This window comes from Bos indicus x Bos taurus, chromosome 11, assembly GCF_003369695.1.
Source record: "Bos indicus x Bos taurus breed Angus x Brahman F1 hybrid chromosome 11, Bos_hybrid_MaternalHap_v2.0, whole genome shotgun sequence".
NCBI classification, from domain to species: domain Eukaryota; kingdom Metazoa; phylum Chordata; class Mammalia; order Artiodactyla; family Bovidae; genus Bos; species Bos indicus x Bos taurus.
In genome coordinates this window covers 29,494,668-29,630,415 of record NC_040086.1, presented here as the reverse complement: position 1 = coordinate 29,630,415, position 135,748 = coordinate 29,494,668, and the positions used below count along the sequence as shown (strand labels likewise).

General features: G+C 40.2%; 2 protein-coding genes across 2 annotated transcripts; both read right to left on the bottom strand.

The window, feature by feature from the left end:
- Nucleotides 1–22,252: 22,252 nt before the first annotated feature.
- On the bottom strand, nt 22,253–102,410 carry MSH2 (mutS homolog 2). The gene is made up of 16 exons (XM_027555197.1): nt 102,122–102,410; nt 95,544–95,698; nt 91,444–91,722; nt 90,436–90,582; nt 87,546–87,695; nt 86,742–86,875; nt 76,361–76,560; nt 57,701–57,810; nt 37,216–37,339; nt 35,376–35,526; nt 32,949–33,046; nt 29,364–29,609; nt 27,886–28,090; nt 26,233–26,480; nt 24,462–24,637; nt 22,253–22,700 (listed from the first exon to the last, which is right to left on the bottom strand). Exons 1-16 carry the CDS (start codon nt 102,330–102,332, stop codon nt 22,530–22,532), a joined length of 2,805 nt encoding a protein of 934 aa, XP_027410998.1. The 5' UTR covers nt 102,333–102,410; the 3' UTR covers nt 22,253–22,529.
- Nucleotides 102,411–113,745: 11,335 nt separating this feature from the next.
- On the bottom strand, nt 113,746–124,362 carry EPCAM (epithelial cell adhesion molecule). Its single transcript, XM_027555196.1, has 9 exons — nt 124,143–124,362; nt 121,615–121,722; nt 121,096–121,336; nt 120,193–120,258; nt 119,095–119,158; nt 117,833–117,934; nt 116,782–116,982; nt 114,906–114,950; nt 113,746–114,214 (listed from the first exon to the last, which is right to left on the bottom strand). The coding sequence occupies exons 1-9, from the start codon at nt 124,216–124,218 to the stop codon at nt 114,173–114,175; spliced, it is 945 nt and encodes a 314-aa protein (XP_027410997.1). The 5' UTR covers nt 124,219–124,362; the 3' UTR covers nt 113,746–114,172.
- Nucleotides 124,363–135,748: the final 11,386 nt, after the last annotated feature.

Sequence of the window (135,748 nt, the reverse complement as noted above, 5' to 3'; positions counted from 1 at the left end):
AGGCTGTCCAAGCTGAGTGCAAGAGGGGCCTAATGAGCTGGCTGCTGAGGGGTAGAGGTGTCCCAGGCAGAAGGAACCGTGTGTAGGAAGAGAAGGGACCTGTGTGCAGTCCCCTGGGCCTAGAGCTGGCACAGAGCTTTCTTGATTGTAAGAAGTGGAGTCTGGGCAAAGAAAAGTACATTTGTGGCTCTTTCCGATTCCACTTTAAGAGAAATGTTCACAGAAGAGATGTTGGTGGAATCACTAAAGAAAGGTGTAACCATAAGGCAACGAATGCCTGGTGTGAGAGCTCATTTCTGCCTCTCCGGTTTCTGTCTCTCTGGCCTGTGGTGAACAGACCTCCCAGCCTTCCTACGGTCAATTGTCAGCAAAATGAGGGGCTAGCTTTTAGCCTGCAACTCCGAGGATCTGGAGGAGAAATGTCAAAGTGCCACAGGGATTCCTATCAAGAACCATCCTTAGCAAACCTCAGCTGTTTCCCCGACCCAGCTTGGACAGTTTGTCCCAGTTCTTCTTTGTCCACTGACTGGGCTGAGTGGGACCAGCCATCTGGATGCAGGAAAGAAGGAACTGTGCCCCACTGAGGTTGGGCCAGCTTCCTGCTGAAAGCTGCAGGCTCAACACACCCCTAACCCTGTGAGAACCTCCATGAGCTCCGGGTCATCCTGTTGGTCTGTCCTCTTCTTTACAGCTGTGATGTCCAATGCAGTAGCCACCAGCCACACACACCTCTTTAATTGTAAGTGAATTTAAATTAAATGGAATGAAAACTTCAGCTCTGCAGCTGCATTAACCACACGCACTTGCAGGCAGAAAACAGCAGAAGCATGGGCTCGGCCTCCAATCTGCCTCTCAAATCTGTGCACGTGCACCTAACATGCATTATCCAGACTGGTAGCTGCCCGAGAGTCGGGGATGTGCTGTTTTCAGCCTTCTAGCCTCTGCAGTAAGGACAGCCTGCTACAAGGTGGGTGGGTTAGATGCAAGGGCCTGTCAGCCAATGATCACGCCCTTCCTCAGCCATGTGGAGGGTCTGCCTACAGGAGGGGAGGGAGGCCACTGTGCAGAGGAAGCAGAGGCAGACCGAGGTGCCCACCTGAGCCTGCTGTGCCCCCGGAGGCCTGGTGCCTACGGGTCTTCCTCCTGATCTTTCTTCACCACTGTGAGCCCATCATTCTGCCTTTGCCTGTGGGCTGAAGTTAGGTTACCTTACCCTGCAACTGAAAAAACCTTCCCTGGTGGCTCAAGCAGTAAAAATCTGCCTGCAATGTCGGAGACCTGGGTTCCATCCCTGGGTCGGGAAGATCCTCTGCAGAAGGAAATGGCAACCCCCTCCAGTATTCTTGCCTGGGACATCCCACGGACAGAGGAGCCTTGCGGGCTACAGTCCACAGGGTTGCAAAGAGTCAGACATGACTGAACGACTAACACTAACAGTCTTTTTACCTCAAATTAAATCCTTCCTTGCTCCTTGAGGGGGTCTTTTACAGCAATGGCCACTTTCATAGCAAAGTTCAGTCTTTGCATACATCTCTGGGAGAGTGAGTACAGTAACCTTTCACAGTAAAGCGTAATGACTGATAGTGGAGCCTGTCTCGGAGACCAGATTCTGATGGAGCAGAGGGAAGGGAAAGCCTTGGCTCCTGGTAGAAGGCGATGCAAGCTCTACCAAACAGACAAAGGCCACAGAAAGGCCATTGGAGGGCATCAGGGATCTGCCTTGTTGACTCAAGCTGCAGAGAACAGAAGCTGAATAGAAGCCCTGATACTCCTTCTCTTTAAAAACAAATTTCCAGCCATCCCTTGTTTTATTTCTAACAAATGCTCAGTCTCCTGTGTTGACTGAATGTTTATGTGACAGGGTCTCTGCCAGCCCGGCTTCTAATTCTATTAACCAAACACCCCAACATTCACAGGAGTCTCTCAATCTGTCTCCCTCTTCCATGTTCCAACTTCCCCAGATTCTTTCCTGAGCATCCAGAGCTTAGGGCAAGAGGGTGGTGAGAGGGAGATTTCTCCTGGCTAGAGAGCCATAGAGCATCTCTGTTCCAGAAACTTGGAAGGTCTGCCCCTCCCCAGCCCCTCTAGCCTCACCCCATTCTCCCTAACAAGGAATTTCCCTTTTCATTGGTCAAAGAATCAAAATAGGGCTTCCCTGGTGGCTCAGTGGTAAAGAATCCATCTGCCAATGCAGCAGACACGAGTTTGATCCCTGGTCTGGGAAGATCCCACATGCCGCAGAGCAGCTAAGCCTGTATACCGCCACTACTGAGCCTGAGCTCTCGAAACCAGGAGCCACAACTACGGAGCCCATGTGCTGCAGTTACTGTAGCCCACACGTGCTGGAGCCCACGCTCTGCAACAAGAGAAGTCACTGCGAGGAGAAGCCTGTGCACCACAACTAAAGAGTAGCCCCTGCTCGCCGCGACAGAAAAGCCTGTGCAGCAACAAAGACCTACCCAGCACAGTCAGAAACCAGTCAATCAATCAATAAATTGTTAGCCCATATCCCATATGGTTTTTGCAAGAATAAAAAAGACACAAAGCTTGGAAACAGCACAACTGTTAAGTATAAAATCTCTTTACTCCCCACGTCTCCATCATCAATCCCCACCCACATCTGCCCCAGCGGCCACATCAGGTCCCAGCCCCACCAGTGCTTACCTGCTGCTCCCAGAGAATGAAGTGACCAGCACCCCACCTGAGACATTCAAGAAAACCTGCACCCCCCAGGCAAATCGGCAACTGCCTCTGGGTTGAGATATCAGGCATCTCTTCTCCAGTTTCACCAATGGTGCCACTTGAAGAAAAAACAATACTTCCCCCCACTCCCAGCTTCCTGACGCTGAAAGTTGGCAAGAGCATCTGCTGTAGGATCTTTGAAACAAACATGAGGCTCAGGCCCAGGCACCTTTTGTCAGGGGTCCCCCAGAACCACCCTTAGGATCAATGACTTACTAGAAGAACGCAGAGAACTCAAACAAGCTACTATACTCACAGTTGTGGGTCAGTACAGTGAAAGAATACAGATTACAATCAGCAAAGGACCAAGACTCTGTGCTCCCAATGCAAGGGACTCCAGTTTGATCACTGGTCAGGGAACTAGATCCCACACACCGCAACTAAAGATCCCACGTGCTGCAACTAAGACCCAGGGCAGCCAAATAAATAAATAAATCAGTAAAGGACAAAAGCACATAGAACAGAGTCCAGGAAAAATCACACACAAGCACCCAGGCATCCTTTCCCAGCAGAACCACAGAAACAGCACTTAATTCTCCCAGTAACAACATGTGACAACATGTAATGTATTGCCAATAAGGGCAACTCACTCCAGCTTTGGTGTCCAGTGTGTTCTTAGGGGTCAGTCACGCAGGCAGGGAGCACCCACAGATGGACCTTAGCTACTCAGTCGTCAGTCTCCTCAGAGAGCAAACCAACACCGCACTGCTCAGGGCCCAGGCGATCACTTTGAACCACATTATTAGGTTAAACTATGCAGCATGGCTCAAGCTCCCAGGTGAACAAAGACACTGCTATCCAGCAGGATCTTCCCAGGGCTCAGAGGTTTTCTCCCAGGAGCAGCTCAAGGGCCAAGCCTTTGGAAAGTGCAGGTGTGAGCACCCCAGCCTGCTGAGCCCACCCTTCACTGCACACACCTGCACCCGGCCCCACTCTTCACTGGAAAGCAGCCTCTCCTGCCTGGGTCATTCCAGCAGAGGCCAGTGGCCAAAAGGGAAAGGGGAGCTTGGGAGGGCTTCTCTGCTGGCTCAGTGGTAAAGAATCCACCTGCCAATGCAGGGGAAACAGATTCCAATCCTGATGGAAGATCCCACAAGCCACAGAGCAATTAAGCCTGTGTGCCTCAACTACTGAGCCTGTCCTCAGGGCCCAGGAGCTGCAACTATGGAGGCCCATGAGCCCTAGACGAGTAGCCCTGCTCACCACAACTAGAGAAAAACCTGTGCAGCAACGAAGACCCAGTTCAGCCAAAAGTAAAATACTAAATAAATAAAACAGAAGTGCACGGAACACAGCTGGGCTTGGCTTCAGGCCCCCTCCCAGGAGAATCAGCCTCAGATCCCAGCCCCACAGACCCTCTCTTCCTCTAACAAGGACCCAAGGGGATTGATGTGTTCTCTTTGGTGGCCAACCAGGCTTCTGGGAGGACAGGCCCACAACCAAGGTGAAGTAGGCTTCTGAGCCAAACCACAATCATGCTGGGCTGTCACCACCGATCAGTCTCCAGAACCAAATCCAGTCTGGGCTCCCAAACCCCTCTGCCCACTTGCTCCCTGCTGGCTCATCTCCTCTGAGCTCTGCTCCTCTGACACCAGCGAGCCCTGGCCTGGGGCTGTTCCCAGGAAGCCCTCAGCTCCTGCCTCTTCTCGCTCCTCCTCTGAGGCTTGTCCATTCACTCAACACCTGCTCTCTGCTTTTACACCGTGGGATAAATACTGAGAAGGGGGTGGTCTGCTGCCTGGGGGAAGGCAGGGCTGGAGGACATGGGAGGGAAGGAACAAGCTAGGCAGGGTCAGGCGGCCCAGGCACCCCTTTTTCAGCAAACAGCATTCCAGGACATGCCTGTCAAGGCCACACCTTTCAGGCTCCTCTCAAACCAAGGAGGGACACAGTCTTCTGAGGCTGATGCAATATGACACCCAGGCCTTTGGGTGGGAAGGGGCAGCTCTTCCCTCAACCCCTATTGCAGACCCTCAGTCAAGCCTGGGCCTACTCCACTTTAAGCCACATCCTCCTGCTTTCTGAGTCAATGCTCTGAGTAAACAACATCACAAAAGTCAGCTTTTGGTGTCTACTTCGTGCTGGGTTGACTTTCAAGTGTGGTGTCATTTTCTGTTCAGACCGACCTAGATGAGGTTCCCATTAAGTGAATTCCTTAACCTCTCTTAGCATCAGTTTCAACATCTTGAAATAGAAAAACAAACCTACCTTACTGCATTGGTGTGAAATGATACTATAAAGTGTCAATCACAGTATTTAGCACAGCTACTCAGTTCCCTTACCACCCTTTATCAATCCACAAATCCTACTTTTCCTAGAGGCCATCCATCCAACCGCTTATCCATTGATGCAGCCATCCACTGCTCCACCCATCTACCTATCCATCTACCCACCCAACTATTCATCTGCTCATCCACACACCCATCATCTACCCATCCACGAATCTATAGAACATCATTTTTTGAACACCTTCTAAGTACAAGCCACTGTGAGTTGTCCACTGAAGTCGATACAGTAATATACAATCTAGAAGCAAAAATTAAATATTATGACCAAGATATAAATAACTTGGCAGAAAGTGAAAACTGTCTTCAGGGAAGGACAGAGAAAGTGTTGGGAGATTAAACACTCCCAGACCTCTTTTCACGCTCCCATAGAAGGCAATTGCCAGGATTACGCCTAATTTGATAAAACATTTCTCTTTCTCTAACGATTGGAGACGACCAGGACTTTTTCCTCCTGCACAAAGAAGATGCCTCAGGTTCTCATTATCCTAACTTGGCTCTGGCTTTGTCTCAGCTTTCATTTTACTGTGTTCAGCTCTCAGTTGCTCCACTGAGGACAATGTACAGAGTCCAAATTCCTTCCAAGTTTTTAATTGGACTGTCCATGAGGGATTTTGAAACCAACAAAATAGGCTAAATGAGGAGATGATGGATACATTAAAGACAGCTGCCTCGGGCCAGGCATTCCCTACACAGCAGTCTGCCCGAGAGTCCATTAAGTGAGGGCTTTGCAGCATCAGCAGCCAGCCTCCACCTCCTTAAAAACCTCTCCCCACCACCTGAGTTCTGTCCAGACTTAAGTCAACCCCTGGAAGAATTAGGGGAAAAGTATCTCCCTATGAAAGTGCCAGATAAACAGTGTGGGGCTGTATTTCTCAGCTGATGAAAAGAGGAAAATCTTACAAATTTTGTTGCCGCAGTGAGACACAAGGACCCGTCAACGTGATGAATGCAACACCCCATAATCTCTGCAGGCCACTACCCACCAGGAGTTTGACTGGAAAATTCCTGCAAAGGGGACTTCTCTGGTGGTCCAGTGGTTAAGACTCCTTGCTCCCAAGGCAGGGGGCCTGGGTTTGTTCCCTGGTCAGGGAACTAGATTCCCACATGCAGCAACTAAGAGTCTGAATGCTGAAAGGAAGATGGAGGATCCCGAGGGCCACAAAGAGGACCCAATGCAGCCAAATAAATAAATACATAAAGCTTTTTTTAAATTCCTGCTAAGACATTGCTGAGTGAATGCTGCCGATGCAGCCAGTGGGGTTGTTTGGTGTTGCAGATTTAAAGACAGAAGACCCAGCTCTGCCACTTACCAGTCCTGCGAGTTTGAGCAAGGCCCTCCAACTCTCCGAATCTGTATTTACTAGCAGGTAAGTCGGGAGAGCACGGGCCTCACCAACCTCTGTCGGCCAGCTTGCTGGTGGTGGTGCGGTCCTCTCCATGAGCCGGCTCACGGGGGAGGAGGCATGGTGACAACCATCACTTGTGAGCTCAGAGGCTGGGACAACCAACGTCCCTTCCCCAAGCCTCCACTTCTGTGTCCGTGTAGGTTACACATTTGCTGCAAGTTAAATGAGATGACGTGTGCAGAGTGCGTGGCGCACGCCAGGTGCTCACTGGCCCTCCCCCGACCCTCATCCCTGCAGCCTAGCACAGGAGGCACAGGGCCCCCCAGACACCCAAGTTGAGGTCAACAGAGTGCTGTTTAGTGTCTTCTCTTAGGCTGACTTCCACTTGGAAACCAAGCCAGGCTCAGTGGCTTCTTGGTCCTCGAAAATGATTTTCTGAAACATTTCCTCCTTTCACGCTCCATGCAGCATCATTTACCAGACTTGAGAATTATTTTTCCCAACTCTGGCCATCCTGAGTTCAGGGATTTCAGTTCTGTCTCAACACACAGATCCCCTCCTCCTCAGAGGCCAAGGCTCACTCACGGGGCTCAGGGTACCAGGCACCTCTCTGAGCAGATAAAAGGCCAGACCAGGGTGACTGGTGAAGGCTGCAATGTTGCCCCTTCAGCCACAGGCTGGCCCCCCTGCCCCGCCTGCGTGCAATTCGCACAGTCGCCACCTCGCTGCTCGTTTCTTCCACTTTCTCCTCCTCTCCCTCCCTCCCAACTCTGCGGACATTATAGCAGCAGCTGACTCTTATTGAGGGCTTGCTAGGAGCCAGAGGCTGTGCCATGTCTCTCTCTTTTTAAATTGGAATATAGTTGTGTTAGCTTCTACTGTATAGCAAAGTGAATCAGTTGTGTGTACATATTTTCCTCCCCATTTTTTGGATTTCTTTCCTATTTAAGTCCCCAGAGCGTTGAGTCTAGTTCCCTTAGCTATAGTCTGTTCTCTCTAGTTATCTATAATATACTTAGTACCAATAGTGCATATATGTCAATCCCAATCTCCCAGTTCACTTCCCCCGCCTTTTCCCCCTTGGTATCCATACACTGGTTCTCTGTGCCTATTTCTGCTTTGTAAATAAGATTGTCTATACCAATTTTTTCAGATTCCATATACGAGTTAATATATTTTTCTCTTTCTGATTTACTTCACTCTGTATGACAGTCTCCCGAGCCATGCCTCTTTTGATCACACAAGTCTCCATAAAGATGTGGACACATGCCACTTTCCTCAGCTCAACATCCCTTCCTCATTTCCTCGCATCAGGGTACTGCCCCTCATTTCCTCTAGAAACCCCCTCCTCCATGCCACATGGTTCTGGGGGCTGCCCTGGTAGACTTTGCCTCAATCAAAGTGAGTGGAATCCTTCCTGGGACTTTACATGGGGACCCGAAAGAGAGAGACGTTTCTCTGGACTGAGAGATGCAAGGAGATGACCCTGTTACTATTTGTTGGTGGCAGGGTCCTCCTGTCACATGAAGGAACCTGAGGACGAGATCAACACCCAAACAGGCAGGGAGGAGGGAGGGAGGGAGGGAGGGTGGCCAGCCGACACTGCTCCAGCTTCAGCAGCTCCAACCTCAGATGACTCTTTTTGTATAAGCTGGTATAGGTCGACTTTCTCTTATCTGAAAGGAAAAAGGTTCTGATTATTAGTAGATAGATAGGTACATTAGCTAAACTCTCTTATTATGATCCTCAATTTACAGATGTGGAAGGTGAGGTTAAGATTCTGAGGTCCAGAGGCAAAAATGTTTGCATGGATATATTTCATTCTAAATGAGTGCCCAGTGCAGCCATGCGCTGGATACTGTGCAAATACAACAGTGGGGAAACGACTGCTCTCTCACAAATTACAGCCTGGGAAAGAGGTGCAGTCATGTGTTACTGGTCTAACCCCACTTTACTCAAATCCACACATGCAACGCCATATTTATGGTCTTCAGGATGCTGCACAACATCGCACGTCAGAGTTGCCTTAAATAGTGGATGCCTGAATAATTAACAGAAGCACGAGTCTCCTATGTCTCTTCTGAGGCCCATTAGGAGTTGGTTGTCACGGGTTTTCATTTTGGCTCAGAACAAAATCTGTGCATGAATCATCCAGGGACCCTTTGGTTACAAGCAACAGAAACTGCACTCAAAGTACCTTAGCCAAAGGGAATTGGTTGGCTTGGTGATGCACAGCCCAGGGGTGAAGCTGGCCTCCAGAAGGAGGGAGGCCAGGGACTCTAACAACATGGTCAGCCTGGTTTTGCACCTTTTCCCCACCACTCTCTAAGAGCTCTGTTGACTCAAATTTTCCTGCTACTGCTGGGCTCCATGTGATGATGGCTGGGTGGGCAACGGAAGATGAAAGGAGGGGAGGGACATGCCTGTAAACAGTTCCAGGTGAGCACCACCCCAGTGTAAAATCTTGAAAGAGGGAGAGCTGCTCATCTGTGGGAAGCTTGGCTCATTCACCCACCGCTCTGGCCAGGACAGTGGGCCCTGTGACCTGCAGCCCCTTCAGAACTGCATGGAGAGGCTTTGCCAAGAAAGATGTGGAGGGGACAGTGAGCACGTATCAGGCATCATCTCACCACTGAAGTGGGTTAGAGTTTGCAAAAGGCTCACTGGAGGACATCCAGTCTAGCCTCCTCCAGCACCCGGGGATGGAGATACACAGGTGGCTTATTAACATGCCCATTCCTGGCAATTCCACTCCATACCGCCCATGTGGCCTTAATTTTCTCAGGTGCTTGAACTTGACAGAGCTGTCTAAAGATCCTCGCAGTCCTGATTATCCAAGGACAGTCCCAGCTATATGAAATGAAATTTCTCTTGGCAAACGGACCCTTCCCACAGCCTAAGCCTCCACCTGTGCAGGAGTTGGTGAAGTAGCTGAAGCGGGGGCTGGCCAAAGGCAGGGAAAGGGTCAAGGACAAGAGGAGGCCAGCCCTTGGGAAGCCAGATCAGGAAACAGCAGAGCTTCACAATCTTAAAAGATCAAGATGCTTGTGGGTAAGGAAGAATTGCCATCAGATTGTTGAGAGTGGTGAAGGTGCTCCAGGAACTTGGCCCTTAGTCTTCCTGGACTATGGGGGAGAACATGAGGCCAGGATGGCAGGGATCTGGCAGCTCCAGAAAGGAACCAGAGAGGGTGACAGAGCTCCATGTGTAGAAGCAACTCAGTTGCAGGCCGAGGAGGTTGGGCCTTTTCTTACTTGGCTGCTGTGCTGCCCGGGCCCAGGTGGGATGTATCAACACAAGAGAACATCTTCAACCTAGTAAGAGTCCCCAGGTCTCCTAGGGGATGGTACCCTCCCTCTCTGAGCTGTCACCTGCGACCTCTGGTGACCACAGAATCTAAGCCGGAGTCACCCTGGGACTAGCTCCAGGGGAGATTATGAGGCCTTCATGTCCCTCACTAGGTAGATAGAATTGCTTGCCAACCCCTGAGACTAGGAAAAAGGGTCTCCATTAAACGCTGTGAAGCAAGCTAAAAACAAATGAGTTGATTCATTTGGAGGAAACAAGAGATATCTGTGGATTGATTTCAAGTGATCTGAAAGACAATGTCATTAAGAGAGCTACAAAATCTACTGTGGGAAGTCCGAAGAAAGCAGAAATGGCCTCAGAACACCCTGAGGTGGCCCTGGGGCCTCTGTCAGCAAGACTGCTGGAAGGAAAGGGTCTGGCCCATGACTGCAGGTCCTGAACTGGCCTTGTTGCCCCCTGGAACCTGTCCGCCAGTGACTCTCCTTCAAGCACGATCGCTTCCCCAAAGGGAAGAAGATGGCATTTCCAGCACTTCAGAAAGAGGACACAACTCCTAGAAAAATTAAACTATCTTTTTCTCCAGCTCACTTTTCTGGCTTGTCAGTTCTTTATACCAAAGGAAAAACCGGGAGAGAGGAGAGAAAAGGATTATCTTAGTAAGTATTACAGTCTCTGCGAACGAGGTACAAGTACAGTAATTACACTTAGATCTGGTGCTCAAAAATCAGTTCAGGTTCATTATTTCCAATGAGTCAGTCAATCCCAAGAGGAGGGGAGGAGAGAAAAAATCTCTGAATACATAAAAATTTATCATCCATTTCCATTGTACTTACTGACCCTGTGCAAAGTGGCTGTCTGAAAACGTCTGATTGAGAAGCTCTATGTCAGAGGTGCCGGACAATCAGGAGGCTCACCCTCCAGGCCAACTCTGCCACCAACCAGCCACGAGGTCAGTGCCTCCTGCCTCCCGTGGAGGATCATCTTGTTCCACCCGTGCCAATGTTCAAGTGCTCCCCTGGCCTTCACAATGACACAGAGAGAAGCAACCACACTGGGCCCCATTACAGTCCCTGCTCCATGGGTCAGTGACCCATGTCTCCAGGGAGATCACAGTCTGTGCACAAGTCTTTCCTAAGATGCTATGCCTGCTGTGCTGAGAACTGTGGGCAAGACAGACGAGGTCCTGAGTTTTTAGCTTAGTTGGATTCAAGTGGAAACAGGATTACAGAACAGAGTGGAGTCCAAAGAAGCTATTACTCAGGAAAGAGAAAGAACAGAAGCCAAGATATGCCTTGAGAAGAAATAAATCAAATAATAACAGGAGTGGGTTGCCATGCCCTCCTACAGAGGATCTTCCAGACCCAGGGATCAAACTTGTGTCTCTTGCATCTCTTGCATTGGCAGGCGGGTTCTTTACCACTAATACCACCTGGGAAGCCCAGTAGTAAAATTAACATTTAGACAAGGTGGGGCTTTGAAGATGGCGGGCAAAGGAAATATCATCATCCCAAACCACCAAATTAAAAATCCCTTGCCATTCCCAAAACACACTTTTCAAAATGAGTTTGGTCCAAGTGCCCTTATGAGGTAGGGAGGACAGCCAAAAGACTCCATTTCCTGGCTTTCTCAGTGTGGACACATGACTCAATCTAGCCAAGAAGATGTAAGTGGAAGCAATCTGTATAACAATCCAGGATTCCTTAAAGCAAGGAACAGCATCCTTACACAGTCCTCCTTCCTGCTGACTGAAATGTGGGTGCATTGGCTGGAGACCCAGCAGTCACCTTGGGCCATGAAGGGGTCTTGGGAAGAGAATCTGAGCACAGTGGAGAGACAAACTTGACGAATCGGGGTCCCTGATCCTTGTGGAGCCAACTTACCTAGTCTTCCTCCCTCCAGACTTCCTTTACATGAAAGAAAAATTTGTATCCTAATCTACTCATGTTTGATGATCTTTGGCAAGCCACTTGTCTTCCCTACACCCCAGCTTCCTTGTCTCTAAAATGGAATAATAGTATTTACCTAATACTTTGTGGAGAGTAAACCGTAAACAGAGTAAAATGAGTAAGCCAGACACACAGCCATTATTACATCTTACGCAAGCTATTATTTTTTAACAGCTTTGAGAAAAAAACATACATACTACATAGTTTGCCTAAAGTATACAACTCAGCATATTTATAGTGTTTTTATTATCACCATGATCTCATCTTAGAACATTTTTATCATCCCCCAAAGAAACGTTGTACCCATAATCAGTCACTGCCCATTTTCCCCTCTGCCTCCCAGGCCCTAGATATGTTTTTTTTCCCAATAGTAAACTCTCTTTAGTCACAATTTTAAGAGTGCTTGAAGATATTCTATAATATTAGATAGTCCTTGATGTAAGATAAGACAGATTTCCCTGTCAACCTTACATTATAAAGCAATTTACTTAGGGCAAAAGTATGAGACTGTGTTTCCTGGGTTTTTCTTAAGAAGTCAACAGACGAATTGAATAATATTGTAATTTAAATATACTCTTAGGCAGTTTTCTTTTTCTGTGTTCATTTTCAATTTAATATTGATTTTCTCACTGAAGCAGTAAATACAGTTTTTAAAAAATCAAACTGTAACATCAGGAGGTTTGTAATAAAAAATGATAGTCCCTCCCCTCAATGCTGCCCTGGTCACTTTTAGCTCTTAGAATCCTCCAGCATTTATCTCCATGTTTTTTAACATGCTTATTCTGCTATTTCTTTATTTTCCAATTTTAGACATTATCTTACAGAAAGAGTGGTAGATTTATTCTCTTAACACTCTTCATTCCAAACATAGGTTTTTAAAACTATTTTTCCTTAAATCACTTATTGGTGTTTAACTTATTATAACTAAATGAGGTAAATTCACAGTTAAGAGAGGCAGTGTACTATCATGATAGTTTTGATATTTCTGGAGTTAATATTCCCACCCCCTTTCTTCTCAATTGTTTTCCTATCATTAATATTAGCTATTATTAATTCACCCCCACACTCCCTTCACTGCACTCAAACACGACAGGTCCATTTCTTCCTTGCATCCATCCTTCTGGGGATTCCTGTCCTTGCTCTGGTTGCTGTCTGGGTTTGCTTCAATCCTGAAAGTTACTTCAGTCATAGTGAATCCTGAAGGAAACAGCCTGCTTTATCTCCTCAGCCCCACTCTCCGTAAAACCTAGACGTAAGCTCACGGAGCTCAAAGAGGCTTGGAAGTGCCACTTTGGCCTGACCACCTTGCCTTTCCCTTCTCAGATAACCTGACATCCTCACCCCACTCTCTCTGCTTGCAATTCATTGGGCCTTTTCTCTCCATGTCCAATTCGAGTTAAAGGACCACCAAGAAGGTTCAGGGAAAAGCATTATCAATGAATATTTCCAAGCCTGAACAAACTTGGGTGCTAAGATCACAGCTAATAATACAAAATAAAGCAGAAAAGCGCTCTATTGCTGATTAGAGAATGAGCTAGATTACTGACATAGCCCTCTGAGGAGAAAGGAGGGCAGGTACCACCTCGGGGTGGCTCTCTGGATGCTGGCTTAGACCAAGTGCAACCAAGGCTTATACTCTTTTACAGCACCTATGAAACAAACTATTCATGTAATCAGGAAACATTAGTGGCCACCCTGTGTGTACCAACTGGCAGCCCTAGGACCAAATCAGGCCTGCACACATATTTTCACAGCCTATAGGGTTTTAAACTTTTCAATGTTTCTAGGTTGGGGCATTCACCTTAACCCTCCTAGTCTCTATATTTTGCATCTGTCTGGCCCTGAAGGTATGGCCTTTGAGACCTGTAACAACTGAACCCCATTAAATTACTGAAGAGGGGAAATCCATAGAGGGGCAGTTTCTAGTCACACAGCTCAGTGGCAAATCAGGGGCTAATCCAGCACAAGCAAGCTTTCTGATGCATCCCCTGCTGCTCAGTTTAACTCACCCACATCCTGACCTGTGAAGGTCAGCCCTTCACCCACTTACCAACCCTTCACCCACTAAGCATGAATTCAGAGCATAGCAATAGAGCAAACTTTCAGGGTTATTCCCCACAAGCTGGATAAAACACTCCTGGCTCAACGCAACATATATAACCTCCAAGTCAAGTGATCAAAATATCTGAGTGCACCAGATTGGTGTCCTGCTCCAAACCTGCTGACATTTAACTCCATCTCCTCATTTTGCAAGCTTCTGGCTGACTGTCTCTCTCCTCATTTAAACCTAATCCTGTGTCCAAACAGGGTTCAATGCAACCCCTTGGCTGGATGTCGGCATTTGGTGACTGGTGAACTTGTGAAAGAATGCAGTTGCTGAACTGCTGTTTCCTTTGGGTGATGAAGCCCAGAGAGCAGCCCAGTAATTTGCCATGAGCCAGATAGACAGCAGTACGCTGGTGGATGCCTCTTGCTGTATCCACATCACTGAGAGAGAGAAGCCTTCTGTAGGAGAACCAGCTTCCACAAGAAAACTAGAAATAGTACTTCCTAACATCTATACCACATCTCCTATTTTCCTTAACTCCTGCTATGCTGCCTACATCAATCATTCTGACAATAAATAATATTTTCAGTTCAATTCAATTGCTCAGTCCAGGCTTCCCTGTCCATTACCAACTTGCAGAGCACCAACTTGCTCAAACTCATGTCCATCGAGTCAGTGATGCCATCCAACCATCTCATCCTCTGTTGTCCCCTTCTCCTCCTGCCTTCGATCTTTCCCAGCATCAGGATCTTTTCCAATGAGTCAGTTCTTCACATCAGATGGCCAAAGTATTGGAGCTTCAGCTTCAGCATCAGTCCTTCCAATGAATATTCAGGGTCGATTTCCTTTACGATTGACTGGTTTGATCTTCTTGCAGCCCAAGGGACTCTCAAGAGTCTTCTCCAACACTACAGTTCAAAAGCATCACTTCTTTGGCGCTCAATTTTCTTTATGATCCAACTCTCACATCCATACATGACTAGTGGAAAAACCATAGCTTTGACTAGTCAGACCTTTGTCTGTGATGTCTCTGCTTTTTAATATGCTGTCTAGGTTGGTCATAGCTTTCTTTCCAAGGAGTAAGTGTCTTTGAATTTCATGGCTGCAGTCACCATCTGCAGTGATTCTGGAGCCCAAGAAAATAAAGTCTGTCACTATTTCTATTTTTTCTCCATGAAGTGATGGGATTGGATGCCATGATCTTCATTTTTTGAATTTTGAATGTTGAGTTTTAAGCCAGCTTTTTCACTCTCCTCTTTCACTTTCATCAAGAGGCTCTTTAGTTCCTCTTCACTTTCTGCCATAAGGGTGGTGTCATCTGCATATCTGAGGTTATCAGTATTCCTCCTGGAAATCTTGATTCCAGCTTGTGCTTCATCCAGCCTGGCATTTCGCAAGCTGTATTCTGCATATAAGTTAAATAAGCAAGGTGACAATATACAGCCTTGACATATTCCTTTTCCTATTTGGAAGCAGTCCATTGTTAAATTTATCACATGTGCACATCTCAGATTCCTAACACTATTTTAAGCCTTTAAAGGGAAGAAAAACAGTACAGATTTTGGAGACATGCTCTTAGGGTTCAGATCCCAGTACTGCCACTGACTGTGTGGCTGGGGCCAGTCACTGAACCTGTGAGCCTCAGTGTTCTCACCTGTGAAGAGCAGGTAACAGAAGTACCCACCTTTCAGTACTGCTGAAAAGGATGAGTCTTCTGAGGTACCCAGCACCATCCTTTGCCTTCTTCAGATAGCCACAAAGTATTTAATGTTGCCCAATCATTCATCGATGGAAAGCCCTGGTGGCTCAGTGGTAAAGTATCTGCCTGCAATGCAGAAAACTAAGGTTCGATCCCTGGGTTGGGAAGATCCCTGTAGCAGGAAGTGGCAACCCACTCCAGTATTCTTGCCGTGAAATCCCAAGGACAGAGGAGCCTGGCAGGTCACAGTTCATGGGGTTGCAAAGAGTCTGACACGACTTATCGACTATACAACATCAATCATTCACCTATTTTGTAATATTAAGGATTCAATGTGAAACTCATTTTCATGGGGGATTTAGCCGAGTCAGATCATGTTTAGCAATAAAACATCACATTAGAATTGATAATAAAGTCCTGATCATTATGTGAAGAAAAAATTGATAAACCACATCTTGCTAGATGGGCAGTGCACCATAAAATTTCAGATCAGTGGCTGACCTGAAAGTAGTTCATTGTCTTAGATTTAACTAAACTTTGTTTGGTTTTAAACTATCTCCATTCAAGATTATTCATAAAATTAAACGGACTGCTAATTTTAACAGGTAAGTGCCAACAAAATTCTAGGAAATAAATGCAATAGTAATAGTGTGATAACACAGATGTTAATCCCTATAGTCGGTTTCATTTACTGGTTGACTTTAAACACTGAAAAATTCACTGCCATTGTTCTTTTGTTAGAATAAAACATTGTCCAGACAGAATTATCCTTCTTTCTAAATTTAACTTTTAGGGAGTTTATCATTTCTCTTTACCTCTTTGAAGCAAAGCAAGGCAGCAGCAGCCTGGCCCTCTATTTCCCGTCTAGAAATAGGATTGTGATGGTCCAGTGAGAGCCTCCTAACACCTTGTAGCGTTCATGCCACTGCTGAGTTGCCCACAAAGCTGGATCAAAGATGTGCGTGGGCACTTCTATTTGGGCAAACCACACGCTGAAGCAAAAATATGCTAACACACTTTGAATCTGGATCATGTTCTGAATGTTGTCTGTCACGTGACACACTGCTGCTTCCAGGACAGCGGGGAAACTGCTGTGTCAAAGGCAAGACAAGGGCTCCCCACTTTCCTCCTCAAAGAACAGGAGGCATTGTTACCTACAATGAGGTGCTCTGCTAGGGACTATTTCCTGTGGATACCCTGGCTCTCTACCACAATGCTCACAGATACCTGAACGCTGGCCAAATAAGTAAATTCCAGAGCAGAATATAAGAGAAACCAGCAGCTCTATCAAGGGAAAGGGGAGTGGGGAATGAACACGTCAGGCAGAAAACTACCGTTTTAGGGACATCCCTGGTGGTCCAGTGGCTAAGACTCTGCACACAATGCGGAAGACCCTGGTTAGGGAACTAGATCTTGCATGTTGCAATTAAAGATCCCACGTGCTGCAACTAAGACCAGGTGCAGCTGAAGAAATATGTGCAGTATTCTGGGTGCTTTCACCCACCTTCCCTGGCCACACCCTATTCCCTTATCCCAAACACAATGACCCTAGGAAAGTGATAATAGAAATTTTCTTTGTATATGAAAATTCTCTTTACTCATTTGTTCTTCCCCATAAGCTGATTAACATTAATTTATTTCAGACCAGGCACTGGTTTTCCTTCTGACTATTCTGCACACCATCTTAATCAACAGAATATACCAAGCTTAAAGAGCCACTCAGTACTGAATCAGCAGCTCATACCATATGTTGTGGGTAAAAACATACTTCCCAAAAAAGCTAAATGCAGAAAGACCAAGGATAGAATATATATTTAATACTCATGAAGTCTAACAGGATGTGCTTAGTATGTGGAACACTGAGATTTTACAGGGAAAAAGTTAGTCTTTAAATATATCCTAAAACATCTTTCTTCTGTTCTGTTACAGTTTTTGCCCTCAAAAGAGTATTTTAAGGGAAAAAATCTAATTACAAAAACAATTGCATCTTGGATGGATTCTTAGTGCTAACTTTTTTAAAATGTAAAAAAGCCATGTATTTTCTCAGAAATGTGGTGATGTGGCCAACAGATTTCATGGTAACAGTATGGCTGAGTCCTAAATCTTGGGTAATATTTATAGATTCAGCTTTATTCTGGCATTATCCAAGTTCACATTCGAGTGGAGAAAGAAAACCAAACCACACTGCAATTAGAATTTTCAAATGCCAACTGTCTTTTCTCAGGTCAGAAATTAGTTTATCTTTTGCTTTACATCTACCATTCCAAAAGGAAGGAGACTGGCTGCTTCATTAGCATATTCATGTAATAAGCACAGCTTAAGTCTGAAACATCTTAAACTACAGGTCTATTATGAGCTGCTTCATTTTTCAAAAACATCTTAGAACTAAAACATTAAGTCTCTTTTAGAAAAATGAAAGCACCCTGATTTATCAGAGCTTGAGAGACCACATGTTTTCTTAGAATCAACACCTCACCCCTCACCCCATTTCCTGTAGCCCTCACAACTAAAACCATAGGCTGATTTCCATTTTATACACGCTCTTCTGTGCAGCAACCTAAGAACACCTGATCACAGCTAACCAAGGGATGAAATGTTTCACTGGAATTTAAAAACTGCCTTTTGAATTGTATCAAAAAGTCCTCCACTTGTAAGTAGCCACAACATTTTGTAGACCAATAAAAATGTACACATCTAAAGCTTTTCTCTGTAAGTCTGCCTTCTCTCCAAGCATTTGATAGCCATAAAAGAAAAACTGATGTCACTCACTCCAAATTATCAATGATGATGAGTAACAGCATGGTAAATTAAGATGAACATTTTAAAGGGCTTATTGGTATTAAATTTTCATGTGTTCTCATATCAAACATAAAGTGCTTAACACATAATTGCATAGCTTGGCAATAATCATAAAGCAAGCGCCTGCATAACCACCACTCAAAAAACAGGTCAAAAAACAGAACAAAAAACAGAACACGATAGCACCTCAGAAGTCCTCTAGAAGCCCCTTCCCATCAGCATCCCCAACCACTCTCCAGACTTACACAGTCACATCCTTGCTCTTCTTCGGTCTCACCCCCTTAAGTGCACCATTAAACGGTATTCTATCTATTAATAGTTTTCAACTTCGTATGATTGGGAGAAAAACTGTATTACTTGTTATCTGTCATTTCTTTTGCTTACTGTTTTAAAGATTCCGTTTATTTTATTTTGTGTAGCTGTAGTTTGTTTTCACAGCTGGCTTATTTCCAGTTTGGGTCTATCACAATATACCTATCACTGCACAATATGTACAAGCATCTCTTGTACAGAGTATGCACCGAGGAACAGAACTGCTGGGTCACATGCAAATTTTCTACTTAACTAGATAATTATTCTCACTAGCAGTGTTGTGCCACATCCTTATCAATAATTGGTACTGTCACATTTTAAAGGATTATCAGTCTGGTGAGGAGAATGGAGTTGGGAGGGTGTAACCTGGAATAGTTTTCATCTTCATTTTTCTGACTAGTGATTGAAGATTTTTTCATGTATATGGATCATTTAGATTTCCTCTTGGGTAAAGTGCCAGAACTTCTTTTAAAATGAGTGTTACTGGAGAAAAGGGTTGGTGGGAATGTAAACTGGTGCACCCATTATGGAAAACAGTATGGATGTTCCTTAAAAAACTAAAAATAGATTTGCCATATGATCCAGCAATCCCACTCCTGGGCACGTATCCAGAGAAAACTATAATTTGAAAACTTAGATGCACCCAAATGTTCACTGAAGCACTATTTACAATAACCAAGACATGGAAGCAACGTGCATCCACCAACAGACGAATGAATAAAGAAAATGTGGTACATATATATACAATGGAATATTACTCAGCCATAAAAAACGAAATAATGCCCTTTGCAGCAACATGGATGGACCTAGAGATTATCATACTAAGTGAAGTCAAAGGTAAATACCATGATATCATTTGTATGTAAAATCTAAAATATAATAAACTTTGTATAAAACAGAAACAGACTCACAGACACAGAAAACAAACATGGTTATCAAAGGAGAAAGGGGACGAGGGAGTGAAAATTACAAGCTGCTATATGTAAAATTGACAAATAAGATCCTACTGTATGTAACAGGGAAGTAAATGAAATACCCTGTAATAAGTCATAATGGAAAAGACTATGAAGCAGAACCCACATATATGTATAATGAATCACTATGCTGTACTCTAGGAACAAACACAACACTGTAAATCAACTATACTTCAATGCAAAATTTTAAACTTAAAAAAGGTTTTATTGAGATATAATTGACATCATACAATGCACCCATTTAAAGCATATGATTCAATGGTTTTTAGACATATTCACAGATATATGCAACATCACCACTTAGAACATTTTCATCTCAAAAAGAAACCTCTTATCTTTAAGCTGTCACCTCCCTAGCCATCCATTCCCAGCCCCCCAGTTCTATGCTGCTGCTGCTGCTGCTGCTAAGTCGCATCAGTCGTCTCTGACTCTTTGCGACCCCGCAGACGGAAGCCCACCAGGCTCCTCTGTCCCTGGGATTCTCCAGGCAAGAATACTGGAGTGGGTTGCCATTTCCTTCTGCAATGCATGCATGCATGCTAAGTCACTTCAGTTGTGTCCGACTTTGTGAGAACCCATAGATGGCAGCCCACCAGGCTCCTCTGTCCCTGGGATTCTCTAGGCAAGAATACTGGAGTGGGTTGCCATTTCCTTCTCCACCAGTTCTATGCTGCTGCTGCTGCGTCACTTCAGTCATGTCCGACTCTGTGCAACCCCATAGATAGCCTCCCACCAGGCTCCCCGGTCCCTGGGATTCTCCAGGCAAGAACACTGGAGTGGGTTGCCATTGCCTTCTCCAATGCATGAAAGTGAAAAGTGAAAGTGAAGTTGCTCAGTCGTGTCCGACTCTTAGCGACCTCATGGACTGCAGCCTACCAGGCTCCCCGTCCCTGGGATTTTCCAGGCAAGAGTGCTGGAGTGGGGTGCCATTGCCTTCTCCGAGTTCTATGCTAATCTATATTAATACTTTTGTTTCTATAGCTTTCCCTATTCCAGACTTTCACATGAACTGAATCACTTATTATGTAGGCTCTTGAGACTGGCTTCTTCACTAATGTTTCCAAGGCTCATCTTAGCTTTAGCATGTATCAGTCCTTCATTCCTTTTATAGTCAATTCATAGTCTATTGTATGGATATCCTACATTTTGTATAGCCATTCATTAATCCATTGATGGACACTTGCGTACTTTCTACTTTTTAGCTATTATAAATAACTCTGCTATTAGCATTTGTGTACAAGTTTTTGTGCAGACATGTTTTTCTTAGATATATACCTAGAAATGGAAATCCTGGGTCATCTGGTAACTTTTAACTGTTAGAGGAAAAACTGTTTTCCAAAAGTGACTACACCATTTTACCCTTTCACAGCAGTGCAGAAGAGTTCCAATCTCCCCACATCCTCATCAACACTGTTTATCTGGCCTGATTTTAGCTATCCTAGTGGTAGCACGACTGAGCGACTTCCCTTTCACTTTTCACTTTCATGCATTGGAGAAAGAATTGGCAACCCACTCCAGTGTTCTTGCCTGGAGAATCCCAGGGACAGGGGAGCCTGGTGGGCTGCCGTCTATGGGGTCACACAGAGTCGGACACGACTGAAGTGACTTAGCAGCAGCAGTGGTAGCTCACTGTGGTTTTAGTGTGTACTTCCCTGATAACATTTTGCATCTTTTCATGTGCTTATTGGCCATTGCATATCTTCCTTGGAAAATTATCTATTCAGATCTTTGCCTTTTAGCTGGGCTGTCTTTTTGTTAATGGGAGGTATTGAGTCATATCTGTTTAGTGATTTTTATAGTTCTTTATATACTCTGGATACAGATTCTTTGATATTTTATGTGGTACCAATATGTTCTCCATTATGGATCTACAGCTGACCCTTGAACAACACTGATTTGAACTGTGTGGGTCTGTTTATACTTGGATTTTTTTCAATACGTACTGCAATACCATATGATACACAGTTGGCTGAATCTATGGAGGCACAACTGTGGATATGGAGGGACTGTAAAGTCTTATGTGGATTTTCAACTGCATGGGGCGGGCGGTCACTGTCCCTAACCCTCACGTTGTTCAATACTCACCTTAGTCTTTTCACTTTGTGGTACCTTTTAATGAAAATAATTTCCCAATTTCAATATAGCTAAGTGTGTCAAACTTAAGACGGTATTTGACTTAAGAAATCCTTTCCAAAGCCATTTTCATATTTCCCAAATAGTCATAAAATATTTCCCTGTATCATTTTCAATAGAACTACAACATAAAAAACTTGGTAGTGCTGCTATATACATTTAGGTAGAAAAAATTCACTGGAGTTGATTTTTATATATGATATGGAATACAGATCCAATTTCGTTTTGTTCCTGTATGAATTACCCTATCATCCTATCACCTTTTATTAAAAAGGCTGTCCTTCCTGCATTCAGCAGGACCAGCCATTAGACTCTTATTAACCTCTCCATCAAATCAGGGTTCAATCTGAAAGAGTTTTTAAATCCAGGTTTCTAAGTCTCATCACAGACTGGGGGTGGGAAAATGCCAGATGGGATGGAGGATCACACCAGGACTCTGGATTTCTAAGTTCCTTAGCTAATGTGCAAGCAGCCAACGTGGCTCCTACCAACAGATGGACACTGCGGAACCCCTGGAAATGAGTCCCATGAGTTCCTTCCAGCTTTAGGATCCCTTACTTTCTTACAAGTCTCTAGGCTACTTGTTTCTTACCATTCAAGAATATGGAAAAATGTGTAAAAGTCTTATTACAAAGAAATACAACACATATCAAATTCTAAAAACTAATACATGATTTTATTTATAATATTCAACATATCGCCTACTATTGCCCGTGTCCATTTAGGTATTCCTCAGTTACAGCTTTCATTTTTCAAAATAAAGATTTTTGAAAATATACTCAGGGAGCGCAAAGTATACTAAATATTTTACTAATTTGATACCCCATGGGCATCAATTACCAACAGTATGGAAAAGGGGTTAATATAAAACAATACAAAAGCGTTACAAACAACAGCTTATCAATATTATCTTCATTCCATTAGCAGAATTTACTCACGCAGTTACCTTTATTCGGGAAATGATTTCATTTACAAAACTATTATTCTTTGCGATCACCTCAGCTTTTAGCTGTTTTAACTTTCTTGTGATGCTTTCTTCTGACATTTCAGTAAAGGGCACTTGCTTTACCTTGGATAGAAACTCTTGAATAATTTTTTCACCTTGCTGAAAAAAAACATGTGAACATTTTATTAGTCTTTTAAAAATGACTTTTCTAAAAGTCACATTAAATAGTAATGACTTGTTTCATTACAATTTCAATCTAAACATACCACCCAATATTTAAACATTCTTTAAAGTGCACACCATTTAGAATTTATAGCAAAGCCCTCAGTTGACTGTATTTCTTCATAGCAAGTTATTAAAAGGGTATTTTCAGCTGCTAATGACAAAGGGGCTGAATATTTTAGTAGTTTCCAAACCCCTCAGGTTTTATAATTGATACATAACTTAGCCTACTGGGGAAAAAAAGAACTCAAGGTTTACAAATACGGTGAGGCATAAACATTCACTGAAAATTTAGTAATCATACACACACACACACACGGGATGTTTCTTCTTTATTTTACTGCCTAGTTATTGCCGTTCTAAAGAACATGGTTGTTACTTGCTGTGTGAACCATGGGGAAATTCCTTAACACATATTCCTCATCCATAAAATAGGGACAATAATATTATGAGCAACACAGGGCTGCTGTGAGAATTAGAGTTAGGATGTGCACAGTGCTAAGAACAGTGCCTGGCAAAAGGTATAATGTTTATCACTACGTTTGAAACGGAACTAAAGTCCGCTACCAGTGAGCCAGTTGGCCATATATACCTTAAGGTGAAAGGTAGATAACCCAAATGAGAAGATAAAGAACTACATCTCTGTTAAATAACAAGTGCCTTTCCCCCCAATAGAGTAAAATCTAGACTGAGTAACATTGATAATTCTATGTTATATGTCTCCCTTAAGAATTTTTAAAAAGTTCATTTTAAGTAACGTTATCAAAAGTACATGATTTCTGTTCTAATTGGAACCAATTACATAAAGGAGTCTACCTAATCCTGGATCGTGGATAGCTGTGGTGCTGATACTAAGACCATTTCACATCCAGAATGGCAATCTTCCCTAGGTAGAACTATTAACAAGTTATAATACATTTCTCCTGCTTGTACAGACACAACAGATAAAATCTTCAAAAACCATACCCATCATCTGTTATTGTAACATCTATCCAAATAAGAACAAAAATTTCACTGAGTAAAAGCTAACAATGTGCCAAGAAGTTGTCACAATGCATTATCACAGTAAATGCTGCCAGAAGTAAATTAAGATTCTTTTGTTATTATGGAAAACTATGAATAATAGTCCTTTAATTTTTTAAAATACACTGGGCAAATAAATGCTTATACCTTTCTGCGTGAACACCTCAATTTCACCCACCACTCAGAAGGTCCAACTTAAGATCCACTTCTCCCACAAGAACTGAAAAGCCTGCCCAAGACAGCTTTCCTGAGTAAACACCTGTCACATTCTCTATGACATGGTCACTATTACTACGTCCCCAACTAGTTTCTAAACAACTGGAGGGCAGGAGCTGTTTATTTATCATCTTAACTAGTAAGCATTTGAGTAAATATGTAATTTAACTGGACTTGATCTATTTGTTTATAGGTAGTCAAAGATGTGTGTGGACTTTTATAACTCCTCTGAATTACGTATTTTAAACCTACACTAATATTCCTATCCTCCTACTTTTGAAATCTGGTACTTGAAATGATATCTTTTGATTGTGCAGATGTGTGTAGTGGTGAAACCAAAATGATAGAGATGGATTCGTTGCCATGCAAAGAAATGTTACTAGAAACCAATAATGAATGATCAATAATTAAACAGAATCATACAGGGGAAAAAATAACTACAAGAACACTCTGACAAACCTCTCTTTCCAGATAGCATCTCTTTGCTGCTGGTTCCATTTCATCACATTCCTGTGGTTTCCCAATATTCTGAAACTCCTCCAACTCCAGGGCTTTCTGTTTAGCACACTCTATTACATGCCTTGGAAAATTAGCAAGCTCAGCAACATGAATCCCAAAACTTTGATCACAGACACCTACAAGAAATTTGGGGAGTAGGAAGAGAGGGCAATGTATGTAAATGGAATTTATTTTTCTCACTGTGTCATCAGGAAACTTAATCTTGCATTTTTCAAATGCATTAGCCAAATGTTTCAGAGTAACTTAAAGAAATTTTAATTAAGCCTCCAATGAAAAGTGATTATGACTTGGCAGTACAGCACTATATTTTATCCTTGACAAATGTAGTAGGAAAAATTATAAAAACAGAGAAAAAAGGCTTGATAGATAATCCTCAAAGGTCTAGACAAATAACTGAATCTGAAGATTAATCAACACAATATCTCTGAGGTTTTCTTATTTCAAAAGGGAGGAACTAAAGTACTATGGAAAAAAAGACAGATAAATATAAAGTGTCTCTAATTAGGAGCAACATTTAATTCAAAATATACTTCATATGACAATGAAACTTTGGACCCAAATGTAGACCAGTAAGTTTACCGACTAGGCATGTTATCTTCACCCCTGTGGGTAGAAAATAAACTGACTTAAGATATTCCTTCCAAATGTTTAGTATCAACGATGCTCACAGTGTTATCATGGAGCTCCCATTTTTGCCTCAACTGTAAATTTTCTTTTGGCCTAGTAGACATCCCAAGCATTCTGGAGCTGGATATTTTACACAACTTAGAGAAACAAAAATAAAATGGAAGCAAGTGTTTGATAAACATCCACAGTGAAGGACAAACCTGTTCCTATCTTCACCTGATCTTTTTCAATATTTTGAACCCATTTCTTTATCACACAAACACTTTTTAAAACCCAAACCTCAACTTCATGCTATATGCCAGGTCTAACCAAGAGTATCTATATTCTCTATCAACAATAATGATGCAAATAGTAACTCAAAAGGATTCCTACAAACATAAGCAAAAAAGAATTAAAAATAGTACCTTATTTATATGCAACCAACAGATAACAGAAAAAACATGTTTGTGGAAAATAAAAAAGCCATCTAAAAAAGCTATTCTGATGTCTAATGAAATGTTAGAGCAATAAAAACTTTATAGTATGTTAATCTTATCAATGCAGTCACCTGATTAGCTGCCAGACCCACTAACAACAAACTTTTCTGAAAGGTTGAAATACCAACAATTTAAGTTGTAACTACCAACAATTTCAAGATCTCTGGAAACCCCAACTTTAAGCTGTTTATATAAAAAGGAGTAGGAAATGGCAACCCACTCCAGCATTCTTGCCTGGGAAATCCCATGGAGAGAGGAGCCTGGCAGGCTACAGGCCATGGGGCTGTAAAAACTGGACACAACTTAGTGATTAAACCACCACCACAGCTAATTTGACAAGAAAACATGGTGACCTGAGAGGTAGTATAAAATCCCTGATGATGTTCAGAGTATAGATCATGCTTTTGGTGACTGTTTAAAATGAATGGTTCTATCATGAGACATAGAAATGTAAATAATGTACCCACGTCCCTGTCCCTACACCGTAAAGAGGTAAACGTTTTACAGATCAAACACCAACAATTCACCCTACTGTAGAATAAGGCAATTACCAATGATTCCAAGGGTAGGAACGCTGAATTTACACTACACCAGCGGAATGTGCTCACCTTTCTTCACCTGATAAAGCATAGTTAAAGTCTCCTCAGTAGTCAGTGCTGTGACATGTAGATTATTAACAGTTGGTATCTGATTGGCCAAGGCTGTAAGTTCATGAAAATGGGTTGCAAACATGCAAAAAGCCCCGATCTTTGTTGCAATGTACTCTGATATAGCCCACGCTAATCCAAACCCATCATAGGTAGAGGTTCCTCTTCCCAACTCATCTATGATTATTAAGGAATCTTTGGTTGCAGACCTGAAACACATGATTACACGAAAATTTCCCATGACGCAGCATGTGGTAACACGAGAAAAAAAAAATTAGGCAATACAATGAGAAAGTGTGCCACAAGCATTAACAGATTATAAAAGGAAACAAATGGTGAATAAGTATTTTTTAAATTACCAATCCCACTAGCTCATCTAAGAATTTCCAGATAAAGCATTTCTTGGCAATCAAATCAGTCAAGATTTAAAAAAATAACAACCAAAGAACATGGGACAAGGGTGTGGTGATACCCTCACATACACGGCTGACGGTCACATACATCTCTATGTGCCTGCTACAGCCCTGCCAACACCACATACTAGCATTTTCTTTTCTCTTTAACCAAATGTAAGAAGGGGAACTTTACCAATTACTATACAGAAGCCTGTACTGCTTTTATAATTCCCCACAAAGAATAATCAATACACAATTTATTAAGGATCTACTATATGCAGAGTGCTTCAGAAGACTCCAAGAAACAGAAGGCATAGCCTCCCTGTCTACAAGGAAGCACCTAAAAACAAAATAAAGACAAGAGATTTCATAACCTCTAAAATAAAAAGCTAATAAATTACAGGCATGTCATGGAGTCTGAAGAAACACTTGTGACCTTAGGCACATGAGACAAAGAAAGTCATCAAAGAAGTAGAATTTCTGTTAAAGGCATGTAAAGATTAGAAAAGGACTTGGTAAACAGCAAGGAAGGAAGTATGTTCAGGCAGTGTGAACAGTGTAAGCAAAAGCATGACAGTGGAGAGACTCATAAGGTGAACAACCACTAGAAACCTTAAGAAGACAACTCGAAAAATCAAAGATGGGCCTTCCCGGGTGGTCTACAGGTTAAGACTGTGCTTCTACTGCAGGGGGCACGGGTTCAATCCTGGGCTGGGGAACAAAGATCCCGCATGCCACATGGTATAGCCAAAAAATAATAAAAGAAGCTTTCCACAACCATCACCCTTTTATAATATAAAGTGGGACTTCCCTGGTTGCCCAGCAGTAAGGAATCCACCTTGCAATGCAGGGGACGCAGGTTTGATCCCTCATATGGGAAGATTCCTCATGCCACATGGTATAGCCAAAAAATAATAAAAGAAGCTTTCCATAACCATCACCCTTTTATAATATAAAGTGGGACTTCCCTGGTTGCCCAGCAGTAAGGAATCCACCTTGCAATACAGGGGACGCAGGTTTGATCCCTCATATGGGAAGATTCCTCATGGCAACTAAGACCCAACACAGAAAAATAAATAAACAAAGAGTTAAAAAAAAAAAGATAACATAAAGTACATAAAGCTCACAGGAAAACTATTAAACTAAATAAAAGATTGCAAATGTATCAAAGGACAGAGACATCCACTTCCACTTTCAGGAGACTGGGAACTGTACTCACCTGAGAATAGAAGCAGTTTCTAACATTTCAGCCATAAATGTGGAGACTCCTTTCAACTGACTGTCACCAGCCCCTACCCGGGCCAAGATGCAGTCCACAATGGACACTTCTGCCCACTCACATGGCACAAAACACCCGATCTGGGCCATGAGAACTACCACCCCAGTCTGGCGAATATATGTTGATTTCCCTCCCATATTGGGACCTATAAAACAAATTATATCAATAAGCAAGATTATTAACTTATTTTTGCTAATAATAATTGACTATTAGTCCCAAGTTGCACGTTGATGACTCTCTTGTGATATAACATACGAAAAGCAGACCACAGGCTGCCCAAAGGCATGAACAAAGCCCCTGCCTTACACTAGTCCCTGCAACAATGCCATTTTCTGTTCAGACAAACCTATGCCGTGCCCTTCTTCAAAAGAACCCATGAAAAATATATCTCATCTGTAATCTGACTATGGTCTAGGAAGACCATATAGGTACTGCCCCACAGCTCACACAGCTGCCTGTAGGATAACTTTATGACATTCAGGAAAGCAGTACTGGCCTAACTGATTAATTAACTAAACACTACTAATTCATTAATAATGGGTCTAGTAGAGAATGAATCAGTGTGATCAAATCCTTCAAATCGCGTAAACTCCACACTAAAACCCAAGGACATGACCTACTTTTGGAAAATGTGAAATTTACCAATTAATGGGTTAGACCATGGGTCCCCAACCTCCGGAAACTAATGCCTGATAATCTGAGGTGGAGCCGATGTAACAACAGAAATAAAGCATACCATAACGGTACTGGGCTTGAATCGCCCCCAAACCATCCCTTCCCCCACCCTGGTCCGTGGGAAAACTGTCTTCCATGAACTGGTCCCTGGTGCCAAAAAGGCTGGAGATGATGGGTTAAGTTATATGAACAACTCAAAAATCGAATTAGGGGAATAAAATATAATCACTGACTGTTTCCCAAACACATTTACCCAAAGACTCCTACCACCCCCGCACTCTAACACTTCTGTTTTCTAGAATCTGGTTAAGATCTCTCAAAATGCTTTAGTCTGAGACCTGCTACATTGGTCTACACACAAATCTACTTTTTTTAGTTTCACATGAATATAGTATTGTGTCTTTAAAAGAACTGCTATCCTGAGCTGAAGTCATTCCAGCAGCTAATTCTGCTTGACCTTCAATGACTTCACTACTGAAAAGGTCTGGCCCAAAGGTGCACTTTGAGGATGAAGAGATGTTTATTTTGAAATGCACTGAACCTCTGGAATAGCAGTTTCATTCTTATTCATTCATATATTCATTCACTCACATGTTATTAATATATTACTAACTAGTATGAAAAAACATTCTTTTTCTACCATCAAAGACTAGGATTTTCTGCATCAACCTAAAATAACCATCTGCTCCAACATAAACAAAGGGAAACACTATTCCCCAAAAGCCCATAAACAAGATTTCTACCAGTAATGATGTGGAACATCTGTTTATCTTTTTCAAAGTGAACATCATTAGGAATAAATGCGACTTCATCTTGAACTTCCACACAAGCATGTCTGGAAGCTTTCAGTGTAATTCTGCCTCGTCCTTTTTCCAAAATCACCGGCCGTACATATGGAACAGGTGCTGCATCGGACACGTGAGCAAAGCTGACAACAGCATCCAGCTGAGCTAACACATCGTTGAGTGTCTGCATCGGTTCTACGTAGCCTATGAAAAAACAGAGTACACAGGAAGACGGAATAAGAAAAAATGCAGAGAAGCAGCTTTAAGAATAAATTCAACCTGATTCCATTTGTGAATTCAAAATCCACTTCCTAATTTATATACTTAAAAAAAATTAACAGAGGTTTCTGCTATAACTAAACGTGAAAGGAACACCTAAAATTCAACAAGAGGTTAAAATGTCTTGTCACATTTTTCTCCCTACTATCAACAGATTTCAAAAACCCCTTACCAAAATCCATTAAAATACAAAAGCACATGGCTGCTTATATAAAGAATTGAGGCAGAGGTTTAAAAAAAAAAAATAAGAAAAAGTTTTCATGGGAGCACTTTCATGATATATTGCAAGTAAGAAAAGCAGGGCGAGGCACAGTTCTAAATTTTAAGAGCCTGAAACCAGGATGGCATTTCACAATTATCCTAAGAAACCTGCAAACACCAGGTAATAAGATATAATGGGGCTGTCAAGATTGTTACTTGAGGTTTTTTCCTGCCTTGCAATTAAGTTTTAGCATAAACTTAGATCCATAATTGTCACTTAAAACACTTTCAACAAGATTCTACTCTGCTACAGCAGTAAAACTAAAAGTTATTACATACATTAAACAGTCCCTCACACATGCTAGAGAAAGCATGATTAGCCAATAAAAATGGGCCAAATTTTTAGAACAGATTCTAAAATTTTAATAGGTTGGAGGGGTTGGTGTAACAGGCCCCTGGGTCACGTGGAACTATCACGTGGGTATCAACGTGTCCAGAGCCTTAAGAGCCATTCCAGAGAACACCATCTCATTTTAGAAAATACAACATTATGAGCTTAATCAAATACAGGAAATCCGATTCATCTTTGACTGCCTTATCCCCCATAAAAGTGAGAATATAAAAATTCATGTATAAATGGCCAAATACAAATAATTCTTAATGTTTCACTTTAAAATTTATTCCTGTTTTATCTAACATATAAAACAGGGGGGAAGGGGAGAGTTCTCATTACCCTACCATACAGCAATAGGAACCTTTGAGAATTACTTAAATATCAGTGGAGTACTTATATAATTCTCACAAAACTTCTAACATACTAACATGAATAGGTTTATAATAAAAGAAAACAAGCCTCTCAATCAAGAGTCTGTATTTGGTATCTCACATCAACTGGTTCTTAACAGTATCACCTTTTCTGGTTTAAGAATAAGAGAGAAAATTAGAAAAATGATCTATTATATTTTTAATAAAGATAGTTTACAATGTGTATATTAGACCAAGAAGAGATTTCATTTCAATTCAAGGTGACTCCCAATACAAAACCTTCTTTTCAAATGTTAAAATCTAACAGCTTTAACCTACTAGGTGCTTAACGAATATTAGTTAATATTATTTTGGGGGAAGACTTCCAGTTTGAATTTACGCAGTGTATTTTTAGGGTCCTTACAAGTGTCATCTAGGAAGGAACATAATTCAGCTAGAAGAAGATCACCATACTACAGTGATCTGATTAACACCAAACAAAAATGTAATTACAGATCTCATTCATCTCAACACAAATATAAGGTATAATAAAACCCTTTAAAAGTGTTAGGTTTCTTTCTGATTTACTATAAAAATTCATAACAGTAAAACAATTTACAAAACTATACATGCTTATACTTTTTAAATGACTTAGTAGTCCTAAATAATTCAGTACCCATATCCTGAGAACAAGTAGGAGGACATCCTCCTACTTAATCACAATACAACCCAAGAAGTATGACACCAATACCTTATTATCTTATATTAAACTTTGCCAATTTGTCTTAATGGTGTCCTTTATAGCTAGTCTCCAGGTCCAACCCCTAGTCCCAGATTCAATCAAGGATCATCCTCATGTCTTTGACTATCCTGTCACTTTAAGTCTCCTTTAATCTGGAACACAATCTGCCAATTTCTTCTTTGCTTCCATGAACCCGACATGCTTTTTGTCTGTTATGTTTTGGCCAAGCTGCATGGCACATGAGAACTTAGTTCCCTGACCAGGGATAGAAACCTTGCCCTCCTGCACTGGAAGCTTGGAGCCTTAATCACTGGCAAGTCCTGACACTGAAATTTTTAAAGAGTGCAGGCCTTAAAAAGTTTGTCCCACGATCTAAATTTATCCAACATTTTTCTTCTTGTTACTATTCAGGTTAAACTTTTTTTTGGTCAGGAACACTACAGGCCTATCCTGGAGATATTGCAGGTTCAGTTCCAGACCACTGCAATAAAAGGAATATCACAATAAAGCGAGTCACACAAATGTTTTGGTTTCACAGTGCATATAGAAGTTATATTTACACTATACATTGCTAAAGAATGCTAACCATCATCTGACAAGGCAGAGTTGCCATAAACCCTCAATTTGTAAGACAAGACAAAATAAGACATTACCTGTGAGTACAATGAGGTATGCCTGTACACGGGTGATATCATATCTTTTCCTTGACATCACATCAAGAAACACATAATGTCATTTGTCATTGGCAATGTCAACCTTGATCACTTGGCTAAGGTTAATTCTTTGGTGTGTTTTTTTTTAAGGCACAATAAAGGTTATGCTCAATACACACACATGATGATAGGCAAAGACTTCCAGCTTAACACATCACCACCTACCCTGTGCTATATACATTCATTCCATGCTAAGGGCAATATCATAGAGCCAAGTCAGGCTGTCCTTTCAATTATATGACAATCATCTTGGGAGCTCCCTAGCAGTCCAGTGGATGGGATTCAGTACTTCTAACTGCTGTGGCCTTGGTTCAATCCCTGTTCAGGGAATTAAGATACCACAAGCCATACCACATGGCCGGAAAAAAAAAAAAAAAAAAAGACAATCGTTTCTAACAGGTGTCCTCAAGAACAGACTGAAAATCTATGAAATGGCACGCAGAACTCAAAAAAGCTTGCTGCCTATATAATTTCTATTTGCTTTATTTCCATAACCTAGAGCATGAGCTCCTACATCTAAGGTATTAGTGCCTTATAGTCCCTAGTGTTTCTTTTCCTTGTTACAACTACAAGTTTTGTGCTTTTCTGTCTGTCTTTGTTTTACAGAATATTGCAGAATATTCCCATTCCTTAGCCTGCACTAGCTCATCTTTCTAGGTACGAGAGCAGCTTCCAGTTAATTTTCCTAATGCAACACAGCATGCATTCCTTCAGAGGAAGCTTCTTAACACAACAGTCACAGTGTGCAGCAGCTTTAAAAAACAAAAACAAAAAACCCACTCTTCAAACAGCCCAATATTACTACTGTTACCAAAATCCAGGTCATTTTCCAAACATCTAATGTATTGGTGCTATTAAATTTACCTGAAGAAATATTGACAATTTCTTTAACAATGGCATTCTGGGCTTCCTCATATTCAGTTTTATTTTTGGTGTACTCTTCATTGAGAGAAGTCAGTTTACTGCAAATCAAGATAATGGTATTAGAAGTATTAAAACATCCACTGGAGGTAATGTGCACTACCTCTGAAATATATCTGGAGTATTATCCTATAAAGCATCAAAACAATAATTAAAATGGAAACATCAGTAGAAAATGGGCAACTCATTAGGGGTGGATGTGACTGGAATTCAGTGTATTAACATTTATGCTGTTTGTAATGGCCCACTGGCACAATTCTTGCTATAAAAATTATTCCCTTGAGTAAAATTCTGATCTGTAATCTTTTCTAAAATATTTAAATGTAGTCTTCATCCCTATTAGGACAGAGGCCATCTTCACTTTTAAAATACACACACAAGCAGCACTATTTACAACACCCAAGATATGGAAGCAAATCAACTGCCCATCAACATATGAATGGATAAAGGTGTGGTGTGTGTGTATATTACTCAGCCATTAAAAATAATGAACCACTTGCAGAAATGTGAATGGATCTAAAGAATATTATGCTTAGAGAAATAAGTCAGAGAAAGACAAATAATCAACTACCCCAATTAAACAACAACACACACACACACTCCACACAGTTTCTCTTATTACCGTAGGAAACTGTCTTTTCATACTCAAAGTTGTCAAAGTAAGGAAAATGTTTTGAAAACAATTCTACTGAGTGGTTTAAAGGGAAAATAAAAATTATAGGTTAAAACAAAAAATGAAGAAGAAAAATGAGAATAGAGAAAAAATATTCACTGATATCAAAGGAAGGGAATTAAGTTAAAACACAAAAAAACAAGGTGAGGGGCTTACAGCAGATTCAAGAAAGAGGTGAAGTACTTACAAGAAGGAGGAAAATATTAGTCAATCAAGGCAGTAACTGTGAACATGATGCTGTCGGCCAATGGCATAACACACATATACAGCTCAAGAGCAGTAGAGGAGCACTAAAAGACTACTGTGAAACAGGCAAGTGGAAAGAATTAAAGGAAAAAAGAGAGAAGCAAAGATACTAAAAAGTGAGAGATTGCTGTGTGAAATGAAGAGCTGCCAGAGAGAAAGGTGTGGGCAGGGATCAGATTGTATAGGTTATGGTACAGATTTTATATTTTTCCTGATGACAGACATCAGAGGTTTTTAAGGACAATTATATGATCACAAAGTCAGACCCATGGCAAGCATTCAATTTGCTGACACAAATCAATGAACAAATAAACAAATGAACTTTTCACAACTTTTGGAACCACTGTTGTCATTCAGTTCAACTTCTTGTAGTTCTATTTTGGCTTAGGTAAGACAGAACTTTTGGGGGGTTATATCATCTTCAAATCACTTACTGGTCAGTTATAACGTATAAATTTCTTGAATCAGGGATATAGTGTGATCAAGAAATAGCAACTAATAAATCTAGTAACAGAAGATCTAGGTCTGATATCCTCTATTACTAGTTGTCCAGTCCTGGGGAACTGGAGTTTCAGTTTCTCCGTCTAAAGGTGAGAACTATGACCTGTGCTATTTATCTCAGAGGGCTGTATGAGAAACAAACTAAACAGACACACCGTTTTTCATAACTAGGTTGTCTGAACACCTAGAATAATGTCTGCATGTAACAGACACTCAAAAACACTAAATAAATGGATAAAAGAGGGGCGTATATACAAAAGCTAACTGGAAATACAAAGAATACCCAAGAAGGGCGGGAGTAAGGCTGGCCGTAAGTTCTAAAATAATACAGAAGAGAAAGGATCATGCCCTTACTCTCCCAGTTACTTTATTTTTAAATAATTCTTTTTCACTAATAAGTAATTTGCCTCAGGAGCTTCCTAACATAAGCAAGAGAAAACACGTAAAAAACTACTAAGATTTTTTCCAACATTAACATTATTTAAAAAAAAAAACTTATAGTCTAAATGAATGGCCTCATTAAAGTTGGTAGCATCTCCCTAAACTAAATGACACATCAACTGATATACCAGAAGAATAACAAAACTTTCTTAGAAAAAATAAACATGAAAATAACTAATAGAGATATGAAGGGAACTAACTCTAACAGATATGCAAATACAAAAAAAATGTAATATAATCTATTTCATATTGATAAAAAGATAAAGAGAGATATGTGAAAGAATAATCTTAAACCCAAAGTGCCACTTCATTGAATGAGGAAAAGCTGAATTATTCAACAAGTAGCATTAGGATACCTTCCTCTCATAAGGAAAAAAAAAAGCTTCAATCTTATTTTATGCCTTGTATCAAGAAATAAAATAAAACTTCCTTATCATGCAACATTCACATTTCATCAGAGAATAGTTTATGGAACTAGTAAAGATTTAATTTAACATAGGCTTACAAACCTGTTTGTAAATTTAACACCATTCTTCTGGATATCTACTGTACTGAAATTTTTATTATTACGAAGGACTTTTTCTTCCTTGCATGTTACTCGGAAATAATAGCCAAACTGTGTGCTGGAATCCAGTTTAATCTGTTTGCCAGGATCTAAGCCTTCATGATCAGGAAAAAAAAGAAAGAGTATGTCATAGACATGTACAGCCTTTTTAAATGTAAGTGTTCAGAATACTTAAATCTAAATAGTGAAAAATATACTTTTATTATTTACATGACAGCATACTGGAAATTATTTATACTATCCGACTGGGAAAGATGCACATCCCACTTAATTCAAAAAACTACATGAATTAAGGATATCTACAAAATATTTAAACCCCCCTTTTAATGTTAGCCTGTGATGTGGAGCCCATGCTGGGTAAACCCATCCAAGGTCCCAGGGCACCAGCAGTGGGGTAGCTCAGTGTTTCAGATGCTATGGGCACGAGGATAGGTAAGGTATGGTTGTTACCCTTGAAGAGTTCTGCTGAAGGTTCTTTAGTTAACCAAAGCCTTTCCCTGGAACTAATATAGAATATAATTAAAGAAAACAAATATACTTTCCGAAGAAAAATGTGAGACTCTGAGATTGACAACGAAGCTCTAGAAAACACTAGTCCGTGTACTCTGTTAAGTGTAGGGAGCATCACAAAAAAGGCAATGATGAATCAGCTAGACTATGCACCTAAGATTTTTTAATTTTTACCCTTGTCCTCTCCTCATTCATTCATCAATGTGATCTTTAGACCCCAAATCAGAAGGGAGAGATAGTACCTTAAAACTTAAGATAAATAAATGTATTTGCTAAAGCATGACTATGGAGTACTAGAAACAGCAAACAACTGAAGACCGATCTCACCTGACCAGGGAGGAGACACATAAAGAGAACACGCAGAGATCTATAAGATGAGGGGGGTGGATTTCAATATCCTTCAAGTCAAAGATTAAATCTAGGATCAAGTTCATATATGAACTCTCCATGGAAACTATTTTTTTTTTTAATTTTATATATGTTGGTATGGGCATATACAACAGGGGGCTTCCCAGGTGGCGCAGTGGTAAAGAATCTGCCTGCCAACGCAGGAGACTCAAGAGATGCAGGTTTGATCCCTGGGTCAGGAAGATCCTCTGGAGAAGGAAATGGCAACCCCCTCCATTATTTCTGCCTGGAAAATTCCATGGACTAAGGAGCCTGGTGGACTATAGTCCACGGGGTCGCAGAGAGTCAGACATGACTGAGCACATATGGGCATAAACTAGTGATACTGCTCTGCGGGACCTTCTAATATGCTCAGATTTACTCATTTAACATAGAAGTCAAACATGCTCATTACAAAGAGGTTTATAAATTCAGAGCGAGACAGAACAAAACAGTGTGAGACAAAATAGGGAATAAGCTAGGGAATTTAAAACAAGTGATTTTTAAAGTTGATATTAATGAAGTGCTTGGGAACCCCAAAGCCAAATCAATGAACTATTCCTAATAGAATTAGGCTTACAGAAAGAGTGTCATTTAAGACAGGTCTTACTTAAAAGATGTTGCAAGGGCAATATGGGGTGACTTGTTTGGCAGGAATGTGTGATCATCCTGGGATTAGAGAAATTGGTTAAGAGATGAATCTGAAGGGGAGGCCGGGCCCCAGATGTAAAGAATCCTGTATGTAAACTTTATGTGACTGTAATTTTATACAGTAGAAAACGGGCACTTTAAACAAGGAGGTGGCATGATCAACTGTGTCTTCTAGCTCCAGTGTGGATACTATATAGACAAAAGAATTATTCAAACCTTCAAGGACCCATTCTTACCTAGATCTCTAGCTGCACTTACTAATGTTGACTGCATCTTCTTTTCTAAGTCATCCATTATTTCTCTTAATTCACTCAAGTTAGGATCAAATGAAGGTTTTACAAGGAATTCATGGTTTTCCACCTATAAACAGAACAAAGAGTAGCCAAATTTTATGAGTGATGGATAAAGATGGAAGTCATGTAATTCTTTGCTTATTTAAAATTCACTAATGTTTTGAGTTAAATGATTCACTATCTGTAAGTTATTCAGTCACAACTGTAAAGGAGTTTTTACTGATTAACAGATGTAAAGAGTTCTATTTATTAGGAGCTGAGACCTCTAGATACACAAAAATTATTCATGTCAAACAGCTGAGTGCTAATGATGCTTTTAACACTAACAGTATACGTTATTTTTATTTATATTTTTTCCCTAAACAATGTTTAAAGACTGTAACAGAATGGTTTTTGCCCAAACCAAGGATCTACCTTAGGAATTTCAGAAAGTTAGCTCTTGAAATCCTTTTTTGAAAGAAAACAAAATGACTAAAACTTGAACAGACAAAATTCTGAAAGACTTATTTTTTAAAAAAAAGAATGAAGTCTATCCACACATATTAAAAAGACCTTATTTCATACAAAAATGAGTCAGTTTTCTAAAATGAGGAAATTTTTTAAAAAAATCAGTATGTGAGACTGATATAAATTCCTAATTACTATCCATTTAATCACAGCATACCTTCTCCACATACCAAAATTGAACACAAGAATGAGGAAATAAAATATTACAGAAAACTATCAAAAAAGAGAATAAAACATTTATCAAATAACTTTCTCAATTTAAACCAACAAAAGATTTTATCATATACTAAAATTTTAAATTTCAAACAAAACTAACTTTTTTTAAAGGCAAAAGATTTGTAAAAATAGCTTTGTAAAATATAAAAATGTAAAAGTTGACATTTTCTTTTTTAAAAAGGCACTCGTTTGCATGTATGAGAAAAACATCAAGTCATTAACTGGGCAAGTATAAAAATATACAACTCACAGATGAGAAAATAAGTAGTAAACTAAAGTCACAGAAAAGTGCTAAAGCTCCATAATAATAAAAGGCATGAATATTTAAGCACCCTTAAGGTATTATTCTACAGCTTTTTTTTTTTTTTAAAGAAAAAGAAACCTATTCCCCAATACTAATGAGGCTACAGTGAAATTAGTATATTCATTCACTTCTGGTGAGAATCTAAATTGCTATAACCTTAAAAAAACAAAAAAAAAGCAATATGCGACAAGACTCAGAGATATTTGTTATACTCTGACATAGCAATTCTACTCCTAGAAATTCAATCTAAGGAAATAATGCAACAGAAGCAAACAACACATGGATGAATAAGATCTCTCAGATTTATCTGTTATAAGGCCTGGAAATAATAGAACATCACAATATTTGCACAGTTCAGTTCAGTTCAGTTCAGTCACTCAGTTGTGTCTAACTCTTTGCGACCCGATGAGTCGCAGCACGCCAGGCCTCCCTGTCCATCACCAACTCCTGGAGTTCACTCAGACTCACGTCCATTGAGTCAGTGATGCCATCCAGCCATGTCATCCTGTGTCATCCCCTTCTCCTGCTGCTCCCAATCCCTCCCAGCATCAGGGTCTTTTCCAATGAGTCAACTCTTCGCATGAGGTGGCCAAAGTTCTGGAGTTTCAGCTTTAGCATCATTCTTTCCAAAAAAATCCCAGGGCTGATCTCCTTCAGAATGGACTGGTTGGATCTCCTTGCAGTCCAAGGGACTCTCAAGAGTCTTCTCCAACACCACAGTTCAAAAGCATCAATTCTTCAGGGCTCAGCCTTCTTCACAGTCCAACTCTCACATCCATACATGACTACTGGAAAAACCCCAGCCTTGACTAGACGGACCTTTGTTGGCAAAGAAATGTCTCTGCTTTTGAATATGCTATCTAGGTTGGTCATAACTTTCCTTCCAAGGAGTAAGCGTCTTTTAATTTCATGGCTGCAGTCGCCATCTGCAGTGATTTTGGAGCCCAGAAAAATAAAGTCTGACACTGTTTCCACTGTTTCGCCATCTATTTCCCATTAAGTGATGGGACCAGATGCCATGATCTTCGTTTTCTGAATGTTGAGCTTTAAGCCAACTTTTTCACTCTCCACTTTCACTTTCATCAAGAGGCTTTTGAGTTCCTCTTCAGTTTCTGCCATAAGGGGGGTGTCATCTGCATATCTGAGGTTATTGATATTTCTCCCAGCAATCTTGATTCCAGCTTGTGTTTCTTCTAGCCCAGCATTCTCATGATGTACTCTGCATTTAAGTTAAATGAGCAGGGTGACAATATACAGCCTTGACGTACTCCTTTTCCTATTTGGAACCAGTCTGTTGTTCCATGTCCAGTTCTAACTGTTGCTTCCTGACCTGCATACAGATTTCTCAAGAGGCAGGTCAGGTGGTCTGGTATTCCCATCTCTTTCAGAATTTTCCACAGTTTATTGTGATCCACACAGTCAAAGGCTTTGGCATAGTCAATAAAGCAGAAATAGATGTTTTTCTGGAACTCTCTTCCTTTTTCAGTGATCCAGCAGATGTTGGCAATTTGATCTCTGGTTCCTCTGCCTTTTCTAAAACCAGCTTGAACATCTGGAAGTTCATGGTTCACATATTGCTGCAGCCTGGCTTGGAGAATTTTGAGCATTACTTTACTAGCGTGTGAGATGAGTGCAATTGTGTGGTAGTTTGAGCATTCTTTGGCATTGCCTTTCTTTGGGATTGGAATGAAAACGGACCTTTTCCAGTCCTGTGGCCACTGCTGAGTTTTCCAAATTTGCTGGCATATTGAGTGCAGCACTTTCACAGCATCATCTTTCAGGATTTGGAATAGCTCAACTGGAATCCCATCACCTCCACTAGCTTTGTTTGTAGTGATGCCTTCTAAGGCCCACTGGACTTCACATTCCAGGATGTCTGGCTGTAGATGAGTGATCACACCATCATGATTATCTGGGTCGTGAAGGTCTTTTTTGTACAGTTCTTCTGTGTATTCTTGCCACCTCTTCTTAATATCTTCTGCTTCTGTTAGGTCTATACCCTTTTTGTCCTTTATTGAGCCCATCTTTGCATGAAATGTTCCCTTGGTATCTCTAATTTTCTTGAAGAGATCTCTAGTCTATCCCATTCTGTTGTTTTCCTCTATTTCTTTGCATTGATCGCTGAGGAAGGCTTTCTTATCTCTTCTTGTTATTCTTTGGAACTCTGCATTCAGATGCTTGTATCTTTCCTTTTCTCCTTTGCTTTTTGCTTCTCTTCTTTTCACAGCTATTTGTAAGGCCTCCCCAGACAGCCATTTTGCTTTTTTGCATTTCTTTTCCATGGGGATGGTCTTGATCCCTGTCTCTTGTACAAGGTCATGAACCTCATTCCATAGTTCATCAGGCACTCTATCTATCAGATCTAGGCCCTTAAATCTATTTCTCACTTCCACTGTATAATCATAAGGGATTTGATTTAGGTCATACCTGAATGGTCTAGTGGTTTTCCCTACTTTCTTCAATTTAAGTCTGAATTTGGTAATAAGGAGTTCATGATCTGAGCCACAGTCAGCTCCCGGTCTTGTTTTTGTTGACTGTATAGAGCTTCTCCATCTTTGGCTGCAAAGAATATAATCAATCTGATTTCGGTGTTGACCATCTGGTGATGTCCATGCGTAGAGTCTTCTCTTGTGTTGTTGGAAGAGGGTGTTTGCTATGACCAGTGCATTTTCTTGTGCATATTTGCACAATGGTACATCAATAGAATATTATACAGCTATTTAAATAGACAATGAAGATGACCTAGAAACAAGGACTAAGACTTATGATGACTCCAAGGGAAAAATCAATGCTACAGTGGTGGACTGACAGTGTTACAGAACTGCCTTCTTCCAACAAACTTAGGGAAGTGATGCTGAGCCAAGCTAAATTCCTATCCTCATTCCCACCTTCCAGTAATCCACGGGTGAGTAAAAAAAAAAACCCGAAAAAGCTCACTTAATAATCCCAATCTGGAGAGAAGACCCAAATGAAGCAAGGGAAAGTAATGACTGACCTCTAACTTACTAAACAGTCTTAGGCCACACCCCAAATGGAGTGCCCTTTGGTAATGCTGTACTCCTCCCAAACAATGGATAAGAAAATATACCACCCAACTAAGTGTTCTAACTTAGAACTGAAGTACTCCAACAAACATGACACAATGACTTCTATGAGTTGTTTTCGTATCATCAGCCACTTAGCACCATAAACACACACAGCTACTACCCTAGACTACACAACAGGAAATATTAATAGAACAAAATAAACCTAGGCTTAGAACTGCAAAGTGGTATAATAAAATCAAGAAAAAAGATTTAAAAAAAAAGAAAGGAAAATCAGATCCTAGCAGTATCACTGAAGTAAAAATAAATACAAATAATACAAAAATAAATATACAAATAAAATTTAAAACCTGGCTTAAAACTCAACATTCAAAAAATGAAGATCACGGCATGAGGTCCCATCACTTCATGGCAAGTAGAAGGGGGAAAAAAGTGGAAACAGTGGCAGATTTTATTCTCTTGGGCTCCAAAATCACTATAGATGGTGACTGCAGCCATGAAATTAAAAGACGCTTGCTCCTTGGAAGAAAAGCTATGACAAACCCAGACAGCATATTAAAAAGCAACACTTTGCTGACAAAGGTCCATAGAGTCAAAGCTATGGTTTCTCCAGTAGTCGTGTATGGATGTAAGAGTCGGACCATAAAGAAGGCTGAGCGCCAAAGAATTGATGCTTTTGAATTGTGGTGCTGGAGAAGATTCTTGAGAATCCCTTGGATAGCAAGGAGGTCAAACCAGTCAATCCTAAAGGAAATGAACCCTGAATATTCACAGGAAGGACTGATGCTGAAGCTGAAGTTCCAGTACTTTGGCCACCTGATGCAAGGAGCTGACTCAGTGGAAAGACCCTGATACTAGAGATTGAGAGCAACAGGAGAAGAGGGCAACAGAGAATTAGATAGTTGGATGGCACCACTGACTCAATGGACCTGAGTCTGAACAAATTCTGGGAGATAGTGATGGACATGGTAGCCTGGCGTGCTGCAGTCCATGGAGTTGTAAAGAGTTGGACATGACTTAGGGACTTAACAACAAATAAATACAATACAACAGCGAAGAGATACTGTTGAATAGAATTACCTGTACTGACATAGAAGAAAAGACTTGATATAATCAGAGACATTTCACAAGACAGAGATTAAAGTAATTAGAGAGGAGAAGAAAAATATAAGGAAGATACTAGAAATCTTCAAAAACAAAAGCAAAAACTCCACTATCCTAGAAATACTAGATAAAATATTACAAGCATTTTTTTCAAATATGTTTATAGTTAAGAGAAAACTAGATACCTGAGCTCCTATAAAGTGGAGTCAGTGCCCAGCATAAAGCAGGCCACAGGGCCATTTTAAAAATCTTACCTCATGAGAAATGGTAACAATTAGAGAAACCTACCTCCAGCAGCTTGGGCCCCGGGAAAGGGAAAGTGGGGGCAGAATCTCCTCTCTGACAACGTGTGACCAAAAGCCTGCCTTTACTATATATAGAATAAGTGAAGTGAAGTCGCTCAGTCATGTCCTACTCATTGCGACCCCATGGACTGTAGCCTACCAGGTCTTCCATCCATGGGATTTTCCAGGCAATCAGTTCAGTCGCTCAGTCGTCTCCGACTCTTTGCAACCCCATAAATTGCAGCACGCCAGGCCTCCCTGTCCATCACCAACTCCCAGAGTTCACCCAGACCCACATCCATCAAGTCAGTGATGCCATCCAGCCATCTCATCCTCTGTCGGACCCTTCTCCTCCTGCCCCCAATCCCTCCCAGCATCAGAGTCTTTTCCAATGAGTCAACTCTTCACATGAGGTGGCCAAAGTACTGGAGTTTCAGCTTCAGCATCATTCCTTCCAAAGAAATCCCAGGGCTGATCTCCTTCAGAATAACTATTAATAGTAAGAATCTAGTGTATACAGCACAGGGAACTCTACTCAATGCTCTGTAATGACCTACGTGGGAAAAGAATCTAACGAAGACTGGATACATGTATGAAGTGAAGTGAAAGTTGCTCAGTGGTGTCTGACTCTTTGTGAACCCATGGACTATACATACAGTTCATGGAATTCTCCAGGCCAAAATACTGGAGTGGGTAGCCTTTCCCTTCTCCAGGGGATCTTCCCAAACCAGGGATCGAACTGCGTCTCCCGCACTACAGGCGGATCCTTTATCAGCTAAGCCTCAAGGGAAGCCCAAGAATACTGGAGTGGGTAGCCCATCCCTTTCTCTGGGGGATCTTTCCGACCCAGGAATTGAACCAGGGTCTCCTGCATTGCAGGCAGATTCTTTACCAACTGAGCTATCAGGGAAGCCCAGATACAAGTATATGTAGAACTAATTCACTTTGCTGCACAGCAGAAACTAACACAACACTGTTAATCAACTATACTCCAATACAAACTAATTTAAAATAACCAAATAAATAAACGCCTTCACTTGGATTGGGATTTCAAATGTCTGCTACTTATCTTAGCAATGCAAAAGGCTGTTGGTTTTGGCCATTTCTATTATCCCGTCTTACAGTGATAGAACTGACAATTTTTCAGAAGACATGTTAACTACTAAGAACAAACACTACATTTTCCAGCTTCCCTTGCAGCTGGTGTGAACATACAATTAAATTCTGATCAAAAGACTGGGAGCAGAAATGATGGGTACCATTTCCAGAATGTGACCTCCTCTTCCCTCTTTGTCCTTTGCCATTGGCTGGAATAAAGATAAGGAAGTAAGCTATCCTGGATCTTGAAGGAGAAGTAAAGGAGAAGACGGGCTACAGAGATAGTGAGCCTGCCCTGCCAACCCTGTGTTGCTATGCCCATACAGTCATGATAGAAAATTAAACACCTATCCTATTTAAGCCATTGTTATTTATTTGCGGTTTCTTTTTCACCAGCTAAGTCTTTGCCAGCAGCCTAATCTTTGCCCAAACAAATGTAGAAAGCGCCAGACTGAGAAATTAACTTAAAAGTGTTCCTGGGTTAATTACATTTGTAGGGTATAAAGCAAAAGCAAATTTTATCTGAGGGGATATATGATTTGCCTGTATAGCTTGCACAGGAGGAACACAGATAAATGAGTATTATCTAAACATACATAACAGACAGGAAACAAGACACCATGAGTAAGAGACTCAAAACAATACCAACAAAAGACAGCAGAAAGAAGACAATGAGCAGATTTAAATCCAAGAAACTTTAAAGATGGAATATTAAATATATTTACAACATTTAAAGAATGAGAATAGAACATGTGAGCAAAGAACAAGATATTACTTAAAAAAGAGTAGACAGACTTAGAAGTGAACCCAACAACTTTTATAAATGAAAAATACAATGATTAATTTTTTAAAAATCGGTTGTTAAACTACACATCAGAGTTGACAAATTAGACTATCTGAAGTAATCACAAAGAAAGCAGCACAGACACATGCAGAAAAAGAATGTAAGAGGCCAACACATGTCTAATCCTAGCATTAGAAAAAGACAAGGAAGAAATACAGTGTTTGAGGAGATAATGACTAATAACTTTTCAGAACCGATAAAAGACAATAATTTTCTGATTAAGAAAATGCAGTAAATCCAAATAGGAAAAAAGAAAAGAAACCCACTTTTGGACACAGAGTAGTAAAAGGAGCCAACATCTGGAAACAAGATGGGTAAACAACAAAATAGTGCAAGCCAAAGGGCCATGAGACACAATTTCACAGGCACTGAAGAGAAGCAGCGTCAGTGTGAAACTGTACACGCAGTTAAAGCTTACTAGCCCTGTGTTAAAACAACCCAGCCCTGTGTTTCACCCTGTTCCTGCACTGTGCTTTGGCTTGCACTTTTCGCTGTTTACCCACCTTGTTTCCAGATACTGGCTCCTTTCACTACTCTGTGTCCAAAAGTGGGTTCCAACAAACAAAATCTGACTGACAGCACCCCCCAATAAAGGAACACCTAAAGAATATCCAGGAAGAAGGAATGAATAGCAACGAAAATGATAAGCATACAGGTAAATCTAAACTGAACACTGACTATAAACAGTAGAAATCTAAGGGGCATAAAGATAGAAATAAAGGATCAGCCAATAATGAAGAAATGTTATCTGATCTAAGGTATTCTAAGGTCCTGATATTTGAGGGGAGATGTAAGAACATGTTGACAGGTTTTTCACTTTGATGAGTTACGTATACACATTAAAAAAAAAAAAGTTTGTAACTAACTTCAAACCAGTGCGTGTTTGATAGGATGGAGGAGGAGCATGAGGGGAGACAAATGGGGATTTTTAAAATCCAATCAATATAAAAGAAAGAAAGAGTGGGTAAGGAGAACCAGGAAGAATAGGAATCACAAAATAATTTGGTAGAAATAAATCCAAACTGCCCCTTAAAAAAAAAGAGATTATCAAATTAAACTTTGAAATAAATAAAATGCATCTATAAGCTTTACCTAAAACAAAAAAACTCACAAAGGACTGAAAAAGATATACTATGTAAAAAAACAAAAAATAAGGACTGGCATTGCTTTCTTATTATCAGACAAAATATATCTAAGGCAAAAAACACTACATAATAATAGGATGACTATTATGAAAGTGTCCCTAAAGATTCAACTCACTGCAGAAAAAAATAACAGCCCTGTGCCTTGAAAACATAAGAAGCAAAATTTCTTCACATTTCTCTTAGTAACTCAGCAGATTAAAAGTTAGCAAGTATCCAGATAATGTGAACAAAACAACTAAAGTTTTATTTAATGGACATATAGAGAACTCTGCAACCAAAATTAGGGAGCACTTATAATCCATAAATACATGGACAATTTTATAAAACTGACACATACCAAGCTTATAAATTTTGGCCACCTCATGTGAAGAGTTGACTCATTGGAAAAGACTCTGATGCTGGGAGGGACTGGGGGCAGGAGGAGAAGGGGACGACAGAGGATGAGATGGCTGGATGGCATCATCGACTTGATGGACATGAGTTTGAGTGAACTCTGGGAGTTGGTGATGGACAGGGAGGCCTGGTGTGCTGCGATTCATGGGGTCGCAAAGAGTTGGACACAACTGAGCGACTGAACTGAACTGAACTGAACTGAAGCTTATAAATTTAAAAACTTTCTAAACAAATGACAGATCAAAGAACAAGTGATGATGGGAATAAATGACTCAAAACTGAGTAAGAAATAATACCTCTCAAAACATATGGGATGCATTCAGCTAAAACAACACATAGAAAAGTATAACCTTAATTGCTTACTAAAAAAGGCTGGAAAAAGAGAGGCTGAAAGACATAAAAAATAGATGTAATATATACATAAGACTGGACATTAATGAAAAACAAAGCAACCCAAAGCTACAAGGAGGATTTAAAAGTCAAAAGTTGCTCCTCTAAAATAAATAGGCTATGCAAAGGATGGAATATCAGAGGCACATATTATATTAAAAATAAACAGGAACTCTGCCTGCAAATACAATAGTGCTTTTAAAAATAATAAGCAATCACTATGAACAAATTTTGGCAACTGGAAAACTCAGAAACATGTATTTCCTAGAAAAAGGGTTCAGTATTCAGAATATAAATAGAATTCATAACTCAATGAGCTTCCCTGGTGGCTCAGATGGTAAAGAGTGCGGGAGACGCGGGTTCAATCCCTGGGTTGGGAAGATCCCGTGGAGCAGGAAATGGCAACCCACTCCAGTATTCTTGCCTGGAAAATTCCATGGACGGAGGAGCCTGGCAGGCTACAGTCCATGGCATCGCAAAGAGTTGGACACAACTGAGCGAACATGTCCCATCCATAATTCAACAACAGAAAGACAAATAAGCCAATTTAAAAATGAACAAAATATCTGAATAGACATTTCTCCAAAGATACAAAATGGTCAACAAATATATGAAAAGATGTTTACCTTCAGAAACTAGGGAAATGCAAATCAAAACCACAATGAAATGTAACTTCATACTAACTAGGATGGCTATTACAACAATGAAGAAAAAACAAAAAACCCACAAGTATTAGCAAGAATGTGCAGAAACTGGAATCCTCATATATTGTTGGTAGGAATTTTAAGTGGTAAAGGGACCAGGGAGAACGCGCAGTGATTCCTCAAAAAGTTAAACATAAAATTACCATATGACTCAGCAATTTCACTCCTAGCTATATATCTAAAAGAACAGAACAAGAGTTGTACATGACTGTTCAAAGGCGTACTATTCACGCTAGCCAAAAAGTGGAAACAACCTACATGTCCATCTACAAGTGACTATATAAAACAAAGCATGGTATACCCATACAATGGCACCTTTCTGATCATAAGACAAGCCAGTCACAAAGGCTACATATTGTATGATTCCATTTAAAATGTCTAGAATTAGCAAGACAGTAGAGATAAAAGTAGGTTAGTGGCTGCCAGCAACTGAGGAAACTGGGAAAGAGAGTAGCTGCTAATGGGTTTGGGTTTTCTTTTTGTAGTAATGGAAAATATTTTAGAACTAAGTGGTAGTGGCTGCACAACAATGAAAATGTAGTAAATACCAATGAATAATATGCTTTTAAAAATTTTATGTAAATTACTCTCCAAAAATGTAATCATTGGAAAGAAAAAAAAGGAAAAAATATAATATTCATGGATAGAAAGACTCAATGTTGTAATGATGTTGATTCTCCCTTAAGTTAATCACTAAATAAAATGCAATTTCAATCAAAATATTGATAAGACAATATTATTTATAAAGTTTATAAATAACCAATAGTACCTATTATAGTAATGAAATGCATGAAAACTATAACAATAAACACCAGTTCCAGGATAGCAGGTAATTCTGTGGAGGGATGTATAAAACAGGACTTTGTAGTGAGCATACTATTAGTATGACAAGTATTTCCTAATTAAATGTTAAGATTTTTAAACACCTCAAAAAGGAGGAAAGTGAAAAAAAAAAAAAAAAAAGGAGGAAAGTGAATGGAAAAATTAACAGGAGAAAGGATGTGGACAGAAAGAGGGGGAAGGAAGGACAGGGGTTGGAAGAGAAAAGAAAGGAAACAGGGGGGGTCGAGGCACGGGAGGCCAGACAAAGGAAAGGGGGAAGGTGGAAGCAGGGAAAGTTAAGGGGTGAAGAAAAGAGAAGAGCAATGAGGTATTTTTCAGACATCTAGGCAGGAAGAGCAGATCACCTGAAACGCGGGGATGGAGAGGTGGGTGGGGAGGAAGGGGCAGTTGTAAATCAAAGTGGTAACAGACATTTCATTAGTACTGAATGTCAGAAGATAGTGATGCACACTGGAAGTTTTAAGAAAGCACTAATTATAATAAATATTTGTTTGAGAATAAAGCTAAAAGACAGATATGTTTATCAAGCATGAAGTAATTCAAGTCCTATAATAATATTCATCAACCTTAAAAAAAAAAAAACCTGAAAGACAAATCTGGCCAAATAAAAGTCGAATTAAGCATTTTAAAACCCAGGAATGAAGAAGCCATGGTAAAAGACCATGATGAGCACTGAATTCATTTACAAATAAAAATGAACGTTAAACAGTCTGGAAATTGGAATTAAGGCTACAGACATATGCGCATTTTAGGCCTGGCCAGTGCAAAAACAGAACTATTAAAAACCAAGAGTTATAAAGGGAGTTATGTAGAAGCACATTTGAGTGAGTAGTTAACTGCTCAACTTTCAGAGCAGGTAATTAATACTCCAAAACTGAAACACGTTTGTCAAAGAAACTTCAATCTTTTCTAATTTAAGTTTCTTTAACCTATGTTTTAGATTATTTTCCCTCTCTTATGGTGAAAAATCATTCAACTGAAGTTAAACAATTCCCTCCAGTAATTTTTTTGTTGTTATTACACTGAAAACCATTAGGTTAGACCCTTTTAAAATTAAAAGTTACATCTACAGTATGAGTTTCCTGCTCTAATTTATCTATGCATCTGTCTGCATATAACCATAAAAAGACCATTAGCTATGTCTCAATGGGGGCACTACTAGGAGATTGAATAGGACAGTACTTTATTGTAAGGGACTAAAATGCAAAATTTCAACGTCTCTTCTCTAAACCTTCAATCCTGCTCATACTTGAGAACAGACTAATTTTAGTAACAGTTATCTCTGGGTGATAGATGTGGGGGATATTTTAACTTCCATCTCTCTTCCTTTCTGCATTGTGTGAATGCTTTATATAGGTATCAGTTTTACATAAACAGTGTTTTATTTTTATTTTTTGGCCATGAAGCATGAGGGATGTTAGTTCCCTGACCAGGAATCAAACCTGCGCCCCCAGCATTGGAAACAGGGAGTCTTAACCACTGGACCAAGAGGGACAACCCCTAGTCCTGTGTTTTTTAAAGCAGAACTATAAGAAAAAATGCCAGTAGGTTCTGACAGTTAATTCTAGGTGGGAGAATAGGAATACTTTGCTTTTTTGTATTTCTTTTTCATTTCCAAGTATAAAAACTTTAAAGTATACTGCATATAAATGCAGCATCTTTAAAACTTCTATATATCTACAATGATATAGTTGTATCAGAACTATTCAACTGTGGCTTATTAAAAACAATTTCAATTTTCTGTCCCAGGATTTTCAATAAAAATTTATCTAAAGTCAGTACTTTTCCAAGATGAAATATCAGTAAGGAGTATATGTGAAAACTAAGATTCAAAGATAAAATGGTCCAAATACGTACAGAAAGGTTTAAAAATTCCATACATCCCACTGAATCACCCAATAAACTAAAACTGTTTACTTTTTGTGAAAAATCATTGTTATTTTTGAACCCTGCTTTATGGTAGTTCTGCTCTACATTCACTTCAAAAACAGAAAATCATTCCATAAAATTTATGGAAAGCAGCCACAAAAACAAGCGATGCATTTATATAAAAAGCTAAGCCTCTAGGAAAAGATAAAAAGTAACCCAACCATTCACATAAATGACTGCTCCCCTCATCACATGAATTCCTAAGTGCACAGCTAGAAAATATGAAATCATACATAAAACGACTGATATTCTCTTGAGGTTTTCTCAAAGTGGTTCTGAGTCATGTAATTGAAATGCCTAAACTCATCACAAATATCCACAATGACAGTGAAGGGTTGGAATCACCTTATAACCCAAGCTAAGTTTAAAAGTTTGTAACTGAGAATAAAGATATTATAGTAAGTCACCTCCCTAGAGACTCTAGACAGGTTTTAACTAGGAATCTGATTTATTTAAAAGACAATATCATACTATAAAACATGAAAGTCTACAGTTACAGGGCAGAATCCTAGCAGACACTCCTGGTGGTCACAACAGTGACTCCTCTCCTTCCCCCCTCCCAGTAGTGCTCTTACTTTGTGGCCTCCAGCTAGAGAAGTAATGTACCCTTGGTTATCTTAGGCCCATAACCACATTCTATTTCTCTGGCCACACTCACTGCTTAAATAGTCCCATCAAGGCAAACTGCAGAAATCGTTCTTGGAATATGGCATGAACTTCTACTGGTAGGTAACTATCTTAGAGCCAAAAGAGAAACCAGCCTTAGGTTAAAATTTAAATCATAAAAAAGTAGAAAAGATCAAGAAATGAAGTTCTCTGATGGGCTCACAGAGCTTCTGAATAAAGCAACCCTTTGAGCCAAGATGTACTGAGTTTAGATTACCTGCAAAAAAATACAAGTCCTAACTGATACTAAGTTTAACCTCAATAATCTACTCAGAAAAAAAAAAAAAAAGGAAATCCACAACTCACATCTTACTGGCAAAGAACTTAATGTCGAAGGGGGTCCACAATATATCACTGTGGCATAAAAATTATACTGAGACAAAAGTATGAGAGTAGACTTTGTTTCTGAGCCCCGTTATTTCCGTAACAGCAGAGCACCCCCAAAGAACTCAATTGTTAAGTCCTCTCAGAGAGTTTCACAACCAGGGAAGTCAAAACTATCATATCTTCCATCTGCTCTCCAAAGAGCTCACTCATCTGCCTTAAAAGCCATTTGCTTTCCAGTAAGTGCCCTTTCTCCCTCTCCCCCTTCCCTACTAAGATACAATACACATCCCAAATTCTAACAGCTTCCTTGATTAATATTTTTCTGTGAACTCAAAATCTGTGCTCTTTCTCATCTGGTTTTGCAGTCTTTGGGTGCAAACTCAAAACCGACAGAATGATCTTGGTTCGCTTCCAAGGCACACCATTCAATATCACAGTAATCCAAGTCTATGCCCCAACCACTAATGCTGAAGAAGCTGAAGTTGAACAGTTCTATGAAGACCTACAAGACCTTCTAGAAGTAATACCAAAAAATGATGTCCTTTTCATCACAGGGGACTGAAATGCAAAAGTAGGAAGTCAAGAAATACCTGGAATAACAGACAAGTTTGGCCTTGGAGTACAAAATGACGTAGGGCATGGGATAACAGAGCTTTGCGAAGAGAACACACTGGTCATAGCGAACACCCTCTTCCAACAATACAAGAGTCGACTCTACACATGGACATGACCAAATGGTCAATACCGAAATCAGATTGATTCTTTGCAGCCAAAGATGGAGAAGCTCTATATAGTCAGGGGAGAAGGCAATGGCAACCCACTCCAGTGTTCTTGCCTGGAGAATCCCAGGAATGGCGGAGCCTGGTGGGCTGCCGTCTATGGTGTCGCACAGAGTCGGACACGACTGAAGCGACTTAGCAGCAGAAGCAGCATACAGTCAGGAAAAACAAGACCAGGAGCTGACTGTGGCTCAGATCATGAACTCCTTATTGCAAAATTCAGACTTAAATTGAAGAAAGTAGGGAAAACCACCAGACCATTCAGGTATGACCTAAATCTCATCCTTTACAATTGATTATACAGTGGAAATGACAAATAGATTCAAGGGACTAGATCCGATAGACAGAGTGCCTGAAGAATTATGGACAGAGGTTCGTAATACTGTACAGGAGATGGTTATCAAAACCATCCCAAAGAAAAAGAAATGCAAAAAAGCAAAATGGCTGTCTGGGGAGGCCTTACAAATAGCTGTGAAAAGAAGAGAAGCGAAAAGCAAAGGAGAAAAGGAAAGATATAAGCATCTGAATGCAGAGTTCCAAAGAATAGCAAGAAGAGATAAGAAAGCCTTCCTCAGCGATCAATGCAAAGAAATAGAGGAAAACAATAGAATGGGAAAGACTAGAGATTGCTTCAAGAAAACTAGAGATACCAAGGGAACATTTCATGCAGAGATGGGCACAATTAAGGAAAGAAACGGTATGGACTTAGAAGCAGAAGATATTAAGAAGAGGTGGCAAGATACACAGAACCATACAAAAAAGATCTGAATGACCCAGATAACCACGATGGTGCGCTCACTCACTCGAGCCAGACATCCTAGAATACGAAGTCAGATGGGCCTTAGAAAGAAGCATCACTACAAACAAAGCTAGTGGAGGTGATGAAATCCCAGCTATTTATATAATTATAAAGTTATAATTTATATTATAAAAGATGACACTGTTACAGTGCTTCATTCAATATGCCAAAAATTTGGAAAACTCAGCAGTGGCCACAGGACTGGAAAAGGACAGACTTTATTTTGAGGGGCTCCAAAATGACTGCAGATGGTGACTGCAGCAATGAAATTAAGACACTCGCTCCTTGGAAGAAAAGCTATGACAAACCAAGACAATGTATTAAAGCAAAGACAATATTTTGCCAAGGTCCTATTAAAGTCAAAGCTATGAGCTATTCCAAATCCTGAAAGATGATGCCGTGAAAGTGCTGCACTCAATATGCCAGCAAATTTGGAAAACTCAGCAGTGGCCACAGGACCGGAAAGGTCAGTTTTCATTCCAATCCCAAAGAAAGGCAATGCCAAAGAATGCTCAAACTACCACACAATTGCACTCATCTCACACGCTAGTAAAGTAATGCTCAAAATTCTCCAAGCCAGGCTTCAGCAATATGTGAACCGTGAACTTCCTGATGTTCAACCTGGTTTTAGAAAAGGCAGAGGAACCAGAGATCAAATTGCCAACATCTGCTGGATCATAGAAAAAGCAAGAGAGTTCCAGAAAAGCATCTATTTCTGCTTTATTGACTATGCCAAAGCCTTTGACTGTGTGGGTCACAATAAACTGTGGAAAATTCTTCAAGAGATGGGAATACCAGACCACCTGACCTGCCTCTTGAGAAATCTGTATGCAGGTCAGGAAGGAACAGTTAGAACTGGACATGGAACAACAGACTGGTTCCAAATAGGAAAAGGAGTATGTCAAGGCTGTATATTGTCACCCTGTTTCTTTAACTTCTATGCAGAGTACATCATGAGAAACGCTGGACTGGAAGAAGCACAAGCTGGAATCAAGATTGCCGGGAGAAATATCAATCACCTCAGATATGCAGATGACACCCCCCTTATGGCAGAAAGTGAAGAGGAACTCAAAAGCCTCTTGATGAAAGTGAAAGTGGAGAGTGAAAAAGTTGGCTTAAAGCTCAACATTCAGAAAACGAAGATCATGGCATCCGGTCCCATCACTTCATGGGAAATAGATGGGGAAACAGTGGAAACAGTGTCAGACTTTATTTTTGGGGCTCCAAAATCACGACAGATGGCGACTACAACCATGAAATTAAAAGACACTTACTCCTTGGAAGGAAAGTTATGACCAACCTAGACAGCATATTCAAAAGCAGAGACATTACTTTGCCAATAAAGGTTCGTCTAGTCGAGGCTATGGTTTTTCCTGTGGTCATGTATAGATGTGAGAGTTGGACTGTGAAGAAGGCTGAGCCCCGAAGAATTGATGCTTTTGAACTGTGGTGTTGGAGAAGACTCTTGAGAGTCCCTTGGACTGCAAGGAGATCCAACCAGTCCATTCTGAAGGAGATCAGCCCTGGGTGTTCTTTGGAAGGAATGATGCTAAAGCTGAAACTCCAGTACTTTGGCCACCTCATGCGAAGAGTTGAGTCATTGGAAAAGACTCTGATGCTGGGAGGGATTGGGGGCAGGAGGAGAAGGGGATGACAGAGGATGAGATGGCTGGATGGCATCTCTGACTCGATGGACGTGAGTCTGAGTGAACTCCGGGAATTGGTGATGGACAGGGAGGCCTAGCGTGCTGCGATTCATGGGGTCACAAAGAGTCGGACACGACTGAGTGACTGATCTGATCTGATCTGATGGTTTTACCAGTAGTCATGTACGGATGTGAGAGTTGGAACATAAAGAAGGCTGAGCGCTAAAGAATTGATGCTTTTGAATTTCTGAACTGTGGTGCTGGAGTTAGTCCCTTGGACTGCAAGGAGATTCAACCAGTCAATCCTAAAGGAAATCAATCCTGAATATTCATTGGAAGGACTGATGCTGAGGCTGAAGTTCCAATACTTTAGCCACCTGATGTGAAGAGCCGACTCACTGGAAAACACCCTGATGCTGGGAAAGAGTGAAGGCAGGAGGAGAAGGGAAGATAGAGGACAAGATGGCTGGATGGCATCACCGACTCGATGGACATGAATTTGAGCAAGCTCCGGGAGTTGGTGATGGACAGGAAAGCCTGGCATGCTGCAGTCCATGTTGTTGCAAAGAGTCAGACAAGACGGAGAGACTGAATGACAACAACAAACAGTGAACCTGCAAGAAGACAAGTCTTTCTTCCCCTACAAAGTTAACTACTTAATATTCCATCTTCAGATCTAAAAACTGGGACTTGTCATATCTAAAGTGATAGCAATGAAATTAGGAAAAATGACCTCTCTTTTTCCAGTCTATATCCAATTATTGCACTGTTTTCCTTTCTGACTCACTCCTTCCAGACATTTATAAAATCTTTAAATGCTCTTCTGGCAGCATCATTCAAGAACTGACACTGACTACTATTTTACAGTCACAGCAAATTCAAGTTTAACAGGTATGTGTCAAGTATTTCAGATCAAAGTAAAAATCCTTAATCCACAATAAGGAAAATATAATGGAAGCGAAGAAAGAACACCAGCTATTACACTGTTCATCTGAAAAGAGGGAAGGAGAAAGATCAAAGATAGTAATTTTTGCCTTTGTATTTCCCTGTATCATTTTGTTTCTCTTGTTCTAGTATTACGTGTTCCATTTATAAGGAGAAAAACATCAAATAAAGAAAAGCACTTTACAAATTTGTATCCTGGTACTTTAAATATCTTTCTGGAAAACTATCCTCAAGAACACTAACCCCCATATAAATGGAAAAGATTCCCCTGTCACTAAGAAATCATTCCAGAAAAGAAGCATTTATGCCTACACAGACACATATACAAACACACACAGTCTCACACACTCACATGCTCCTAAAATCCAAAGATTGTAGACATCTGGATACTGATGCCCCTTTTCCCCCCACAGCTAAGGATGTGGCCTCACCTGTGACTGGGGAGAGTTGGATATTTGTAAATATTCCTTAAAATGAAAGAAAATAAATGTGTAGATCTTGATGATCAACAACACTCTGACTAAAACAGAGAGATGGAAAAGCAAGAATTGAGCTTTTCCATGTCATTATAGATGTTTCCACATTTGAAAAAACCCAGAGGTTAGGCAAAGCTCTGCTGAAATACTACAATTGATTCTGCCCTTTATGGCCACCTTAAGTTGGACTGTGAAGAAAGCTGAGTGCCGAAGAATTGATGCTTTTGAACTGTGGTGTTGGAGAAGACTCTTGAGAGTCCCTTGGACTGCAAGGAGATCCAACCAGTCCATTCTAAAGGAGATCAGCTCTGGGTGTTTTTCGGAAGGAATGATGCTAAAGCTGAAACTCCAGTACTTTGGCTACCTCATGCAAAGAGTTGACTCATTGGAAAAGACTCTGATGCTGGGAGGGATTGGGGGCAGGAGGAGAAGGGGACGACAGAGGATGAGATGACTGGATGGCATCACCGACTTGATGGACGTGAGTTTGCGTGAACTCCGGGAGTTGGTGATGGACAGGGAGGCCTGGCGTGCTGCGATTCATGGGGTCACAAAGAGTCGGACAGGACTGAGTGATTGAACCGAACTGAACTGAAGCCACTATCTCCATGCATTAAAAATATGTGGGTCTCAAACTTAAGCATGTATCAGAATCACCTGGAGGGCTTGTTAAAACATAAAATAGACTGCTAGGCTCCCAATGATCTAAAAATTATGTACCTAAAATCATTCCACTAAAAGTGATATTACAGAGGAAACAAGAACTAAAACACAAGTCTTCCTAAACAACGGGTGAAAATGATGCAAGTTTCCTAACTGCTTAACCTACAAGTAAATGGAAAAGACTGTCCTATTACTGACAAAATAATACCAGAAAAGAAGCATTTATACCTATACAAACACACACTCCTTCTCTTTCACTTCTAAAACCTAAAAAGCATAGAGTAAATGTGGTTTAGTATTTTGAATCTCAGTTAATTATCCAACAAAAAATTAAATCAGCATCACATATGTCATGCGTTAACTCCAATTAATCTAGTTATTAAGAAGAATGCAAAGAATCTAACTATCATTTAATAAGAATAATGTAAGCACATATTCTTTACCAACTGAGCTCTTCAAGCTTCTTGCAGTTCCTTGGATTGCAAGGATATCGAACCAGTTAATCCTAAAGGAAATCAGGCCTGAATATTCATTGGAAGGACTGATGCTGAAGCTCCAATACTTTGGCCACCTGATTAGAAGAACTGACTCATCTGAAAAGACACTGATGCTGGGAAAGACTGAAGGCGGGAAGAGAAGGGGACGATCACCAACTCGATGGACATGAGCTTGAGTAAGCTCCGGGAGTTGGTGATGGAAAGGGAAGCCTGGCATGCTGCCGTCCATGGGGTTCCAAGGAATCGGACACGACTGAGCGACTGAACTGAACTGAAGCACGTATTCCTTGCATGATCACGTTTAACAGAAAATGCAGTGTAGAAAAATTTCACAGTATTAGTATGCAGAGTCATGGTTAACTTTTCAGTATATAATGACTACTAGAGATACACTCACTCTCACCTCCTCCCCCAAAGACCTTCCCTACGTGGAAATAAACAAGAGAAGCTGACATCTCTTATTTTCCATATTTACCTCTATACCCTGTCCCTTTTCAATGACTATAACTTTGGTTCTTTCTTAGAATTAAAACTCAGCTTGCAAATGTGAAATCTTTTATTTATGAAATTTTCTTTAAACAGGGCACTTATCCCCAATATTCACTTCCTCTGTTAACCCTTCTTAATTTTTATCCACTGAAATGATTTTTATTAAAAAAATAAAATTTAAAAACCTTTTCTCATCACTCATTCTTACATACACTGTCTCAAAAGGGCCCTACAAGTGCTACAATTCAACACTAATAAGAGAAATCTGGAGTTTTCTGATGTGCCTTTGCTTTTCAAAATTATTTTTGTGCCTGTTTTAAAGAGTATATTGCATACCTGATCCATATCTAAAGTTGTTTCTATCATTTCCTGAAACTTGGAGAAGTCAGAACGAAGATCAATAAGAGGAGTCACAAAAACTGCCAGAAACAATGCCTGATGTTTTCCTAAAAGAAAGAAAAAGAAAAGTAAATAAGTAGGTCCTATTTTTAAGAATACAAAACTACAAATCATAAAAATCTAATTATAATGAGCAGCATTTGATCCCAAAAAGTACAAACTGTGCAGCAGATCTCTGCAGTTACTTAGTAGGATATCTTAATTCAAACGTGTTTAGGACTTATATGCAAAGGGAAATGGTCTGGCATTCAAAACCCCCTACTAATAAAACAGTGCCTCCCCCACAAGTCTGTGAAAGAGTGAGTCAAAGTCGCTCAGTCGTGTTCGACTCTTTGCGACCCCATGGACTATATAGTCCATGGGATTCTCTAGGCCAGAATACTAGAGTGGATAGCCTTTCCCTTCTCCGGGAAATCTTCCCAACCCAGGGATCGAACCCAGGTCTCCTGCATTGGTGTGGATTCTTTATCAACTGAGCCACAAGGGAAGCCCCCACAAGCCTGTAATCTCCTTCATAAGCAGTGCTACATACAGAAACGTGACATTAATTACAACCAAATGAACTGTGTTTCCTTGCAGATTTAACAATCCCAAGTCAACGTTATTAAAATAAAGTATCTCTAACTTACTTTATAAACCCCTAATTTCCATTAGTAATACAGTGTTCCAATTAACAGAGGCTAAATCAAGTCACGTATTTACACTGGAACTTTGCTTGATGTTGTTTAAAAGCACATGCTGGGAAATCATGTGAGGAGGAGTAAGTGAAGCAACAGAATCTACAGCTTGAAAGGCCTGAGTAGAGAGCTGGGAACCAATCCCTGCTCTCATACTTACTGGCTCTGTGATCTGAAGCCGCCTTTTCCTTGTCTATTGTAATGGAAGTAGTAACAACAGCTACCCAGAAGATGAAAGAGTAGACCACCATACACAACACTTAGTATATATAGTACTTGAGACTTAATAGAAGCTCAGCAATGGTTATCATGTATTATTATTGGTTGTAACACAGAATTTTTTTTTCTAATATCCAGTAAATTCCTTTAGAAGAACTCTGCAAGTGATCTCTGCTGCTGCTGCTGCTAAGTCGCTTCAGTCATGTCCGACTCTATGCGACCCCATAGACGACAGCCCACCAGGCTCCCCTGTCCCTGGGATTCTCCAGGCAAGAGTACTGGAGTGGGTTGCCATTGCCTTCTCCAAAGCAATCTCTAGCATACTGCATTTTACTCCAAAGCAGCAGTTACCAGCCTTTACAGAAGTAGGGGAAGCTCTTGGGAAGATGATGAAAAAGCTACGATGGCAGTCAAACAATTATGAGAATTCATTTATTATTATTAATCACAACAGTCTCTACACATATTGAGAAAACAGTACATATGTGTGAAACATTATTTAGACAGTCCGTAAACAACACTTTGCCCACATAATGTCTGTTGTGCTACAATGTCTGGTTCTTTAGTCTGAATTAGCTCACATGCGATTGGTTAAGAGGGGGATGATGGCAGCAAAACAGGGTGCTAGCACAGATTCACAAATGATTTCTCCTCCAGACCACTAAAGTTTTGAAGAGATCAAGGCCAAGCTTTCCCACAATTAAAGAGTAAGCTTGGCAACAGCTACTTGACCTCACGATAGCTGGCTTAACCATTATACTTTCCACTATGAAAAGTGGACATGTATATCTACATTCTTATAAGATATGTAGAAAGGCTGAATATAGATGAAGAGTACAAAAACATCTGCCAGTGTTTAAAAAAATTTTTTTTTCTAACTGAACTGTATATTCCCTGGTACAGATTTTTAACTTGGTTGAAACTGACCTTTATTTGAAGTAAATGCCCCTGAAGGGCACCTCAAAGGAGGGAAAAAAAAGAGTCCCAAACTTAAAAGCTTCAAGTCACTTGATACTGATATTGGGTACAAATCCAATGGAGATTTATGTAGGCTACTATTTTTGTTTTAATTAATTTTTATTGGAGTATAGTTGTTTTACAGTAGGCTTCATTAAAGTTTGTTAACGCTTTTGTTAGCAATCATTTAAAATTTTTCATATATTTTGAGGTCTACCTTATCACTATTTTTTCTGTTAAGTTCTCTTCTACCACATGACTTTGAAGAAGGTTAAGGTTTCCTGAAAAAACACAAGCAGTATCACTGTAGCAACACCTGTACAAAGTTCAGAATATTTCCTCTAGTCCCTCACACACAGGCCCACTTGCTGGAGCTGTTCTCAGTTAATGTCCCTTCTCTGCTCACTTGCTCCCTATCCTGCAAGCCTTATCTAGCATCTTTTTAAATAAATTAATTGATATCAGAGTATAATTGCTTTACAGTGTTAAGTTAGTTTCTGTTGTACAGCAAAATGAATCAGTTACACACACGTATATATCCCCTCTTTTTTGGATTTCCTCCCCATTTAGTTCATCCCAGAGCACTAAGTAGAGTTCCCCGTGCTATACAATAGATTCTCGTTAGTTATCTACTTTGAATATAGTTGTGTATATATGTCAGTCCCAGTCTACCAACTCGTCCCGCCCTGCCCTGCTCCTCCTTGATAGCCACTGGTTTGCTTTCTGCATTTGTGGCTCTACTTCTGCAAGGAAGTTCATCAGTACCACTTCTCTAGATTTCACATACAAGTGATATTATACAATATTCTTCTTTTCTTTCTGACTTACTTCACTCTATATGACAATCTCTAGGTCCCTCTATATCACTGCAAATGGAATTATTTTATTCCTTTTCACGGCTGAGTAATACTCTACCGTGTCTAAGTACCACATCTTCTTCTCTATTGGTTTTTCTATCTATTGGCTGCACCACGTGGCTAGGGAGACATTAGTTCCCTGACCAGTGATCAAACCTGGGCCCTCAGCAGTAAAAAGCTCAGAGTCCTAACCACGGGACTGCCAAGGAATTCCCCAGCATCTTGAATTCCTTTCCCTATTCGTAAGTTGTACTGAGCCCTAGGTGCCAATTTCAGCTGGTTCCCCCCTCCAACTGGTTATGGTTTTAATTAAAAAATAACAGCTCTATTGAGATATGATTCATATACCAAACAATTCTTCATTTTAAAGTATACAATTCAATGGTTTTCAGTATATTCACAGATCTAGGCAATAACAACCACAATCAATTTTCAAACTGTCACTGCTCTCAAAAGAAACAAGGAACCCTACACCCATTAGCAATAACTTACAATTTTCCTCCAACCCCCTGCCACCCCTTCAAGCCTAGGCAACCACTACTCCTCCACTCTATGGATTTGCTTCTTCTGGTCTTTTCATATAAAAGGATATTACACTGTGACTGCATTTTTTCACTTAGCATAATGCTTTCAAGGTTCATCCATGTTGTATCATGCATCAGTACTTCATTCCTTTTGACTGAGGAACAATATTCCATTGTATGGATATGCCACATTTTATTTATTCATTCACCAACTGATGGGCACCGTTGAGTTTTTCCATATACTCCATTTTCAACTAGCTACCACAATCTGAAAAGCTCTACATGATCTATCCTAGGGTCTTAAAGGTACACAGATCCTTGAATTCAAGGTAGTACATAAACAAAGAGAAATTAATCTCATCTTCATTTTCTGTAACCTCTAACTGGAACCAAGCATTTTCTTCCACTGTTAATGTAAGTAATAAATCACAGTAGTATTATCAGTACCTTCCAATGTTAATATAAGTAGTAAATCACACAGTATTATTTTATTTGTAATCAACTTTATTTTTGGGGGGCTCCAAAATCACTGCAGATGGTGACTGCAGCCATGAAATTAAAAGACACTTACTCCTTGGAAGGAAAGTTATGACCAACCTAGATAGCATATTCAAAAGCAGAGACGTTACTTTGCCAACAAAGGTTCATCTAGTCAAGGCTATGGTTTTTCCAGTGGTCATGTATGGATGTGAGAGTTGGACCGTGAAGAAAGCTGAGCACTGAAGAATTGATGCTTTTGAACTGTGGTGTTGGAGAAGACTCTTGAGAGTCCCTTGGACTGCAAGGAAATCCAGCCAGTCCATTCTGAAGGAGATCAGCCCTGGGTGTTCTTTGGAAGGAATGATGCTAAAGCTCAAACTCCAGTACTTTGGCCACCTCATGTGAAGAGTTGACTCATTGGAAAAGACTCTGATGCTGGAAGGGATTGGGGGCAAGGGGAAAAGGGGACAACAGAGGATGAGATGGCTGGATGGCATCTCTGACTTGATGGACGTGAGTTTGAGTGAACTCCGGGAGTTGGGGATAGACAGGGAGGCCTGGTGTGCTGCAATTCATGGGGTCGCAAAGAGTCGGACACGACTGAGCAACTGAACTGAATCAACTAAAATTCCAAACGTTTTCATATCACAGTTTTTGGAGATAACTAGATAACTTTAACATTTAAACTCATTAGTTCAAAGTTAAAGTAGAACTTCACCCAAACCACGTTTTTTAATGCATTAATAAAAAGCACATATTTCTCAAGAATATTTTATATTTTGATAAGTGTGTTTCAATATAAATGGCTTCCTATTTAACTCTATGTGTTTTATTTTATGCATTTAAAAACATTATTCTGAGAAGTGGTTCACAGGCTTTATTGGAAGTCAAAAGGGTCCAAGCATAAAAATGTTAAAAACCTCAAAAGACCTCACCTCCTAACAGTGCCCTTATTCTCCATCTCTATGGTTGACAACCCTAGCTTCTCTTCACTCCTTCAACAAGTTAAGCTGTAGGCACTTATTCTAGCTACTCCCACTAGCCTCCCCTATATCTTAACAGTCGGCTCTCTGTCATCATTGAGATTTACCTGAAACAGCAATTCCATGGAGAGGCCATCTTCAACCACCATAACTAGTGTCTTCCTGGCCTAGCCAAGTTATTCTATCACATGAAAATATTATGCTTTCTTTGTTGTACTATTTGAAGTTCTTGCTCATTTATTTGTCTGTCTTTACTCTTCCACAATTACAGAACCTCCATAAAGACAGACTTTATCTGTCATATCTGCCACTGTACTTCCCAGAACAATGCCCAGCACAAAGCAGGCAACTGACAACCATCTCCTCAATGAATGACTTTATGAAGGGAGCAAAGGAGTAAAGAAGCAGTCAGTCACTGGTCATTAGTTCTGATACACGCAATACTCATCTAGCAAGGATAACAAAGATCACACAGGGAAATAATTGCTAGCTTCTTAATTTGTCAAAATGTGGAATGTCTTAAGTAATCAAATTCAATAATATCTCTAAGAACTCCAGATTCATTGTCAGCCCCTAAAAATTCATTTATGACTCCCTGAAGATTTCATTTTCAAGAATGCAGCTACATATTCAATGGAGAAAAGACAGCCTTCAGTAAACAATCCTGGGGAGACTGGATATTCACACGTAAAAGAATGAAACTAGACCCTTAAGTGCTCCACTCACAAAAGTTAACTCAAAATGGATTAAATACTTAAACAGGATAAGACCTGAAAACATGAAACTTCTAAAAGAAATCATGGGGGGGAACCTCCTTGACATGGGTCTTGGCAATGATTTTTTTGGATAGAACACCCAAAGCACAAGTAATAAAATTAAAAATAAACTAAAGGGACTACATCAAACCAAAAAGCTTCTGCATAATAAAAGAAACAATCAACAAATGAAAAGGCAACCTATGGAAGGAGAGAAAATATCTGCAAACCATTTATCTGATAAGGTGTTAATATCCAAAGTAGATAAAGAACTAACAGAACTCAATAGCAAAAAGAAAACCCAATTAATCCGATTTTAAAATGGGCAAAAGCCATGAATAGACATTTCACTAAAGTAGATATATGAATGGCCAATAGATACATGAAGAGAAGCTCAAAATTAGGGAAATGAAAATTAAAACCACAGTAACACTTCAGGCTCATTAAAATGGCCATAATCAAAAAGACAAGAGATAACAAAGAACAAAGGTAAGGATGAGAGAAAAGGAAACATGAGCACTCTTGGGGAGATTGTAAACTGGTGCAGCCACTATGTAAAACAGTATGGAGGAGCCTCAAAAATTAAAAACAGAACTACCATGGGACTTCCCTCATGGCCCAGTGGCTAAGACTCCGAGCTCCTAATGCAGTGGGGCCTGGGTTTGATCCTTGGTCAGGGAATAAGATCCCACATGTCTCAAATAAGACACAGTGCAGCCAAAAAAAAAAAAAAGAACTACCATATGATCTAGCAATTTCACTCCTGGGAATACAACCAAAGCAAACAAAAACACTGATTGGAAAAGATATGTGCACCTCCATGTTTGTAGCAGCATTATTCACAATAGACAAAATATGGAAACAACCTAAGTGTCTGCCAATGGATAAAGGGTTAGAGAAAATGTGATTACATACACACACATACAGATACACACACAGACTACTATTCTACCATTAAAAAACAAAACAAGGAAGACTGCCATGTGTGACATGAATGGACCTTGAGGGCATTATGCTAAGTGAAATGAGTCAGAAAAAGACAAACGGTGATCTCACTTATCTGTGAAATCTTAAAACAACAACAATAAAAATAATGCAGAGATAAAGGGATCAGATTTGTGGCTGGGAGGAGAGGAGAGCTGGAGGAAGGAGGTCCAAAGGCACAAACTCCTAGATACAAGATAATTAAACAGTACGGATATAATGTACAGCATGATGACTACAGTTAACACTGCTATATGATGTATATGAAAACTATTAAGCAGTACTTTGGCCACCTCATGTGAAGAGTTGACTCATTGGAAAAGACTCTGATGCTGGGAGGGATTGGGGGCAGGAGGAGAAGGGGACGACAGAGGATGAGATGGCTGGATGGCATCACTGACTCGATGGACGTGAGTCTGAGTGAACTCCGGGAGTTGGTGATGGACAGGGAGGCCTGGCGTGCTGCGATTCATGGGGTCGCAAAGAGTCAGACATGACTTGAGCGACTGAACTGAACTGAAATCCTAAGAGTTCTCATCACAAGGAAAAATTTTAGAAGAGTGTGGTTGTGTGCCTCAGAAACTGCTGCAATGTTTAGGTCATTAAATAAGCCTAAATACTTACATTTCTGTAACAACCCAAACAAAGCATAATCTAATCTCTATCAAACATTTTATCATTTACTATGATAAAAATTAGAACAAATTTCAGGATAGACTGAAAGCTCCTAAGTTTATGAAGAGAAACTGGTTCATTAAGATGTATTCTGGAATCACACCCAAGCCAGCTTCTAAATCTAAACCTTAACTGGTGTATTAACACCAGTTCTGGGACTTTTCTCCATCTCGCCTGTGTTCACGCCACTGATTGAGAGAAATACTAAGGAGACAATCCTTTAGAGAAGTTAATTTTCAGGGGACTTCCCTGGGGCTTCAGTGGTTAGACTCAGGGCTTTCATTGAACCCAGGGCCTGGGTCAATCCCTGTCCAGGATCAAGGATCTCATAAGTCAGATGGCATGGCCAAAACAAAAAAAAGTTAATTTTCTACTGGCAAAAACACTAATGAAAACTACTTTGACATGTGCATTGCCCCAAAATAAAATGTTGGTACTTTTCTGATAAACTCATTACAAAGGAAGACAAGCAAGGATAACAACAGGGAAATACAGGAAGGTTTTGGAAATAAAACCAGGACAGGAGTGTACCCAAAGGTAGGAACAAGGTCGGCTTAGCCAAAGAAATGACTGTAAAGGTGAAAATCTAAGATGAAGAGAACAGGGCTTCCCTGGTGGTTCAGTGATAAAAGAATCCACCTGCCAATGCAGGAGATACACAGGTTCGATCCCTGATCTGGGAGGAGCCCACATGACAGGGAGCAACTAAGCCTGTGTGCCGCAACGACTGAGCCTGTGCTCTAGAGCCCAGGGAGCAGAAACTACTGAAGCCCTCTCGTTCTAGAGGCCGTTCTCCACAATAAGAGAAGCCATGCACCAAAATGAAGAGTAGGCCCCATCGCCACAACTAGAGAAAAGACGCCACCACAGCAACAAAGACCTAGCACAGCCAAAAGCAAAAAACTTATATTTTAAAAAAAGGTTTAAAGTACATTAAAAAAAAAAAAAGATGAAGAGAACAAAGCCAAGTGAGACGGGAAGGGGAAAATGTCTGAATCTAAAGGAATAGCTCATACAAAGGCTGATGATTGTGCAGTATATATGAGGTCCAGAGGATGTTCAAGTTCACATGAATAGACAAAAAACAAATGCAATTTGTGTTTTCAAACTGCAGACCTTTCTCCAACATAAAATTTAAAAATCTTAGCATTTTTGACAGGAAAAAAAAAAGTCAAAGTACATTGTATTTGTTTCAAGTTTTATATATTATTTCAGTTAATACTATTTATAACATAATAATTTGTTTTTATAGACACTGAATACAGTATCTATGTATTGTTAAAAACAAGACAATGGGCCCCAAATGGAGTTGCTTATACTAAGTCCCAGGTCATCAAATCAAGGCTTACCTTAATTATAGTTTTGTCTCTCCCAGAAACGGAATTTTAAGCCAGTCAATTGGGAATCACCTGATCAGCACCAGTTAGATAATGTGCTTGATTGATAGGCCCCTACAATCTCCCTAAAGGAAAGAGACCTTACCATAACCAGCTAGCTGTTTTGTCAAAATTAACTTGTTTCTGCTCCCTTCTGCCTATGAAAGTCTTTCAATTTGTCAGATACAGGTCTTTTCTATCTCCTGCCCCGTTTCTGAATTGTTGAATAAAGCCAGTAAGATCTTTAAAATTTACTCAGTTGAATTTTGTTTCTTAACAGTGCATAGACACACCCACGGGAGTGCACTGAGTCAAATGAAAACGTATATCTTACTGTGAAAAGTGGAAGTGTTAGTTGCTCAGTTGTGTCCAACTCTTTGCAACCCTATGGACTATAGCCCACCAGGCTCCTCTGTCCATGGGATTTCCCAAGCAAGAATACTGGAGTGGGTTGCCATTTCCTTCTCCAATCTTACTTTGAGTCATAGTCAAAAAGTGTAAGAAACACTGGCAATGAGTACTAGCAGAGAAAGGAAAGACAGAGATAGGCAGAGCCTATCTATGAGGGGCCTTTCAAACCAGCTCATACTCTAATCCTAAAGGCAGTGAAAAACCCCTGAAGGGCTAATGACATTTATATTTTTACATATAAATATATTTACATATTAAGAAAGACAGCTGGCTGAAGCAGATAATGGATTAGAGAGTGCTAAGGCAAAAGACAGCAAAAGCATTAGGAGGCTGACAGTAGTTCAGGTAAGAAAGGATTATAGCCTGGGCTAGGCAGCTGGCAGTGGGATGGAAAGGTGTCTGAGGTGAAGAACATATATGATGCGATACCAACAGGACCTGGTAACTAAGTGAATGCAACGAGACAGGGGCACGAGGCAAGGCTGATTCCCAAGGCTTAGGCTACTGGGCAGATGACTGGGGCCATTTTACAGAGAAAACACCAAAGAAGAGTTTAGAGAGGAGAATTCACAGTAGACATTGAAACATGGGCCTTTATGGGAAATCCTCAGTCAGAGTTCCCATTCAGTGATAATCAGTGGTCTGACTAGCAGTGGTCCACTTTAGTCAGACCATGACTTCCCCAGCTCATCAGCTGATCAGCCCACCATTCCGCACTATTTATCTGTCACCTGCCTGGTCTTATCCACTACAGGCAGATGCCAACCACACCACTGGCCCCCAGCTTCCCACCACAAGAAGACCTTCCTAGATCAGTGTGTGGCAAAGTTGAGGCTGCTAGGTAAATTGGCTGCAGTTGCACCAAAATTATTGGTAAACATCTTTCTCAAATCATTTACATCTTATTTAATGTAACTAAGAAATAAGTGGAAATGGCTGGCAAAACGATTAAGAAAAAGACACTAAGATGTTCTAATCAAGTTAAATGAGTAAGTAACACTAAAATCAAAATGAACTATAGGGAAGTTCTGAATAACATATGAGGTGCTTCTTTACACGTGTCCTCCTGACACTAACTCAGGTCCAAGGCCTGCCACTGGTCATAGATCTGCTCAGTCAGACTTTCCAAAATAGTTTAAGACCAGAAAAACCAACCTAAAGTCTAAATTAATTATAAAGTTAGTATTAGGGACTTCCCTGGCAGTCCAGTGGATACGAATCTACCTGCCAACACAGGGAACATGGGTTCAATCCCTGTTCCTGGAAGATCTCACGTGCTGTGGAGCGACTAGGTCCGTGTGCCGTAACTACTGAGCCCACGTGCTACAAGCACTGACACCTACACACCTAGAGCCTGTGCTCAGCAACAAGGGAAGCCACTGAACGGGAAGCCCATGCACGGCAATGAAGAGTAGCCCCCACTCGCAGCAACTAGAGAAAGCCCATGTGACAGAAACGAAGATCAGCCAAAAAGACAATTAAATAAATTAAGAAAATAATAATAAAGTTAGTTTAGCATTCTTGTTCCAGTAAATATTTTGGTATATGGGAATAAAAAGACATGAGTTTCAACTAACAAAGATTTAAAAATTTATTCTATGCCCACCTTCCCATGACTAATTTACATAATTTTCTCGTGTTTTTAATTCCAGGCTAGAAGTTTTATTAAGTACAATTAAACTTTATCTCACCCTTAAATATATTTATGAAATGGATTTAAAAATTCATGTAAGTGGAAAAAAGGTTGGCAAGATGCTAATTAAAGTTTACAGTATTCACACAAATATGAGGTTGGAGTCAAAATATTACCAAATTAGTAAAGAAACCAAGAGCTGAAGTGCAGTGAATCACAGTAAACAAAATAATTCAATCACTGTGAGAAACAGCCTTCAACACAAGGGCATCTCTGTTATTCCTTCACTGCCAACCGTCACCCTATTAGTTTTTGTTTAATTTCTGCTAAACAACAAAGTGACTCAGTCATACATATATATACTTTTCCTCATATTCTTTCCCATTATGGTTTATCACAAGACATTTTTGACCTCTTTTCCTCCCTCATCACCCTTGCCCTCTCTTATTTTTCAGATCCTCTGGTCATGTCATCCCCTTTGCTAATCACAGCCACCTGTCCCCATTCCTTTATTTGCAAGTAATACTTTCTCTGACAACATACCTTGTTTCCCTTTATTACTACTGTCATTTTGACAAAATAGTAATTTTCTTTCCTATGCGGACTTTCTCTTCTGATTTCACTGATTAATTATGAGTATCATTTTACACTGTGCTAGTCTCTGTAACAGAAAATATATGCTGGACTCTGCCCCTGGTTCCTGGTAGAGTTCCTAAAACCCCTGTAATTTCCTAGTGAGAAGAGCAATAGGAGCATCTTATATTCTAATAAGGTGACCTGAGGTGGGCTGCTCACCAGAAGGACCAAGCCATGATTAGGAGTCTGGAATGTTTAGCTCTAACCCCAACTCCTGTCATCCAAGGAGGGGAGAGCAGCTGGAAATGGAGTTAATAATTGATCGTGGCTACATGAGGAGGCCTCCCAAATCCCAATAGTGGGGGGAAGGGGTCAGAGAACTTTCAGGTGGGCAAACACATCTATATCAGAATGACACGCTCCCACCTCAAAGGACAAGCGCCTATGTTTAGGAACCTCCCAGACTTGTCATATCTCTTCATTTGGCTGTTCATCTGCATCCTTTATCAGTAAATATAACCAAGTGTTTCCCTGAGTTCTGTGAGCTGCTCAAGCAAATTAACCCCCAAGGGAGGGGTGGTCACTGGGACCAGTTGGTCAGAAGCACAGGTGATACCTGGGTTTTAGACTGGGTGGAAAGGTTGGAGGCTGTCTTGTGGGAGTGAGCCCTTAACCTGTGGGATCTGATGCTATCTCTAGGGGATCGTGTCAGATTGAGTTAAATCGTAGTTAATTGTAGTCAATCAGTGTCACAGAAGTTACTTGGTGTTAGGGGGTTGGGGGGGGGGGGGAACCTCCACACATTTGGTGACCAGAGTGTCACTAATGAAGTTTCTGAGTGTTGCATCTTGACCTCTTTTATCCTGTAAACTGGTTTTAATTAAAGTTTTGCATAGGGATGCATATGTCACATTATAACAAAACTGGCTATATGAAAAAGTATAACAATATATTGGTGGGATAAAAATGTACTAACTGTACACCTAATTAAAAAAATAGTACCAATTTTACAATAGTAAAAATAGTACCAACTGTCAGTTGCTATAAGTTAACCTCTACGGTTTGATATTATATTTAAATATTAAAAGTTAATTTTTATTATTTTAAAATCTTTATAATGTATAAATTATATTTAGCTAACATCTACTATTATTTTAAAGTTCTAGGAAATTATTATGCATAAACTTAAAGGTTTGAGTACCTCTCTGGTACTCCCCCCACCCCACCTCTGGTGTTTTGTTTTTCTATTAGTAAATTCCTGAAACTATTTTTGCACTAGGCTCTGCATTTTTTTTTAATAATAAAAGTAATAATGTAAAAATGTCAACTTCCAATCTAACTCTAGAAGAAAAACCTCTGTTAATTATTTTTATCCCTCTAGACTTTTGCCCTCTTGTCTGCATTTGAATGGCAAGTAATTATACCTTGACAAGTTATTTTTCCAGGAAGGCTTTACTGATTTATAGTTTTAGTCACAAGTTCTACAAGAAAATTTCTCTGCATCCTCACCAACGTTGTTTGCTTTTAATTATGGTGATCAGGTAGTGTATTTTGGTGATTGAAAGAATAGAAATGCAGAGATAATATGAATATTGACTCAAGAATGTGAAAGCTTTTATCATTGAAGATAAGACTGAAGATAGTCAAGGTAGTGATCTAAGCAGCAATGGGAAGACAAGAAAGAAGACATTTAAATTATCCTCTAATAAAAGATGAGATGAGAAAATTGCTATAGAAATCAATGTGTGAGAGGAAGGAAAAAATAATCTTAAGGGGTTACGACTGTAAAGGAAAACTCAGTTTTCCCCGTTTTCCTTCCCATCTGTGAGTCTTCCTCCTCTGTCTCCTTTACACACACTAGTTCATCTCTGGTCACCAACTGTGTGGAGGTTCCCACCATACCAAGTGATTTTCTCTGACACTAACTGGGTAAGTCAACTATACTTCCATAAAGAAATAAAGAAAAAATTCATAAAAAAATTTTTTTCTTAATGATAGGAACAATTGTACAGTTTTGATAGGAACTATATAAATACTACAATAAATAATGCATTTCACCTCACAAAAGACAAAGTCTGCTTCTTGAGATGGACTCCAAAAGGCTGCAGCTCATGAGTTCTGTGAATGGTGAGGCATCTAAACTGGAGCACCAGTTGTAACACCAGACACGAGCAAGTGCGGCTACGACACACGCGGGGAACTGAGGTCACAGACATCTGAGGGTGCAAGTATGTTTGAGTGTACGTTCTGTGTATTCCTACACTGCTCAGTTCAGCTGGGTGCAATTTTTTGCATTCACCTAGTGTTTCCCATAGACAAAAATGTATATAAGCAACATAAAACTGACATTATGCTCCATTATTCCCTAATACATGAACTACATTAGAACAAGTCTTCACTATCAAAGCACGTGTTAAACAGAACTAACCTTCTATAATTTTGTTTAAAGAATGAAACAACATATACCAAAATATTAATAATTTTTACCTCTGGATGGTAGAATAATTACCACAGAGTTTACCTTGCTTTGAAAAACTGATAAAAACCAAATTTAAAGAAAATATCTCCAAAACACAAAAACCAGCCAGATTTTAAACTATAGCTTTATATAAGCCTAAGGTTTAAAAAGTGCTACATTAGTAAACCAGATTCCTTTTCAGAAATGCCAAATAAATTCCTTTCATATTCTTATCTCCCATTTAGAAGGAAGCTAAGCAATCAGGTTAAAAGGAGGGATTATTATTAAACTAACTTAATATGCCTCCTGAGAAATCTGTATGCAGGTCAAGAAACAACAGTTCGAACTGGACATGGAACAATAGACTGGTTCCAAACTGGGAAAGGATTATGTCAAGGCTGTGTATCGTCACCCTGCTTATTTAACTTATATGCAGAGTACACCATGAGGAATGCTGGGCTGGATGAACCATAAGCTGGAATCAAGATTTCTGGGAGAAATATCAATAACCTCAGATACACAGATGACACCACCTTTGTGCCAGAAAGTGAGGAGGAACTAAAGAGCCTCTTGATGAAGGTGGAAGAGGAGAGTGAAAAAGCTGGCTTAAAACTCAACATTCAGAAAACTAAGATCATGGAATCTGGTCCCATCACTTCATCGCAAATAGATGGGGAAAAAATAGAAACAGTGAGACTTTATTTTCTTGGGCTCCAAAATCACTGCCGATGGTAACTGCAGCCATGAAATTAAAGATGCTTGCTCCTTGGAAGAAAAGCCATGACCAACCTAGACAGCATATTAAAAAGCAGAGACAGTACTTTGCCAACAAAGGTCCATCTAGTCAAAGTTATGGTTTGTCCAGTAGTCATGTATGGATGTGAGAGTTGGACTATAAAGAAAGCTGAGCATGAAGAATTAATGCTTTTGAGCTGTGGTGTTGGAGAAGATTCTTGAGAGTTCCGTGGACAGCAAAGAGATCAGTCCTGAATATTCATTGGAAGGACTGATGCTGAAGCTGAAATTTCAATACTTTGGCCACCTGATGCGAAGAACTGATGCTGGGAAAGATTGAAGGCGGGAGAAGGGGATGACAGAGGATGAGATGGTTGGGTGGCATCACTGACTCAATGGACATGAGTTTGAGTAAACTCCGGGAGTTGGTGATGGACAGGGAGGCCTGGCGTGCTGCAGTCCATGGGGTCGCCTAGAATCGGACACAAATGAACAACTGAACTGAACTATGTCATTTAGGGTTAAAAAGCAATGGAGATAAGCAGAAGGTGCAATGGAAACCAGAAAAATGAGGAGGGCAGAGGAGGCTTCATAGAAACAGTGAGGCTTGAGCTCAATCTTAAATATCAGTGGCGTCCATCACATAGACAAGGTAGTAAAGTGCAATAAAGACAAAGTAAAAACGTGCAGAAAAGCATGTATCACCAGAGCAGTCTGGAGAAACAATCCACTGAGCAGAGTGGTGATGTCAGGGAGAATGAGGGAGCCTGACTGAGCAACAGCAGCCAGGTCAGGCGCAGGCATGGGGCTGCTTCTGGAAGGCTACAGGGAGCAAAGTAACGTGTCCAGAACCAAAAGGGAAGAAATGACATGATCAGACAGGCTAAGAAAAGATTACTACGGGTTCACTGAGGAGGACGTACAGACCAGGGGAAGGAAAATAGCACATGTAAGGTTTTTAATTTGGACATGGACAGGGGGAAAGGGTTACATACCTCAGTATGATAGCTGTTACAATAAAGTTCATCAACAAAGTACTCCTGATACTTACAGTTGTTTTAAGCACTGTCAGAAATTTGCTCCAAATGCAGAATACCATTGTTTTAGGTTGTGCCTCAGCTTTAAAAAAACATTTTATTCAAGTTTAGTTGATTTAGAGTATTGTGCTAATTTCTGTTGTACAACCAAATGGCTCAGTTATACATATTTTTTCACATTCCTTTGCATTCTGGTTTACCACAAGATACTGAATATACTTCCCTGTACTGTACAGTAGGATCTTGTTTCTTATCTGTTCCATATACACTTTGCATCTGCTATCCCCAAATGCCCGATCCTTCCCTCCCCCTCCCCCTCCTGGCAACCCCAGGTCTGTTGTCTATGAGCCTGCTTCTGTTTCCCAGCTATGATCATTTGTGTCATACTTTAGATGCCATATATAAATCATATCATAAGGTATTTGTCTTTCTCTTCTGACTTTATTTAGTATGATAATCTCTGGATCCATCTATGTCGTAAATGTGTGCCTCAACTTTTTAATTTTAAAAGATACGAGGAATAACGGAGGCCAAGTATACTTTTAAAATAGCCTTTTCTTTTTTAAAGAGGAGAAAGATAATTTAGAGTAGAGCTTTCATCACTCAATGCAAATCTACTTTCTAAACTGTTGCTGCCCTCTGCTGTCTCTGAGTTTATTTTCATTTTTTCCAGGAATAACATTAAAATAACATTAAACCTAGAGTTAGTCAAAACTAAAACATCACACGATGGCAGAACATACTCAATATCTAGTAAGATACAAATATATCTTTTTAAAACTTTTAATGATTTTACTTTTAAAGACAGCACATTTGATTTTTCCTCATAAATTACCCTGTTTTGGCTTTCTCCATGAAATCAGTAGGCTAACAAGCTATCTATGCAAAAAGCCATTCTACTGTGTTTTTTAAAAAACTCAAGAGAGGCACATGAAAGGATGCTCAACACTGGTAATCATCAGAAAAATGCAAATCAAAACCACAATGAGACATCACCTCACACCTGTCAGAATGGCTATCATCAAAAAGACCACAAATCAGAAAATGTTGGCAAGGCTGTAGAGAAAAGGGAACCCTTGTACTGTGGGAATGTAAACTGGTATAGCCACTGTGAAAAATACTATGATCAGAGAACTAAACCCACATGCCACTGAGCATCAAAAGATCCTCTTGACACAACAAAGATCCCGTATGCTGCCAACCAAGACCTGATGCAGCCAAATAAACATATTTAACAACAAAAAAACAGAAGTCAGAGAAAGCCAACTACTGTATGTTATTACTCATATGTAGAATCTAAAAAATAGAACGAATATAACAAAACAGAAACAGACTCAGATACAGAGAACACTGTTCTCTATATGCTGTTGTTCAGTCGCTCAACCAGCAGGGAGAATGAGGAGAGGCAACTGAAGGATAGGAAATTAAGAGGCACAAACTACAATGGGTAAAATAAGTAAGCTATAAGGATAATTTGTACAGCAGAGGAATATAGCCAATATTCTACAATAAACTTAAATGGAGTATAATCTATAAAAATATTGAATCACTATGTTGTACATCTGAAACTAACATAATATTGTCAATCAACTATACTTCAATTAAAATAAACTCCAGATAGGTCAGTTAGTCTCTCAGTGACTAGGATACGCCTTAATTCTCCAACAATCCATATTATAGAAAGAGAAAAGCATAGCTCTTAGCATCACAAAACTTGGAACCGTCTTCCTCCTCTAATACTTTCTATGCTGGGTGATTTCAAATATTTTAACTGGACATCAGTTAACAAACTGACAATATGAAGCATTAAATTTTCATAATGTTATGATCTCATAACTGACTTGTTGAAAACCCTCAAGTACATTTTATTGTTGTTCAGTCGCATTAAGCTACACATATGCAGGAAGGCTGTTAAAGAGTGCCACTTTCAAGTCAAATTTCTAACTTCTGTGCACATACCAAGGAACGAGAAAGAGTCCCCAAATAATGTGCAAATCAGTAGTTCTGACATTTTTTTGAGGGGGGGGTTACATATGCTTTTGAATATTTGATGAAAATTACAGATACTCCCCCTCAAAATACATATACACAAAGTTTCGCATGAAATATCAGGATACTTTCAAGAATGCATTCAAGAATCCCAGCTTTAAAGTTTCAGGTACTGAGTGAAAAGAGGGTCAAAAATAGAACTGGGTTCAGGGGTGGTTACACTTAAGGGGAAGGCAAAAAATAGAAGGATTCAGCAATTTCAGTTCTAGGTATATATTTAAAGAAAACTAAATCATTATCTTTAAGAAATATCTGCACTCCCACGTGCACTGCAGCATTATTTACAGCAGCCAAGACATGGCCACTCCAGTACTCTTGCCTGGAAAGTCCCATGGACGGAGGAGTCTGCAGTCCATGGGGTCATGAAGAGTCGGACACGACTGAGCAACTTCACTTTGACTTTTCACTTTCATGCATTGGAGAAGGAAATGGCAACCCACTCCAATGTTCTTGCCTGGAGAACCCCAGGGACGGGGGAGCCTGGTGGGCTGCCGTATATGGGGTCGCACAGAGTCGGACACGACTGAATCGACTTAGCAGCAGCAGCAGCAGCAGTCCAAGGAGATTCAAGGTGGTTCATTCAGCTTAGTAGCATTGTGATTGATGATTTGTACCTGGTCTTAGTGAGGCCCCAAGAGGGCTCTGCTGTGGAATCAGAACAGGAAACCTTCCACAAGACCAGCAAAATATTAAAAAGTCCAACAAAACTGTTTAAAGCTCCCTGGTTCCAGGGTGTTCTCCTTACATTAGTGGTCCCTGATCTGAGAAGGTGCACCTCATCAAGGACCTTTCCATAGGTACCAGAACCTAAGCTCCCTGGCCCCACTGCTCTGACAGCTTTTGGCTCTGACACATTATCATTACTCTAGTGTGGCTGCCAGACTGCATCCTTTCCCTGTAACAAACCAAACATTCATAAGCACTATCATTTTGGGTCTTGTTAATCTTCTTCATCAATCAAATCCTGATTAGCCATCCCTGTTAGTGCAAGAGACCTATTAATAAACCTCGTAATCCTAATATTCATTTCTAAAAAACAAAAATTCTAAACTGTCTCACAACTTTTGGCTTCTGCAATGTAGCCAGAGGGCAATACCAACCTATTATTAGGAAAACTTAAAGATGAGTTACCAGAACCAACTTTAAAAAGGACAGCACATTTGCTAAGTATATCTGGAGTGAAGGAAAACAAAAACAAAATAATTTTTTACCTTCATATTTTTCCAAAGCCTGAATAACATTAGGGAGTTGATTTATACCCTGATAGAGTCGGTAACAATCTTGTAAATTTGCCGCTTGTCTTTGAAATTTCTTGGCAAGTCGGTTAAGATCTGGAAATCGACGAAGTAAATCTTCTTGTAAATTCTGCCTCAATTCTGCATCTTCTACAAAAGCTTCTACCAAATTTAATCTAAAATAAATATTAGAATTAATCTTTTAATATTTTGGTTTAGTTGTATATTACTTAATCTTTAACATTTTATTTAATTCTAATAAATTACATTTGAATTAATCTTTAATATTTTAACCTTCAGGATTAATCTTTAATATGAAATTAAAATTTGTCAACTAGGTGCGTGTCTCAACTCAAAAACTCTATGTAAGAAGTTTGAATTTATTTTGAAATGTTAGCTTTTTGTAGACAATGGAAAAGTTCCATAACACTGTGATATAAGCAGTATCTAATCAGTTAATATCCAAATCTCATTATTGGGACTCCATTGATATTGACACATTACTGCACATGTAAACAATGATCTTTAATGAAACAAAATTACAATTCAAGAATGCTGCCAAACCCAGTATTTATCAGAAAATCTTATAAATTCAAAATGCAGTCTAAAATTACCATATGACAGTACAAAGCCAAAATTTTCTAATTAAAAACTGAACTAAGTTTACTGCTTCCCAAAATCAATAAATTAAATCTTAGTTTCCAGAACTATAAAACATGCAGCTAATATTGCTTTTATAATTAATTGGAGTTAGTGGCTTTCCATTTTTTTCCCTGTAATCCACTGCAAGAAATATACTTTTACACCATGACCCAGAACACCCATGCACAGATGCTGTAGTGGGCAAAACACGCTACCTCAAAACATGCCATGCTAGTGTCTGTAAGGACTACTTTGGTCCGTAAGGACTATTTTAAGTTAAGAACAACTGAAAGGAAGCAAAAACAAAGAAAGCTCTTTGCCTGTCCTTATACAACCAAAAGCAGGACATGGATTTACACAGGTGCCCCTCCCCCACACTTCTTCTTTACCAGGAAGGACAACAATTAAACTCAAATTTAGACCCTTGTCACCCTGGCGATGGCACCAGAGGAACCTATGTAACCCTACCAACTATCTTTTATCGACCGTTAGCCTCCCATACATTTACCTTCCCAGTATGTAGCCTAGAAACCCAAAGTCCTTCTCCTTTGCCTTGTCACTTCTTTGAAAATGTATTGTTCCTTTGCTAAGGTGCTATATAAGCCCAAGTTCTAGCTAACCCTAGAGTTACTCATCCTGGAGTGCTCCCAAGCATAAACTTCTGTTTGTTTTCTTATTAATCTGTCTTTTGTCAGTCTAATTCATAGGGTCACAGCTGAAGAATTAGGAGAGTAGGAAATTAGGAAAGAGAATAATTATTTAGGAAGAATTAGGAAAAAGGAATTTTCCTCCCTGACAACATATAATTAAAATAGGTTTCACAAGACAAAACTCTTACTAGATGTGGTGCACTCTTTTATTTTGTATTTAACTTTTCAAAAATGCTGTTTATCACCTGGCTACACTAATTTCACAACCTACCAGTGGCTCACAATATGCAGTTTGAAAAACTATATTGTAGATAGTATTGAAGTATTAATAACAGCTGAAAGGTAAACTTCAAAAGGTAGGCCGTGGGCACAGCCAATGATCCTAGGTTTAGAACACTATCAGATGAATAACCATTTTCCTTTAATCCTCAAATTACAAAGAAACAGGGAAAGGAATCAAATGAGTTTTCTAAATTTCTTTTTTTCTGATCTCTCCATCAACATTTACAATTCCTGCATCATCATCATGTTCATCTAGCATGTCATATAAAGGAAAAAATACACTGCTTCTGGAGTAGCCATATAATGACAAAGGATATTAAAGCAAGACTTCACAACCTTGGTGATGTTGACATTTAAGCTGGATAACCCCTCTGTACTCGATGAACAGTGGGTTTGAGTAAACTCCAGGAGTTGGTGATGGATAGGGAGGCCTGGCGTGCTGCAATTCATGGGGTCGCAAAGAGTCGGACATGACTGAGCGACTGAACTAAACTGAACTGAACCCCTCTGTTGCGAGGTATTGTTATTCTGTGCAGTTTAACAGCATCCCTGAATTTTACCCACTACCCTCTTCCCAGACTAGCAATTCAAAGACGTCTCCAGACACTGCTAAATGTCCCAGAGGAGGCAGGGCGGGGGAGGGGGATAGCCCCTAGCTAAGAGTCACAGGATTAAAAGATTTTGAAGTAAAAAAAATAAAAAATCAGCTTTTAAAAGATGAAAATAAAGAGAAAAACAACAAACTCTATAGAATGTCAAGATAGTTGCGAGGGAGTTGGTAGTAGATATATTCACTGTGGCAAATGCCAAATTAGTGGGAACATGATTGCTGCCAAACTTGTATTGTGAACCAGTCACAGCCTGTATGTACAAACAGAATAATTCGGGCACTTACTGCTCCAGAAAAGACTTCTCTGGCTTGTTTGTACTCTAGATTTTAACAAATAAAACTGAGTTAAGGGATGCAACCAGATCACACGGTCCAATAAGGCAAACTTGGGCCTTCGCAGCTAGTTCTCTGGCTCTAGCTGGGCTTCTCTGAGTTTGGTCCAAGATCACACACATCAAAATCACTTGGAGGTGGGTCCAAGGTGGGACCCACCTGTGACACTGCAATGAATGAGTTTCTCAGGTGATTCTTCTGCAGGCAACTGTTTGAAAAAAAGTCTGAGTCCTAAATGTCACAAGAAATTTCTGAGTTCTCATGATAAAGCAGGAAGAGAAGTTTAAGGGGGTCAGGAAAAGGATGAAAGTAACCTGATGCTGGATGACCTACCTCATGTTTCTTTTTTTCTTCTCTTTCTAAAACTCGTGTATCCTTAGGCTACTCTCCGTAAATGGTAAGAATACTCTTGGAGAAGATATTTCCTTTCTTTTTTTTTTTTTTTATTTAACTTTTTTTGCCACACCACACAGCATGTGGGATCTTACTTCCCCAACCAGGGGTCCCCAATCCACACCCCCTGAAGTGGAAGCATGGAGTTTTAACCCCTAGATTACCAGGGAAGTCCTATATAGAGAAGATATTTCTGATCAAGACTCTCCCTATGATTCTTTACTGTTCTATGAAATATCTTATCACTGTTTCCTCTAAACCTGATCACAGAATCTTCAGTAACCAACACTGCTCAAGAGCATAAAACCCCATAGAACAGAGAGCCCAGAAATAAACCCACACACCTGCGGTCAATTAATCTTCAACAAAGAAGCAAGAATACACAATGGGAAAAAGAAAGTCTCCTAAGCAAGTGGTGCTGGGCAAGTTGGACAGCTGCATGTAAATCAATGAAACTAGAACACACGGTCACATCACACACAGAAATAAACTCAAAATAGCTTAAAGACTCAAATATATGACATGAACCATTAAACTCCTCCAGGAGACTGTAAACAATAACATTCTCTAACATAAATCCTACCAATGTTTCTTAGGTCAGTCTCCCAAGGCAGCAAAAATAAAAATTAACAAATGGAACCTAATCAATCTTATAACCTTTTGCGTGGCAAAGGAAACCATAAACAAAATGAAAAGACAACCACAGACAGACTGGGTAAAAACTTTGCAAACAATGTGACCAACAAGTGCTTATTTTTCAAAATTTACAAACAGCTCATATACAACTAAATAACAAAAAACCAAACAACCCAATCGAAAAATGAGCAGAAGACCTAAGTAGACATTCCTCTAAAGAAGACATACAGACAGATGGCCAACAGGGACATGAAAAGATGCTCAACATCACCAATTATTAGAGAAATGCAAATCAAAACTACAGTGAGGTACTACCTCACACACTGGTCAGAATGTGCATCACTAAAAAGTCTACAAACAAATGCTGGAGAGAAAAGGGAACCTTCTACACCATTGGTGGGGATACAAGTTGGTGCAGCCACTTGGAAAACAGTATGGAGGTTCCCCAGAAAACAAAAAATAGAATTACCATATGATTCAGCAATCGCATTCCTGGGCATATACCCAGACAGAATTAAATAATTCAAAAGGCCCCACGCACCCTTATGTGCACAGCAGCACTGTTCTCAATAGCCAAGACATGGACCTAAAGGTCCATCCACAGATGAATGGATAAAGAGGTGGCGTGTACGTACGTGTGTATGTACACACACACACACACACACACACACACACACACACACAATGGAATACTACTCAGGCATTAAAAAAGAACAAAATAATGCCATTTGCAGCAACATGGATGCAACCAGAAATTAACATACTAAGTCAGTCAGAAAGAGAAAGACAAATACCATATGATATCACTTACATGTAGAGTCTAAAATATGACACAAACGAACCTATCTACCAAACATAAACAGACTCATGGACATAGAGAACTGACTTGTGGTGGCCAAGGGGAAGAGGTGTTAGCAGATGTAAGCTATTACATATAAAACAAGGTCCTACTGTATAGCAAAGGGAACTGTATTCCCTATCTGATAATAAACCATAATGGAAAAGAATATAAAGAAATATAAAACTGAATCACCTTGCTGTACAGTAGAAATGAACACATCATAAATCAACTGCAATAAAAAAAAAGGAACATAAAGTTCCAGTAAGAGTATTAAGAAGTAAAACAGCGAGAGAATGAAAAAGCTTCTACAACACATAGGACAAGGCAAGATACACAGTCCCCTCAGTCTTTGGTCTGGGTCTCATTAAAAGTCTAATAAATTGCTAGTTTCACAAGTCTATTCAATAAGCCATTTCAGAAATAATTATAGTATTAGTTTATGTTCTGGCTAACAGGTTTTTTTAAAAAAGACTGCTCTACTGTTTCCATGACAATGCCATTTTCAAATCACAATTTCAGAAGTACCAAAGTTACTGTTGGCAAAACAAGGTATACTTGTCAATCCTACTCAAAATTACTTAGCTGTCACAATCTGATACATTAATTTTCAAACTGACTAGAATATAAGATCATTTTGGGGGTCAGTTCATCTCTAAAATTTCAAAAGAATTATAAAATTAGTCGTGAAATTTTTGATATTTTAAATTCACCATTCTTTCCATCCTTTAAAACCACCATTTCTGATCTCACTGTAAGAATAATTGGCTGGAATTTCACAACAGTATATTTATATAGCTGAGAATAAATTTGGTACCTAAAGAACTACAAGATTGTGTCTCTTCTTTATCTGTTCTTTACATGGTTTAATACAGACAGCACCACTCAATCTGCGACGTAGGGTTGAGAAAATTAAAAAAGAAAAAAAAAAGGCCAAACATATAAGAGAGGAATATGCTTTCAAAGAACATTGAATCTAGTGAAGAAGGACATGTCTGTTCTTACAGTTAGTGCTGAATAACAAATGAGATGTAAAATGCAACAAAATGTGATACAAGAAAGCAGAGAACTCCCATTGGAGCTTGGGAACCACATTTTGATCTCCACTATCTCCCAGAGTTGCTCAAATTCATGTCCATTGAGGTAGTGAAGCTGTCTTATCTCATCCTCTGCCGCCCCCTTCTCCTTTTGCCTTAAATCTTTCCCAGCATCAGGGTCTTTTCCAATATTCTGAAGAGTCAGGATTTAAAGAGATAGGATTTTGAGGAAAATACTTGGGAAGGAATGGTGGAGCAGCAACAGCAGAGACTTGGTGGGAGAAGAATACAGGACACAATAGAAGAAAACTGAAGGAGAGAATAGAAAAAAAAAAAAAAACAAACTGTAACCAGAAGCAAAATGAAAATGTTGCCTTTGGAAAGGAAAGAGTACTATTTCCTCTTGTGAGACAGAACCAGGGAATAGAAAACTGAAAATATAGATACATTTTGAGACTGTAAGAATCAGGGAGGAGATCATCTGTTTAAGTGTAGGAGAATACAAAATGCTGCGCTGGTCACTGTAATAAGTCATGTAACAAAAGTGACACCAGGTAGCAGTGAAAGCTAGATAGCTTGAAAAGGACAGTGGATTCAATTTGCATTGTGTGACCTCTCCAGCAGCTTTTAATAGAGAAAGAGGGGCCAGTGTGACAAAGGGCCAATGGGGCAAGAATTCTATGTCCCCCATGAAAGCACTGGAAAAAGGGTTGCCTTTGTGGTACAGGCTGGATAGGAAGGCAAATAAAATTCAAAGGGACTAGCAGATCAGTCCAGAAAAACCAGAATAAGGGGTTTCACTAAACCTGATCTGGAAGCAGAGAAAACAGTGGTGGGAAGGCAGTGGAGTGACAGCCCTCCTGTTTGTCCTGAGGCCAGAGCAAAGCTCTGCTGCTTCAAAGAAACTGCACTCACCGTATGACCTCCAGACCTGTTTCCACACAACACTCACTACTAACTGAAGACATCCTTGCACAAAAGGATACTTAACATAACCTGGAAAGAAATGTAGGTCTAAGTCTGAATACAACCCCGGAAGTACACTGCCTCAAGAAGCAAGATATACTATCACATAAGCACCACCACCATTTCTACATTTACAGGAACTACTTTTACTTGGAGACATATTTCAAATAAAACTGCTATTAAATGTCATATAAAAATAATATTAAGCTAGAAGGCAATAAGAATACCAGATTCAACATGTGCAAGTGGTATCATCAGCAACTTCATGAGTGAACTATGTCATATGCTAACATATATTCGATGTTCTTTAAAGAAGTCTAACAACAACAAAAAAAAAGGATAACTCATTAAGGCTTCACATAAATCTATGGAAAGGCAAAAAGCAAAAAAAGTCCTAAAAAATTAAAACTAATGGTAACAGTCCTAGTGCCACGTGAAAACCTGAGGACTCTTAATAGTAACACAGACAGTATTCTTGCTATAATTCCTAATTTGACTATTAGGAAGAAATACCCAGAAACTCACTTCTTAAAGGTAGTAACATACCAATTCTCACTGGAGATTAAAGTACTTAAGCCATTGCTGCTGCTGCTGCTGCTAAGTCGCTTCAGTCGTGTCCGACTCTGTGCGACCCCATAGATGGCAGCCCACCAGGCTCTCCCGTCCCTGGGATTCTCCAGGCAAGAACACTGGAGTGGGTTGCCATTTCCTTCTCCAATGCATGAAAGTGAAAAGTGAAAGGGAAGTCGCTCAGTCGTGTCTGACTCCTAGTGACCCCATGGACTGCAGCCCACCAGGCTCCTCCGTCCACGGGATTTTCTAGGCAAAAGTACTGGAGTGGGGTGCCATTGCCTTCTCCGACTTAAGCCATTAGCTAGCTATAAAGTATTGCCAGTGCAAATAGGTTTTAATGAATGGAAAAATGAGCATTACCACACATAAAACGATTCCACAGGTTTAACTTAAAAGCCAAAATAGTACATTTCATTTCTGATGTTAAAATTCAACTTGGATCAAATTAAACACAATTGATAGAAGCAAGAAATACAGTACAGCGATGAAAGGCTTGGGCTCTGGAGTCAGGCCAGACAGGAGCCAGTCTCCACCACCTCTCAGCTAATGAACGTGAGATACTTAGCAAAGTGCCAGGCAACCAGTCTTCTCTTCCTCCTAAGAGCCTGACAACGACTTAAAAGCAATCCTATTTTCATTGTTATTTCTGAACCTATCACTGGGCTACAGCTCTGGAATAGATGTATCCATCAAACTCAAAGATCTAGTCACGACTGTTCCTCTGTCTGCTCTAGTAAAAATAGAAAACAGAAATCTTTGCTTTCCTTAACAGAATTCCCTGCACAGCCACACACTTTAACTCCTCACTTAGTTTTAAAAGGGTGGAGTAGAGATTTCCACCACCTCTCTGCTAGAAAATCACTGCAAAACAGTGACAGTAAGAACAAAAGCTTGATTTGATATGCAGCTCTGAAGAAAAACCCATCTTAATCTTAAATGCTTACAGAGGGAGGCAATGAGAACCCCAGCAAGGCATAAACTAGAAGCATGAGGTATCACAGCAGGTGGAACTGAGAAAGGCTATTTAACAAAAAGGAGACTGTCCCAACAGAAGTCTGCCTTAAGGAGTATAACTTTGTCTTCCTGCTCTGTGGAATTTCAGCATTGGGCCTTGAAAACCACAGACCTTCCTAATTGCTGGTAAAAAAAAAAAAGAATCTCCCCAAGGTAAAAAGGAGAAAGTATTTCCTCATCCTACAGGTGCAGAAAAGCAGATCATGATCTGAGTCAGAAAGCCATTCTCGCAAATCGTATTCCTAATTAGTCAGTCTTGTAAGGGTATCAGATTTTGGAAATTATTGCTATGTCCTATGAAAATAACCTTTAATTATAGCCAAAAAATTAATTTGGGTATCTTGCCTTCTAAATAGCTTGTTACTCTCGTAACAGTAAGTGATGTCTCAGGTTTTTGAAGGGTCCAAATACAAGCACACTCTAGCTGTTAAACCAGAAGAGGACCACTGACACGCGCTCTGTCCCTACAAGCCCAAAGTTAAAATGCAACCAATGACCCAGAGCATGGGACTTAAACTACCTATCACTTCAGAAACAACAAAAAGATGAGGGAGAATGGATATAAACTTCTACTTGTGCAGGCACAGACTTTCCATGGAAGGATACTCAAGAATCTGATTAAGACCAGTTGCTCCCAGGGCAAGTGTTGGCAATTCACACAGAGTACAGTAAGAAATGTGTCCCTGCTGCTGTGCAGAGGCCCTGAGGAAGGGAGTCCTAGGAAACCGGGAGATAGGAGCAAGAAACTCAGCACTGTATATCCTTCTGTTCCGTTCGACATTTGACTTATGTAAACGTAGTTAGTCACAAATAATTAAAATAAAAACCTGTAAACTGCCTTAATTACTTGCAAATATCCAATCCTTCCTATTTCTTATTTTGTTACTAAATCCCACTCTTCTTCTCCAGCAAGCCTGGCTTCAGGAAGTTATCTTAGCATTTCTAAACTTCCATATTTTCAATGATATATCAACATACCCACAATTTGCTGACTTCATGAGTTATTTTTATTGTAAGACCCTTTAGAATCCACAGGATCAATGCTTAGCTTGGTAATTATCTGCAGAGTGTCTTATGATACTGATCAACTATTTTATGTTTGCCTGGCATATATATATATAGTCCCAAATAGTCAAGGGATCATCACACTTTTTGGATACCATCAGAATTCAGTAGGTAGACAACAAATTCTTGAACAATCTGACAACATCAAATCTATAAAATTACTGACTCTCTTTTATCTATTCCGACAATATATCTAATTTACCAAACTGAAAATGTTAGGTCTACAATAAGGTCATTGAAATAACCTAATTATTGAAAAAGGTAAAGTATATCCAATCAATAAAATATTATGAATTTATAAAAAATGCTGAATATGAACATAAAACAGCAACACTAAAAAATGCTTATGTAATAGAAGCGCAAGTGGGAAAAAAACTAGGACACAAAACTATATTAGGATTACAACTGTGTTTTTAAAAACTATCAAACATTAAGAGTGAACTATATAAAATTATTTTACTTATATGCAGTTCAAAAACAGGTACAACTAATTAATCTATGAGGCTAGAAAGACAGTTATTACCCTTGAAGTGAGGAGAGGCAGTAACTGTAAGGATAACTGAGAAGGGTTTTGGGGATACCAGTTATGTTGTTTCCTGACTTATGTGTTGTTACCAAGGTATTCACTTTGTGAAAACCCATCAAATTGCACCTTTAGGATTTGCGCTTTTATGTGTATTACACTTCATTTAAGTGTTAAAACTTGTATCTAAAACAAAAGATAAAAATAAAACATACTCCAATGCTACTCACATTATATGCAGGAGTATTATATCGTTTTTTATTCCCTCAATTTTAAAGATTTTCTGAAATATGTTTAGGCTGCCTTAAATTTTTTCTAGAATAATAAAGAGTAAGTGCTTCCTTTGTGCCAGACCTTGTTCAAAGTACTTTAAATACATGAAATCATCTAATCCTCATAGCAACCCTAAGGAGGAGGTGTGTTATCACCGTCATTTTAAAAGGGAAGAAACTGCCACCCTGAGGTTCAATAATACCCAGTATAACACAGCATCTAAGTGGAAGAGCTCAGTACGAACCAAGGTAAACTGGCTCCAAAGCTCCAGTGCTCTGGGACATTATACCTACACCACCTCTCTAATAGAAGTTTACCTTTTCATAGTGAAGGGTAAAAACATAATCAAGAAAATAAGTTAATCAATCTAAATCACCACTACTCTACTACTTTATTAACTTTCTGTGCAGTTAGATGCTAAAATATGGGTACAAAATTGCATGTTGTAATAAGTGGTATAAGCATATGGGGTGACTGGAAGTTAGTTTACAAAAGTGTACACTTTTTTTTTTTTTAATATACCTCTCTTCTATTCTGTTCTTGTCCATAAGAGGCTGCTTAATCCACTGGTTAACCAGTCTTTGTCCTTGAGGAGTTTTGCATTTATTGAGCAATGCAGCCAGAGACTGAGAACCAGAAGTATCTTCAACAGAACCCTAGTAAACAAAAATAAAATAGGAAAGTGGCAGGCTCATTAGTGACCTTACTATGCCATGAAAAAGGATTACTTAATTTTAGAACAAGAACACTTAACATTGGGTACTCCCTGGTAGTCCAGTGATTACGAGTCTAAGCTCTCAGTGCCAAAGGCCTGGGTTCAATCCTTGCTTGGGGAATTAAAATCCCACAAGCCTCATGGGAAAAAAAAAAAAAAACCCTTCACTCCCCAAACTTGTTACAACAACACAAAACTTAACGTTCTTCAAATATTAAACTGAAATGTACACAGAAGCTCCTTATCTGAAAATCAGACTTTTAACATAATCTGATTTTTTAATTTTAATCTGATTTTTTGCTGTATATTTTTCCCCAAAACAACAACACTTTATAATTACTGCAGTTTTAGACATAAAACTTCTTAAAATATAATTTTTAAAAACTGCTGTTAATACACAATTTACTGATAAAGTCAGGACAAATTATATTTATATAGTTTGCAATTAGAAAAATACAGTAATTCAAAACTACTTAAGTATAATATTTCAAAATATTTAAGCTCCTTATTAAAAGTCTTATATTCAAAAAAAATAAAATAAAATAAAGAATAAAAGTCTTATATTCTATATACAAAAGCAAATATTTTTAACTGATGTATTTTTTTTTTACCTGGAAAAGGTTAAGGGCTCTCACTGCTGCAATATCCAATTTCATGTACTGGCTGAAGTCAAAAGTAGTCAGTTCAAACTGTCCAAAGTTTGAGTCATCTGATAAGAGTTCTAAAAATTTGATTACTGCAGACAAGGAAGAAACTGCAACCTAAGATTAAGAATTTAAAAGAAAAGATGGCTATCACTAGAATTCTAGAGATTTTTTTAAAAAAACAAATGGTAATATGAAAATAAATTTCAAACATCATTTTTCCTGGTATTTTTTTCCCAATTCAAACCAAGAAAATCAGACAAAGTTTAAATAAACCTTAGACTAGAAAACGATTTTCAGGAAGTGAAAACTTACTGTAATAGCAACACTATTTATAATAGCCAAAAGGAGAAATTATGCTATTGTCCAAGAGAAAAAAGGGTAAAGCCTGGCATGTTCACACTGCGGAATACTACAACAACAACGACATCCAACAATAGATATAAGCACAAACAATCCACTACAACAGGTCACAGTACAGATTACCTCACAAACATGGCACTGAATAAAGGAAATCACAAGACACGATCTTTATGAGTCCATTCATATTAACTACAAAAATAGACCAAACTAATTCATACTGTCAGAGGTACTAATGGAGGTTAACAAGCGGAAGAAAACATAAAGAGGGTCTTATGATCCCGGTACTATTCTGTTTCATGGGTGCTGGTTATGTGGGTATTTATAATTCATAAAAATTTAGTTATACACTTATGATACATATACTTCCTTGTATATATATTTAAATAAGAAATAACTGTCTATATTGCTACTATAACATAATAACATAAAGAAGCTAAGGACATTAAACTGATAGCCCAATGAAAATTCTACTTATATTTGGTACCAAATTCATTGTGAAGGTGCGTATGTTTCATAATTGATAACACAGTCATCTATCTGCCTCTGCCAAATATATAAGAATCTCCTGTTACGTCACCGTCAGGGACAGATGGTAACAATTTTTAGTAGCTCTAAGATGCTTGTGTGCATGGTCAGTTGCTTAGTCATGTCTGACTCTTTGCAACCCCACAGACTGTAGCCCACCAGGCTCCTCTGGCCATGGAAATATCCTGGCAAGAATACTGGAGTGGGTTGCCCGAGTCCTCCTCCAGGGGCTCTTCCCACCCAGGGATCAAACCTGAGTCTCCTGCATTAGCAAGTGGATTCTTTACCACTGAGCCACCTGGGAAGCCCTCAGTAGCATCTTCCAATTTTCAACACTACAGTAATTTTCTCTAATACAGCTTTTCCTTGACTTACGAGGTTACATGCCAATAAGCCTATCATAAATAGAAAATGCATTTAATATCGTTAACCTACCGAACATCATAGCTTAGCCTCATCTGCCTTAAATGTGCTCAGAACACATTAGCCTATGCTAAGTCACTTCAGTCGTGTCTGACTCTGTGCAACCCCATAGACAGCAGCCCACCAGGCTCCCCCGTCCTTGGGATTCTCCAAGCAAGAACACTGGAGTGGGTTGCCATTTCCTTCTCCAATGCATGAAAGTGAAAAGTGAAAGTGAAGTCGCTCAGTCGTGTCCGACTCTTAGCGACCCCATGGACTGCAGCCTACCAGGCTCCTCCGTCCATGGGATTTTCCAAGCAAGAGTACTGGAGTGGGGTGCCATTGCCTTCTCCGACATTAGCCTATAGTTGGGCAAAATCACCTAACACAAAGCCTACTTTATAATATAGTTTAATAACTCAAAATTTATTGAACACTGTACTGAAAGCAAAAAATAGAATGGTTCTATGGGTACAGCATGGTTGTAAGTGTATCAGCTATTAAACCCTGTAATCCCACAGCTGACAGAGCTGCTGCTCTCTGCCCACCAACACAAGAAAGCTGCACCAAATATTGCTAGCCCAGGAAAAAGCCTAAATTCAAACTATGGTTTCTACTGAATAAATATAACTTTTGCAGCATTGTAAAGTTAAAAAAAAAAATCGACAGTTGAACCATAAGTCAGGGAATGTCTGTACTGGGATTATTACTCATACACAATGGCTTTTCATTCTGTCACACAAAGAAAGTAAAACAGATAAACTTAGTTTATAAGGATCAAACTATTATGTGATAAGTAATCACTGTAAAATCATGATATAATAATAGTCTCAGTTTATTCTGGTTTGAAGTCAATTTTGAAAATTATAAGCAGCTATAACTTGCTCTTATTTAAATATACAAATTTCTATTTTACTTGTCAGTGATCCACTGACATAACCATTTGAAATAACCATTCAAAAAGGTTTCTAATATTTTACATAAAAATATAACTCCCAAACCATACTTTCTTCAAAGATTTGAAAAATTGAAAATAAACTTCAACCATTGTGTGCATGTTCATATCTAACACTGAACACAAGCAGTGCCAATTTTTGAGCCAAACTGTTTAAATGTAACATTTATTTTGCAATTACTATGCACTGTGAATATTTCCATCCTTATTACTTTCTAATCTCCGCAACAATCCTTTAAGACATAATGAAGCTGAAGTAATTTATTAAAAACCTCACAGATCCTATATTATAAAACTTTAATAGTACCAACTATCTCACCAACCTACCTACGTGACTATCTCACCTGCTTAGCTGACAGTAATCAGGCTCTTTCTGGTGAAACCAGTAAAACAATAATCTCTTCCTCACCCCAAGGATATATGTTGTGTAAATATAATGAAGTTATATTTAAGATTATGTTTGAATTTTTCTAGTCATTTTCACAAACTTCACCACAGATTAAACTAAGCTTAAAAATCAGTGATCCATTTTAGTCTTTGAAATATAGATGACAGAAGCAGCCTTGTAAACATCACTATTCAGGGGTAAATTCACATTTGTAACCCACGTACCTGGTTCTCCATTTCTGGCAACACAGCACTATTCACCTGTTCTCCCTTCTTGCCTTTCAGCAACCGGTTGAGGTCTTGATAAATATCTTTTGTGGAAAAGTCAGCTCTTTTTCTTTCTGTGATCAAAATTCCTCCTCTCTGAATAACCTGTTTTACAGGAAATATTTTAAATTACTAGGAGAACAGCAATACAGAAAGTTGTGCCACTGACAAATATAAAGTAACAACAGTTTAACAAACAGCTTATTAACCCACATTATATTGTTACACAACAATACATGAAGAAAATGTTGGTAACATGTATTTTAAAAATATATAAATAAAATGTTCGTGGAAATCCAAAATTAGGCTTACATGAAGCTTTCAAAAAATAGTCTCAGTAGTAAAAACTATCAACAGAATGATACTCGGGGAAAGTTGCCTAGATACTATTTATGCTAAAAATGCCCATCACAGATTTGCTAACTCTCAAGTAGTTCTTATCGTATTTGAGGCTCACAAGAAGAAAAGAATCCTTAAAAATCTAAAATAATAAACCAGATACGTATACAAACAACAAAATCAGAACTTTGCTAAAATAGAAGAATCAGAAAAATAAAAGAGGCTAAAGTTCTACTCAAACTATTAAGAAATAAATAATCCTGAAGAACTGGATCTTATTTGTTACATCCATGCTAAATATGGGCATAGTTTTTTATTTTTAAAGGCCCTACATCACCTCTTCCCGACCCTGCATCCCTCAACTGTGAAAGCACTTCTTTTATTAACTGTGATCCCTTTAAGATGACATTCAGTTCAGAAGGAAAGAGAGGAAGGGGGGAGGGGGAAATGATCTGAGGGAGAACAAGTCTTAAGGAAAAGCTGGAAAGTCCTAATAAGATACAAAGTTTCTGTCAAAATATGTTGAAAGGGTTCTGACTTTTAAATTTTTCTTAAATAAAACAGTATCATGTTACTTTAGAGGCATTCCCAGCCTTGGATTCTCTATCATAGACTCCATTCCCTTACCTGCCTCAGTTTTCCCATGTCTCCAGCAGTCTCCCCTCCTGGCATAACACACTCCTTTGGTCCAATCTGAATCAGGAGAGCCTCCAGATTGGAGAACTGATCATTATCAGGGAACTCACACAGTCCCAGCTTCCTCTGTGTGGAGTCAACATACCCAACTCCGACCTGTCTTTGACCATCGACTGTAGACATTTTAACACCCACAACACCAATGGAAGCAGACATATCGTTGTTACCAAAGAGAATATCTTCAAACTGAGAAAGATTACCTGGAGAGGCCTAAGCAAAAATAAAGAGAAATTTTAAGAAACTGTTCAATGTACTTTAATATTTCACTAGCTCCCCACTCCAGTACTCTTGCCTGTAAAATCCCATGGATGGAGGAGCCTGGTGGGCTGCAGTCCATGGGGTCGCTAAGAGTCGGACACGACTGAGCAACTTCACTTTCACTTTCATGCACTGGAGAAGGAAAATGGCAACCCACTCCAGTGTTTTTGCCTGGAGAATCCCAGGGACGGGGGAGCCTGGTGGGCTGTCGTCTATGGGGTCGCACAGAGTCGGACATGACTGAAGTGATTTAGCAGCAGCAGCAAACAAAAATTACCCAACCTAGATGAATTTTATTAACATTTTCTTACCAAACAAAAAAATACTTATAACCATGTATTCCAATTAATATTACCATACTTTCTATAAAGTATCCCCCCTAATTTTCCATAAGAACACTTGGGCAAATCTCAAAACAGCAGTATCAAAAGTGATTTTCAAAAACAAAAAAAGTGCTTTTCAGTTTGAAATGTGGCAGCTAGGTTTACACTCACTCATTCATCAAGGAACCCAAAGGGATAACCCTCTCAATGGTATGCTTACATTTCTACAGTCTGCCAAACTACCTATTGGTTACACGTATTAGAATTTTCACTGAGTAGTTATATCACATATCGCATTATTAGCTTAAATATTAACCTTGGATACTCATGTCTCTATATCAATATATTTGTAAAACGCATATTGTTCTAGATCAATGATTTCCAAATAAAGGGTCTTTGACCTATTTTCAATATTTCAAAAAGATGAGAAATCTCTTTAAGAATATACAAGGCAACTAAAGGGCTTTTTTCTTTGCTTTTGGCTCTACTTGTGTCAATTCGGTGGGTTACAGCAGTTCAACATGATCAGAAGCTGACAGCTGCCTGTTAACATGAGGCATTTCTGGGGCAACTGACGGACCACAGTATGAAAACTGACATAGTTAGAAATAGTACAAATGAGCAGTGACAGCCAAACTTAGGCAACTCATAGGCATCAATAGTTCTTGGATGTCTTTAGCATCATAACAGTATCTTTTCACAATATGGTTCTGAATATACTGTAACTCTGTATGAATCGATTAAAATCTGGATCAAAAATGAAATGGAGGGACTTCCCCAGTAGTCCAGTGGTTAAGACTCTGAGCTTCCACCACAGAGGGCTTGGGTTCAATCCCTAGCTAGGGATCCTGAATGTCTCACTGCTACTGCTGCTGCTAAGTCACTTCAGTCGTATCCGACTCTGTGTGACCCCATAGACGTCAGCCCACCAGGCTCCACCATCCCTGGGATTCTCCAAGCAAGAACACTGGAGTGGGTTGCCATTTCCCTCTCCAATGCATGAAAGTGAAAAAGTGAAAGTGAAGTTGCTCGGTTGTGTCCGACTCTTAGGGACCCCATGGACTGCAGCCTGCCAGGCTCCTCCATCCATGGGGTTTTCCAGGCAAGAATACTGGAGTGGGGAATGTCTCACAGCTCAGCCCCCAAAAAGAAAATGTTATGGAAAACTGTTATCTGATACTCAAATTAAAAAGCACTGATTTACGTTTAAAAGCACAATCGTAAACACCATATTTTCACATACATACTTCAGATTTACACACAGGTTATGATGCATATCTTTAAAAAAACCTTCAAAAGTGAATCAATAGCTAATAAAGTTGAGTTTTTGACAGTCCTTGAAAATGGTAAGACTGGTAATCCCTGAACTAGATGGTACTAAGGTCCCTTCCTGCTCTGAACATACTACTGAGGACACGGGAAAAAAAGTCATTCACAGGAACTTCCCTGATGATCCAGTGGTTAAGACTCCAAGCTTCCACTGTGGATGACACCGGTCTGATCCCTAGGCAGGGAAATAAGGTCCCACATGCCACTTGGTGTGTCCAAAAGTCAAAAAAAAAAAAAAAGTCATAGAAGTCAACTACCCTAAATATCACTAATACTTTACAACAGAATCAGTAAGCTAAAAATTAAGATATATCAACTTTAGCAGCTTGTAAATCTGAACTTCTTAAAATGTCAGAATGAAGATACTACATTTTAACCTGATCAAGATACACACTTAATGTTTTTCCCCCCCGATCTAAAAGCTAGGAGTTAAAACAATTCATCTAAAAGGATTCTGATGACACAAAGGAGTGAGGTGTGAGGAGCTGATAAAACAGTTAATCACCTAAATTCATGATTCCACATTTTGGTGTTGTTACTAACTGAGCTCTGTGTAGAGTGAGATAGAAAAACATCATGTTTTGGTACCCTCAATTTTCTATTAAAATCTTTCAAGATGTAGGATAATACTTTTAAGTCCCACTTTTCTCAGTAAAGCAGCAATGAAAATTCTAAGGAAACTCCATCATAACATGTGTGTGTGTGCACACCCATGCTCAGTCATGCTCAACTCTTGGTGACACTATGGACTCTAGCCCACCAGGCTCCTCATCCATGGGATTTTCCAGGCAAGAATACTGGACTAGGTTGCAATTTCCTCCTCCAGGGGACCTTCCTGACCCAGGGATCAAACCCGATTCTCCCGCATTGGCAGCAGATTCTTTACTGCTGAGCCATTGAGGATAATACTCTCAGTTCCACTTTTCTCAGTAAAGTATCACTGAAAATTCTGAGGAAACTCCGTAACACAGGATGCTAAATTCTCTCAGATGTAATCTTCAGGAAATGTCTACATTTTCAAAGGTGGGGGGGTGTGGTGGTGGGAGGCAACATGGAAGGGATATTGAAGAGTATTATTCTTGGGGCAGCACCAACATCACATGTTTAAATATTGCACACACAAAAACTTTCATAGGCCTTTCAGGTCAGAAAACATCTTGAAAACCTTCTCATTTTATGTTTATAAAGAAACAGATACTGGAGAAGGCTGGGAAATCTGCCAAGATCACCCAGAGGAGAAAAGAAATGAGATGCACCAACTACAAGCCCAGAGCATTGTCCCTCGCTTACCACGTTTATTCCTTTGCAAGGATAAATCTCAACTCCCCAACATTTTAACCTTTATCCCGTATTTATGTGCATGTATTGGTTTAGTCACTAAGTTGTGTCCTACTCTTGCAACCTCATGGACTGTAGCCCTGTCCATGGAATTCTCCAGGCAAGAATACTGGAGTGGGTTGCCATTTCCTTCTTCAGGGATCTTCCTGACCCAGGAACTGAACCAGGGTCTCCTGCATTGCAGGCAGATCCTTTACTGACTGAGCTACAAGAGAATGTACTGTGTGTGAACAAAAACATGACTTTACAGACTAAAAATACAGTCTTCAAGTAAAACAAGCTAGCACAATCATCTCCATGAAGGCATTAGAAGCACATCAACAAGCCCTTCTAGACACACCTAGGAATGTGATCAGCATTAAACAAAGGTCCAGACTTTTAAAAATTACAGTCAAATGAAAGAGAAAGGAATACACAAAGAGCAAATACATTACAAATGTATATAAATGAGTTTCCCAGAACATGCTAATTGTGTGATATTACTTCAAAAACAGTAAAAATCAAATTTCCTTTAATGCTGGCATTCAACTTTACGTAAAAGCTATTAATTACTTGGGTTTCAGTGACAGTGACAAAGCTCAGAGTACTCATACTCATAAAGATTTACTGAATTTCTGAATTGCTATTAAACTGTGATTTTAAAAACCACATGCTAAAGAATATTAAAGTCTCTCAAAGGATTTTACTATCACAACCTGGCTAAAATATTAAAGCAACAGAGAATTCAATTTAATTTTTTTCTATTCTTAAAAACACAACTAAATTTAAAAGGAAGATAATTACCTTAAATGCCAAATACCAATCATTCTCCTTGGAGGCCTTATTTCCAGCTCTGTTCTTATAAACTTCAACTCTGTACTGACGAACTAGAAGAAGATCTTTTACAAAAGACTCAAAATTCATTTTACTAAGCACAACACTCTCCAGAGTCTTTGCTCCTAAAGAAAAATATTAAAAATACAGGTTACAGATTTCACGATTTAAAGTCATAAGCGTTCAAGACCTAACACAATGCCTCCCTCCAAGCTATGTTGTTTTCCCAGTAATTCATTCACTCAATAAACCTATTTCATGTCCCAGGGATTCTAGTAGATGAACGGTATAATACAGTGGATAAATACAGCCAGATGGCTGGATGGCATCACTGACTCGATGCACGTGAGTCTGAGTGAACTCCGGGAGTTGGTGATGGACAGGGATGCCTGGCATGCTGAGATTCATGGGGTCGCAGAGTCAGACACGACTGAGCGACTGAACTAACTAACATATCAAAATAAGAAATTAAGATTAAAAAAATGAATAAATATATATACAGCTGATGCTACTTTTTTCATCATCTGTTTTTAACAAGTTTGGATAAAAGTCTTATATAACAACTATTACAATAGTTATATATATAATAATAATACAATAGTATTTATATAATTTTTTCAGAAGGTCCATAAAATAAATTACTAATTATGATAAAATGTTCTGGTAACGTAGTTCAAAAATTGAAGGTTCAAAAGGTACATCAATTCACCACTGTCCCCTACACATTCCGTTTACCACCCCAGTGTTACCAGTTCATAGAATGTATTTCCAAACGCACGCACACACAGGCAAATATAAAGCACTGCTTTTTTTTCTTTTCTATAACTCCACACTATACATACTGTTCTCTTTTTTTTAACTTTGATATGGTAGTCTAAAAGATTGTTCCACCAGTACATAATCAGATTCTTTCTGTTACAGCTGCAACGTTTCAGTGACCCTCAGGAAGTTCTATAATTAATCTCTTAGTGATGGACATATAGGTTTTCCCAATTTTTGTTATTACAACAGGTTACATGAATAATCTTGCATGTGTTTCATTCTCTAAACATTAGAGTGTAACTGTGAGATAAAGTCCTAAAACTGGATTTTTTTCAAAGGATGATATGTGCGATTTTTATAAATATTGCCAGACTATCCCCCTTGGTTGGCTGTACCAATTAACGCCACCATCTGTAAAGTATTAATGCCATTTATTTTCACTATCCAGTCAACAGAGTTTTAAAACTTACTGGTCTTCATCTCACATCACCCGTTCTCAACTGGGGAAGATCTTGCTCCCCTAGTGGACACTATCTCTGTCTGGGGGCATCTAAGTTGTCACAACTGGGACAAGGGAGTAATAATGGAATCTAGTAGGGAGAGGAGGGGATGCTGTTAACCATGCACAGGCTAGCCCCTCACAGCAACAGATTAACTCTTTGGTCAAAAATATCAACAGTGCCAAAGTGAAGTGAAAGTGCAAATCGCTCAGTCCTATCTGACTCTTTGCGACCCCGTGGACTGTATGTCCATGGAATTCTCCAGGCCAGAATACTGGAGTGGATAGCCGTTCCCTTCTCCAGGGGATACTGCCAACCCAGGGATCGAACCCAGGTCTCCCACATTGCCGGAGGATTCTTTACCAGCTGAGCCACATATTACCTAATAGTCTTAGATGTATAGTCTTAGACTACAGGGTCTCATTTTAGTTTTGATTCATAAATAACAATGTCTTTACAAAATAAATAAAATCACCCGCACTATCAAATGGAATTATAACTCAATTTTCAAATAAAACAGTTAATACCAATTATTCACTTAAAGGTAATTCAGAATATACTTGTAGGGACTTCCCTGGTGGTCCAGTGGCTAAAACTCCATGTTTCCAATGCAGGGGGCCCAGGTTCACTCCCTGGTCAGGTGATTAGATCCCACATGCTACAATAAAAATCACCATTAAAACCCAGTGCAGTCAAATAAATTTCAAAAATAAAACTACAGAATATACATGCAGATTATTCTGACAAGTCTGGATCTTATGAGAGACTTAATCTAAATTTAACAATACATTGTATCAAGCACAAATATTAAATACAAATACAAATTAATTAAATGACAGAATACAATTATTTTGTACAGCAGGACACAGCTGATACTTTCAATATCATTTTACTAGTTACATAAGCAGTGGACAAGCACCCCCGCTGTCACAGACACCCTGAAAACGGGCTCAAATCTTGCTTCTCTAAAGTTATTCCCTAGAACATTTCTTATGATCTCATCCAGGACCAGGTACAGGGACCAGGTGGCTACCAAATGAGCAGAGAAAGCCAAAGGAAGAACACAACGGACAGATGACAAATGACTTCAAATGTGGGAACTGTGACAAAATGAGGAAAGCACAAGGTAAAAGGAAAAGCTGGACTCACTAGGTCAGAGGGAGCAGCCACTGGACTCAAGCCACTGCTAACCTGCCCAGTTTCCAACTACACAGAATTTTCAAAAGAAGCTCAAAATCTGAATGTTTTCATGAAACCACCCAATTTCTACAATATAGGCAATTAATTCAAACTTTTAAGAAAACATTATTTAGGTTGCCAGTTTTCGACTCAGCAAGTAAAACACAGCCACATTTTTACAGACTTGAATAGACTACCTTTCTTTACCTTGCATGTAGAAAGCAAGCTGCATGAAAATTACATCTACTCTGAATGTTACTCCTTCAGCAAAGCCTATACTCACATTCTCAAGAGGCATATGAGAGATATAAGGTCTACCCAGGCTGCAAGTCTCACTTCTCCCAATTAAGACTCACTCAGGACCAGAACTTCAGTGGAATGGTAGGCCCCATTTAAACTATTTCCTGTTTTTGCCTAGCACATAGGGTGACTAGGTAGTCACCTATCCCACCCATCCCACTTTGCCCAAGACTCTCCAACTTTCAGCACTGAAAGCCCAGCACCCCAGGAGCCCTCTTAGTCCCAATGCAAACCAGAACTATTGGACAACCTATTGGCTCATCCAGTTGAATACATAAGAAACATTATTTATGGACTTCCCTGGTGGCTCAGATGATAAAGAATCTGCCTGCAAAGCCGGACACATGGGTTTGATGCCTGGGTCAGGAAGATTCCCCTGGAGAAGGGAATGGGTAACCACTCCAGTATTCCTGCCTGAAGAATTCCATGGACAGAGGAGCCTGGTGGGTTACAGTCCATGGGTGGCAAAGAGTGGGATATGACTGAGCAACTAACACTACACTGAATATTATTCATATGATGAAATATTATCATAAAATTTGCTCTTGGAAAGCACTGAACCACAGTCAATACAAAATTAGAAAGGAATTTCTCCCAGAGATGTTTATAAACGCCACTGTAATTATCGGTCAACAACTTTCAATAAATAGAGCAATGAGCTTCAAAACAATGTTATATCATCCTTTAATTTAGAAGGCAAAACATAAAGTCCAACTCAGCAAAAACAATTCTGGGGAGAGAGGGAAAAAAACACTGGTCTGGCACATAATTCCGAAACAATTTTTAAATCAGCCTAGTAGGATGTGCCAGCACGCTTGTCTGGCCAGCACTGATTCGGAATTTGAATGCTTAGCACACATGAACAAGCACTCTCAGATCCACAAGCCCCAACACTCTCTATTATTACATCTATTTGCACATCAAAGTTATCTGCCTGGCCAAGGGCAGAGGCAGAGCAATCCTGTCTTTCTATAGACACACTCAACAGGAAAACACATTCACAACAGCACTGCCTTATTTTGGCTGTCTATCAAGCAGCATGAGGGATCTTAGTTCCCTGACCAGGGGTCAAACCTGTGTCCTCTGCAGTGGAAGCACAGAGTTCTAACCACTGGACCACCAGGAAAGTCCCCAGAGATTTCTTAAAAGTGGTGGGTCAAGAGGCAAATGAGGTGATTCCCCTCCCCCCAAGGCCTCTCACACTTCCTCCACTACTAATCTCCAGATAGGTTGTCAAACCATCTCCAAAGATACTGTTATCCTCCAAAGATACTACTTCTCTCAAACAAGTGACACACTGATGTGGCAATGCATTTTAAGTCTTATTTACAGATAAGCACCAGATGTATGGTTACTCTATGTTTCTGGTGAAGAGTTTGGCTGTATGCTTTAAGTCTGAAAACCAGGAAGAAAAACTGAAGGGGAGCTGGAAGAGAAAGCTACCCAGCCTCCATCTGGGACAGAAGAAAAACCTCAGCTTGGTACAAGATTCTCTGCCTCAAGAATAACTTGGAAGCCCCATCTTCATTCAGCTGATGACGTGTCTGCTACGGCCTGCAATGCGGGAGACCTGGGTTCAATCCCTGGGTTGGGAAGATCCCCTGGAGAAGGGAAAGGCTACCCAATCCAGTATTCTGGCTTGGAGAATTCCATGGACTATACAGTCCATGGGGTCGCAAAGAGTCGGACATGACTAAGCAACTTTCACTCACGTGTGGGCACTGTACCAGGGACTGGGATTCAGAGGCAGGGACTGGTAAGGAGACTGGTCCTAAGGCAGGGAACACCTAAGAGGGGCAGCTAACCAGGCAGCCTTAAGATGGGAGTCAAGAAAGGTTTCCAGGAGGAGATGCCTTCTAAGCTGAGTTCTGACAGCAAAAGAGACAAAGGATAAGGAACTTTGTTTTCTAAGGACTCAGATTTCTCATCAATAAATTGAAACTAGGTACTAACCCAACTAGCAGGTCTTTATTATAATAATGTATCACTAATTGTTTTAGAGTCAGAGAAAAGGAGCCAAAAGGATATGAAGACTAAATGCCAATAGAATGAACCAAAGAGAAGAAATGATCAACAGAATGCCATCTGTGAGAAGAGGAGATGCGATCCAGACCACAGCAAAAGGCTCCTCTCTTCACTGGCACAACAGGGAAGGAGAGAATGGATACAGATGACATTAAAAATATAGGTTCAAAAAATAATCCAAATATGGATCAACAAATGGATTAAATGAAGTATGGTACATCCATACAACTGGAATATTTGGCAATAAAAAGTAATGAAGGATTGATAACACAGATGAAACTTGAAAATGTTAAGTGAGAGAAGTCACTCAATACCAGTGTTTCTAGAGAGAGAGAAAGCAGATTTGTGGCTGCCAGTGTTTCGGAGGACTGTGGGGAGAGGGAAAGTTCCTGCTGACAGGTACAGGGTTTCTCAAGACTCAAGTGAAATTTAGCCTCTCTTGTAATGCCTCTTCTGCCGGGTACAGTCTTTGGCAACCCTGTCTCCGCCTCGTCTGTAACGTGTTCTGCAGCATCTTCTACAGGTCTTCAACTGGAATGAGATTTCTGCCTTGCTCTCCACTAAAGGGGGCTTCCCTGGGAGCTCAGAGGAATCCGCCTGCAATGTGGAAGACCCGGGTTCGATCTCTGGATTGGGAAGATCCCCTGGGAGGGCATGGCAACCCACTCCAGTACTCTTGCCTGGACAATCCCCATGGACAGAGGAGATTGGCGGGCTTCAGTCCATGGGGTCGCAGAGTCCTCAACAGGACTGAGCGACAAAGCCTAGCACATCCAGAGACTAAGCACACAAACATCCACTAGAGGGAGCTCTGTGAAGGTGGAGATACTGCCTCTTGATCTATGTACTCCCAGTGTCCAGAACCCTGCCTGACAAGGTAGCATTCAATAAATGTCTATCTGCTGAATTAAACATCTTTCGTCAGTAACATCCCATCTGCATATGGCAAAGGCAGGTCTAAAGCCTGCAACTCCTTACTCCTCCTAGAATGTTCATTCACAAAAGAGTCAGGGATAAAAGATTAAAATAAAACAAGATGTTTAGAACATCTAACTCACAAGGGGGTGAGAAGTTTGTAGTAGCTTTCCAGGGAGAGCTAATGCTAGAGAAATGGGGGTGGGTTACTGAGGGCGCTGAATTCCGAGCGGAGTCACAGACATCCAAGACTAACTCAAGGACACACAGCTGGTAAAAGGAGGGGCTAAGACTTGAATCCAGGCAATCTGGCTCCAGAGTTCAAGGTCCCGACCACCAATACTGCCTAGCAACTGTAGACACTATAAGTCCCTGCGCTGAACAGCGATATAAATCACGTTCGGCCAACAGGTAAAAACACGTTGGTGACATAAAACGGTCTCCCTAAATCCTTTCTATTCTAAATTTCAATCCTGGACTGGCATTTGTGATAACGAGGATTGGCAGCGTTTGTGATGAGATCCACAGCGCCAAGGCGGGGGCTGAGAAGCAGACACCCACGCAGACTGCAAAAAAAAAAAAAAAATAGAACAATGTGTTCAAACGCCTCGCATGAAGCCAGGCACACAGCGATCGCTATTAGTTCTGATCCGGGGCAACTGCCGAGGGGCAGACTTAGGGCGGAGGCAGGGCAGGGGGCGGGTGGCGCCCCTCTGGGCCAGGCAGGGACCGGAGCACGCGCAGTGCCCCCACGAAACACCAGCGTCCCCGCCCCCGGGCCTCTCGGCCCGACACCCTACCACTTCCTGAGAGGAGCCACTCTGCGGGGTTCCCCCCGACCCGAGCCCGCGCCATCCCAGCCCTCACCTGCCGGCCCCATATACTTGACCACCCCCTGGGTCTTGAACACTTCGCGGGCGGCCAGCAGTGCGTCCTCCCGGTGCGCGGTGTAGAAGTCACCCCGGTCAAAAAGGCGCACTGTGGTGGTCGGCTTCTCCGGCATGCCTTGGAAGAAGCGCACAAAGCCGACCTCGGCCGCGCTATCCAGCTGCAGGGTGTCCTTCGGCTGCACCGCCATTTCGAAACCTCTTCACCAGCCGCCCGAGAGAACTGCACGACCCCGCACCCACCAAGATGTTTCCCGCCTCCCCTCCCTCGCCCCCCAAGCGCGTCCGGCCTCTGCGGAGATACCCAATCAACATCCAGCACTGCGACTCTGTGGGTGGGAGTGCGCCCCGACAGCCAATCATAATCGGACGCGGCCCAGCTTCCCGCGCACGCTGGCGACTCTGTATAATGCGCATGCGTGAGCCTAGGTCGCGCGCCGACCCTGGCAGACGCCCATCGTTGAAAGGGTTAGGTCTCCGGGTTTTCTGGGCTGCACAGGCGTGGGCACCAGGTGGAGGAATAGCTAGATTAAGAGGTCAGATGGGAGGTTCCGGCTGGTTTTGAGTTTATTATGTACCCGTAAGCACAAGAGTGAAATCAAAAAGAAACTTGAAAGCAAGGAAAAACTAGCCTTCCTATCACAGTATTTTTTTTAACCTATGCCCCTCTCCTTCCAGCTGCCTCCGTTTTCTTTTTTAAGCAAACTCCATCCTAGCCAAGACTTCACTCCCTGATTGATTGATTCATTCAAAAACAGAAAACTTGCTATGCTCCAGACATAGGATCTGAGGATTAGTAAAGATAAGAGAAAAATCACAGTCTTTGTTGAGCTTATATTCTAATGAATGTATTCAGATAATATACTAAGTAAACATAGTAGGGTTTCCCTGGCTGCCCAGTGGTAAAAGAATCCGCCTGGTGATGTAGGAGACGTTGGTTCGATCCGTGGGTGGGGAAGATCTCTTGGACAAGGAAATGGAAACCCACTCTGATATTCTTGCTTGGGAAATCCAGTGACAGAGGATCCATGGGGTCGTAAAAGAGTTGCACACGATTTAGCAACTAAAACAGCAGCAAACTTATAGTAAATAAACTGTTAGAAGTAAGTGTTTAGGTATAAAGGACAGGGTGGGGAGGGTTGGAATTTTTTTTTTTTTTTTTTTTACTATTGAGCAAAGACTTGAAGGAAGGAGGTCAGGATACATCCTGCACAGTTACCTGCCTAACACAAGGTATTGCACTCTCCTGTTTGATCACCCTTCCCCCCATGAAATCTGTCCCAAACCCTGTTTCAAAGGTGCATAATTACCCCCAGGGGCTTTTCGAAGTTGTTCCTGGGCCCCACCCCCACCTAATGGGTTGGAATTTCTGAAGGTGGGTTATTGGGCTCTTTTAAGAAAGCTCCCTGGAAATTCTTGAGTCAGCTCGGTTTAGAAACCACTGACCTAAATGTTAAAATTCAAATAGTTTCAGAAGTAGAGAAAGTTTGAGCTATCAGACTGCTGACTACATCTCCTACTAGTGTTCCCTCCTTTCACACCAGCTCTTCCAGCTGCAGTAATAAATTTCCCCTTACCTTTCAATACCTAACACAAACTTGTCCCTCTGCTCTGGAATGGTCCTTCCCTGCCCTTTGTGTAGCAAACTACTGGTCATTCTTCAGTGCCCAGACCTGAAAGAAGCCCATTCCCTCCAGGTGTAATTAGTTGAGTTATCTTCTGAAGTACCATCTTATTCATCAGTTCAGTTCAGTCCCTCAGTCGTGTCTGACTCTGCGACCCAATGGACTGCAGCACACCAGGCTTCCCTGTCCATCACCAACTCCCAGAGGTTGCTCAAACTCATGTCCATCCAGTTGGTGATGCCATCCAACCATCTCATCTGTCGTCCCCTCTCCTCCTGCCTTCAATCTTTCCCTTACTCATATTCATACCCATATTATATTTGCTACATTGTTTTAGAAATATCTGTTTCTCTTACCAAACACTTGGAAAGAACACAGGTGAGTATTATATTTATTTAATGATAAAGGCCAATGTTATCAGCATTTTATTAACTTTTATTTTTACGTTTTAATTTTTGCAACTCTAAGCATTAAGAACTATTGTTATTCTTATTTTACAATGAGGAAACTGAAACTAGGAAATGTGAGGTAGCTTACCCCAAAATCCAGAACTAATAGTAAGTGATTGAACTAGAGTTCAGGCTCCAGATTCTGTAAGTTTAACTATCTGTGTGCCAGAGAGCCTGGCACATATGAGGAACACAGGAAATGTCTGTAAATGAATGAACTGTGTATCACAACAACCACTCCTTTTTGATAACCTTAGCCTAAGTGCCATCCATCTCTCCCCTTTCCCCATACACATTATAAATAGTGAGTGCAGAGGAAGGCAACACGATAATAATAACACCAAGGGTGATGTCAGGATTAAATGAAATAGCTTTGTAAATATTTTATGTTTTTTTTAAAAGCCTTTATACTCATCTCACATGCTAGTAAAGTAATGCTCAAAATTCTCCAAGCCAGGCTTCAGCAATATGTGAACCGTGAACTTCCTGTTTTCAAGCTGGTTTTAGAAAAGGCAGAAGAACCAGAGATCAAATTGCCAACATCCGCTGGATCATGGAAAAAGCAAGAGAGTTCCAGAAAAGCATCTATTTCTGCTTTATTGACTATGCCAAAGCCTTTGACTGTGTGGGTCACAATAAACTGTGGAAAATTCTGAAAGAGACGGGAATACCAGACCACCTGACCTGCCTCTTGAGAAATCTGTGTGCAGGTCAAGAAGCAACAGTTAGAACTGGACATGGAACAACAGACTGGTTCCAAATAGGAAAAGGAGTTCGTCAAGGCTGTATATTGTCACCCTGTTTATTTAACTTCTATGCAGAGTACATCATGAGAAACGCTGGGCTGGAAAAACACAAGCTGGAATCAAGATTGCCGGAGAAATATCAATAACCTCAGATGTGCAGATGACACCACCCTTATGGCAGAAAGTGAAGAGGAACTCAAAAGCCGCTTGATGAAAGTGAAAGTGGAGAGTGAAAAAGTTGGCTTAAAGCTCAACATTCAGAAAATGAAGATCATGGCATCCAGTCCCATCACTTCATGGGAAATAGATGGGGAAACAGTGGAAACTGTCAGACTTTTTCTGGACTCCAAAATCACTACAGATGGTGACTGCAGCCATGAAATTAAAAGACGCTTACTCCTTGGAAGGAAAGTTATGACCAACCTAGACAGCATATTCAAAAGCAGAGACATTACTTTGCCAACAAAGGTTCATCTAGTCAAGGCTATGGTTTTTCCTGTGGTCATGTATGGATGTGAGAGTTGGACTGTGAAGAAGGCTGAGTGCCGAAGAATTGATGCTTTTGAACTGTGGTGTTGGAGAAGGCTCTTGAGAGTCCCTTGGACTGCAAGGAGATCCAACCAGTCCATTCTGAAGGAGATCAGCCCTGGGATTTCTTTGGAAGGAATGATGCTAAAGCTGAAACTCCAGTACTTTGGCCACCTCATGCAAAGAGTTGAGTCATTGGAAAAGACTCTGATGCTGGGAGGGATTGGGGGCAGGAGGAGAAGGGGACGACAGAGGATGAGATGGCTGGATGGCATCACTGACTCGATGGACGTGAGTCTGAGTGAACTCCAGGAGTTGGTGATGTACAGGGAGGCCTGGCGTGCTGCGATTCATGGGGTCGAAAAGAGTTGGACGCGACTGAGCGACTGATCTGATCTGATCTGATACTGTTTATCATCACGTTTCCCCCCACCCAGACTATGTCTTTCACTTATTCATTGAATTAGGTATTTGTTTATCAGTTGAGGGCTTCCCTTGTAGCTCAGTCAGTAAAGAATCTGCCTGCAGTGCAGGAGACTGGGGTTCGATCCCTGGGTTGGGAAGATCTCCTAGAGAAGGAAATAGCAACCCATTCCAGTATCTTTGCCTGGAAAATCTCACGGACAGAGGAGCCTGGTGGGCTGCAGTCCATGGGGTCGCAAAGAATTGGGCACGACTGAGCGACTGACACTTACTTACTTACTGGTTGACTTTAATGGGCATAAAGTCTAGAAATTCATCTACAAGGCTATCAGCCTTGGCAGAGGATGATAACCTTTCACCAGACTTTAAAGATAGGTAATGATTTCAGAGACTCTTTGTATCCAGACTAATAACAATGACCCAGAGGACTTTTTTCCCTCCCAATGTCTGCAAGAAGAAGGACCTTTAAATTACCCTGCCTAGAGACAAGCTTGAAGTAAAACATTGAAATGTGTTTGTAATCAATTTGCCTAATAAGTTGTGTTTTTTTCGTTTTGGTTTGTTGGGGTTTTTTGGTTTTTTATGGCATGCCACGTGGCTTTAGGGATTTCAGTTACCTGCTGCTGCTAAGTCACTTCAGTCGTGTCCGACTCTGTGCGACCCCATAGACGGCAGCCCACCAGGCTCCCCCATCCCTGGGATTCTCCAGGCAAGAACACAAGAGTGGGTTGCCATTTCCTTCTCCAGTGCATGAAAGTGAAAAGTGAAAGTGAAGTTGCTCAGTCATGTAGGACTTTTATCGACCCCATGGACTGCAGCCCACCAGGCTCCTCCATCCATGGCGTTCTCCAGGCAAGAGTACCGGAGTGGGGTGCCATTGCCTTCTTCGTCAGTTACCTGACCAGGGACTAAACCCCAGGCCATGGCAGTGAAAGCCCAGAGTTCTAACCATTAGGCCACCAGTAAACTCTCTAAGAGGTTGTTTTAACAGTATCTTTTCTTTAAAGCCATGTGCACAGATTAAATATTTATGATAATTTTGAAAAGTGAAAGTATCTTTTCTTTAAAGCCATGTGCACAGATTAAATATTTATGATAATTTTGAAAAGTGAAAGTCGCTCAGTGATGTCCTACTCTTTGCAACCCCATGGGTTATACAGTCCATGGAATTCTCCAGGCCAGAATACTAGAGTGAGTAGCCTTTCCCTTCTCCAGGGGATCTTCCTGACCCAGGAATTGAACCGGGTCTCCAGCACTGCAGGCCGATTCTTTACCATCTGAGCTGTGAGGGAAGTTGATAATTTTGAAAGTTATGTGAAGTAGTGCATCTTACAGAAATTTTATATATTTTCTAGCCCCACTTAGGAAACTATTAGTTTCTGAAAATAACAGATGAGGGATTTTGCAAAAGTATAGCTGGAAGACATCATATGCTTGATAGGGTGCAGTACTGGTGGCTTAGAGGGTAAAGAATCTGCCTGTAATGCAGGAGACCTGGATTTGATGCCTGGGTTGAGAAGATCCCCTGGAGAAGGAAATGGCAACCTACTCCAGTATTTTTGCCTGGAAAATTCCATGGATAGAGGAGCCGGCAGGGTACAGTCCATGGGGTCACAAAGTGTCAGACATGACTAAGCAACTAACATACACAATAAAACCATTACCCCCAAATGGTTTTTACTTTTCTCATATTTATCAAATTTATAACTATTACTTATTTATAATCAGAATAAGTGTTGGGCAAAAAAGCACATACACCTAACAAAGAGGCTCTTCAAAGAAGTAATAAGATTTTTAAACAACCAAAAACAGAGAAATGTTTTGATGTGAATTATTTTGATGTGAGTAAATTTTGATGTGTTTAATTTAATCTTAAAAGTAAATTATTGTCAGTTCAGTTTTCTATGATAGTATGCCCATGAGAAATTCAACACCAATTTTGCCACCACTCTAGTTTCTAAAATTTTTATAATTTGGTTGTATTATCCCATTATTAAAAAGAGACAGTAAGTGAAGTGCTGTCAACTAAGTCACTGCAATTTCAGAGAAAGGAGGATTTAAAAGGGCCCTTGGAGCTGAGTAAGACATCTTTTTCTTTTTTAAACAGCTTTATGAAAACATAATTTACATACTGCACAATTCATTTGAAGTATATAACTCAATGAAAGTATTAGTCACTCAGTTGTGTTCGACTCTTTGCAACTCCATGGACTATAGCCCTTGAGGCTCCTCTGTCCATGGAATTCTCAAGGCAAGAGTACTAGAGTGGGTCGTCATTCCCTTCTCCAGGGGATCATCCTGACCCAGGAATTGAACCAGGGTCTCCTGCATTGCAGGCAGATTCTTTATCATCCAAGCCACCAGGGAACCCCTGCCCTGGTGGCTCAGTGATTTGGGGTTTACTAACAGGGTTGTATAACCATAACTGGACTTCCCGGGTGGTGCTAGTAGTAAAGAACCCGCCTGCCAATGCAGGAGACACAGGAAATGCAGGTTCAATCCCTGGGTAGGAAAGATCCCTTGGAGGAGGGCATGGCAGCCTACTCCAGGATTCTTGTCTGGAGAACTCCATAGACAGAGGAGCCGGATGGGCTATAGTCCATAGGGTCACAAAGAGTCGGACACAACTGAAGCAACTTAGCACACAGGCAGGCATAACCATAATTACAATCTAATTTTAGAATATTTTGTCCCTCCAAAAAGGAACTGCACACCAATTAGCAGTCACTCCCTATTCCCCTTCCTAGCTCCTGGCAACCACAGATCAACTTTCTGTCCCTATAATTTTACCTTTTCTGGGCATTGCATGTAAATGGAATCATACAGACAGGATGTTTAGTGACTGGCTCCTTTCACTAAGCATAATGTTTGAAGTTCATTCACATCTTATGTGTCACTCCTTTTTATTACCAAATAATATATCATTGTATGACTACACCACATTTTTTTCTATTTATTTATCAGTCAGTGGACATTTGGATTGTTTCCACATTTTGGCCATCACAAATAATGCTGCTATGAATGTTCGTTTATAAGTTCTTATGTGAACATATGTCCGTTTTTATTTCTATTGGATATATACCTAGAAGTGGGATTGCTGGATCACACCTTTTAATGTATGTTTAATTGCAGTCCTCATGGTAAACTATAACCCGTATGTTTAACCTGCTATGTTTAACATCTTGAGGAATTGCAAAACTGTTTTCCAAAATGCCTGAAACATTTTACATTCTCTTCAGCAATGTATAAGGGTTCTAACTTTACCACATCCTCACCACACTTGTTCCTGTCTTTTTGATTCTAGCCATCCTAGTGGGTATGAATGGTATCTTATTGTGATTTGATTTTCATTTCCTTAATGACTAATGATATTGAGCATCTTTTCATGTGCTCTGTATCTTCTTCTGAGAAAATATTTGGAAATTATATATATGACAAAGGATTTGTATCCAGAATATATAGAGAAATCTTACATCTCAATAATAGATACATAACCCAATGTAAATGTAGGCAAAGAATCTGAAGAAGTCTATTTTTCAGAAAGCTCTTTGGTTGGTTGATATAGGCAACAGAGACTCTGTGGTTTGAAAACACAATGTACTATTTCTATTTAAGAAGCTTGATAAAAAAAAGGAAAAGAGATAGGAATGGCAGCTTCAGGGTTAGTGGGAATTGTTAGCAGGCGGGGGCATGTTTTAGGATGATCGGAAATAACAAATTATGTTGTATCTACAGAATGTGTTGTGTTTATTGAGGAGGGAAAACTTTCTCTTTACTCTCAAGTTCAGTGACTGGGAGAATGTGAGTTTGTGTTAAACTAACAATAGATTAACGGGGGAAAAGGCTAGACAGATTAATGGGGGAAAAGGCACACTTTTTATTAATATATACATGCACAGCAGTTCACAGAAATGCAAATATCAAAGAATCGGTTGTATATATATATCCTCAAGGTCTTATATATTAACAAAGGAGAGAGGATTTGTCCTTCCAGAGATGATACATTTTCAGGAAGTAACCATGAAATATATGGGAGAACTAATGGAGGATAGGGCTACTGTAGTAGGGTCTGGTTATGCAAACTCATCTCAGTGTCAACTCTCCATCTCTGGTTCAAAGGATGATTCAAGGGGAAGCACCTTCACAAAGGGAAATTTATGCCCTGATTTCAGGCAGATAAGAGGTGGGTGAAGAATTTTTTCTGCATCTGTTGATTGTCATTTGCCTTTGGCAAAAAGAACCCTTACACCAAAGTGGCATATTTAGGGGTAGCATATCCTAACCTCCTTTGTGTTGAAAGAAGTAGAAAGAGCAGAGGCTAAAGTGCTAAGAAAGCCGTCATGAAAGGGGATCTTAAGCTGGGCCTTGACTAAGTAGAGGATACTGCAGATGTAAGAAACAACATAAGACTGTGGTACACCCGAAACTTAGGTAACATTGTACATCAGCTATACCTCAATTTTAAAAAAAAGAAAGAAAAGATATGGTCAAGCCCAAGAAAAGTATAAAAGGACCTGGGAACAGGAACGTTTGAGGAATGGAAAGAAAAATTTTGCATATAGCAAAGTTGGATATATTGGAGTATAATGGGAAATAAAATATATTTTGACTGTGTTGTTCTGGGATAATACACAGGAAAGACTGGGAATGAAGAGAGCTTGGTATTAAGTAAAATTACATCTAGGCAAGTGGTAAAGTTGTGGAATGGAGACAAAGGAGGAACCAAGGGAGGCCAGGCAGAGTGACCATAGCTAGAGGACTGGATGCCATTCAGGGACCACTCCTGTGTATGCCATTGGTCTCACCCCACCACTGCCCATGAGAGTCTTCTCAACTGTTCTCCCTTTTTGTCACAAGATCTCAAGTCCTAGGTAGGGATGCCTGTGCCCTAGATGCTCAGGGCAGAGGGAACATCACTGCTCTTAAACTTCTGCAGAGGGAGGTGAAGAATTGGCTCCCACCAATACCATACACAGCAGAATTCTCCCCAAATGGAAGAGGGGATGGGATGCTGGGCAGCCAAAAGGGGAAGGATCACCCAGTGCAGGTCCAGACTGGAGGAGGAAGGGGTAGAAAAATGCTGTGATCAACTTTAGGCAAATCGTTATGGGAGCAATTTAGCATTTGGGCTAGAGAAGGAATAGATTGGGCAAAGTGTGTGTGTGTTAGTCACTCAGTCATGTCCGACTCTTTGTGACCCCACGGATTGGGGCCTGATAGGCTCCTCCATCTATGTGATTTTCCAGACAAGCATACTGGAGTGGGTTGCCATTCCATTCTCCAGGGGTATATTCCTGATCCAGGGATCAAATCTGGGTCTCCCACATTGCAGGCAGACTCTTTACCATCTGAGCAACTGATCTGGGCTAGAGAGGGAATAGACTGGTGGCAAAGAGATCAGTATAAATGTGTTAAGGGAAGGCAGATTGGAGGTAGACTTATTCCCGAGGGAGAATCTCAGGGACTGATGACCAAAACGATGGAGAAGGTAAGAGAAAAAAGAATTTAGGACTTGTTACATGGTCACAATGTCACTAGCTGATTCTGAGGATTTAAGTGATGGACAAAGTTTCCGGAGGAAGGTGATGAGGTCATTGGGCGCTCCAAGTGGCACTAGTGGAAAAGAATCTGCCTGCCAACGCAGGTGATACAAGAGACCTGGGATCCATCCCTGAGTCGGGAAGATCCCCTGGAGAAGGAAATGGCAACCCATTCCAGCATTCTTGCCCGGGAAATCCCATGGACAGAGGAGCCTAGTGGGCTACAGTCCATGGGGTTGCAAAAGAATTGGACACGACTTAGCAACTACACCTCAATTCACCCTTTGTGCCTGCTCTGAAGCTTTGTCAGAAGAGGGCGCCAGAGCAACACTGCAAGAGGAAAGGGTATTGTTTCCCTTGTGGCACCAGCCACTTCCCCCCAGTGCCCAGCTGTGGCAGCACCCAGGGATTCTACAGCCCTGGGCAGCTGATGGCAGCTTCCCTGAGCACTGCCCCCCCACCCCAACTGTAAAAAAACAGCTTTGTACAGTGCCTTAGGTGTCAGATCTTTCCCTTAGCACCCTAGAACAGGGGTCAACAAACTTCCGTAAAGGGCCAGAGTAGTGAGGCTTTACTTCCCATTAGGTCTGCTGCTGCTGCTGCTAAGTCGCTTCAGTCGTGTCCGATTCTGTGCGACCCCATAGACGGCAGCCCAACAGGCTCCTCTGTGCCTGGGATTCTCCAGGCAAGAACACAAGTGGGTTGCCATTTCCTTCTCCAATGCATGAAAGTGCAAAGTCAAAATGAAGTCGCTCAGTCATGTCCGACTCTGTGCGACCCCGTGGACTGCAGCCTACCAGACTCCTCCGTCCATGGGATTTTCCAGGCAAGAGTACTGGAGTGGGGTGCCATTGCCTTTTCCTCCCATTAGGTCAGTCTGTCACAATTAGCTGCCCTTGTAGTGAAAAACAGCCACACTCAACACATGAACGAGTGAGTGTAGCAGTGCTCCAGTAAGACTTTGTGGACACTGAAATTTTTATCCCGTGTAATATTTTGCACTATTTTACATATACTGAAATACCCTATTTTTTTTCAACTGGTTAAAAATGCAAAAACCATTCTAGCTCCCAGTTTTGAAAACAGGTGGTAGACCAGGCTGCAGGCTGTAGTTTGATGACTGCTATTCTTGAGGGCAAATTTTCCCAGTAAATCCCTAGAGATTTTCGACAAGTTCTGCCCGTGCAGCACCACAGGAACTTCTCTGCTCTTCATCGAGCCACAGGTCTCTTCATCAGCCCTCTCCCAGGTCTGAACTCCAGCCCAGGGTGTATACAGTTTCTTTGGGTGCTGTCTCAGGCCTAGGGTAATGGCTATTTTCATATTTGTCTATTTGTCTTTAAAGTTCTCATTACTTTCGAGGACTGATTTTTGTTGCTGCATAACAAATTATGACAAATTTAAGTCCTCTTCTGAGCTCATTTGTTGAGAATTCACTTCCATGGTTGAGTGACTGGGCCCTCGGTTGCCCAGCCATTTCCTGATAGGTGACTCTCTCCAAAACATGGTAGTCTGCTTTACAGTTAACAAGAGAGTACATCTATTTCCGCTTTTTGTCTCCTACTTTAAGGCACTCTTTTGTAATCTCCCTTTTGAGTCAAGTGAAGAGGGATCATAATTGCATCTGGAAAATCCCTTCGCTTATGCCATGTAACTGAATCTCAGGAGTCATCACCTTATCATATTCACAGATTCTGCCCACACTCTAAGGGAAGGAATTATATAGAGCATATATATCATGGGTAAGAAATCTTAGGGGCCATCCTAGAATTCTGCCTACTACGGAAGGGATAAAAATCATAAGTAAATACTTAAATACAGCTTTTAAAATTTTCTTTAACATTCTTTTCACAGTATTTTTTAAAGTTTCTTATCAAAAGCAAAATATTTCAGGATACTTTAACTTCATATAAAATGTGTTTGTACCATAATAATTCAGTTGAAAAACTGGTGCTTCTAATACAACCACCCATGGAATTCACGTTCCACAACACTGTCCATCAATTCAGCCTTAAGGTATTAGTCTGCCAAAATGCCACTTTGTCTGAAATAGAATCTTAGATGGATTCAGAATAAAATTGCTTGTTTTTTCTTTGTAGAAGTTATACATTACGTTATTAATTTTATATTGAGTATACATGATTATCTGGAGGAGGAAATGGCAACCCACTTAGCACGCACACATACGTGATTATAAGGGCTCATGCAAATTCTAATTTGTAGCTAGCATTCAGAGCATTTCTTAACCTATTATCTTATGTGTATACTATGAAATTTGATTCAATGTGATTCAAAAGTTAGGAAACTTTTTTAATGTTTATTTCATAGTTCATAAAAAAAGTTTATATGTACAAGAGTCAAAGTAAATAGGAAAGCAGCTATTTAATGACAAATGGACAAGCCAGTAGTCATTTCAGACTACTGTGGAAGCATATTTAATGCGTGCCCTTCAATGTTAGGCATAAGTAATTCAAACTATCAGTCCAAATTCTGGGTTTTAGATCTGTTATCGATAGGACACTTGTAGTCAAATTTTAAGATTGGTAAAGTCAATTTCAAACTGTTTATATTTTGAGTACAGGTTTAACTAGTACAAACATATGATGTTAACTAACAACACAACAGTGGTCTTCAAAGATCTTCTCTTCGCCCCATGCGTATGTTTATAATCTGAGTCTGTTTACTAATTTCCCTTATTGTAGTTATTCTTCAAACTAGTGTTATGCATTGAGTTCCCTATGCATCTCACCCATCTCCTTTATCTGAAATAGAGGGGAAAAGAGAAAAAAAATTTAAATAATTTTTCAATTTTTTGTTCATTCTGAAAATAGCTTAAAAAACAAAAAGCAAGAAAATTCTCTTCCACATTTATGACATTTAAATTTTTTTTTAAAGTGTATTACAAGGAAATATACATTGAATACATGATCCAAATTGCTTTTTAGTGATAAGATGGCCAGTGACAGAAGTAGAAGGTAAGCTAAATATTTAAGGAAGAACCATTTTCTATTATCAGTCTTTTTTATGGGTGAGGGAATTGAAGTTTAAAATTAAATGATTTTTGTCTCAGGTTGCAAAATTAATTGTAGACAGAACCAAGACAAGGTAATGACAACTACTCCAGATGGCAAACATCTTGCTGTGTGGCAAGCATGGGACTGACACTTTACACAGATTACTCTATTTTATCCTTACAAAGGGTCTGTACTATCATCCCTATCTTACAGATAAAGGAAACATGGAGGCTTAAAGGAAGTTAAACAACTCACCCAGCTATTAAGTGGTCAGAACTCAATATAATCTGGTCTGTACTGTGAGACTCTCCCTAAGATCCTAAGGTCTACACTGTAAAGGGACTCCAGTGTAGTTGAGATCCATTCGTGTCTGGAAGGTATAGTGATTATGAGGAATAAGAGATTAAACAAGGGCCTTTTAATTAAATAACCCACTTACCTCAGCTTTCTCATACTTTGTCATGCTTTTCTTTCTGGAAACAACCTAAGTGGAAGAAAAATGATTACTATTTGAGGACTGCTACCCAAACAAAAAATTAGTCTAAATTGACATACATACTTTTAATGAACACAATTCTGATCTGAACAAATTTAATTTTAAAATCCATACTGTTTTTAAAAGCATCAAGAAAACAATGAACAATCTTCAGTGAAATTTAACAGCCTAGTGTTCATTCTTCCACATCTTGTTCCACCCTAGTAAGAATATAACATGTATGCATGTAAGTTTTGGGGGTCTAAAAATGGGATCATGCAACATAATTTCCCTCTTTACACAGCCTGCATCCGCATCACAGGAATTCTTCCAGATCGAAAGCTATGGGTAGAACTCTTTCTCTTTAGTAGCCGTTTTATTCCACAGCATGGATGCCCCGGAGCTGACTTGTCCATTCTCCGCTGGACGTACACTCAGGCTGTGTCCAGATTCATCCTTACTAGCAACACAACACGTGACCTTGACCGTGCTTCCTTATTACTTGTGCTTTTATTTCTGTAGGACAATTAGATTCCTATGATCAACCTTTCATGTATTTATTTGCCGTCTGGAATTCCTTTTCTGTAAGTTGTCTGCTGCTGCTGCTAATTCGCGTCAGTCGTGTCCAACTCTGTGCAACCCCATAGACAGCAGCCCACCAGGCCCGCCCATCCCTGGGATTCTCCAGACAAGAACACTGGAGTGGGTTGCCATTTCCTTCTCCAATGCATGAAAGTGAAAAGTCTACTCACACCTATTACCATTTCTTTCTTTAGTTTCATCAGTTTGTAAGAACTCTTTATATATTATGCATAATAACTTGTTTTATTCATAGTGAATATTTTTCCTGAGCCTATCATTGATACACACATATATACACATATATATATATATTTTTTCACTTTACAGCATCTCTGCCATACAAAATACTTAATTTCAATGAAGTCAAATATATGACTTCCTTCATGGACTCCAGATTTCCCACCTTACTTGGTTTCTTTTACTACAAGGTTGTACAAACATTTCATAAATTAATTTTGAGACTTATTTTACTCTTTAACATTTTGAACTATAACCCATCCAGAATTTGTGTTTGAACACGGGTGAACTGGCCCATTCCTTTCGTGCTGCTGTGCTTCAGAAGGTGCTATTCACACACAGCTGAGCAATGTGGCCAGCTCTGGTGGGGTGAAATAGGAATCCATCTTTTGTTTTCTTCCAGATGGATAGCAAAAAAATATAAGCTGCCGTACACCCTCAAATCTATGTCTTTATTCTGTCACGTTGGTAAGATTTCCTTACGTATCTACAACAAACCCTGCTTCTCAGGTGGTATGGTCTTCTTCTGAAGCACTGCTAAGTTCAATTTACTACTCTTTTATTTAAACTGTGGCTTCATGTTTATCTCTTTTAACTCTTTTTTATGCTAACATTGTGTTTCAGTGTTAACATGTGTTCACAATGTGTTCAAAAAAATGCAGTTTCATCTCACTGAGTGGTTTGGAAATTCAGATTATTTTGCACTTAACCTGGCAAGAGTGTTAAATCGTACTCCTGTGTGCAGTGAGGACAACTAAAGGACACTGGCTACTCAATGGCAACATAACCAACCTGTGAAGTGCTCAGCTACAAGCTTTTCTCAGATCAGCATCCTTTCTTCATAAGGCTGACTATTTTACAAAAAGGGGCCAGAAATGCAATAGATTCATTCAGCATAAAGGAGTACAACAAATGAAGATTTTGTTCACTTATTTTGGAACATGGTCGGGGCTCTTTCATATTATCACTATTTCTTGAAAGAAAAGATCCTTAAATGAAATTTCACTTGTTCCAAACTCACCAGCACAATGATTCCAGCAATAATTGCTACTACCACAACCACAATGACGGCAATAATACCAGCTTGTAGACCCTGCATTGAAAATTCAGGTGGTTTTTCATCAACATAGTAAATTGAAGTTCGACCAGGATCCAGATCCAGTAGTTCCCCATTTACTCTCAGGTCCATCCTTTTGGAATGGAACAAGGATTCATCTTTAACCTATATTGAGGAGAAAAGCAATTTAAAATAGTTAAGAAAAACCCACCACAGCCATGAATTATGTGCCAATTATGTACCAAAAGAACTGCTGCCAAGAATCTTTATGGTTTTGGTGATAACAGTCTTATCCATTGAAATAAAAAAAAAAAAAAAAAAAACCTTTATGACAGGAAATTTCCAAACATATATAAAAGTAAAAATTATAGTATAATTAGGTCCATATACCTATTACTCAGGTTCAATAATATAAACACAGGGCCAATCTTATCTATTCTTCCTTCTCTCCCAACCCCCTAGCCTCCCCTTGGCCTGGGTACTTTTTTGGTTTTTTTGGCTACACTGCACAATTTGTGAGATCTTAGTTCCATGACCAGAGATTGAACTTGGGCCCTTGGCAGTGAAAGCACAGAGTCCTAATCACTGGATAGCCAGGTAATTCCCTAGCCTGGTTATTTTGAAGTGAATCCCAAATTTCATCAGAAAATAGCTCACTTTAGTATATTAAACACACAATTTAATCCCACCAGTTAAACAGCAATTTTTACAGAGTCTCTTGTTCATAGAAATTATAGTAGGGAAGACTAGACTCACAAGCTAAATAACTGCCAAGGAGGTAACAAGAATCATAAGAGAGAAAATATTCTAGGCATAACAATTTGATAAAAAGGCATAAATATACGAACAAGTAAAAAAGTATATAAGAAAGGCGCATGTGAACGAAAAGGAGGACAAAGTTAATTGCCACATGAGAACCACTGGAGAATATTTATTCATATGGCTGATCTAAAAGTAGAGAAATAGATGAAAGACATTTCTAAAACAGAGATAAAATAAGCAAGATTATACTCACATCTTTTTCAAAATAATAAGCCACATCAGCAATATCCACATCATTCTGAGTTTTCTGAGAAGAATTTTGTACCAGATCAATAGTGATAACATCGTTCTCATACTGGGGTGGGAGTGGGGGGGGAGGGGAAGGGAGTAAAAAATAGAAATTAATATTACTATAACAAAAACTGTATGAAAATCAATCAGAATATTCAATGTTTGATTGTCTGTAACCTGCATGTGCTGGTATTTCTTGTCATTAATGGATAATTTGGTTTATCATTAACAATAACATCAAAATCTTTGGAAAGTTACATCAATCCAAGGGATAGAAAAAATAGCAATGCAAACAAAGATAATTATAGTTTTTTTTTCAAAAGAGAATTTTCTTTTCCGGAAAAGATTTTGAACAAGATATTAAAGTACCTCATTTACTAAAATGCTAAAGAAATGCAATCCAAAACCATTTACCATGTTCTGCTTTTAGGAAGGAAAAAAGCATATCCCTACCAAAAAGTCTTTTAAAAAATGATGTCAATTTTTTGCCTTGAAAGAATTCCATCACACTATCTGAGCATTTTTCACGCAGAGTTGAAAGAGTTAAGGAAGGGCTAACTGGTTAAAGACTAGCTCCTGAAACCAAAGACAATAGGACTAAGTAGCATCCTAAAGTAAGTAGTCAATCCTAAAGCAACCAGTCAGTCCTAAAGGAAATAAACCCTGAATATTCATCGGAAGGACTGATGCTGAAGCTGAAGCTCCAATACTTTGGCCGCTTGATGTGAAGAGCGACTCACTGGAGAAGACCCTGATGCTGGGAAAGATTGAGGGCAGGAGGAGAAGGGGGTGACAGAGGATGAGATGGTTGGATGGCATCACTGACTCAGCAGACATGAGTGTGAGCAGACTCCAGTCAATAATGAAGGACAGGGAAGCCTGGCCTGCTGTAGTCCATGGGGTCGCAGAGTCAGACACAACTGAGCAACTGAACAACAACAAAAGTAAATATTGCCAAAAACAACCAGAGAGAGAGATTTTCCAAGGTAAAAAGACTGGCATGTGCTGGGGAAACTAAGAGACACTACCTTTTCTGTAAGGGTAAACTGAGGTTTTTCAAGAGTATGGAGGGAAAGCAATAACAGGGGATTCTTTAGATTAAGAGCCCAGGGCTTACAGTGTTATTCAAATACAGTTCAACCACTATCAAAAATCATACCCAAACCAAACTGTCCAACCAACTCTCTGTTAAAGCCGATCTGCTTCAAAAAAAAAAAAACTTACCAGAATATTTGTGATATATTTTGGATCCAGTTGATAACGATTTGTGATTACGTCCTTGAGTGCACTGTAAATAGAAAAAAAATGAAGCCATTTTGCAACTATCATCAAAATAATTCATATTCCAAAAATAATAATTCATATTGATGCAAAAACTGTTGAGTTCTAGTTTTAATAGAAATAGGACATTTACTCAGTATCCAAGTACCTGCCCACAGATTATATTAATTACAAAGAGAAAAGTGGTATCCACAGTGGAGAAACCTGGTGGACCCCGACCACAGTTAACATCACTAGTGAAGGCACGAGCTGACCTTGTGTGCCTCCCAGTGTGAAGTACTGAGAGGGACACAAGGTCATTGTTAGTAGTTTTTTTGTCAAAAATGCATTACTTGTATTTAATTATGAGGAAACATGAGACCAATCCAAAATTGAAGGACAGTCTATAAAATAATTTGGCCATACTCTTCAAAAATATCAATGTCATGGTTTATAATTTAAATATTAATTAAAATTTTCAATTTTACTGGGAAGACAAAGAAAGGCCAAAGCAGTGTTCCATATATAAAGAGACCAACAGTCATAACAACTAAATGCATGATCACAGATTGGGTTCTGTGTTAGAGGGGAAAAATTTGCCACAAAAAATATTGGGAAAACTGGAACAATGTGGTTTAATGTTAAATTTCCTGAATTTGATAACTGTACAGTGATTATGTAAGAGAATGCCTTCTTTTTTTCTAGGAAAAGATACACTATAGTATTTAGGGATCAGGATGCATGTTATCTAGAATTTGCTCTCAAATGGTTCTGCAGAAATAATATTTATACATGCTCAGATAGATAACAGAAAGTACACACACACACATGCATACTCATATAAAACATGGCAAAATCTTCACTGGTGAATCTAAGCAAAGGTTACTGTATAAGAATCTGTACAATTCTTGTACCTCTATCTTTTAAAGTTAAAAAATATTATTTATATTATCCTATTTTTCAGAAATATAAAAAAGTAATGAGACTTTAATTTATCTAATGGTATAAGATGGAAGATTTGAGTGTCAACTGTACAAATATAATGCATTTAATAGCACTTACGACTGCAAACTTTGAAGATCATAAGGTTTTTCCCTTGTTTTGTGTTTTAGTTCAATGATGATCCAGCTATAAAGAAACAGTATTGATTAAATATAACAACTCTGCCTTTTATATTATTTTCTTAATAAGCTAATGGCAAAATTCCCACATGGAATTACAAGGAAATTAACAGAAAAAGGATCTATACTATAGATATGCCCTTCATTTCTTCCTTGGCCCTCAGACATTGTTTATAAAGAACTCAGCCATTCTAACATAGACCTTCTGGCCACCACAGTCAAGATCACATAAAGCCAAGGCTTAGCTGGTCATGGTGGGCCACATTCAAGTGAAAAGAAAAAAGGCACTGAGAGAAAAAGCAAAGTGGCCACAGGCCTCCAGAAGACAGAAGTGGAGAGTGCCTGCCTTGGCTGTGATAACTTTCTTCTCAGTCTCTTCCAATAAAATCTTTTTGGCTTAAACTAGCTGGAGTGTGTTTCCATTCCTCTTCATTATATAATCCCTAAAACAACCATATCTCACTTTAAAATACAATAAATAAGCAAATATATGAGTAGCTTAAATTGTTCATGTACACTGAACACCAATCCAACTTAAAATACTGAACAGTGTTAAGTAAAAATATATAAGCAAAAGGAAAAACATTTGAAAATAAGATATAATACATTGCTAGTAAATTCACAGATCTCTGGAAGGTTATGGCATGTGACATCAATTCTACAGAAGTAAACTGAGTAACTAGGGGGTTGAGATGGGATAGGATTGAGATGAGACTGTCACTGTCCACTCTTTTTTCTCTTTTGAATTCTAAATCACAAAATCACGTTACATATTCAAAAGTACATTTAATTAAATGAATTCAAAAAGCATGAAAACAAGTAATATAGAGGCAGCCCAACTCACTAGGTCCTCACTGGCTCAGAGCAGGAGATTTCACTGTCCTTATCGGTTCTTCTGACCCCAGCAGTGTTCACACACCAGCACGTGGAGGTGCCGTTGCACTGCTTGGCTTTGAAGAGCCCCTTGTCGTCACACTCGGGGTCATAGAGCCCGTCATTATTCTGGATGGCGCCCTCTGGTTTCCCTCTTCTCCCGGACTTTGAGTGATTCATTTCTGCCTTCATCACCAAGCATTTAGTAGCCACTGAAAGGAAAGTGTCATTCCAAACTGAAAAATAACTGCAGTTTTGTGTTTAAAGAAAAAATTTAATTCACTCCAAATTCCCAGGGCCAAAGATTATTACAGATTTTACAAGTTTTCATGTTCACTTTCTAAATCATAAGAAACTTCAAAGATGAGATAATGTTGACAAAATAGCATGATTCAGATTTGAGCCAATTAAACACTTCCAACTCAAGACATATCAATTAAAGAAGTATAAATCAAATAAAACTTAAAGGCAATGAGGATATTCTACTCACATTTTGTGCAAATGACGGAATGCTGTGTACCAACTGAAGTACACTGGCACTGACCGAGTGCGTTCACAGAGCAGTTTGTGGTCAGTTTGTAGTTTTCACACACACATCCTGGTGAGGGGAAAATCCACTTTAAAAATGAGGATGCAACTATCAACTCTGATGTTGAATCAGCTAAATTATGTTTTGACAATAATCCCCAAGTTACGGGACACACAGCCTTAAAGAGTGGTCCTTAATGTTTAACTTTTCAGCTACAATTGAAGTGGCTGACACAATGCTAAATAGGCAGTCTAATTTGCATACTCTCCTACTTATCTTTTTTAAACCAAGAATAAACCCTCCAAACACCAGATTCAGCTTTGCCTTCATGATACTCCCAGACTCAGCTTCTTCCCTCCTGTCCTGCTAAACACTCGCCTGCCGGTCATGACTCTTCCTCAAAATCAACAACACACTACTATATATAAAATAATAAGGACCTACTGTATAGCACAGGAACTCTACTCAGTATTTTTTAATAACCTATATGGGAAAAGAATTTGAAAAAATGGATATATGTACCTGTATAACTGAACCACTTTGCTCTATACCTGAAACTAGTATGTTATAAATCAACTAGATCCCAATATAAAATAAAAATCAAGTTTAAAATGCCAATTCTAGGATCTGTGAATAACTCACATTACTTCCCTCTTCCCACCCTTTAATTAATAAGAGATACTTCTTCTGAGACTTAATGGAAACATACTCAATCCCTGGACAATTTTGTGTCTTGGAAAAATTTAATTTTCAATTGAATTGGGAGGTACCTCTTTTCTAACTGAATTAAATCCTAGTACCTGATTTTGAAAGTGCTATTAAGCAGCCCATCCTGCATATTGATGTCAGTTTAATATTTATATTTTTGACCATCTCAAAAGCTTATTTTAACTTCAAACTGACAAGTCCATTTCTTTTATTAGTCTAGATAAGAGAGTGCAAGATTATAAACAAACACTAACTTTAACAGGCTGAAGAACTGATATACTGAAACTTCATATCTCAAGTTGTCTTTAATTTTTCCCTATTTAATCAATATGAACCACCTATATAATCTGTTCATCACTAAACTCAGTATTAGGGTCACAAAAAGAAAGTCTAGTGGCTGTCCTCAAGGAATTAAAAATCTTACACTGCATTATGCTATATACCTGCTCAGAGAACAAAGTTATGCCTAAACACCGTGAAATTTTAAAGTGACAATCAGGCACACACTTTCTGAACATACTCCTACAGCAGCTGTTATCACTTTAAAGCAATTTGTTTTGGTCCTGCCTCAGGGCATGCGGAAACAGTCCCCCAACCAGAGGTCCTACCCAGCGCCTCCGGTAGTGGAAGCATTGAGTCTTAATCGCTGGACCGCCAGGGATTCCCACTTTAAAGCAATTTAAAATTAAGTATTTAGCCTCAGACCGAACTTGAAATAACATGAGTTGATTAAACTGCATTATTCTGAAAGTGTAATGAATTAGGCCGAACCCTGTTGGTGAGACTATAAAAATAAAAGCCTTTCCAGAAATCTGGTTAAACGACACCTCACTGCTAGCCACCACCTTACAAATAAATCAAGAGATGGCGGCCAAGATGTTTATTCCAGAGTAAGAAAACCTGGAATCAAATTACACGTCCAAGTTTAGGATAATGATGCAACCTTTCCGGCTACAGATTGTTTTATATCATTTAAATCGTGTTTTTCAAGACTAAAGGAAAGGGAAAACTGAATACAATGTGGGGAGTGAGGACGGAGGGGATCAATACCTAAAACAATGTGTTTAGGTTTAGGGTAATATTTAGAGCAAAGCCTGAAAGAAAAATATATCTATTAATTACAGGATTCTTTTAAAATGGTGGCATTATTGTTTTAACTCTTAACGATTACCGATATGGCTGGATTTCCTACAATAAACTTGGCATTACTTATATAATCCTTAAAGAGAAAATATCCATACACCGGGTAGTCAAGGCCCAGGAGGACGCCCCGTCCCCCGCCTCTCCGCACAGGTGCATAGCGGCCCCAGAGGCCTCGGCTGCAGTCACCGGCCCCCGCCTGAGACACATCCGGGGCCCGCCGCAGGTGCCCGGGGAGGGGCGGGGCCGAAGGTCGCCGTCGCAGAGTCCCCTCCCGGCCCGGGCAGGTTTCCGCCTCGACAAAACCTCAAGAGCGAAGGGGCCGGAGGAGGTGGGCGCGCCGAGGCAGCGGCGAACGGGGCCGCTCAGTTCCCTACCGGACCCTCCGCCCCTGCCCTAGGCCATTTTCCCAGAGAGGCGAGCAGAGCCCCAAGCGAGGCTGCTCCCTCCCGCCGCGAGTGTGGGCGCCTTCCTGCCACCTCCCACCCTCAGGGGGCCTGGGCAGCCCCGCGCCGTCCATCTCCAGGCGGGAAACCGCGGCCCCTTCCCCGCAGTCTACATCTAGGGCACCGAGGACCGCCACCACCACCGCCCCCGCCCCGCCCCCCCGGTCCTCCTATCCCCACGACTCCGCTCCTTACCTTCCTGGTCTGCGGCCACCGCCGCCGTCGCCGCGGCGACCAGGAGCCCGAAAGCGAGGACCTGGGGGGGCGCCATGCTGCGCGCGACGAGGACCAGGGCGCTAGAGCGCGAGGGCGCCAGGCAGGTCGAGGGCTGCAGCGAGGACGAGCGGACAGAGTAGGTCGTCGCAAGCCCACTGGCCGGCCGGACGGCGTGAGGCGTGGGACGCGCGGGTCCGCGTCAAGAGGACTGAAGCGAGGCGTTCGGGGATCAGACGACGGTGCTAGCTGGCCGACGGACTGCGCGATTTGGGCGCGCGGTAGAGCGGAGCAGACCTGCTTGACCTGGCGGCCCCGCCCCCGGCCCCGCCCCGGTCTCTGCCCGCGGCGGCTCACCTCTGCAGGCCGGTTCTCCGCGTAGTCACCGCCGGGGGGCGGGGGCAGGGAACAGGATCCCCTCCCCTCCCCCACCCGGGACGCGGCCGTTGGGATATCACCCTCTTCCCAGGTGTGCGCCCGGTCCGCCGGGTCCCCGCCGCCTCCAGGTGCCTCCTCCCGCGGCGGCCGGTGAGGTGGGAAGGGCGGGACCCTGGAGAAAGTTGGAAAATACCGACACTTCTTTTTCACCAGTGAGAGCACCGCTCTGAAACCTCGAAGAAATGGGGTCTGGAGGAAAGAGTGAGGGGGCAGGGAGGTGGAAGGTGGACGGTGAAACGGAATACAAAGAGAGGCGGGAGAACCGTCCCAACCTCCGTAAAAAACAGACCTCTGACTTTACCTGGCGGTTTAATTTTATAGGCCTGTGAAACGAAAAAAAGAAAAACAAATCTCTCTAGCTCTCAGGATGACAAACTTTTGTTTCTTATAATTATTCTCAATGTCTTTTCCATTTCTTATAAGCCTTTTTTAGTATTTGAAGGTTTAAGAGAAGGTGTTCCCATAGAGAGGAATGCTGGAAACTGAATTTATCTGGGTTGATTAATATTAGAGAACAATGCTAGTAAGTACTGCAAAAATATAGAGAAGTAGAAACAAAGGACAATTATTTCAGCGCAAATGAATTCAAATTACAAGCTGTTGTTACACTCAAAATAATTGTGACGTGAAACTTTTCATAACTATTAAAGTATTAAGTGTATTTAATGTTATTTTTGTTAGCTGCAATATCATTATGACCTATTTTTAAGTCTTTTTTCCAGCTTAAATTATCAAAGAGTTCAAAAGAGGAAAAGTGAAAAGGCAATTTAAAGATTCAGCTAATTTTGATTAATTTTTACAAATATATATAAAATCATGGATTATGCTTTTATTGAGCAATAATTTAAGTGTGTTGTGAACCTGGTGGGCTACACTCCTTAGGGTCACAAAAGAGTTGGACAAGGCTTAGGGACTAAACAACTCTCCTGACTCTCCTAATGTAAATAATTACATTGTTGAAGTAAATACTAATATAATGTGAATTTTACTGGGACATTAAGTTATTTAGTTATTTGATTATTGACATCTTAAGGAAATCCTATCAGTGTTTTAAATCTGAAAATCTGGACTAGACCTGAGTTCTGGAACTTTGTGATCTTTTCAAAAATTTCTTCAAATGAAAAGACTGTTACTATCAAATCAGGAACAACTATCAACCAGATTTTTGTTATCTTCTGCATTTGGGCTGTTTCAGGAAGTTACATACCTCCAGCCCCCAAACTACACATGCTTTTCCCAAGAATAACTGGTTATTGTGGCTTTGTTTGCAAAATACTCCATTGCCAAGTCCGAATCTGTTATCTACCTAATCCAGAAAAATCAAATCTTTTAAAAGCTTGACAGCTCTTTATTAAACGTTCGTTTCATTAAAGTGAATTGAGTAAACATGACTATTAAATAAATGACAAAATACCACAGTAATCTGACTTGTAGTATATGAATATACATCCAAGATATTGTTTCTTTTTATGGCTCTTAACTCATTCTCAATTTGTCACTGCTCAAAATTGCTCTCATTTTATACTTTGTGAATCTTTTGTAGGTTCAGTATTTAAGAACGTTTCTTTATAGTTTCATACACAAGTATACTCTTTAAATTGTTTTTAAGTTTTACAGGTGTTGCTTTTTAATTTTCACAGTAGTCAGTTTGATATCTAATATTTGACTAAGAAAAATACGACTTAAAATTTGTATCTAAACTTTTCTGACAAAATTCACAGTCCATCAATTAAGAATCCAATTGAAAAACCAATGTCAAAGAAAAGGATGGATAGAAAAAGAAACTGATTAAGAAAGATATAATGGGTAGTGTAAAATATTGCTGTCATAGGGATTTAGGTTGTGACTTTCCCTTGAAATCAAAAAGATAATGTTAAATATAGTTTTGGAGAAAAGTTAGTATCCTGTTCTTTAAAAAAAAAGAGTGCCGTTTAAGAAAATTACTCATTTTATATTCAATATTCTATAGTACAGTTTCTTCACAGAGATTTTAGAGTGTGTGTGTGTGTAAAATTTAATGAAACCTAAAATGGGATGAATGTTTTCCTTGTAGATGGCTAATGCAGGGGTCACCAAGCTCCAGGATCTCATGCCTGGTGATCTAAGGTGGAGCTGATGTAATAATAATGGGAATAAAGTGCACAATAAATGTAACGCACTTGAATCATTGCGAAACTACACCCCCACCCCTGTCGGTGGAAAAGTTTTCTTTCATGAAACCAGTGTCTGGTGCCAAAGAGGCTGGGGACTGCTGAACTAGAGGAAAGTGTAATGTGTAGATACTTGCTATAAAGGGCTATTAATTCTTAAAATTTTAGTTATTTCATGAGCAATACATTAGTAGAAAGCAAAAATACATGACATAGAGTGAAGAATGAACACTCTTTCTGACCACTCTTCAGCAAATCCCTCTCTCTCCTAGATAATACTCATTAACAGTCTGGTAGTCATACAACTGAACACAGCAATTCATACAACTGTATTCTTCATACATTACTTCTCACATATACTAAAGAACCTGGTTTCATAGAATGTACTCTGCAGAATAGAGGATATTACTTAGTTTGGTTTAGGTTTATAAAAATTGTATAATTCAGAGTCCACCTTAATACATATACATAATTATTTGTGTATAATTTTGATCAAGCATCACTATATTTGTCATTTAAAAAGTTGACTTTGTCTCCAAAGCAGAACGCTTGACCCCTAGTCATAAAGCCCTTTCCATATCTTTCTATCCTTGAAATCATTTTATAAAATATAAAACACTACATAATAAGTACTAAGAAGGCAATGGCACCCCACTCCAGTACTCTTGCCTGGAAAATCCCATGGACGGAGGAGCCTGGTGGGCTGCAGTCCATGGGGTCGGACACGACTGAGTGACTTCACTTTCACTTTTCCTTTCATGCATTGGAGAAGGAAATGGCAACCCACTCCAGTGTTCTTGCCTGGAGAATCCCAGGGACAGAGGAGCCTGATGGGCTGCCATCTGTGGGGTCGCACAGAGTCGGACACAACTGAAGCGACTTAGCAGCAGCAGCAGCACACTATTTAGTGGGCTATCCAGGTGGAGCAGTGGTAAAGAATCTGTCTGCCAATGCAGAAGACAACGGTTTGAGCCTTGGGCCTGGAAGATACCCTGGAGAAGGAAATAGCAACCCACTCCAGTATTCTTGTCTGGGAAATCCTGTGGACAGAGGAGCCTGGCTGGCTACAGCCCAGGGGGTCGCAAAGAGTTGGACGTGACTGATTATAAATGCTCGCTATTGAGTACATTAATATGTAGATGCTTATCAAGTGGTGTGTGACTTCGGCCAGGAATTCACTGGCTGTCCAGTGTTTATGACTCCATGCTTCCATTGCAGAGGGCACGGGTTCAATCCCTGGTCGGAGAACTAAGATTCCACAAGCTGCATGGCACAGCCAAAAAATATAAAGTACAATGAAATAAAATACAATCTCTGCTCCCTCCAAAGGAAATCCCAACTCTGACTTTTTCTAGCATAAATTAGTTTGCCTAGTCTAGCACGCAAGGCCAGTTTTATGGACATGCAACCTGCACAGTCACATAGGACCCCATGGTTACTTAGAAGGGCCCTACGCTTGGTATAGTGCTCTACCATAACAGTCTTGAAATTCTTAATATTTTAATAAGGCATCCATATTTTCATTTTATACTGGACCCTGGAAGTTATATAGCCAAGACAATGTGAGAAATAGGGTAGTAAAATGACAGACATGAGGGCTCAAGGAAAGATCTTACAAATGTGAAGGATAATACAACATGTTTATGTGGTGATGGAAATGATCTAGAAGAAGGGAAGATCGGTGAAGCAGAGGAGATGAGAAATTAACTGGAGGATGGACAACGTTGAGAAATGAAGAGAGGAGGACGGAACCCAGAGTGGAGGGTGAGCCCTTGAGACCAGCAGGGACAGGTTTCCTACCATAACAGAAGCAGCAGCAGATGCTAATGAGGTGATGGAAAATGAAACAGTTCTGACACTTTTATGTTATCAAAGAGGTATGAAATGAGGTCACCAGCTGCAAGAAGAGTGTGAGGATGAGGAAATATGAGTTATTTTTTTTAATATTCATTTATTTAGTTGGGTCAGGCTTCAGTTGCAGCACAGCAGATCTTTGATCTTCCTTGTGGCATGCAGGATCTGCATGTGGGATCTAGTTCCCTGACCAGGGATCCAACTTGACCCCTCTGCATTGGGAGTGTGGAGTCTCAGCCACTGGGCCACCAGGAAGGTCCCCCAAGAGTTATTATTTTAAATTTTATTTTGAAACTTTAGATTTTACAGAAGAGTTGAAAATATGGTATAAAGTTCTCATATGTCCTTTACCCAGTATCCCCTAGTGTTCAGATCAGATCAGTCACTCAGTCGTGTCCGACTCTGCGACTCTATGAATCGCAGCATGCATAACCGCACGAACTTAATAGTGATACAACATATTGACTAAGCTGTTGACTTTACTGGGAATTTCCCAGTTTTCCCACTAGTGATCTTTCACTGTTCCAGGATTCAATCCAAGATCCTGTATTGCATTTAGGCATATCTCCTTAGTGTCCACCCATCTGTGATAATTTCTCAGTCTTCCCTTTTCACTCATGACCTTGACACTTTTGAAAAGTATTTTGAACAATTTAGTTTTGGTGGAATGTCCCTCGGTTGGGGTTTCTAGGATGTTTTCTTAAGAGTGGACAGAGTTATGCGTTTGGGGAGGTAAAATGTCACAGAAGTGTCACACCCTTCTCATTGAATCATGTCAGAGGGTACATGATATCAATATGATTTATCACTGGGATACTTTATTGCTTGAATTCGTTGTATCACTTGTATATGGTGGTGTTGCCAGGTTTTCCCACTGTGAAGTTATATTTCCATTTTCATAATCTTCGTTTGAGTCTGTCACTATATTCAGCCAACACTCAAGAGGAGGGAAGTTAAGTATCACCTCTTGAATAATGAAATATAAAAAGAAACTGGGATTTCCCTTGTGGTCCAGTGGTTTACAATCTGCCTGCCAATGCAGGAGACATGATTTGATCCCTGGCCGGGGAAGATCCCACATGCCTCAAAGCAGCTAAGCCTGTGACAACTACCGAGCCCATGCTCTGGAGCCCATGAGCCACAACTACTGGAGCCCAAGGGCCCTAGAGCCTGTGCTCTGCAACAAGTTAAGCCACTGCAGTGAGAAACTCTCGAACCACTGGAGAGTAGCCCCCGCTCCCGGCAACCAGAGGAAAGTGCAAAGCAACAAAGACTGAGCACAGCCAAAAAATAAGTAAAATTTTAAAAATAAATAAATGAAACTGTGGATATATATATATATATATATATATATTGGATATATGTTAAAACCATCAGAGTTTTAATAAATATTCTGGGGGAGATACTTTGAGGTTATATAAACATTCTATTTCTCTTTAAAGCTTTGCAGATTTTGAGGAGGAAAAAAAGAAAAATGGAAGAAGTCATTTTAGAATGGGCAGAAAACTTGATAGTATTTGCTGGGCAATATGCAGTGTTCGGAGAAGGCAATGGCTCCCCACTCTAGTACTCTTGCCTGGAAAATCCTATGGATGGAAGAGCCTGGCAGGCTGCAGTCCACGGGGTCGCTAGAGTCGGACACGACTGAGCAACTTCCCTTTCACTTTTCACTTTCATGCATTGGAGAAGGAAATGGCAACCCACTCCAGTGTTCTTGCCTGGAGAATCCCAGGGACGGGGAAGCCTGGTGGGCTGCCGTCTATGGGGTTGCACAGAGTCGGACACGACTGAAGGGACTTAGCAGCATGCAGTGGTTCATTTGAGGTTCAGGATCACCAATTCAAAGTGAAATCCATCAACTACATTGTGTGATTTACTCCAACAACCAGCTGTTTGGGTGAAGGCTGTGAGAGGGTAGGAAGTTGGATTCAACCAGAATGGTTTAGTTTAGGCCAATATGACAGAAGAGAGAAGGGCAAGATTGTTAGGGAAGATATTTGCAAAAGTGAGATGAAAATGCTGGGCTATGAGACCTAAGCAGGGTTTGGAAGTGAAGACAAGAGACAAGAGAGAGGCAGCTGCTGAACAAGGTTGAAGAACTGTGACTGTGAGTTCTTGAGTAAGGGAGCTGGAAGGACAGAAGATGATAGGAAGGACTTCAAAGGAGCTGAATGTTTAGAAGGAGAAAAGGAAAGTGGTTGGAAATGGCAAGTGGCACATATACTATCCTGCCGGGCCCTCAGATGCTCAGGATGTGAATGCCTTCTACCTGAGTGGGCTGCTTAGGAGATGGGATAATCAGGGACCACCAGATTCACTTACTGTCAGAAAATTGAGGGAACGTTCAAAGGAGAGGTGGGTAGCCAGATTTGATGGTGATGGCCTGGAGTTGCAGAAGGCAGTTTGGGAGGAAGAGTTTGGGGAGAGCAGAGAGTGGCTGGATCAGATTAGGTCATGAACTCAGGAATTCTGGGATGAGTGTCCAGTGTTTGTTTTTTTGTTTTTTTTTTAATGTTTTTATTTATTTATTTGGTTTCCCTGGGTCTTAGTTGTGGCACTCGGTATATTTAGTTGTAGTATATGGAATCTGGGTTTCCCTGGTGGCTCCGCTGGTAAAGAATCTGCCAGGAGACCTGGGTTCGATCCCTTGGTTGGGAGGATCCCCTGGAGAAGGGCATGGCAACCCACACCAGTATTCTAGCGTGGAGAATCACTACAAACAGAGGAGTCTAGTGAGCTACAGTCCATGGGGTCACAAAGAGTCAGGACTGAGCAACTAAGTACAGCACAGCATATGGGGTCTCACCCCCCAGCTAGGGATCGAACTGGCACCCTTGCACTGAATGAGAAATCAGCCACTGAACTACCAGGGAAGTCCCAAGTGTCCAGTGCTGGGTCACCTAGAGAGCTTGTTTTTCTGGCAGTGACTGAGGCAAGTGAGATATAAAGCATGACAGGATTAGCCTGACAAGCTCTTGGAGAGAGACGGGAAATCAGCCTGAGCTTGTGGATTTTGAATAGTTAGTGGAAGGTCCAGGAGCTTCAGGATGACTGCCCACACCCACAGAGTGTAGTGGTGGTGGCCGCCTTGTGGGGTGCGGTGGCCTTGGTCTCTCTGAGAGGTATGGTAATGTAGGGACTATGGGGTGGTCATCTTAGTGAATAGCCACCTGAATGATTGAGTCATGATCATTAATAAATATTGGGCATCTGTTTTGTGTATGAGTTAATTCAACAGTGTAAAAAGAATAGTGTTTTTCTTAAAGACAGCTGAGAGAGGAATTAGGTGGTTCCAGAAATTGTATTCTGGCCTAGACAGAAGGAAATAAGAGTAGCAAACACAGATGGACTTTAACCTTAGCCTTATCGGGATCAGAGAGGGGTGAGGTCTTTATGATGGCTCATTTATCGTGTAGGCAACAGCCCTGATGCAACCTGAGAGCTTTTTTTTCAAATAGTATTCATGTTTAATGGCATCTCTGAAGCAACCAAGTATACATACACAATTGTGAGGAACTTCTCTATCCTGGTAACTACTGGACAAGGTCCAACAGGACTGTGGCCTTGGGTTCTCATGTGGCTGGTTGAGAACGAATGCGCTGGCAGCTTGCAAGGCATGATAAGGAAACAACAAAGCAAAAGAAAAATTCACACTTAGATTTGCTGTCCTTTCTGGAATTATCTTTATCTCCCAATAGGGACTCGAGATGTCCCTAGAAAATCAAGATGTGTGATAAGAATGAATTAAATGTCACAAACTTAATTTCATTGGTACTCCTACTCAGGATGAATGAATTATCAAGTGTCATAGTCCAGATGAACTATACAGAATACACATCAATACATTCAACACTGACTCAGAAGGTACCTGGTTTGATAATGTTCCAGGAAGTCTGGGCTGTCTTGTATCCTAGTGCTAATGACCAGTAGTCACTGAGGACTGAGTGAGGAAGGGGGGAGAATGATTGCCTTGAATTGGTGGAAGGAAGTGAAAGAAGGAAATAACAAATGTGGATAGAGGAGGAGGGAGGGAGGACATGATGCATCTTCATTGGTTCCCTGTTTGTAAAAGGAAAAAAAAAGGGCGGCGGGGGGGAAATTCGAGGAGTTTGTAGGGAAATTTTGTGATAAACTAATGACCACATTTCCGTTTCCACACAGGATTTATTAGGTGATCTAGTATCAGGTTGTAATAGGAGTGGTGGTGATAATGATGATGATGATGATACAAAGTCCTGTAGAGAGCAAATCTACAGTTAGCATTTTCCCCCATGGTTAGCAACTGACAGAACCTGCCAGAATATAGCTAGGAGCTAATGTGTGGTGAGTTGAGTCACTTAACACAGTTGGAGCAATGTTAGGGACCAATTTCTATCTCCTCTTTGGTCAAAAAGACAGCCCAGAAAAAAACAGCTTTGTGGGTCTAAATGCTGCAAGTTCAAAGAATATCTCAGACTCATGAAGCATTAGTAAGCCATCTGGACATGAAGGACATCACACTTTGCTTCTATCCTTAGGAGCAGAAGGCTTTGTAGGAGAAAGTTGCAGGTGTGTGGGATGGAGATTGCTAACCAGTGGAATTTCACAAGTATAGATAAGTAGCTCGATTTCACAAGCAGCTCAGTTTGTATGTCACCCCAGCTAGTTCACCCCAATAGAAACAGTCCATCTGAAAGCAGAGGTAAATTCATTCAGGGGCTTAAAATAGGGGCAAAGAAGGTGAAAGTTGGCCTATGAGTAAGCCTTCAGTTCAGTTCAGTTCAGTTGCTCAGTTGTGTCTGACTCTTTGCAACCCCATGAATTGCAGCACACCAGGCCTCCCTGTCCATCACCAATTCCCGGAGTTTACCCAAACTCATGTCCATCAAGTCAGTGATGCCCTCCAGGCATCTTATCCTCTGTCGTCCCCTTCTCCTCCTGCCCCCAATCCCTCCCTCAGGATCTTTTCCGATGAGTCAGTTCTTCACATGAGGTAACCAAAGTACTGGAGTTTCAGCTTTAGCATCAGTCCTTCCAAAGAACACCCAGGACGGATCTCCTTTAGAATGGACTGGTTTGATCTCTTTGCAGTCCAAGGGACTCTCAAGAGTCTTCTCCAATACCACAGTTCAAAAGTATCAATTCTTTGGCACTCAGCTTTCTTCGCAGTCTAACTCTCACATCCATACATGACCACTGGAAAAACCATAGCCTTGACTAGACGGACCTTTGTTGGCAAAGTGATGTCTCTGCTTTTGAATATGCTATCTAGGTTGGTCATAACTTTCCTTCCAAGGAGTAAGCGTCTTTTAATTTCATGGCTGCAGTCACCATCTGCAGTGATTTTGGAGCCCAGAAAAATAAAGGCAGCCACTGTTTTCACTGTTTCCCCATCTATTTCCCATGAAGTGATGGGACCAGATGGCATGATCTTCGTTTTCTGAATGTTGAGCTTTAAGCCAACCTTTTCACTCTGCTCTTTCACTTTCATCAAAAGGCTTTTGAGTTCCTCTTCATTTTCTGCCATAAGGGTGGTGTCATCTGCGTATCTGCGGTTATTGATATTCTCCCGGCAATCTTGATTCCAGCTTGTGCTTTTTCCAGCCCAGCGTTTCTCATGATGTACTCTGCATAGAAGTTAAATAAGCAGGGTGACAATATACAGCCTTGACGTACTCCTTTTCCTATTTGGAACCAGTCTGTTGTTCCATGTCCAGTTCTAATTGTTGCTTCCTGACCTCTTATAGGCTTACTCAAGCCTTAAGAGGATCCAAAATTATAATATTTCAGAATCAATTGGAGGATAGAGGAGATAAAATGATTCTGTTTTAATCAATAGTCAAACCGTGAGGTTCCATTCTGGTTCTGTGGAGACTCAGTTTCAATAAGTCAGAATTCTTAAGGTTCTCAGCTGATGAGCTTCCAGCTTCAGCAGCAAGATAGATACTGACACAGAAACTCTAGTGTGTAGAATTAACAGGATCAGGGTTGGGCTGGCCTCTATGCAATTCTACATCATTGTAAATGTTGATGAAACAGGCTGCTTTCTCTTTTGCAGCTTGTGTGTGTGTGTGTGGTTCTTCTTATCCTCAAAGGTTTTCAGAGCCTTATTTGGCTACCAACCAGAAATCTTCCTTAGTGGTGTGTTAATTCAGCTGACCATTTAGAAAGAAAGAGAAGAGAAAATGAACATTTGGTAAGCACTCACAAGGTGCATTCTTCACAGTATCTTGTGTAATCTTCACAGAGACTGGATCATTTATTTCCATTTTACAATAAGAGAGCTGTTTAAGCAAAGTTGAGTAACACCCACAATCCCATTAGTGAGTGGTGGTGCCAAGGTTTGACCGTAGGAATATGTAACACCAAAACCTGTACTCTTTCCCCATGGAGCTCCGTCCAGTGTAGCTTTAGTGCTATCAACCCTAAAGCTTATTGTCTTAGTTGTCAAAACTTAGAGAAATTAGATGAGCTCTGGCAGTTAATAACTTTGGACTGATTCCTAAAGGAGCTTGTAGTTAGGTGTTTATCTTTACAGGGAACCTTTGTTCTTTAAAGTGAGATGTCATACTTTCTAACACAGAGACTACACAATATTGTGTACTTTGCTTACTTCCTGTAAAAACTCCCATGAGAATGAAAGTAATAAAGCAGCCAAGCCCTTACAACCATAGGAACCCTCCCAGTCTTCTTCCTGCTGGGGGTTGGTAGAAGAGAGAGGACCCTATCTGGTAGCCGTGACCTTCCCACTTAGTCTGGGTTGCCGCTAACCCTAGCAGCATCACCCTAGCAGACAATTTATAGAAAAAAAAAATTGGAATTATATATGGGGAGGCACTTAAGCATAGGTATGTTATGTACACACAACTCAGAATTCAAAACCTATATTGGTTGTGGGTCAAGGGCCTTACCATATCGGCCCATCTCTCCATGATTTTTGAAGCTTGAGGTAATAAAGCCCTGTGATTCCTTCCCAAATTGTTTCTCCTTTCCTCCCCTGATTTGGTTTTCATTGCAATTGCAATGAAATCAGCACTCATTTCTGAAAGTGGAACAGGCGGCAAAGAGCGCTGGCCTAACCATTAGTCACCAGTCAGACAATGCTCTGAGTGTAACCTTGGAACGGTCATTTGCCCCCTGGTCAGATGGGATTCACTCTAATACTTG

Coding starts and splice junctions, on each gene's coding strand:
- EPCAM (XM_027555196.1), bottom strand. CDS start 124,218: ATGGCGCCCCCCCAGGTCCTCGCTTTCGGGCTCCTGGTCGCCGCGGCG. Junction 121,337..121,614: donor TTCCGTCATTTGCACAAAAT/GTGAGTAGAATA, acceptor CTTTCCTTTCAG/TGGCTACTAAATGCTTGGTG. Junction 114,951..116,781: donor TTGCTGGAATCATTGTGCTG/GTGAGTTTGGAA, acceptor TCTTCCACTTAG/GTTGTTTCCAGAAAGAAAAG.
- MSH2 (XM_027555197.1), bottom strand. CDS start 102,332: ATGGCGGTGCAGCCGAAGGACACCCTGCAGCTGGATAGCGCGGCCGAG. Junction 91,723..95,543: donor ATTGGTATTTGGCATTTAAG/GTAATTATCTTC, acceptor ATTTTTGCTTAG/GCCTCTCCAGGTAATCTTTC. Junction 87,696..90,435: donor TGCCAGAAATGGAGAACCAG/GTACGTGGGTTA, acceptor TCTTAATCTTAG/GTTGCAGTTTCTTCCTTGTC.